Source organism: Pinus tabuliformis, chromosome J (assembly GCF_031772625.1).
Source record: "Pinus tabuliformis cultivar Carrire ecotype Pingquan chromosome J, CPIR1, whole genome shotgun sequence".
Taxonomy (NCBI): domain Eukaryota; kingdom Viridiplantae; phylum Streptophyta; class Pinopsida; order Pinales; family Pinaceae; genus Pinus; species Pinus tabuliformis.
The window spans coordinates 157,809,040-157,921,377 of NC_142295.1; the positions used below are offsets into that span (position 1 = coordinate 157,809,040).

Here is a 112,338-nt window from a genome sequence, read left to right on the forward strand (position 1 = left end):
CCAAAACAAAGTGTCGATAGATAGGTCCATTGGGTAGTGCCACACCTGGGGTCAGATCGATGGATTGCTTGACCTGACAATGTAGAGGTACCCGTACGAGTGAGGTGAAGATGCCCCTATACTCGTCTACAACCTTGTCCATCTGTTGTTGTCATGCAGAGGAGCCCTGTCTAGTGTTCATGGCCATAATCTTCTTCTTTCCTTGAGGGCGAATCATAAGGAAAAAAATCCTGGTTTGGGAAATAATCTTACTACATTGCTTCGCAGTGATCAAAGAAACAATGATAGGTGGTGCTACCTCTGGTATCATGTACAATTTATTGCCCAAAGTAATAATAACAGTGCAAGGCATATACTCATACACAACATGGCACTTCCACAAGTATGGTTGGACATATAAAACATCACAAACTTCAAGAGGGGCAACATCACACAACACCTCATCTATGAAGGGCTTGGTGTTGTATGGAAAGTGGCATTGTTGGTTGATGCAAATATCTCTCCCTTGATGAAGCCACCGAATGGTGTATGACTGCTGGTGTGGTGTGGTCAGTAGGCCCAACCGCTTCATGACCTCTGCTGAAATGAGGTTCTTTTGGCTCCCGTTATCAACAATGAACTACAGCAGAGAACCCTTCACCCACATTTGTGAGTGGAAGAGTCACTCCCCTTCCTCTGGATGTTCGAGCTCATCCTTCTGGATCTTGGTGGTGGCAAGGGTGGCACTAGGCTCCGCATCGATAATCTGCTTCCTTTTGTCATTCCCCTTCTCGATTTCTCACTCAGATTCAGAACGTACATCTGATTCGGAAGCCTTCAACTCGGCTACCAGTAACTGCTTGGCTCAACACTCACTTGTGTTGTGAGTGGGGCTCTTATGGAACTCACACCATTTCTCTGTGTCCTTCATTGTCTTCGTCGTGTTGTTCTTTTTTTGCAGCTTCGGTGGGTTTTCTTGGGTCACCCCACCTTGGATTTTTCCTTTGTTTTGCAGTTTAGGGATGCCTTTCCCTTGCTTCGGATTCGCAAATCCAAAGTCTCGCTTCTTCCGTTTAAATTTATGCTTGATGTTGACAACATATTGATAGGCGGCACCAAGCAAGGATATTTCTAGGAACTCCATCTCGTCCTGGATATACTTGTGTAGACATTCGTGGTACTTGAGTACCAAATTTTGCTCAGAATCCTTTATACCCAGTTTCGTGCGAAGGTTATGGAAAACATTTGTAAACTCCAACACATCTTGGTCTCTTCCCTGTCGTAGAGTGGTCCACTTCATGTATTTATCTTCATAGCTCCCAACAGGGTAATATTGTTCCTTGATGGCATCTCGGAAAGAATTGCATGTGGGTTTGACTAAAAGGAGTGAGGATTCCCTCTCGTCCTTTTGTTCACAGTAGGTTTCCTACTAGCCCTTGACATGTGGGGCGACTTTGAGGAGTGAAAAAGTAATATTTTCTAGATTAGAAAAGTCATGAATTGAAAAATATCCTTCCAATGGATATAACCATCTATCTACGACATCTGCATCTATTTGTCCTTCAAATATGGGAACATTGCCCGCTCACTCAGTTCCAGGCTATTACCTATGTTTTTGTCTGCCAATCCTAAGTCCTCTCTATGTACTGTAAGCATGTTATCCATTTTTTCACCACTGTCCTCAACTTATACAATCATGCCTCCAAAAGACAAGGGACCAGAAGAACCTGTCAGTCCTCTGATCCACCCTCCCATTGATTTTCACTACATCCCTTTGACAGACAGAGACTATAAGATCCATAAAACTCTCTGCGAATTTGACCTTTTTGAGATGTATTGTTGGATCAAGGACAAATATATAGATAAATCCGATGACATTCAACTGTGGGAATCCAATTTTCCCCACTCCCTTACCTCCTTGGATATTACTCAGATCAGTGGGTAGATGAGGCCATCATAGGATTTATTTCCATTTTCTTTGTTGATTCCAAACCCTCCATCATGTTTAACTTTAGACAATTTCTTGCAGATTCTATTCATGAGTAGTTTATCAAATTCCATACTAAGGATGTATTCAAGTATTCTTCTGTGTTAGTTTATATGTTCTTATATTTTTAGGGAGATCAAGCTTGCTTTACAAAAGATGGATGAAGAAGGAAATCAACAGTCATTCATCTTCTCGACTACACTAGTGATGAAGGAACAAAAAGAATACGCTTACAAACAGTTCATAGAGATGTTTGTCCATCCAGTAATCAGTCTCTTAGGAAACAAGATAGAGCTAAGGATCAGTGAGGAAATTAGAAAGTTTTTGCAGATATCAGACCAAGCCCAGACAGGAGATTAGTACCTCTATCACAATTATACAAAATTGAGAATATTTGGGTGTGAGCTTGCAACCTACAAGTTGCCTAAATTCCTCCCAATGAGGATTTTTTCTCTAGAGTACATAAGGAAAATGCTCAATATGGATGAGATCCACTTTGTAGCTTCCAAGAAGAATTCCCAATTCAAAATTAAAACATATATAGGGCACATCAAATCCTGCACTGCCTGCACCATTACCAAATAGACCATCAAGAAGCAAGGCCTATATACTCCTCTGCCTACTCCTAATTGACCTTAGGAATCCACCTCCATGGATTACATGCCAGGCCTTATTTTTGCTAAGCATGGAAATGACTGCGTTTTTGTGGTCATCGACAAATTCTCTAAGATGGCCATTCTGGCAGCCTGCAAGAAAAGTATCACAGCAGAGTCCACTGCGAAGCTCTTCTTTGAATGTGTGGGTACATTTTGGATCCCACAGTCCATTATCTCAGATCGGGAAAACATTTTTCTAAGTACATTTTGGTCAAGTCTATGGTTTATGTTGTATACCAAGCTCACTAAGTCCTCGACTTTCCACTGCCAAACTGATCGCCAAACAAAAGTCATCAACAGGATGATTGTACACATTCTGCGTATTTACAATTCAAAGAATCCACGCACATGGGATGAAAGGCTCCCCTGTGTCCAACACTGCTACAACAGAGCTCTCCATAGCTCAACTGGCCACAACCCCTTTCAGGTGGGGTTGGGATTCCAGTCACTATGTCCCATTAATGTGGCCATACCATTTGCGGCTACTCAAGCAGATTCGGCTCATGTCCAGTCCGAAGCTGACAGGGCTAACGACTTCATTGGGTGCATTCAGCGCATCTGCCAGCAGGTCCATGACATATTGGACAAAGCCAATGCTAAATACTAGCAATTTCATGATCAGCATCGGGTGCCACACAAGTTCCAAATGGGAGACAAATTTTAGTTACATTTGAAGAAGGAGTGCCTTGTTGGACCCCACCGTAAGCTTTGCCCACTCCGATATGGGCCTTACACCATCACTAAGGTTGTAGGGGACAATGCTTTCGAGCCCAACATTCCACCATTCCTTGGCCTGCACCTAGTGTTCAATGTGGACTGCCTTTGACCATACTTTCCACCATTACTAGACAAATCATACATTGCGGAGCAAATCATACCAACAGAGTTAAAACCAGACTACATGGAACAGGCCACAAATGATCGGATCATGGACACACAGATCAAGAACACCCGCCAGCAGAAGATCCAACTATATCAGGTTATCAAAGCTTACCAATTCCTGCACCAAGGCAAGTGGCTCACTAGGGACCAAGTTCAACAGAAGTTTCCCCATCTCATGGAGGCACTGAACGCAATGGGGACCATTTCTTCCTAAGGGGGGAGGACTTGTCCAAGTGGATATTGGTGGCCACCTGCCTATTCCACTTGGACCCCCACCGTTGTTTCCTTTCAATTTCCTTAATTGTAACACACTTACTATTTATGGCAGTTTTTCGAGTCCTAAACTTCTGAAGCTATTTTGAGGGACTAAAAGACGTTTTTAGGGAAAACGAAGAAACCAAAAAAGTCTCAAGCCTTTTTAGCTTTTTCTTTTTGCAGTCTCTTCTTTAACATCTTCGAAACGAGGTATTATGATAGTCAAATGGAGATCGTATGCCAAAGTTATGACCCCAAGAAGTTGGTACCGATTTACCCAAACTGGGCCCACAATTTTGGCTCTTCATCTCCTGGGGTTATGTTTCCGGATGTTTAGGGTTTTCTATTGTTTCTCAATAATAAATAGGCCTTTGAGCCTCATTATAACATAGTTCATAGGCATGTACCCGCCACGCCTCTTCTCAGAGATAAGCTACCATCGTTTGAGCTAGCTTATTTCCATTTATGTATGTAAGCATATTTCATTTCTTTGATATTAATGTAATGAAATTTTGTTTCTGCTGCATGTATGTGTTTATGTGTATATCTGTATTTTATTACGCTCCTGCATAATTATGGATCACACATCCACAAGAAGATTCCAAGGTTTGTTGAAAAATGGTATTCATCGAAAATGTAAACATGTGGATTGGATGAAAGTAGTGGATGTGACACACCTTTCTTCCCACACGCGAGACCTTCTTTTTCTTGTGCAATTTTTGTTTCAGGTTTTTATATTTTTTGTTGCACATCAATTTTTATCTGTTTTAATTGTTCATATCTTTGTGGTTGTAGGTTGGGAATGACTACGATGGATTCACTAGAAATTTAATTATACGTGACCATGACCTTCTAGCTGTTAGGTTAGGATCAGGATTAGCTGCATCCTAGTTTCCCTTTCTTGCACTCATTATGCACTCGTTCTCTGTTGTATGTCCTCGTTTTCTTATTTTGATTCTATATCATGTTTGCTTTAGCCATTTTTTTCTCGTCTTCTAGTTATGTTTCCTTGTTGTGTGTTTTCTTTCTTTTTGTGTTGTTTTTCCTTCTTGTTGAGTTCTTCCTTTTTTTCATCATGCGAATAAGTGTTGTGCTTGGACCTATTTTGGCTCCTTAATATGTGTGGCCGAACTATAAAGAGTCTTGTGACACTTTAACATTTGGCTAGCCTTATGTCCGTCTTCCTTGTGTTGGTTACATCTTTTGGAAAATGAAGTTCTGACGAAAAATACGATCCATCTGTAAGGAGAGTTTTGGTCCAACCATGAACCCACTTCTAGTTTGAAAACCTCATGCCTATACTCGATTTTTTCTGCTTTGGTTTTCTCAAGCTTATCCAACTAGTAGAAACGGTGAAGGGGAAAATCTAAATGAGAAAACTTAAATCAGAGGTCTCTATATGCTTCTCTGAAGGAATAACCTCTTCTCCTCTCAATAAGTTGGGATCCCTCTTTCACCCGAAAATAAATAAGTGCTAATGCACAATTCTCTTTAAATAAATAAATAAAGGTGAAAGAAGAGAAAGGTTTCTTGCGCAGAGAGGTGAAGCAAACAAGTACACGAGGGTATTTTCTAGGCTCATTGATAGCGGAGCAATGTTTGTGTTCTTGCATGACTCCGTCGGGGTACTGTTCAACCCTGCTGGTAGTGGAGCAACACTAGAGATGAAAATTATACTTTGGAAATGTTAAGCTCACGAGCTACACTACCTTTCCTAACTTGAAACAATGTGATTATCCTAAATCTTATGTTGTGTTCTACTAGGAAGATATAGAGGGGACCATGTTTGTTCGTGGGATACGTGGGAAGGCCAAGGTAATCTACACGATGAATCAATACTCCCTAAAGAACCAAGGCCTTGCACTGAAGGAGTTAACCATAATAGAGAAGTTGGATTCTTCTAGTGTGTCGCCAAGTGTTGTAGCGACTGCAACACACTCCAAAATTTTCGACTACATTCAAATTTTGGAGCCTACTGTGGATCCTGTGATCGGTCGTTCCTTAGTCACTTATTGGTTAGTTGATGATTTCATGCTCCCTTCTTGGATCTCAGGCAGTCGTTCACACTTTTATCTTTATATAGCAAGTGTCGTCTTTGGGCATGGGAATTATCGCATATCGTGCAAAGGGAAGTTATTATTTACTTCAAGCGGAAACCTTTGTGAAAATGAGTTGTTCTCATAATATAGACATGTTTCACACTCATTTCCAATTTTTCATGCACTATTACACAAGTGCCTTCATTATCCTCACAAAGTTTATTGTCGGACTCGCCCTTATCGTAAGTTGCCACAAAGGTTTTTGCATTAAGAAAAATATGTTTTCATATGTTCTAGATGATCTATGTTGTATCACTAAGTGCCCAAGTGTGTGGTCATAGTCAAGTTCTATCACTGTTCACGTCGGTTCCATTGATCCCACACTTAGCCAAATTCCTAGGATTCCTAGCAACCTAGCCTCATCTAGCATTCCTAAATTATGCACTTCACAAATGCAACCCTTAAGCTTTTTCCTTGCTGCAACTATATAATATATGGAATTTTATTTCTTCTAGATACACAAAGTCGATGGGTAATTTTGATACAATTGCTGTACTTTTTTGTGCCTTGGATGAAGATTTATGCTAATACAAACTTCCTAACTATAGTTTAAAAAAGAAAGAAAAAGAATCTAATTCTATATACATAAATTAAATAAAATATATAACAATTTGAAAATGAAGATTAAAATAATCATTTATATAGATAAACTATTCAATAAAACCTTATCATATTCATTTTAAAATGCAAACTTTATAATAGATCATTACATTTAACACTGTGGTGTTGTTGTCATTATAATTTATTTTTGATAAGAATATAATTATTAATCTTAGAGGTTCTAGAATTTTTATTTAATGATTAATAATTATTAGTAAATGATAGGATTTAATTTCCACAAAATATTCATCAACAAAGAGTTATAATTTATTTTAAAAGTAGATATATTTTTTTTTTCAATTTAATTTTAAAAAAATATTATTGTTATTATATTTAAGAATATGAATGTGAGAAAGTCAATTTTCATTTCATTTTAATTTATGACATTGTTCACTTCTTATTACTTAAGGTTGTTTTTATTATATTTTCTTGCTTCATGTTATTACTTAAGGTTGTTTATATTATATTTTCTTGTTTCATGTTTTTAAATATATATATATATATATATATATATATATATATATATATAAATAATTCATAGAGTAATTTTTTTTATAATTAATAATAATAATAATTTGAAATAAAATTCTAATTTAATTAATTTTTATGATTTTTTTTTGGTAATGCAAATTATGCATCAATGTCTATCAAAATTTATTAACCATTTAATTCATATTACTGACTTAAAAAATATTTATTATAAAAACCAATATTATTACATATCTTTTTCATTAAACATTATCTTAAAAAAATATTCCTTTTTTTTAATAATGTGAATTTGCCTTTTAATAATATTTACCATGAAAATTGTCCAATTGACCATCCCTTCATTATGAATATTGTGTAAACTATAAGATTCAATGTTTATATCCCTATAAGTGAAACTAACAAAACATATATATACATATGAAAATTAAATATTTAACTTACTTTTCAATAGTGTTATTGATGGGAATAATGGTTATTGTGTTTGATATGTCCCAAAAAAATAATTATGACTTACATCCATTTCTTAATATAATTGGTTGGAATCTAATTTTTAAATTGTGAAATGTGCATAATCTTAATATGTTGAATTTTTCCCAACAAAAATTAATATAATTTAGTGAAATCACATATTTCAATTAGGGAATGTGTATCATTTTATTGCTTTAAAGGTTGTTTTAAAATATTGAATTTAAATTGGATTAAAAACATATTTTAATTATTAAAAATTTATTATCAAATTTAAAATATACATGAAAAAATTAAATTACACTAATAAAATATTTTTCTTAATTATAGATTTAAAATCAAAATAAAAAATAGAGAATGAATAACCTAATCTTTTTAAGTCATAAATTCAAAATAAAGAAAAATAGATTATGGAAGATTATTAATATTAATTCATTGTAATAAGGATTATTACATTGAAATTGATTTACAAAACAAAATCCAATATAACCTAATTTGTTTAACCTAATCAACTTCATAATCTCTTTAACCAAATTACTCATTTTCTTTGCTTATGCCATTCACCATTAATGTTGATCTTTCGTTTGACAGTTGCAGCAAAAATGTTCATCTCTATTTGATATTGTCTGCATATGAATTTGTTCATAAAATTTGTGTTTGGCGTATGAATGACTCTATTCATTATGACTTTCCAAAGGAATATGAATGCTCCACTCTTGTGTTTGGCATTGAGAATGATTTCAGTGTGTATACGTGTAATGAAAGCAAAGTGCACAAACTTCCACAAGATGCTCAACTCCTCTTAGCAATCAAAGAAACTTACAATTACGTGTCAAAATTCCTTCACAAGTCTGTCTAAATTGTCAGCTTCTTGGACTGTAGCAGTTCCATTGACTGCACTTCCCTGTTTGAGATCCAAATAATTAACATAAGCCATGTATACATAAATCTTTTGCATATAATTAAGGTAGTGCTCATGGTTGATGTTGTTCTTCCAAACCACTTTGTCTTGTATGTCAAAGATTTTTCCAGCTCTGTGAGGGAAGGGCATCGCATAGGAAGGAATCCTATTCATTATCCCTCTCGGAGGAGAAAAAAATGTGTACATACTCCTTCCAGTATGTTGAACAATCCTGGGAGGCCTGATATGGCCAGTGGGGTTACTGCCATATCTGACTTTATTCTGAAGTGGACTTTGTTGGAATATTATCTTTCTGTCAATTTACTCACGTTAGCAGTCCCTCCGATGAAGGGCGTGGACTCGATCCAGCTCATTTCACTACACGTTGTCCGCCATCTTCAACTCTAGGAAGGTTGCGTTCATAATCTTCAAGAACTTCTCCTTACGTCCTTGGAACAATGCATTCATATCCTTTTTCGTCCCTCCTTCCACGTTAATGCAAAAGAACTGAACACGCATGAACAGATCCTCTTCCACGAAAGGCATGTTGTATTGCCATCGGTGGATGGTTTTTGTCACCACGTCTCGCCTGATTCTTGAGAATTGAAAGGCCGTGAGAATTGGGGGAATGCTCACCAGTTTTATTTTCCAGGCAATTAGGACGCACAAGTTGCCTCCTCCACCGCCTCTTAGAGCAATCACGACACATCATCACTCATCGCGTTCTTGTCCATGACAATTACAATTTCGACAGACTTACAATGTTTCTTAGCGTTCTTGGGAACATTAAGAAACTCAAAGTGTTCACCCTTTACCGTAACTCTCTGACCGGCACAATCCCCAGATATCCAATGTTAATGATTTTGTGATAAGATCCAATTTCCTCACAAGCTCCCTTCCACCTGAACTCGACAATATTACCAACGTCCAATACATGCAACTACGAGACAATTCGCTCATAGGAAGTATACCCAACGGTTATCGCTGTATAAAATCAGTCACCAGATTATAGTCACAACGCAACGCAACAATTTGAGCTGATAGATTCCTGCAGAGCTAGGAAACTGCTCTAGCTTGGCCCAGCTTTGGCTCCAGAAGAGCTAGGACGCGACTTCTTCCTGTGGGATGGGAACTATATTCTTCAATCTCCGCTTGAGCACATCTTGATAAGGGAACGCAGCTCCTTACGCCTTGAAGGAATGAAACTGATTTAGCCATCCCCAAATTTGAAATCCAAATTTCAGTGTTTAGGCGGGGCGAGTTTTCAAAATTCAAATGAACAATCATTAATGCATTTGGAGCTCGTACTTGCAGTCGATTCAACTCGAAGCGCCGAGGCAGCAAATTTAAAATTCAAATTAGCCCGCGGAGATCAGGGAAGAATTGATTGCAAATCAGGTGAGTTGTATAATGGCCGGAAAATGAAACTGTTAGTTTATCGAGGTTGTCGTAAGTTGCTGAAATACATCCATGCAGGGGTTAAATTTGACGCCCGTTTACACGTTTTGTTGTTGTTTTAGCCGTCACATAATTGTTATTTAAAAATATACACGTATTCTTGACTGGCCAATAATTTTAAAAACTGTCATATTGACGGGCATGTTAAAAAATGGCCAGTTTCAGTATATATATATATGGTTAACGTCAAGTTTCAACTTTTACTAAATTAAAAATTGAAGTTCAGGAGTACGTCGCCGACAGGTTTAACTCATTTCAATTAATTGATACCGTGGTTTGGTGAAGTTCTTTACCTCCTCAAGCTGGATGTACTGTCAGATGCACTGTCAAGTATTTATGAAAATTATGGATTGTACAATTCTTTTAACATTTTTTTTCCATGTATTTACCACAAATTTCATCTCTGATTTCTTTTTGATATATTCTTGATATATTGATATATTCTTTTGGTCATATAGGTATCTCTAATTTCGAAATTAAATTTAGACATGTCTGTGATTCTTGAACAAGAACCGGTATGCCCTAACCGGTATGCCCTGCCTTTCACTATTTCAAAATCAAGTTTCAACAACTATATTGATAAATTTATTCCGAATTGTATAATTTGCATTGGACTTATCATCATTGCATTGCAGAATGTTGTATAAGCATAATTTAGCCAATTCAACTTCATTCTTCATCTTAAACCTTCGATGTATTTTTTCGTTGAAACTCGTTCATGGTTGGGTCCCACTGAGCAAGCAACTACTAAAGTGGTGGTGTGAGGTGAACTTCATAGATGAGAACATATTGATGAGTTTTAGGGCTTTGGTGAGACCTGTTAGCCTGTTTTTGTAATCAATCTCTTTCCTGCTAGTCATAAAGAAAAAGACAACCAATTTACTCACAACTTGTATTTTACCTTCAATGAATCAACCATATTGGTCAAACATTTTCACCGAAGAGAGGAACGGAGTGGAAATAATCACCCCCAACGAATTGAACATATCAAGAATAACCCCATTCCATGAAGATAACATACTTGACAGACCACGTCAGCGAAGAAGAGAATAACATAGAACCGCTGCTAGTAGGGATGCTTTCTCTCCTGGTGGTAGGAAGGAATGATGCTGGCAAACTGGCTTGGGTTAGATAGTTTTATTGAATTTGATTAGTAGATGGTGCTTTTATTCTTTTGATAATATAGGCATCTCTCATTTTGAAACTGAATTTATATTGTTCTTATTTTTTACTTGCGAGTTTCAACAGTTATATCACTGTATTCTTTGATAATATAGACGTCTCTCATTTTGAAACTGAATTTATTGATATATTCTTTTGATAATATAGGGATTTCTTATTTTGAAATTGAATTTATAATGTTTTTATTTTTATAGTTGGAAAATTTGATACTAAATTATAATTAAGAAATTTGATAAAGACTTAAAATGAATTTAAGTCAGTAAATATAATTTATAAAAATTAAATAAAACTGATAAAAATAAATATTACAAGTCATACAATCATTAATTTAAAAATAAAACCATAAAAAAAATTTCTCTCATGCGCAGGGGCACCCGTCAAATTTAGCCCCTGCATCCATGCCATGTATGTAACATCATCCATAAACATGTCACGTCAACTGCAAAAAAATCGCATTATAGACTACTCCTATAATTATTAATATATAGTAATTCGAAACTTCTCACACGCATGTGAAAGCGTGTGAGTTTTTTAAAACCGGTCACACAAGCGCACACGAAGACGCATGTGAAAGCGTGTGAGTTTTTTAAAACAAGGTCACACAAGCGCACGCGGCAGCCTAGTTTTAAAAATAGTAAAAAAGGGTCAATCAGCGGGTATCGTTGATTTGTTAGTTAGAATATCGTCGCATTGGCGATCTGTGCGTTTTGTCATATAGCGCAAAGAAAAGGAGGAGAAATTAGAACTAGATATATGAACACCGTATAGATGATGTGAAAATTATCATTCCAAAATTAAGTCAATGAGCAGGTATCATTGATTATTGATGCCATCATATGAACGCTCAAGAATGTCGTTGCAAATCGTTGACATTTCTCATTTTGGCCTGAGGGAAAGGAATTTAAAATATAAATAAATGGCGTAGGTACTATCATTGGCATTTCTTGTTTTGGCCTGAGTGAAAAGAATTTAAAAAATAAATAAATAGAGTAGGTACTAGGTTATGGTTTATTTGTTTATTTAATGTTTTGTTTTTTAATTTTCTTTTTATTTGTTTTAGGTTTATTTTATTTTAAATTTAATAAAGATGGGTTAAAATTACACATTTAAGTTATATAAGTACAATATTAAATTGCTCGTGAGCACATTGGCATAGTTATGTTTTTGAAAGTTCAATATTAAATTGCTCTTGAGCACATTGGCATCTAGCTGGCATACAAGGTCTAGTGATAAGTATAAGGATCTTTCTATATAAGAATCATGCTCAATATTACATATATCCAAAACATAACATAGAAAGTAGTGAGTAGAATTGTTTTTACAAACAGACACCTAGTAGTATGGTTTAGACTTGTTCATTGACATTTATGTGGGGAATTATTCAAGAGCCTGCAAGCATAGGAAAAAATAAAAATAAATACTTGATGTCTAACCTCAATTGACTAATGAAGTAGAGAAAATAGAAATGGTGGTCCATAAAATGAACTAACATGTTATTGAAGCCAAATAACAAGTAGATCTCTCAAAAACATTTACACCACAGGTAATCCCAATTTGGAAAAGACATTTCCTTTCTTAATTTTTTTTTATATAAAATTATTCATTAACTTATTCTCATTTTTTATGCATATTGATTCATATTTTCAAGCTACATCAGGTTCATCCATGTACATTGTGTGTGTTCTAAGATTGCTCCATCTCAGTAAAGTTTTAATAGAAAAGATTCTAAATTGTTAATGCTTTTCTGGATAGTTTTTAATGATATTTTAATAGTCATTTTCAAATAAATCAATGAGAATCCATCTTAACTTTGAAACTATCATGTACTGAGAGGGATCACATGCCTCTTGGTATAAACATTTCCTTAATTTTTTGCAAAATATAAAAGGTATACATCTAGTATGATTGATACCTCTCAATGTATGATGAATTCAAATTTAAAAGGGAGCTATGTTGGTATACTATTTAAAACAAAATTATTATATATGTTTTTTTAATTAAAGCCATATTATTCATTTTAAAGATGGAAGAATGTAAATTTTAATATTTACATTTTTGCATATCCTAGCTTTTCAAGATATGAATATTATATATCATATATCAATTTTATGGAATTGAAATTAATTATTTATTCATTAATTAAAATTAAAATTATTCATTCTATCTCACAGTCTATGCTTAAGCATAAAGAGAAAAATGGAAAAAATAATTTCACAATTTAACAAAATACATGCTTTTTACGCCATAAGGCAATGCCACCAATGTATTTGTATGTCATTCATTTGGATGTTAGATGATTAAAATAACTTGGGCCATTGGATTGATTTGACTGGTATTAATACCATCTATGCATTTGTATGTCATTGATTTGGATGTTATACCATTAAAATAACTTAGGTCATTGGATTGATTCTAAGTCGGTTACGAAATGGTTATGTCAGTTATGAATTATTAATTTAAAAATGTCATACATTATACATTTAATTCAATTACTAGTATATTAATCACCTTATCTTAAATCTGATTTACCATTTAACTTTTTCTTGAATCCGTGTTACAGATTTATTTCCCACAGAATTCGAATTTATAAGTTCATAGAGAATTTGAATTTCAGGTGCCCACGATGGAAAATGGAGGAAGATGGCGAGCCATGGGAGCCCACCTAGGACCTACTACTATTTATTCATCCTCATCTATAATTGAATGCATAATCTATTTTTCTAATTATATTCATCATCTAATTCAATTTATTTATTTTTAATCTGTTTTATATTTTGAAAGACCAGACAAATTTTAGAATTGTATGTTTGTGTTGTTGTAATGGAATATGATGGAAATTTAATGTTGTGTGTTTCCACAAACAATTACAATTTATTTCTTGGAATCATTGATATGGGATTAACTGTTCATTCAAGAAGGTAGCCTTAAGAATTTGGGAATTCATGATAATCTTATAATAAAGATAGATTTTCAACATTTATAATTTCGTAAATATGGACATAAACAACTTTGAATTTATATATTAATATTTTTTTATTTTTTATGTTAAAAAAAATAAAAAAAATGTTTAATAAATACATTTTTTTTTTAATTACATTTCAAGGTTTACTAGACATCTATGATAGAATTTGAAGGTAAAATTTTCGACCAAACTGTATCTATTTTAATTGATCCAGGAGCTACTTTGAGTTACATTAGCCCCAAAATAGTAGATCAATGTTGTTTGCAAGTTGTTATGTTTAAGAGTCCTTCGTTAGTAGAATTAGCCATGGAGGCCAAAAGAAGAGTGTTGGCCAAGGTTGGTAGCTTTCCATTAAAGTTAGCAGGACAATCCATCATGGCAGATTTGAATGTGTTGCCCCTAGGATCATATGATATCTTGATAGGCATGGATTGGTTGGAAAAACATTGGTCCCTCCTTAATTGTAAATCCAAAACCATTAATTATTTTGATGAAGAAGGAAAGAGGCAGGAAATTCAGGGGATAATAAAGCCATTGAAGTTGAGATCGGTAACAACCTCTCAATTGGCAAAATGTGTCTGTAAGGGATGCCAAATTTATGCAATTCAAGTAGGATACTCTAACTCAAAGGAAAATATTGTTTCTTTAGAAAATATTTCGATATTGTAAAATTTTCCGGATGTATTTCCAGAAGAAATTACGAGACTTCCTCCAAAGCGAGATATAGATTTCACCATTGAATTGATTCTAGGAGATGCTATGATATCTCGCACCCCGTATCACATGAGTATACTGAAGTTAACAAAATTAAAGATGTAGTTACAAGAACTACTTGATAAAAATTATATCTGACCTAGCGTATCACCCTGGGGAGCCCCAGTGCTTTTTGTTAAAAAGAAGGATGGAACCATGCGAATGTGCATGGATTATCACCAGTTAAATAAACTAACCATCAAGAACAAATATCCCCTACCTCAGATAGACGAGTTGTTCAATCAAGTAAAGGGAGAAACTGTGTTCTCAAAAATCGACCTCCACTCGGGATATCATCAGATTAGGATAAAGGAGGAAGACATAGTAAAACTAGATTTTAGAACTCGATATGGGCATTACAAGTTCATTGTATTACTCTTTTGGTTAACTAATGTTCCCGCAATATTCATGTGCCTTATGAAGAGTGTATTCCATCAATATCTAGATAAATTTGTGTTGATTTTTATCGATGACATACTAATATACTCTCGTAATATTAAGGAGCAGAAAGAACATCTTCATATTGTTTTACAAGTTTTAAGGGAACATCAACTGTACGCCAAGTACAGTAAATGTGACATTTTTAAAGAACAAATCCATTATCTTGGTCATGTTATTACCAAGGAAGGGATTGTTGTGGATCTGAAAAAACAAAAACTATAATGGAATGGCCGGTACGAAGAGACATGACTGATATAAGATCATTCATGGGTCTAACTGAATATTACATGCAATTTGTTGAAGGGTTTTCCAAAATAGCATATCCCATTACCTCCTTAAGAAAGGAAAAGATTTTAAGTGGAGCATGGAATGTCAAAGGAGTTTTTACCATCTTAAACATTTACTCACCACCACACCTGTTTTGAGAATTGCATACCCAAACAAAGATTATGTGGTCTGCATGGATGCCAGCAAGGAAGGTGTTGGTGGCGTACTTATGCAGGAGGGCAGGGTTGTTGCATATGAGTCTAGGAAGCTTAAAAAACATGAACAAAAGTATTCAACCTATGACTTAGAGCTGACAGCAGTCATTCATGCCTTAAAAATGTGGCGACATTACCTAATGGGTAAGAAATTTCTGTTAATGATTGATCATCATAGCTTAACTAATTATTTTAAACAACCCACTCTGAATGCTAGGCAAGCTCATTGGGTTGATTTCCTAAGTGGATTTGATTTTGAAATTAAGCACCTGAAAGGAAAAGAGAACCGTATCGCGGATGCTTTAAGTCAGAAATTTCACTGTATCTATGAGGTATCATTCAGCGAAGTGCAAACCACATTTAAGGAGCAGATTAAGGACGCAATAAATCAAGATCCAAAATACAAAATTTTATGGCAGTAAGCTAAAAGTTTGAACAGAAATGAATAATGGCTAGGATATGAAGTAAATCAAGAAGGTATACAAATTTATATAGGAAGAATGTATGTGCCTAACCAGAAAAATATTAAAATTTAATTTTAGATGAATATCATAAAAATCCTTATGTAGGCCACCCCGGGTACCAGAAATTAATTATTGCACTTAGAAAGGAATATTTCTGGCCCGACTATGAAAAAGGAGGTTACTGAATATTTAGCACATTGTTTGGAATGTCAGCAAGTGAAAGATGAACATTGTCACCCGACTGGGTTACTTCACCCATTACCTATTCCAGAATGGAAATGGGAAACCATTTCCATTGATTTTATAACAGGGCTGCCTAAAATGGAAAGACATAATGATTCAATAATGGTAGTAATTGATAAGTACAACAAATCTACTCACTTTATACTAGTAAAATCCGGCTCAAATCGCTAATGTTCTTATGCAAACTGTTTTTAAGTTGCATAGGATACCAAAAACTATAATTTCTGGCCGTGATGTAAAATTTATATCGGCCTTCTAGAAATCTCTATTTGAGGGTTTAGGCACTCAATTTCATTTCAGTACTGCCTACCATCCTCAGATGGATGGACAGACTGAGCGTTTGAATCAAATAGTGGAGGATATATTGCGAACTTATGTGATGCAGCAACCTCTAAATGGGAGGAGTATATTCATTTAGTTGTATTTGCTTATAATAATAGCTACCATACTTCTATGCAAATGAGTCCTTTTTAAGTGTTTTACAGGCGAAATTGTAGAACACCCCTAGATTAGGGCAACCCTGAAGATAAGTTAATGCTAGGACCAGATATGCTAGCAGAAATGGAGGAATTGGTTAAAAAGGTGTGAAGTAACTTAAAGGTCATTCAGGACTGCAAAAGATGTATGCTGATCAGAAAAGGAGTTTCCAGGAATTTCAAGTGGGAGATAATGTGTATGTTCGTGTTTGAGCCAAGAAAAGTACACTGCAATGGAGTGGATGCGCTACATTGGCACCTAGATTTTGTGGTCCTTTTCAAATTCTGGCTCGAATTGGGCCAGTGGCCTACCAACTTGCTCTACCCGACCATATTCGTGTGCACAATGTCTTTCATGCTTTCGTGTTAAAAAAGTACATATATGATCCTCACCATATAATCAATTGGAGGGATATACAGGTAAGTATAAAATATAGAATATGGCATGTCGTAAATAGGATAGCAACTGATTTTTTTATTATATGAGAGCTCACTGAAATCTTGTTTTTTAAAATTCCTACCTCTACAATTGAGTGTTGGAACTTAAAATTCCTACTTCTACAACTCTGAATACACAACGATTTGGAGTTTAAAATGAACTTTTTGTTTAAATCACCAACGAGGTATTTCTTTGTAATAGTATTGTTTCCATAGAATTATGATTTCTAATTGATAAAAAGTTTCACTAAAAGTCCAAAATAAATTAATTCACATTATTCATCAAAATTACAAACAAACCACACCTACCACTAGATTTTATCTTTTTCCACATAATTACGTAAAAAATATTAACTAAATAGACAAACCATTTCACTACATTCCAAATTCAAAAATAATGATATATGCAACTAAGGTAAAAACAAGTTACATTTTAACCTCTTTTTACCTTTGTTGTGAATAAATATAATAAAGTTAATAAATAAAATCGGTTAATTTAATTAATATATACAAAATAATGAAAAAATGTATTTTCAAAATGAAACAAAAATATAATTAAAGAATTTATTAATATTTTAATTTAATTGATATCCACTCTCATGGTGAGATCACAAATCAATTTTAAAAACCAGCTTAAAGTAATTTGCTTTTCATATGGCCATTATGCCTTGAAGAAGGATGTCTATTACTCCCAACGTGGGTGTAACACCCCAAGTTGCATAAAGATTACTGAGATCATTAAGTGAATGTTTGTTTCACTAAAAATATATTTTTAAATGTTATTTGGTTTGATGAGGAATATGAACTAATATAGGCTGAAGAGCCAAGAAACACATATGGTAATTACCTAAATTATAGGTAGTAATACTTTAACAAAATAAAATTGTTTTGTTTATTTTAAAATAAACGATTGCCAAGAAACAGTTACCCTCTGCATGATAAAGGTAATATAGAGAGGGGAAAAGAGCAGAAAGGAGTTCTTAGAGCTGGGTGGAATAAACCAGCGGGAAGAAATTGCTCAGTATAGACGACAAAAGACTACAGAGATTGAGGCTGGACCGGAGCCTGAGGCCCATAGTACTGACTGCAACTGGACTAGATCCAACATTGAAAAGTTAGAAGGTGCTTGAGGGAGAGTCTGGACGTGATTGCTAGACTTGTGGCTAGGAGGAGAGACCCTTCAAATATATTGCTTTTATAGGTTAATAGATAAACTGAGGTAGAAAGCTCCTTAAAATACTTATTGCTAAACTGTAAATATGATTATGTACAGTAATCATTATTATATGTTTTATAAGTTAATAGATAACTGAAGTAGTAAGCTATCAAAAGAAGCATTGTTGAACTATAAATGTAAACACATGCAGCAACGATTAATATCTGTGGAATATATTAACAATATTGAACTGTAGTTGTTAATATTTGAATATATAAGCATGTGACTAAGATAGTAAACTAAATACTAAATCAACAACCATGAAGGTTCTAAAATACTCCACATAAGATGAACACTCTAATAGCAGAACTACATAAATGATAAGGATGAAATAAAAGAAAACCTGAAGTTTAGAATAAAGTAAAATTTAGAATACTGACAAGAATTCCATAATACATTCTTGAGCATATAATTATAAATATCAGAGGAAAGAAAGTAACTGCCTTTCTGATGCAATATGCTGATAAACATAATTACCATCGAAACTCAAGAAATGTAGTAAACAGTCATCAGGACAAAGTAGCTTCAAGAGTCGGCATAATGCATAACAAATTCTATGTATCGAAAAACAAAGATAGTAATATGTGAGTATTTCTTTACAATCTAGCACAACTTAATAACCAATGTCTATATTCCCCATTAGAAAGACAATGCGCGGAGAATCAGGCATATATAGCATAAGCATCTCACATACCACATATAAGCCAAAGCAAAACAACTCTATGGATAGCAATGTAGCAGACATACATTAAAACATATCCCTCGGACAACCAAATGACGGCATCTCAAGAAGAAGTTGTAATCAGTTACACATGCAATCCTTAAACAAAAGAAACTGGCTTGAAGGCCTTTAAATTCGTTATCAATTACATTTCCAACCGTAGAAATGACCAATTGCTATAACCGGTCAAATAACTATTCAAATAAAGGTTAAGGAAAGCATGTGTCTAGACATTACAACTCTAACACGCTAACAAGGATAAACCCTCTCAGAAAGCACCCTTAATAGCTTATTACGACCAGAGACCAGAGTCTAGCTCCAACCTAAAAAGCAGTGGCCACGCTATGAGTTCCTTGACATTTATGAGTTGTGAGTTTGAGTTCTAAACCCTCTTGAGTATAACATACCTATAATCCAGAGAAGGCAAAAGTTAGTCATTGTTAATGAGACCAAAACCTACAGCTCATACTTATAAAATTAGCTTTAAACAAGCAGGGGCTTACCTGAGATGAGGGCACGACTTCGATGAGTCTCCTGCCTACAAAATAGGGTTAAAGCCCAACTTTAAAACGAGATTGCACCATACAAGGAAATCGTAGTGAATTCCCATAAAGAAATCAAGATCTGAGATCGACTAATCTCATTTTAATCCTGTTATGATATTTACTTACCGGCTGCATATGAGTTGGGATGCTTGTTGCCTTCAACCATCTTCGAAATTCCACCAGTCGTCCCTGCACAACAGCAAGCAAACCCTCAAATTGTTCCTAAAGTCATTAACAATTTAATATCAATATTCCTTCTCGAGCAAGCAAAGAATGCAATGGCACAGTAAGGGGCTAGTTGTTCTACTGTGTTTGATGGACTCTCCTACTCTCATTTCTCGCAGAGCACCATAACTAGAGCCTCGTAGAGCACCATAGCCCAAACCCTCGCAGAGCAGCACAATGCATAGGAATGACAGAAACAATGAGATCGACAAGATTCAGCTCGTGCAGTTGGTTAGGTTAAACTCTAGCCAATCTTTCCCATCAGATTGCATGAGCACCCCAAGGTACTGTCCCTTAGAGTAGATGGTTGCTGCATGGAGCTATGGACAAGGGCTAGCATAGCATCGTAAAGTATAAAGTCATGTGCAGATCTACCTAGGAGCATCCCAATTCAGATCTTTGCACCCTCGGTTTAATCACATTCAATGATATGTACAACAGTCAGGCATCGTATCACTCTGCAGTTAATACCCATTTAATACACACATATATATGAGTTATATAGTTAACGGGACATAACATTGCAATGTATATGAATTAAAAGAAACTTTTTTTTATTGTTATTACAATTCTAAATTTAGAAGTTACAAATGGTATCAGATCTCAGGTTCGTACACTAATACCCTTTGGGAATAGCTATGTACAGGAACCATGTGCTTGCGTTTTAACTAAAAAAACTTATGTGTGAATACAGATAACAGAAAAGATCACACCAGCAGAGGAAAAGCAATTTCACCATGCAAAGGAACTCAGGACCACCTGAATCACCCAAAGAAACTTATGTGAATGCTAACCCAAATATTTGGATACAACTGAGCGAGGAATCCCCGCAAGCTAATGCAATGTTACTTGAAACTGTGTAGCAGTTTCTTGCGAAAATGACTAGTTTGAGAATAGATAATGAATGACTATGTTTAGAACATGAAAGAATCCTAAGAAGTTTATCCAATTGACAAAATCGGTGCCACCCAGACCCCAACGTGGAAGATCAAGAAAAGACCCCGACTGCTCAGCATGGGGAAGAAAATATTGAATCAGCTGAAAGAAATAGAGAGGATGATGAGGGACGCTCAGACAATGTATCTGACCAACAGAAAACCAAGAAACAAAGGTCACAACCAAGGTCACAATTACAAGGAGAATTCAAGAAAATTAAGCCTTCCCTCTTTGAGGGAGAATCTGAAGAGGCTGCGGAAGCCTGGTTAATCGATATGGACAAATACTTTCATATTTATGAGTATACTGATAAACTGAAGGCATGATTGGCAGTTTATCAGCTGAGGGGAAAAGCGACTCTCTGGTGGGAGGAATTCAAGACAATAAGGAAATTGATGAAGAACAAGTTACATTGAATGAATTTCAAAAACATTTCAAGGATAAATATCTAACTAAACACTATTATGACGAAAAAGTGAAAGAATTCCACGAACTAAGATTGGGAACCTTAACCATGTATGAATACGTGACCAGATTCACATCCTTACTTCACTACGTGCCTTACATGCAAGAGGAAAAGGCCAAAATTCAGCGTTTCATTAGCAACTTACCAAACTTTATGAAGGAAAAACTAGAATTTGACTACCCTAAGACAATGGATGATGCTGTGCAGAAGGCCCACATTGGCTATCAGCAAATGAAACAAAGGAATGAAGGGCCAAAAGGAGGATTAAGTAAGAAGGGTAGAAGCCTGATTCCAAACAGACACCCAAAATTTTCTAACCATAGGAATGCACTGCAAAAAACGTTTAACAAGTTTCCAACTAGAAATCAACCAAGAACTGCATATTCTGAGAACAGACTAGTAGAAGGAGTCACAAAATCTGTCAAATATTAGTAATCAAAACCACTGCTACAGTCCAAAGGATGTGGAGAGCCCCATTACTACAAAAATTGTCCACAAAGAGCTAGCAGAGAACAATTATCAAACATGCAAGAAGCATCAACAGTTGTAGAAGTGGCGAGGAGCATACCTAGAATTAATGCTTCCTTGGATGATCATCAGGCCGAATTCCAGCCCACAATGATAAAATGTGAAGGTATGATTTCTAAGCAACATGTCTCTTTTTTATTTGATCCAGGTGCTAGCTTAAGCTATGTCAGTCCTAAATTGGTTGAAAAGTGTCAATTAGTAAGCAGAAAGTTTTAAAAACCTTGGCTAGTTCAACTAGCCACTCGCACAAAGAGAAGAGTTAATGCCAAGATAGAACGTTGTCCTATAACCATTTTTGGGCAGCCTATTTGTGTTTATCTTAGTATACTACCCTTGGGTTCTTATGACATATTAATTGGGATGGACAAGTTGGAAAAATGTTGGTCTGTGGTAGATTGTAAACAGAAGACTATAGGTTTTATTTCAGAATCAGGTCAAAGGAACGAATTATAAGGAATAAAAACCAACACCAAGCTCCATCCTATTACTGCCAATCAATTAGGAAAATGCATTAGAAAAGGATGTCAAATTCATGTCGTTCAGGTGGGATTTAGAAACTCTAAAAATAAGATTACCTCGCTAGAAAGTATCCCTATAATTCAGGACTTTGTGGATGTCTTTCTAGAAAATGTTATCATCTTACTGCTAAAGCGAGATATTGACTTCACCATTGAGTTAATTCTGTGTGCAACCCCCATTTCCAGAGCTCCTTATCACATGAGCATACTTGAATTGATAGAGCTCAAAATGCAGCTACAGGGGCTTCTAGATAAAAAATATATTCGCCTTAGTGTGACCCCTTAGGGAGCTCCTATATTATTTGTACGAAAAAAGGATGGGACCCTCAGATTGTGCATCGATTATTGAAATTAAACAAACTAACTATCAAGAATAAGTACCATTAACCACATATTAATGATCTAGTTGATGAGGTACAAGGAGCTAAGGTATTCTCGAAAATCGATCTAAGATCTTGTTACCATCAAATAAGAATAAAAGATGAAGATATTTACAAAACAACCTTCCATACTCGTTATCGTCATTATGAGTTTCTGGTATTTCCGTTTGGCCTCACAAATGCTCCAACCACCTTTATGAGTCTAATGCATGGTATTTTCCAGCCTTACCTAGATAAATTTGTGTTGATTTTCATAGATGATATGATAAATTTGTGTTGATTTTCAGGAGACAGTTAGTACCACAGTTTGTAATCTCCCCAAAAAACCCCCCTCTTTGTCTGAGCTGAGAATTATCAGAAAATTGGGAATGAAAGGGCTTATTCCCCAAGGTATAATCAGAAAGGACACAACTATGGATATAGATAAGGAGTTTTGGAAACCTCCACCGAAAGGATATCTGAAATACAACATTGATGGGGCTTCAAAAGGAAACCCAGGAACAACTGGTTTTGGAAGAGTTTCAAGAGATGAAGAGGGCAGGATTATTTTTATCTTCTACTATCATCTAGGCAGAGCCACAAATAATATGGCATAATTAATGGCTCTGGAACAATGTCTAGAGTTTCTGGCCCGGAACCATTGCTCAAATGTCATTGTTGAAGCGGACTCGGAGATTATCATTAACTCTGTGAAAAGAATCAACTGTGGTACATGGCTGGAGAAAGTTTCTAATCACTGGAAACTAATCCTAGTTTACCAAAGAATCCAATTTCACATCCAGGGGCTTCAAACTGTGAGTTTTAACCATGTTCGACGTTCAGCCAATAAACTAGCGGACCTTCTGGCCAACCAAGGGGTGAATAGTGCAAATTGTGGGATGGCGAAAAAGTGGCAGAAGATTCCTCGAAACCATTTAAAGGCTCGCTACGATGAACAAGCTGCAGAAGACAGAGAAGAGTTTCGTTATTGGACCCAGATGATTAGCATGAATTGATTTATACGGCAAAAATTTTCATAACCTATCTGTAAGCATATGGTAGAAAAGAAAGCTAAGTTATATCTCACTCTCTACCGAAGTCAGCTGGATGGGGTCCCCAGGTTCTCGGAAGACAATTTAATGGGTCTTTTCACAAACAAGCTCAGTATTGGGGACTGGATCCGTAGAAAGTATAGACAGAAAGGGAGATTGGTTTTTCCGGCAGCAAGTATTCTCCCCCATCCAGCTTTTAGGTCTGAAAACCATGGCCGGGCCAGCTCTACGGTGAACGCACGACACTTAAGCGGTTTGTGGTTTTGTAGTTTCGGGAGCGATCCCATTGGGATTACGACACGTGGCAGAGGGATTGACTCGTATACCGCCCTTGATCGCACATTATCCTTCAGGCATGTTCAGATGTGCATATGATTCCTGTCCATTGGATCCAGTAGCCAGGATCAATGGCAGGGATATATCGTTTTGTTTTGTGGGGCCAGGGTTATATAGATTAAGTATGTTTGGCGCATCTTTTCCCTCTCTTGTGGGGTGTGGGTTTCACGCGGTTGGAGATGTCTGTGGTAGTTGGTTGGCTTCAGGGAATGTATTGGTACGGAACTTCCCTAATAGGTGGGGATTTTTGTAGCCTTTCCATGTCAGCGTCTCTTAAGAAGGGTTAATTCATTAGTAGGGTGGGGGGTCTTTGATTTTGGCAAGGTTTCTTTTTCCCGTGTTCTTGTAAAGAATCGAGTTTTTGTACAATATGTAATTTTTCTTTTGTATTAATGAAATAGAAGGCTCGGCGCTTGCTTCAGCAAAAAAAAATATATTTTAATATATTTTAAGAACCAAGAGGAGCAGAAAGAACACTTCAAAATAGTGTTGCGAAAATTAAGGGAAAATCAGTTGTATGGCAAATTCAGCAAGTGTGATTTCTTCAAGGATCAAATCCAGTATTTGGGTCACGTTATATTAGCAGAAGGCATTGCAGTAGACCTAGAAAATATCAAAATGATCATGGAATGGACATTCCCTACGAATGTCACTGATATCAGATCATTCTTGGGATTAGATAGATATTATTGTCAATTCATTGAGGGGTTTTCAAATATCGCCTTTCCAATGACATATTTACAAAAAAAGGGGCGTGCTTTCCAATGTACAACAGATTGTCAGCAAAGCTTTGAAAAACTGAAGCATTTGCTCACCATTTCACTAGTACTAAAAGTAGCAGATCCCGAAAAAATTTTCGTTGTTTGCACAGATGCAAGCAAGGAGGGTGTTGGTGGGGTGCTGACACAGGATCGAAAGGTGATTTCTTATGAATCTCGAATGTTGGAGTATGACCAACAATATTCAGCTTTTGACCTTGAATTGACAGAAGTAGTGCATTAAAATATGGAGGCATTATGTTTTGGGGAAGAAATTTTGTTGCTAACAGACCATAGTAGCCTTGCCAACTTCTTCAATAAATCTAACTTAAACACCCGACAGGATAGGTGGACAACTTTCTCAATCGAATTTGACATTGAGATGAAACATTTAAAAGGGAAAGAAAATTGTGTGGCTGATGCACTGAGCAGAAAGTTGCACTCTATTTATGAGGTTCGAATGAGCCAAGCAACTTCAAATATTCTTGAAATCATAAAGGAGGTTGATAACAGGGATCCGGAATATAATTTCTTCTGGCAACAAACAAAAGAAGCTCTGCTGAAAAAGGAAGAATCAGAATTTGGAATAAATTCTGATAATCTTCTCACTTTTAAAAACATAATTTATATTCCAAATCAAAACTCGATTAAACTATTGATATTAGATGAGTTTCATAAGAAACCTTGTGCTGGCCACCCAGGCTATCAGAAAATGTTTTTAGCCATCAAGAAAGGGTACTTTTGGCCCGGATTGAGGAAGGATATTGCAGAATATTTTTCCAAATGTCTGGAGTGTCAACTGGTGAAAGCAGAACACCAGCACCCCACTGGATTGTTACAACCATTGCCCATTCTAGAATGGAAATGGGAGACTATATCCTTAGATTTCATTATTGGTTTACCCCGCACAAGGAAGCAACATGATTCAATTATGGTGGTGGTAGAAAAATTGAGTAAAACAACTCACTTCATACCTGTGAAATCCACATTTAAAACAGTGGAAATCAAATAAATATTTATGAATGAGATATTTCACTTACATGGGATACCCGAGGTAGTGATTTTAGATAGGGACATGAAATTCACATCCACCTTCTGTAAGACACTTTTTGCAGGACTAGGTACTCAAGTCTAGTTTAGTACTTCCTACCATCTTCAAATGGATGTACAAACTGAACGAGTAAATTAGGTGTTAGAAGACATGCTACGCATGTTTGTGATGCAACAACCACACAAGTGGGAGGACTACCTCCATCTAGTGGAATTTGCATATAATAATGGACATCATGAATCGCTAGGCATGAGCCCTTTCGAGGTGTTGTACGAAAGAAAGTGCAAAGTACCCATAGACTGGAATAGTCAAGTGAATAAGCTAGCACTAGGTCCTAACATGCTAGCAGAAATGGAGGAGGCTATTAAGAAAGTCCGACAAAATTTAAGGGCGGCCCAGGATAAACAAAAGGTGTATGCGCATAAAAAATGGACTCACCGGGAATTTCAACCAAGAGATCATGTTTGTCTAAGAGTGAATCCTCAGAAAATTTCCTTGCAGTGGCGGGGTTGTGCTAAATTAGTGCCCCAATATTGCAGGCCTTTTCAGGCCTTGGAAAGAATTGGACCGGTGGCCTATAAGCTTGCGCTACCAAGCCACATTCGGGTCCACAATGTATTTCATGTATCCTTACTAAAGAAATATGTCTATAACCCTTAGTACATTATTGATTGGGAAGATATTCAGGTTGAACCGGAAGGAGAGTTTTGGCAGAACCTCTTCGTATCCTCGATCATTGGGAAACCAACTTGCGGAAGCAAGCCATCACCCAGGTTAAAGTGCAATGGAAGAACTTTGGCCTGAAAGATGCCACTTGGGAAGAGAAGGAATTCATGTGAAATGCTTATCCCACATTATTTTCTGAAGAGGAAGAGAACAACAGGGACAATGTTCCTCATGAGGGGGGGAGATGTAACACCCCAAGTTTCATAAAGATTAGTGAGATCATTAAGTGAATGTTTGTTTTACTAAAAATATAGTTTCAAATGTTATTTGATTTGATGAGGAATATGAACTGATATAGGCTAAAGAGCCAAGAAAAACATATGGTAATTACCTAAATTATAGGTAGTAATACTTTAACAAAATATTTTTTTTTTTGTTTATTTAAAAGCGACAATTACCCTCTCCCTGAGAAAGTAATATAGAGAGGGGAAAAGAGCAGAAAGGGGTTCCTAGAGCTGGGTGGAATAAACCAATGGGAAGAACTTGCTCAATACATTCGCCAAAAGATTACAGAGATTGAGGCTGGACCGGAGTCCTGAGGCCCATAGTACTGACTGCAACTGGACTAGATCCAGCATTGAAAAGTTAGAAGGTGCTCGGGAGAGAGTCTGGACGTGATTTCCAGACTCGTGGCTAGGTGGAGAACCTTCGAAAATATTGTTTTTAAGGTTAATAGATAAACTGACGTAGCAATCTACTTAAAAGACTTATTTCTAAACTGTAAATATGATTATGTACAGTAGTCATTATTATCTATTTTATAAGTTAATAGATAATTGAAGTAGTAAGCTATCAAAATAATCATTGTTGAATTGTAAATGTAAACACATGCAGTAAATATTAATATCTGTGGAATAGATTAACAATACTAAACTGTAGTTGTTAATATTTGAATAACAATTATGTGACTGTTGATGCCCCGAAAATCGTTGTATCAACATTGGGGGATAACCACCCGGTTCGGACCTTAATACAACTCCTTTTCCGTTTGGAATGGTGGCTCCGACTGGGTATAATGGGACCAGTTTCCTAATAATGAAAAAAAAAGGGTGGATGAATGATTGATTATCTAATCTAACGATAGGCGAATAACTTAATCTATCAGCAAAATAAAAGAACTACTACTAATCCCGGGAACTATTGTACTTTGAAGTGTAGCGCTTGATGATCTTTGTCTATTGACAGGCATATAGATGACTCTATCTAATAAACATAGACATTTATTCATTCAAGGATTACTTTGTTTAAATAGTTAAACAAAGTGATTAACACAATATTGCTACACTTATCATTTATATCATCGATACATATATGATCAAAAGAAAAGCATACTGTAAACATCCAATAGTGGGAAGAATAAAGAATGCTGTTAAAACACACACATATATCCGATAATAGCAAAAGCGATCAAATGAAAATTCATATAAAAAGAATGAATTCAGACATAGATAATAGTACCATATGAGCTGCTTATCACTCCCAATATCAATCGCTATTTGAAATTCTTCTTCCAATGCAGAAATACTTTCAAACAAAGATAGTAGTGCACATTTGCATAAAAGCTTCTTTGTCAAATTCAGAATGATTGGTCCAGTTTTATAAAAGAATATACCTGAAGTAAAATAGTGCAACTTCAGGTTTTAAGTCATATACAAAACTTACGACCCTTTCCAAATACAATGAAAGGGTCTATAAATACTTAATTAAGCTAACTACCTATGAAACTGAAATCCTACTTAATTGGTATCAATTGATTTGGAATATCTCCTTCACAACGATCTAGCAGTCGGCGGCATGAATCATCATGTAGGCTGTTCACCTTTAAACCTGAGCTGACATATCACAAGCATTGGCTCCACTTCGGGTGGTCTGTTGAGGTGAGAATTGAGTTGGGCGGCATAGGTGGCATCCTGAATATCGGGAATGATATACCCGATTGCATCTGTAAGGCATTTGAGGGTGGCTCTCTGGCTGTGTGGTTTGACTAAGAAGAACCAATAGGTGTCCCATGTCAAACTGTTAATTCCTACGATTAATCTCCCATTTTTCTCTAGTTCCGGATAACATGACTGCTCCAATGTTATCGCCGCTGTCAATTTACCTGGAGTACATTGAGAAATCATGTTAGACAAGTAGAGAGTATTAGTAACCAATTCAACCAAATTACTTGTGGTTTATTTGCATCTTGAAATTGCTCTCTCTGCTTTCATTAACTGGGACTGCCATTCTGTAAATAATATCTCCTTATGTGATTCTAAAATCTTTGGTAAATTAGCCGCCTGTCCCTGATCGGTATCTTGCCACTCAAGAAAATTAGTTAATGTTTCATCGCCTTGATCCAAGTCTGTTCTCGCTTTTTCCGATTTTTCACTTATTGATGTTGTCAAATCGCATAATGGTTCTGCTTGGGCGATTTGTTGACATAAAAGCTTTATCTATGTTATTAATGCCTTGTTTATCTATAATGCCTCTACTTTGAATTCGACTATCTGTGGAAGATTCTTTGTTTTATCTAGCTGGGCTGATAGTTGAGCAATCTGCTCATCTTTTGACTTCAACATTTGTTCATTCACTGCTTTCAATTGTGCCAATGCCTCAGACAGCTCTTTCTGCTTTTGAACTGCACTCTGATCAATCCTCTGTTTCTCTTCCTGCAATTGTTGAGTCAATTGATTATTTATTTGTTGTTGTGTTAACAATTGCCGTTCTGCCTGCTCCGCCTTCTGTAGTGCTTCTAATAGTTGTGCTTGTAGTGAAAAGATCTCCTGGTCTTTTGTTTTTAATAAAATACTCACCTCTGATGCCTTGTCTATTGTTGTTTCCGAATAGGCTCCAGCATATTGTGATAGTTTTGTTAGGTCATCAGAGGGGTCAAATTCCTCGTTCCAAACCACGTTTCCCGTCACTATTTGTTCTGGGAATAGGGAAGGTTGATCAGTCCTTCTCCTCTTCCTCTGTCGTTTTACCATAGCTTTGTGTCTTGGGCTATATAAGACATCTAAGGGAGGAATTTCTTCTATTTGCAAAATAATCTGATCGGAGGGATCCTTTGGGATTATCTCTACTTCTTTTGAACTGGGTAGGCCGCTGGTTCCACTTGGAACCTGTTTTGAAGTGGTCTCCTGTGTGTCTGCCGCTTTTGATGTTTCGGCGTCCTTTGAGCACTCAAGATTGCTGCTAATTGAATCGAACTGCTGCCATTCCTGGAGCAATTTCGGGTCAATTTGAGTATCTACATTCACCTCTATGCTGCTTTGTTCCTGCTCTTTCGTCTGAGTTTCCTCTTGTCTTTTCATATGCACTTCCTCCTGTTCTTTTGATGTAACAGGAGGTTCCTTAGTAAGTCGCTGTTCACGCTCGCTTGATTATGTTGTTGGGTTTTTTGCTAACAGATCTAGAGGCAGAGTTTGCAACCTCTGTTCTCTAAGTCTGTTGAATTCAACTAACCCTTCATCTTTGTATTCCATTCTGGCCAGCGATTTAACTGGGGACATCGATTCGGCTGAGGAGAACAGGTCATCAAACTTATCTTCTTTATGATCAAACTTTGTCAATTTGGCCTGTTCAAGTGCATTATAGGTGACTTTGTTTGGATCAAATCGCCTATTAGGGAGAGTTTCTAGAGTTAATGACTTCATCTTTTCAGATTCTTTCTCTACATGTTTGAAATCATGCAAAGTGTAGAAACCACATCTCAGAGGAAAAGAGGGCCAGACCTGCTGCTTATTTTTCTTTAGAGTTTGTGTAACTCCTTCGGAGATAATCTGATAGGCTATCTCCCTCGCCAGCAATTTATCAGGTATGTACAAAGGAAGAACATGAGGTTTAGCTTGGCTGCCGAAAATTCTTATATAAGTAAACTTTTCCTCTCTGAACCATCTTCCTATTGATGTCAAATCAATCCCTGCTTGGTAGGAAATCTTAGGAGCAGGTTTATCAAAAATAGAATAATGAATGGGTAACATAAAGCCATTGCAGACTTGGTATAAATGGTGCTTATAATAAGTTTTCCACAATTTCTGATGGTATATGTGAATGGGCATAGGGTCTTGTGAAGTCCACCTCTAGCCGAGTACGGGAAATTCAGAATTAAAACACAGGGTGTCTAGGATATAAGCATTGTAGTAGAATGGGGGAATAAGCCTTTCAGCATGGGTTTTTCTTCTAAAATCAAGAACTGCGGTTGCTAGCTTATCTGACAGTATAGTTGCCCAATCCATTATTTCACTATTACATGCCGCTTCCATCAAGGGAACCATTTCTATAGTGAAATTAGCAGAATCGTGCAACCCCCACAATCTACACATCATTATCCTAGCATAACAATAAGGAGAACATAGAGAATCAACAGAGTACTTACCCGAAGATTCATGCTTGTGTTTTGCCGGATTTTGCCTCCAATCCCGAATGGGTTCGGATTCAATTTCATTCTCATTTCGGAATTTCTCCAGAAATGCCTTATTGTACTTCTTCTCTGGCACAGGCAAATGATACATTTTCCTCAAATCATTAGATTGAAATGAACCGAAGATTCTCCCATCCTTGGTGCAGAAGGTTCTGTCTGTGATTGGGATTTCCTCAATTGCCCACCTCACTACATCCGTGTATGGGAGAATTTGTTCCCGAGCTGCTATTCGATGAAGGAAAGAGTCAGCTAAGTCCTTTAAAGTAGCATCAAATTTTCGATTGGTATCTACTGTGGCTTGTACTCCTGTCACCTCGGGTTCTTCAGCCTCAATCAAATTATAGGTACTTTGCCAAGTAGTTTTGCCGAGTCCTAAACATGTAGTGTCAGATATCAATCCCTTTCTTTTAGTTCCTGGATCAGCAGTGAGTTGTCCTGTAGCTGGCGAAGCGGAAGCGATTGCAATTTTCTTACACTTCTTCCCCATTCTGCTTGAATCTATTGCTTCGGAAGAGTTCTGCACAGGAGTGAAAATGAACGTAATATAGAGAATTGATAGTGCAAGCCAAATATGAGCAAGATATATTGATCAATGCACGATGAAGGATTAACTTAAAGTGGCCGCGGATACAATCTGTGAAAAGATTTTTAGGCTTACTATTTCATTAAATGGCCGTTAAAACCTGCCAATCCTTTAAATGCCCATCATATCGTTTATTGGCCGAATTATTTGTTTAAGCGTGCCTTGGATATTTTGGCGGTTGAGCGCAGGTGAATCGCTGGTGGGAAGATAAGGTCTTTAATACGAATTAATCGTAATATCCCTGCTTTAACAATTCTTTGAAATTCGCGCTTTTGGCTTTATCGCAATCGGGCGTCGGGGGAAAACTTAAATCGTTATATTGGTTCCTTTTGGAATCCCCGATTGCCGATAGCGATATCGCATCGCATCGGGAGTATTAACTAAGCATTTTGAAAAGCATACATGGTACATCCCCGATCGCCGATAGCGATATCGCATCGCATCGGAGCGAAAGGGACTTTATCGCATCGCATCGGAGCGAAAGGAACTTTTGTTATGCTAACTTATTATTTCCGATATCCGATAGCCTATTGCGTGTTGTCGCGTCGGAGAAAACCAATGGGTCTTTAAGTTATGCCTCCTTTGTCATTGCGACATGTGATCTTGCGATTGCTTTATCGCAATGATAAAAGATTAATCATTTATATATTATAAGACCAAATAATTGGTTTATCAAAAAGGTTTCTTAATGTTTTCATTTTGTTTTTGGACCTTTTTGAATAATACAAAGTTGATACCAATTAAAATAAAAAGGGACCCTTTTCATATTATAGTTTTGTGAATAAAAATGATATGAAATGGGGGGTTGTTGTAGAGCACAACAATTGGCGATTCGCTGGAAGAAATAGTTATCTCTGAAAAGTACGGAAATACTTAAACTTTTTCAAAATAGAGATCTCATCAAAGGGGAAAATTCTAATATAACTAGGTATATATGCGTTCCAAATAAAATGAAACTATCTTTGCTAATTTCCTCTCTTGTTTAAAATTAGATACATTCTAAGTATTAAATTGGCCTCTATTGGTTGATAATGATAAAACATAAAACTTTTCCAAATCAGCTTTTAGAATTGACTCCTTTGTCATAGGTAGAGCCTCTGCTGCCAGCAAACGTTCATAGTTTCGACAGGGATACCTTTTAACCATGTTATTGTCCATTGTCCCATTCATTTCAGAGTATGATTAACAGAATGAATTCAAAACATTCTTTTCACATTTTGCATTTCTTTTCTACTTTTCTGTTATTTTGTAAGATAAAAAGCCATTGTCCTGGTTTGGTGACCAGTTGAGTGACAATGCCATTCACTGGTAGTAATTTAACCAAACAAGCTGGCTCGTGATGAGACCCCTTGTCTTTAATTCTAAACCATTACCCTGTTTTGGTATGCAGTATTGGTAATGGCGGTTAAACTATTTCCCTATGATCATGGTAAGCAGGCTTGTAATAAGACCTCTTATCCTTTATATCAAATATTTTACAATTACACTCTGAGTAATCATAAGCTTTGGTGAGTGGGATGGACAATTTTCTCCTTAAGAGTAAATGGATGACAAGGTAAGAGTTAAAGATGCTAAAGTTGGATTAGTTCCTATTTTGATATTGATAACCTTTTTGTGACCAATTTGAAAACATAAAATGATTTACAATATTTCTAAACTTTGAGAAGCGTTCACAAAAATTGAAGTGTGGTTTCAGAATGCAATTATACCTAGTTTCCTAGAAATTATCCCTTTTGTTTAAGACTTCTATTATTTTAAAAGTAAATATCAACACTACTTGTTTTGAGCAACTTTTAAGTACAACAAAGGTCAATGGAAGATACCTTACAACTTTATTTTCTAATGGTCCTACAAACTACAAAATTCTATTAAAAAGGAGAAGGGGTTATCTCCTCAATTGAAGAATTTTTTTAAGATAAGGCCATTAACAGGGAGAGAATCTCTCAAACCTGATAAATCTTATAATATGAAGGTCGAATGGCCTATCTTCTCACAGATCTGAAATGGCCCAAGCCACATTTTTTGGAACTTGGTGTGTTTTCCCTTGTCTTCATGTGCTTTGTCCCATTTCAGAACTAAATCACCGACTTGAAATTGTTTTGAACCGGATGAGACTGAATCAAAGGATGACTTGATGATTTGTTGATGTTTTGCATGAATAGCCTTGACTTTTTCTCTTTCCTCTTCTAATTTTAAAATTTGGTCATGTCTAAGTTGAATAGAAGAAGAAGGGCTTTCCTCAATAAACTGAACTAGGGCTAGAGAAGGAAGGACAAGATTTGTTGGTAGCACTGCTTCTTTTCCATACACGAGGTTGAACGGAGAAGAACCTATGGAAGCCTTCTGTGTTATCCTATCAGCCCATAGTGCAAATATTAAGGATTTGTGCCATTTTTTATGATTCTGTTCGATAGTTCGCTTAATAATTTTAATCAGATTTTTATTTGTAGACTCTGCTAAACCATTACCCTGGGGATAGTAATTAGCAGAATATTTCAATTTAAATCCTCTTTTAATAGCGAAATCAAACATAGCATTGCCTGAGAAGTAAGATGCATTATCAAAAACAAGAGCATTTGGGACACCAAACCTGGTAATGATGAATTGATCTATGAATTCAATAATTGCCTCAGAATTTGTTGTCTTTAAAGGAATTGCTTCAACCCACTTAGTAAAATAATCAGTAGCGGTAAGGATATACTTATGCTGTTTGGAAGAATGTGGAGTAATTTCTCCAATGATGTCCAATCCCCATTGCTCGAATGGTTGTTCAATGTTGACTGGTTGCAAAGGGAAAGCTAGTTTTCTTTGTCTTCCACTAGAAGTTTGACAATTTCGGCATTTCCTTACATATTCATGAGCATCTCTAAACAGAGTGGGCAAATAATATCCAGCATGAATGATTTTGTGGGTTGTTGTATCAGCTCCAAAATGTCCTCCTGCTGGTCCATCATGTAATTCCTGCAAAACCTTTTGTGCTTCAGGTTTTTCTAGGCATCTTAATGAGATTGAATCATAATTTTGCCTAAAAAGCACATCATCAATAATTGTGAAATTTTTTGCTTTTAATCTAATGGCCCTTTTGTTTTTGTAAGACAAGTTAGGAGGTGCATATCCATTTTTCAAATAAAAGATTAAGTCAACATATTGTGATTCAGAATCAGTAATACTTATCTGGTTGATTTCTTCGGTTTGATCTGTATCACCTGATTCTGGAATGTTGGATGCTCCTTCCAATAACCTGCAAAAACCTTGGCCTCTAACAATCTTTGTTGGTTTAATTTCTAAGTCATATTCTTGAAGTGTTGTAACCCAATTTGCCCTTTTTTCACCTAATTCCCTTTGGATTAATAGTTACCTTACTGCAGGGAAAGGAACTATAACTTTTGTATGGGCTTTTAAAAGGAAGGGTCTGTAATGTTTGACAGCTTTATATACAGCAAAGGCTTGTTTTTCTACTTCGGAGTAATTCAATTCAGCACCCTGAAGATTTGAACTATAAAATGAAATGGGTGCTTCCAAATTGTGATTGTTAATCTGTGTGAGTACTGCTGCATAAGACAAATCGGATGCGATAGTATACAATGTGAAATGATTAGAAAAATTAGGGGTATTTAAAGCGGGGGCATTGATTATTGATTGTTTGATTAAATCAAACGCTTCCTTTTCTGTTGATCCCCATCTAAACACTGAATTTTTCTTAATCATAGTTTGAAGTGGCAAAATGATTTGAGAAAAGTCTGGAACGAATCTTTTGACAAAATTGATTTGGCCTAAAAATGACTGCATGGATTTTTTATTATGAGGGAAAGGGATTTCAGAGATTTCTTTGATCCTGTCTAGATCAATATAAATGCCATCTTTAGAAACAATAAAACCTAAGAGCTTTCCTTGGTCAAGAGCGAAGAAGGATTTTTTAGGGTTAAGTGAAATACCGTACCTTTTGCATCGTTGAAAGATTTGATTTAAATCATGCAAATGATTGGATTTCTCTTTAGAAAATACAGTAATATCATCTAAATAGACGACTACTGTTTTGTTAATCAACCCTTTAAAAGCTATATCCATCGCTCTTTGGAACGTGGCTCCTGCATTAATAAGTCCGAAAGGCATTTTCTGATACGCATACATTCCCCATTTTGTTCTGAATGTGGTTTTGAGTCGGTCATCAAGATGGACCAAAACTTGGTTATATCCTGAAAAACTGTCTAAAAAGGACATTAACTCAGAACCTGCCACTGATTGGAGTATCTGCTCCATAGTAGGTAATGGGAAATTATCTTTTAGGCTCACCTTATTTAAATTTATGAAATCTATACAAATCCTGATGTCGCCATTTTTCTTTCTGACTGGCACCATATTGGAGACCCAGTTTGAGTGCCGAACGGGAAAAATAATCTTAGCTTTCAAGAGTTTATTGAGTTCAGATTTTATTTGACTCTCTAAGTTCGGATGTATTTTCCTCAACTTCTGCTGAATTGGTTTCTGTTCGGGAAGCATTGGAATGGTATGATGGATGATGGATGTATCATATGTCTTTAAATCGTCATATTTCCAAGCAAAAACATGTTTATTTTTTCGTAATAGTCTAATGAATGCTTCCTTGTCTTCCACGGAAAGTCCTAATCCTAAATTAATGTTTTGAGGAGTTTGCTTAGTGCCAAGGTTTATCAATTCAAACCTTAAGGTAGAACTTTGGAGCTTTGTATTGGTCATAAGTTTAAACCTGTCTTTAATATCATAAAGATCCTCAAGCTTCACCACAGGCTTTGGGATTGAATTTTCCTCGTGTTTACCTCGCATTTGAAGGTCATGCTCGTTTTCCTCAATGATTTGATCATCATAGGACTTTTTGGAAGTTAAAAACTGTAAAATGTCTTCATCGTGGTTGAATACACTCCAATTAGTGACATTGGCAGGAATTGATGGCCTAAAAAGTAATTCTACTGAAAATCTATCTGGGCTATAATCTTCGGAAGGTAGGAGCTTGGAAGAAACATTGGCTAGCAGGTCGGCTGCTGAATTTTGAGACCTGGGAATGGAAGAAATATTGAATGCCGAAAAGTGGGAGGTGAGTTCCTGTACCAGCAACTGATAATGTTTGAGATGGCTAGAAAGACAATGAATTGTATTCCTTACTTGTTAATAATAATTTCAGAATCTCCAAACACTTTCAAATATTGGACCTTGAGGCCAATCGCTTTATATATTCCTTGGAATAAGGCTTCGTACTCAGCCGTATTATTCGTGCATTCAAACTCTAGCCTACAGGATAGCATTGTTTTTTCTCCCTGTGGGCTAATCAAAATACATCCTGCTCCTGAGCCCTCGCTAGACTTGGACCCATAGAAATATAATGACCAAAATAAAGAAGTATTAACAATTTTATTTACAGTTTCCTCAGTATCATTAAAACATCTTGACCTATCTGTTTGTGAATAATTTTCGATCTGAGATGTGGAATTGTTTACTGAGAAAGGAGATGGTTGGGTAGCGAAGTTGCCAAAGAATGACTCTGATGAATAATTCCCCAAAATGTTGTTATTAAATGCTATTGGTTGGTTTTCTTGTTCAAATTCAGTAACTGTATGGGTCATGTGTTTGTCTAGATCGATTTTTATTTGATTTGGCTTACCCTTATAGGGAAGCCACATATGGGACCAATCGGTAGAAATATACCCATGGAGTTTTTCAGACCAATCCCTACTCAAGATCAAACCATAAAATTCAGGTATATCAGCGATTAAGATATCAATTCCTTGAACTACTCTAGGATCAGCTGATAGCCTGATAGTTACTGAGTTGATTTCCCCTAAAACCTGTACTTTAGTCCTGTCCAACTGCACAATATGAATAGCGGACTTTTGGGGTTCAATGTTCAGTTTGGAACAAACTGAATCTGGCATTATATTAGAGGATGCCCCTGAGTCAATCAAACAGTTGTGCAAGTTTCTATTGTAGATCTCGTAGGTTAAAGGAAAGGTGGAGTATGAGAATTTGATCTATCTCCTATCAGAACTGCATCAGTAGCTTCGACCATACCAGAAGGTGGTTGACCTGCATCATTTGCAGCTTTAGCACTGGGAAGGGGTGAATTAGGAACAACATTTAATTCTTTGAGAGGAAATTTTAACTGATGTTTCAATTTACTAAGTTCAAACATGGTAATGTTTGCCTTAGTCTTTTTCATGTCATCAACAATATTGTAATCCATTGAATCGGACACTACCAATGTCTTAGATGTTGACGGAATATTTGAGGTTGAAGGTTGGTTTTGTGTAACTGTTACAGGTGGCTTCTTCGGGGGTACCTTTTCCTTTGTTGTAGTAGCACCTGCACTCCTTTTCTTTGAGGTTGTCTGAACATGTTCGGAGATACCTTTACTCCTGGTAGTGACAGGAAACGCTTCTTCTTCATTTTCTGTATCGGAGTTAGGCAATATAAAATCCCACATTCCATGACATTCAACAACTTCCTCTTCTTCATCAGTTGGTGTAGCTGTTTCTTCTTCTCCTTCTTCAAGATCTGAATCTGCATTAGATATAACATTTGGTGGTTTTGATTCAGTTTTCTTGTAGTTCCTAAAGGGTCTTTTGGTTGAGGTTTCAACTACCTGTTTTTTGATTTCAACCATTTCATTTGACATAGTCTTGAGGACCTTTTGTAGACCCTCCATGTCATATGGATCTTTAGGGGTTTTCTTCTTTGAATCATCTTTAAAAGAAACTTTTTTGGTTTTTCTATCTTCAAGAGCAGCTTTCTTCTTTAGAGCATTAATATGTTTCTCCACAGCAAGTGCTTCTTTCATGTTTTCAGCTAAAGTTGGTTTTCCAGCCCTATCTACAAAAATAGCTATATTGGCAGGTAGGGCAGTTATATACCACTCGCTTCGGATTTGCTCACTTGGTTTGGAGGCCGTTGGGATTTTATTCAAGAGTTTACTGAATCGTGCATTAAATTCTTTAATTGGTTCCCTATGTTCTATCCTAAGATTGGAGAGATCATTTATTAGTGTAGCCAAAGACCTATCATCACCATACTTAGTAAAAAACTGTTCTTGGCAAGTCATCCAACTGGTAATGGAACCATAAGGTAAGGAAAAATACCGGGATCTTGCTGATCCTTGCAAAGTATAAGGGAAAAGCCTAACGACAACATCTTGCTCCGTTACTCCCTTCAAATTAACTGCCAACATGAAGTTATTAATATGTTCCTCAGCTTGTGTTCCATCATCTGGATTAAACTTGGGTAGCCATTTCTCAGGTGCATCAGGTAATGCATGCAATGGAGTAGGCATATTGACTGCACCAGGCCTGGTCCATGGATCTGCCATTGTAACCGCAGTAGTGGATGATATTACTGTTGAACTTCCAGAAGTCTGGGAAGGAGTTGATATTAAGGATTGCGCAGGTTGAGATGCTGAAGTTGCTAATCCCTGATGAACAACAATGTGTGATGAGGGAGTGGATGGTTGACTTCGAACTGGGGAAGATGAGATGGAGGATGTGGATGAAAGTGTCTCACTGTCAGATCCTTCAGTGTTTTTCTTCGCCTTTTTCCTTTTGGGTAAAGGGAACTCAATAGGTTCAATACCAAGCTTTCCACTCTGAAGTCTGGTGAGAGGGTGAGGTAAATTGAACTGCGAAGTCGCACTGCTTTGAGATACCTCAGATTTCTGTGGTGATATCGAGAAACTCTGAAGTTTATGGATGAGAGACTGAACTTCAGGAGATTCAAGACTCAATTGTTCTGGAGTATGGTGGGTTTGAGCAGTGGTAGTTGATTCCTCTTCTTCTTGTTTGGATAGTGGAGAACCAGCATGCAATTGGGAAGTACGAGGTGATGCGGAGGGAGAATTACTCTTAGAATACTCTGTAGATTTGGGTTTGCTTGCCATTCACAGTTGATGGCCCTCCTAGCGCCAAAAATGTTGATGCCCCGAAAATCGTTGTATCAACATTGGGGATAACCACCCGGTCTGGACCTTAATACAGCTCCTTTTCTGTTTGGAATGGTGGCTCCGACTGGGTATAATGGGACCAGTTTCCCAATAATGAAAAAAAAGGGGTGGATGAATGATTGATTATCTAATCTAACGATAGGCGAATAAATTAATCTATCAGCAAAATAAAAGAACTACTACTAATCCCGGGAACTATTTTACTTTGATGTGTAGCGCTTGATGATCTTTGTCTATTGACAGGCATATAGATGACTCTATCTAATAAACATAGACATTTATTCATTCAAGGATTACTTTGTTTAAATAGTTAAACAAAGTGATTAACACAATATTGCTACACTTATCATTTATATCATCGATACATATATGATCAAAAGAAAAGCATACTGTAAACATCCAATAGTGGAAAGAATAAAGAATGCTGTTAAAACACACACATATATCCGATAATAGCAAAAGCGATCAAATGAAAATTCATATAAAAAGAATGAATTCAGACATAGATAATAGTACCATATGAGCTGCTTATCACTTCCAATATCAATCGCTATTTGAAATTCTTCTTCCAACGCAGAAATACTTTCAAACAAAGACAGTAGTGCACATTTGCATAAAAGCTTCTTTGTCAAAATCAGAATGATTGGTCCAGTTTTATAAAAGAATATACCTGAAGTACAAAAGTGCAACTTCAGGTTTTAAGTCATATACAAAACTTACGACCCTTTCCAAATACAATGAAAGGGTCTATAAATACTTAATTAAGCTAACTACCTATGAAACTGAAATCCTACTTAATTGGTATCAATTGATCTGGAATATCTCCTTCACAGCGATCTGGCAGTCGACGACATGAATCATCATGTAGGCTGTTTTCCTTTAAACCTGAGCTGACATATCGCAAGCATTGGCTCCACTTCGGGTGGTCTGTTGAGGCGAGAATTGAGTTGGGTGGCATAGGTGGCATCCTGAATATCGGGAATGATATACCCGATTGCATCTGTAAGGCATTTGAGGGCGGCTCTCTGGCTGTGTGGTTTGACTAAGAAGAACCAATAGGTGTCCCACGTCAAACTGTTAATTCAACTTAATTCCTGCGATTAATCTCCCATTTTTCTCTAGTTCCGGATAACATGACTGCTCCAATGTTTTCGTCGCTGTCAATTTACCTGGAGTACATTGAGAAATCATGTTAGACAAGTAGAGAGTATTATTAACCAATTCAACCAAATTTCTTGTGGTTGATTTGCATCTTGAAATTGCTCTCTCTGCTTTCACTAACTGGGACTGCCATTCTGTAAATAATATCTCCTTATGTGATTCTAAAATCTTTGGTAAATTAGCTGCCTGTCCCTGATCGGTATCTTGCCACTCAAGAAAATTAGATAATGTTTCATCCGCTTGATCCAATTCTGTTCTAGCTTTTTCCGATTTTTCACTTATTGATGTCGTCAAATTGCATAATGGTTCTGCCTGGGCGATTTGTTGACATAAAAGCTTTATCTGTGTTATCAATGCCTTGTTTATCTGTAATGCCTCTACTTTGAATTCGGCTATCTGTGGAAGATTCTTTGTTTTCTCTCTGGGCTGATAGTTGAGCAATCTGCTCATCTTTTGACTTCAGCATTTGTTCATTCACTGCTTTCAACTGTGCCAATGCCTCAGACAGCTCTTTCTGCTTTTGGACTGCACTGTGATCAATCCTCTGTTTCTCTTCCTGCAATTGTTGAGTCAATTGATTATTTATTTATTGTTATGTTAACAATTGCCGTTCTGCCTGCTCCGCCTTCTGCTGTGCTTCTGATAGTTGTGCTTGTAGTGAAAAGATCTCCTCGTCTTTTATTTTTAATAAAATACTCACCTCTGATGCCTTGTCTATTGTTGCTGCCGAATAGGCTCCAGCATATTGTGATAGTTTTGTTAGGTCATCAGAGGGGTCAAATTCCTCCTTCCAAACCACGTTGCCCGTCACTGTTTGTTCTGGGAATAGGAAAGGTTGATCAATCCTTCTCCTCTTCCTCTGTCGTTTTACCACAGCTTTGTGTCTTGGGCTATAGAAGACATCTAAGGGAGGAATTTCTTCTATTTGCAAAATAATCTGATCGGAGGGATCCTTTGGGATTATCTCTACTTCTTTCGAACTCGGTAGGCCGCTGGTTCCACTTGGAACCTATTTTGAAGTGGTCTCCTGTGTGTCTGCCGCTTTTGATGTTTCGGCGTCCTTTGAGCACTCAAGATTACTGATAATTGAATCGAACTGCTGCCATTCCTGGAGCAATTTCGGGTCAACTTGAGTATCTACATTCACCTCTATGCTGCTTTGTTCCTGCTCTTTCGTCTGAGTTTCCTCTTGTCTTTTCATATGCACTTCCTCCTGTTCTTTTGATGTAACAGGAGGTTCCTTAGTAAGTTGATGTTCACGCTCGCTTGATTCTATTGTTGGGGTTGTTGCTAACAGATCTAGAGGCAGAGTTTGCAACCTCTGTTCTCTAAGTCTGTTGAATTCAACTAACCCTTCATCTTTGTATTCCATTCTGGCCAGCGATTTAACTTGGGACATCGATTCGGCTGAGGAGAATAAGTCATCAAACTTATCTTCTTTATGATCAAACTTTGTCAATTTGGCCTGTTCAAGTGCATTATAGGCGACTTTGTTTGGATCAAATCGCCTATTAGGGAGAGTTACTAGAGTTAATGACTTCATCTTTTCAGATTCTTTCTCTGCATGTTTGAAATCATGCAAAGTGTAGACACCACATCTCAGAGGAAAAGAGGGCCAGACCTGCTTCTTATTTTTCTTTAGAGTTTGTGTAACTCCTTCGGAGATAATCTGATAGGCTATCTCCCTCGCCAGCAATTTATCAGGTATGTACAAAGGAAGAACATGAGGTTTAGCTTGGCTGCCGAAAATTCTTATATAAGTAAACTTTTCCTCTCTAAACCATCTTCCTATTGATGTCAAATCATTCCCTGCTTGGTAGGAAATCTTAGGAGCAGGTTTATCAAAAATAGAATAATGAATGGGTAACATAAAGCCATTGCAGACTTGGTATAAATGGTGCTTATAATAAGTTTTCCACAATTTCTGATGGTATATGTGAATGGGCATAGGGTCTTGTGAAGTCCACCTCCAGCCGAGTACGGGAAATTCAGAATTAAAACACAGGGTGTCAAGGATATAAGCACTATAGTAGAATGGGGGAATAAGCCTTTCAGTGATGCGGGTTTTGCTTCTAAAATCAAGAACTGCGGTTGCTAGCTTATCTGACAGTATAGTTGCCCAATCCATTATTTCACTATTACATGCCGCTTCCATCAAGGGAACCATTTCTATAGTGAAATTAGCGGAATCGTGCAACCCCCACAATCTACACATCATTATCCCAGCATAACAGTAAGGAGAACATAGAGAATCAATAGAGTACTTACCCGAATATTCATGCTTGTGTTTTGCCGGATTTTGCCTCCAATCCCGAATGGGTTCGGATTCAATTTCATTCTCATTTCGGAATTTCTCCAAAAATGCCTTGTTGTACTTCTTCTCTGGCACAGGCAAATGATACATTTGCCTCAAATCATTAGATTGAAATGAACCGAAGATTCTCCCATCCTTGGTGCAGAAGGTTCTGTCTGTGATTGGGATTTCCTCAATTGCCCACCTCACTACATCCGTGTACGGGAGAATTTGTTCCCGAGCTGCTATTCGATGAAGGAAAGAGTCAGCTAAGTCCTTTAAAGTAGCATCAGATTTTCAATTGGTATCTACTATGGCTTCTACTCCTGTCACCTCGGGTTCTTCAGCCTCAATCAAATTATAGGTACTTTTCCAAGTAGTTTTGTCGAGTCCTAAACATGTAGTGTTGGACATCAATCCCTTTCTTTTAGTTCCTGGATCAGCGGTGAGTTTTCCTGTAGCTGGCGAAGCGGAAGCGATTGCAGTTTTCTTAGACTTCTTCCCCATTCTGCTTGAATCTATTGCTTCGGAAGAGTTCTGCATAGGAGTGAAAATGAACGTAATACAGAGAATTGATAGCGCAAGCCAAATATGAGCGAGATATATTGATCAATGCACAATGAAGGATTAACTTAAAGTGGCCGCGGATACAATCTGTGAAAAGATTTTTAGGCTTACTATTTCATTAAATGGCCATTAAAACCTGCCAATCCTTTAAATCCCCGTCATATCGTTTATTGGCCGAATGATTTGTTTAAGCGTGCCTTGGATATTTTGGCGGTTGAGCGCAGGTGAATCGCTGGTGGGAAGATAAGGTCTTTAATACGAATTAATCGTAATATCCCTGCTTTAACATTTCTTTGAAATTCGCGCTTTCGGCTTTATCGCAATCGAGCGTCGGGGGAAAACTTAAATCGTTATATTGGTTCCTTTTGGAATCCCCGATTGCCGATAGCGATATCGCATCGCATCGGGAGTATTAACTGAGCATTTTGAAAAGCATGCATGGTACATCCCCGATCGCCGATAGCGATATCGCATCGCATCGGAGCGAAAGGGACTTTATCGCATCGCATCGGAGCAAAAGGAACTTTTGTTATGCTAACTTATTATTGCCGATATCCGATAGCCTATTGCGTGTTGTCGCGTCGGTGAAAACCAATGGGTCTTTAAGTTATGCCTCCTTTGTCATTGCGACATGTGATCTTGCGATCGCTTTATCTCAATGATAAAAGATTAATCATTTATATATTATACGACCAAATAATTGGTTTATCAAAAAGATTTTGTAATGTTTTCATTTTGTTTTCGGACCTTTTTGAATAATACAAAGTTGACACCAATTAAAATAAAAAGGGACCCATTTCATATTATAGTTTTGTGAATAAAAATGATTTGAAATGGGGGGTTGTTGTAGAGCACAACAGTGACTAGGGTAGTAAACTAACTACTAAATCAACAGCCATGAAGGTTCTAATATACTCCATAGAAGACGAACACTCTAATAGCAGAACTGGATAAATGATAAGTATGAAATAAAAGAAAACCTGAAGTCTAGAATAGAGTAAAATTTAGAATACTAACAAGAATTCCATAATACATTCTTGAGCATATAATTATCAATATCAGAGGAGAGAAAGTAACCACCTTTCTGATGCAATATGCTGATAAACATAATTACCATTGAAACTCAAGAAATGTAGTAAACAATCATCAGGATAGAGTAGCTTCAAGAGTCGGCATAATGCACAACAAATTATGTGTATGAAAAAACAGAGATAGTAAAATGCAAGTCTTTCTTTACAATCTAGCACAGGTTAATAACCAATGTCTATATTCCCCATCAGAAAGACTATGCGCGGAGAATCAGGCATATATAGAATAAGCATCTCTCATACCACATATAAGCCAAACCAAAACAACTCTGTGGATAAAAATGTAGTAGACATACATTAAAACAAATCCCTCGGATAGCCGAACGACAACATCTCAAGCAGAATTTGTAATTAGTTACACATGCAATTCTTAAACAGAAGAAACTGGCTCGAAGGCCTTGAAATTCATTATCAATTACAGTTCCAACTGTAGAAATGACCAACTGCTATAATCGGTCAAATAAATAAACAAATAATGGTTAAGGAAAGCCCATGTCTAGACATTACAACTCTAACACGCTAACAGGGATAAACCCTCTCAGAAAGAACCCTTAATATCTTATTACGACCAGAGACCAGAGTCTAGCTCCAACCTAAAAAGCAGTGGCCACGCTGTGAGTTCCTTGACATTTATGAGTTGTGAGTTTGAATTATAAACCCTCTTGAGTATAACATACCTATAATCAAGAGAAGGCAAAAGTTAGTCATTGTTAATGAGACCAAAGCCTGCAGCTCATACTTATAAACTTAGCTTTAAACAAGGAGGGTCTTACTTGAGATGAGGGCACAACTTTGATGAGTCGCCTGCCTGCAAAAGAGGATTAAAGCTGAGCTTCAAAACCATATTGCACCATACAAGGAAATCATAGTGAATACCCATAAAGAAATCAAGATCTAAGATCGACTAATCTCATTTTAATCCTGTTATGATATTTACTTACCGACTGCAGATGAGTGGGGATGCTTGTTGCCTTCAACCATCTCCGAAATTCCACCAGTTGTCCCTGCACAACGGCAAGAAAACATTCAGATTGTTCCTAAAGTCATTAACAATTTAATATCAGTCTTCCTTCTCGAGCAAGCAAAGAATGGAATGGCATAGTAAGGGGCTATTTGTTCCAGTGTGTTTGAGAGACTCTCCTACTCTCAATTCTCGCTGAGCACCATAACTAGAGCCTCACAGAGCACCATAGCTCGAACCCTTGCGGAGCAACACGACACAAAGGAAAGAGAGAAACAGTGAGACCGACAAGATTCGACGTGGGCAGCTGGTTAGGTTAAACTCTAGCCAATCTCTGTCGTCAGATTGCGGAGTAGAGATCAAAGACCGGGAGCCACAACGGATGGCATGAGCACCCCAAGGTACTATCCCTCGGAGCAGATGGCCACCGCGTGGAGCTACGTACAAGGGCTAGCATAGCATGGTAAAGCATAAAGTCATTTGCACATCTACCCAGGAGCATCCCAATTTGGATCTCCACACCTGTTGTTTAATGAATGTTTAATCACATTCAATGATATGTACAGCAGTGAGGCGTCGTATCATTCTGCGGTTAATACCCATTTAATACACACATATATATGAATTCTATAGTTAATGGGACCAAACATTGCGATGTATATTAATTAAAAGATTTTTTTATTATTGTTATTATAGTTCTAAATTTAGATGTTACAGTGGGTAATTTTAGTAAGGAAAGCATGGAAAATTTATAGGTTATGGAATGATACACCAAGGAAAATGGTAAAAATATAGGTGACACGAATCACAATACACAATGACATGAAGTATCCTTAATGTGAATTTATTGGCTTTTCGTTGATCCAAAATGTTTATACTAGCAACTTGTATTCCATAACAAAATACAAACTATTAAAGTTGTATAAACGCTATGCCAGGAACTAGGAGAACACATTGGGACTATGCCATATGCAATGGAACAATGACTCCAAAGTGGCATCAAACTTAGGGCATGTCTTATCATTTTTTTTAAATGATGCGAAATATAAGGATGCAAGCTAGTAATTAATTCCATATGAAAACTCGTAAAACAATGGCTCCAAAGTAACATCAAACCCAGGGCATGTCTTACCATTTTTATTTAAAATGATGTGAAATATAAGTATGCAAGCTAGTAATTAATTCCATTTGCAAACTCGTAAATACATATGCAAGGGTAAATACATATGCAAACATACAATATTGGCGGCCCAAATGGTTAGTATTGGTGTCCATACTGGTACTGTCATAGTAGTATTATGAAATCATTGAAAAATAAGAGCCTAACCAATAGATGACCAGAAAACTAAAACTAAAACTAAAAAATAAAAATAGAAATATTTTTATAAGGTTAGCTTTGGACAAAGATTTCTAATTTTTTTTCAAATAGTTACTAATTGAGTAATCAATGATTTACCCAATGCATTATACCTACCTCAAATAATAATGAATAACTTAATATGTAATATAAACATTATACTTAAAACAATATAATATTAAATATAATCAAAATATTAAAAAGCAATTTTAAATATATAATATAAACATTTTACATCAAAATATATTTATATATATATTCTGATATTTGAAATCATGTTTCATATTTACATTCATCATATTTTATATTCAATATTTCATTATCATGCTATTTCTTCATAGTTTTGATTTGATAGATTTTACAAAAAAAACATTTTATATATTTTCACATGTCTTCCATATGACATCAAAATGAAAAAAAGCTCCACTATGTTTAAATCATTTTAATATTTACATTATTTAATATTCAATAATAATATTTACATTTTCTATTATTTAATAATTAAATTACTTAATATTATCTAAAAATTATACTACTTAATATATGTTTATTTGATAAACTTTTAAACATATATGATGATGATTATGGTTAACATTGACTGAGACCAAACTTTGGTCTATGGGACCTAAAGAAACAAATTATTGAAACAAATTATTTAGTTTCATTTAAGATTTTATTCCCATGCTCAAAAAGCTTGGAGAGAAGCCTCCCGAGCTCACTGTAATTTTGACAGCGTAAAAGGCTAGGAAGGTCAGTATTGCAACAAAGATTTGAAACTGAGATCTAATGTGGTTGTAAGTGGCGCACTATAAGAGAAAGTGATTTTCATCCTTGATGTTCGTATTCTCACAGATGACAGAACCTTTCCATCCATGGTGTTTTAGGAACTGCCCAATGACCTGTTTCACTATGGAGCTCATGAGAGTTTGTTCTAATCTTCAGTAAATTAATTTTTTTCTTTGAGCTAGTTAAAATAGAGAGATACTTTTGATCTTCTAGGGTGGGGTTGATGACCTCCTTATAATATCTTAATTTTATTTTAGCTGCTAAATCTTTCTCACACCACATTTTTTCTTTGAACTTAGAAGTAACAATATTTTTACTGTTATTAATGTTTTTCAATGCAACATTCTCGTCGATTTCCCAATGGTTTAACTAGGCCCTCGTGTCTTTATACCAACTTCGTTTGAGCCTTAGGTGGTTTTGGCTGGAATTTAAAGCTAGCTTAGGAAGTCTATGGTCTCCTATGTTATTGAGTTTGTGCTTGTACAACAGAAGCCTAGTCATAGGTTTAACCAAGCCCTCGTGTCTTTATACCAACCTCGTTTGAGCCTTAGGTAGGTTTAACCAAGCCCTCGTGTCTTTATACCAACCTCGTTTGAGCCTTAGGTGGTTTTGGCTGGAATTTAAACCTAGCTTAGAAAGTCTATGGTCTCCTATGTTATTGAGTTTGTGCTTGTACAACAGAAGTCTAGTCATAGCTAGGCTCTCGATACGGGAAAGACCCACTTCTATAAGGACAATAGGATAGGGTGTGTTGCTTTTAATTTTGAGGTTATACGTTATAAAACGCTTCTGGATTTGCTGAATCTTTCTCCATGATTCTTTAGAGATGCTACAACCCCAAACCTCACATCCATATAAGATAACCAGAGAGACTAAAGTTTCAAAGAACTTCTTTCTATCCCACATTACGAGGTTTTCCTTTTTACAATTATTTTCAAGACCAAAATAAGCTTTCCATCTCCCATTAATCATTTTCTCAATGATATAGTTCCAGTTGAACTTGTAATGAATATCAATTCCTAAGTACTTATAAGAAGACACTTCCTCCAAGTTACTATTGTCATATATATACATATATATATTTAAATTTAAATAAATGATTAAAATTTGATATTTGATATTTCACTATATTTTATTTTTAATAATATATATTACTTAAAGTTTAATTTTTATAATATATATAATTTTATTTACACACTATTTAATATAAAATTCATTAACATAATTATTCCAAAGATAAATAATACATCTTACATTACATTAGATACATATCGAGTACTCCTTGAGGTCCGTGAAATAAGTCATTGTCACTGTACGATTAGCTATGAGTCTTATATATCTGTGCAAATGGACGTACTGGTGTACAATTAATTAGGGTAAAATTGTATGCGGAGACGTAGAATTAGTAAATGAAAAAGGAAGTCGCGTCGACATGTGGAAACTTAGACGCTGATCCAAGGAAGAAGGGAAATCGTTATGATTACAGGTCACATGGCAATGAAAATTACCTTAATTATGAGTCTTATATGGCTGTGTAAATAGTAAATGGTCGTACTATTGTGGTATGTTAGGTTTTATGAAATCATTGCAAAATAAAAGTTTAACTAATGGATGATTAGAAAACTCAAAAAAAATTATATTTTAAAAAATAAAAATAAAAAAATATTTTTATAAAGTTACTTTTAGGTAAAGATTTTTAATTTTTAGCCAAAAGACTTTACCAAAAATAATAATATGATTCATTGACTGGTATTGTATGGTACGGTGTTGATCTCTTTTGGTATGAAATATATATTACGAGGAGATATGCAGTTATTCCAATTCACTGATGTACAATATTCCAATATTCAGGATGTACAATATTAATTATTTGACTGAGATATATAATATTTATTTTATGTTTAAAATGTTAATTTTGATGTTTAAATAATATTAAAAAGTAAGTTTGTTGTTGAATATTTGTGTTGTTTTTATTACTGAAAAGTATACAGAGATGATGTTTGTTTTTTCATCGATCGCTAGTATTTTAAGATTAGGGATGGAACAATGTGATATAAATATTTGGGAAAAAGGGTGGTCGGATCTTAATAAATATAATGTTATTTATTTTATCAAAAAATGTTTGAAATTTGGAAAAATATTACTACATAATACTAATTACTTTGTTTAAAATTATATAAAATTTGAAAAAAAATATTATTTGTTATTTGTTATTTAAGATATGTGATGTTTTTTAGTGATGTTTTTTATTTGGTCATTATTTTGCTTTACTAAGGAATCCTTGAAAATTTAATAATTTTATGTTTCTTATGTTTCTATCATTTTTTCCCATAATTTGTGTACTATTTTTTAATCTATTTAAAAAATCTTCACGTTGGTGGATTTTTCATATCTATGTAAAGGACTCTATGTTCATTTTTTCCATCTAATTAGTGAGCTCCACGGTTCAACAATTTAATTTTTTAATTTATTTAAGGGATTTCACTATAACAAATAGTTCAAAATGACCTGACTGGGCTATTAAGTGATTTTTCATTTTGAAAATATAATATAAAGTTTAACTATATTAAATAAAACTAATATCACTTTGATATTATATTAGAAACTATGGATTATGTTAATCATTATCTAATAATATGATTTTCAAGAATAAAATAAAAGACAATAAACAAACCACATATTTATTTTCCCCAGCCATCATGAACCATAATACGATTCACATGGTTCATAGAAAACTTACATCACATCAGTTGCCATGCTGGTTCATAGAAAACTTACATCACGTCCATTGTCATGCATAGATATGTGCACTTGGTCCAAAGAAAATTGACATCACATCCTTTGTTATACATGATAATCAGCTGAAAAGAATCCGTGGAGTACTTACATGGTGAACCATAAGCTTTAGTGGAGGATTTTAATCAACAAAGAGATTTTTTGTGGAACAACTATTAATGGAAAAGTCAAGAGCAACTTAAAATTAGGTCTTTTTCATAGCTAGTTTTATAATACAAAATTTAAAGTGGGATGGTATAGAAAGAATGGTTGAAAAGGGCACAACAGAAGTATGTTGTGCAAGAAAGAGGAAGGATTTATTTCCAATTTGATTATACATTGTTCAACAGCACAATGTATTTGGAACAAGTAAAAAATGATTTAAATTGTTAGGGAGTTTGGAAAGGGATTGCAATGGAAGAAAGCTTATGGTTTTTAATTAAAAATTATTTAATTCTTTTTTCTTATGGGGAATTTGGGGATTTGGTTGTAGCAAAATAAAATTCTGTTCCAAGATGGTTATGCTGACTTTTCTTTGACATCTCATGTAATTAGTAGTGCTTTCTTGGAGCAGAATGTCTCAGTAAAGAGAAAGGATCAAAGGCAGATTCAAGAACTTCATTTTGAAGAAAACATTCCTTTTGTTTTTTATGGAGCATGTAAGCAAGGTCATTGTGGAGCATGGATGGTTATTCACCCATCATTTTCTCATATATTTTGTTTAAAGTTGGCCTATGGAATGGCACTAATAAGAAGACAGAGCTGATTAGCCTTTAGGGGATGCTTCATTTTGCCTTATTGAATAATATAAAGAAGATGAAATTTTATAGCAATTCAAACACAGTTATTGAATGGGAAAACAAAACATTCCAGTTTCATTGTTGAATGGGATAACAAAAGATTCCAGTTTTATTGTCTGCATCTTAAGTAGTGGAAGCCAAAAATTGGAGCACTGCAAAAAGAATTTGATGAAATTGGAACTAATCTAATGGTTTAACTAATCTGTTATCGAAACAAACAATTTTGTTGAAAAATAAATTTGCCAATATTTAAAAATAAATAATAATCATATAATATCCCCTGATATACTACAAATAGTTATACAAAAATACACAGAAATCCAATAAATAAATCATAATAAATAACATAAATCATACATTCTTATATAATTAAATCTATGTCATTCGTAACTTTTTAATTTTTTAAAAAGAGAAATTCTAAAAATACTATATAACCATCCCATTTGCTTTTATATGCATTACATCTCAAAATAGTTCTTCGTTTTACTAAGTCAGAGTACGTTTAACCACACCATATGTGAGAGAACAATTCTCTATGCCTATGGCACAATATGTCTAACTAAGCTATGCCGTGTAAAAGTTATATAACTATCTTATTTTCTTATATAACTATTTGCTTTTATATGCATTACATCTCAAAATAGTTCTTCGTAACTTTTACTAAGTCGGAGTACGTTTAACCACACCATATGTGAGAACAATTCTCTACGGTGGAAAAGTTATATAGATTAATGCTGCCTCTCCTTTCCAAATTATAACCGCATATATCTAACGTACCGGAGCAGTCGTTGTTCCCGGAGTGGGTTGAATTACACAATTACTCTTCTGGTTTCTGCAATAAGCTCATTTCCTTGTGCGTTTGACCTGCCTGTCCGCACGGTGCTTGGTAATCTTCCTATGGTAAAGTTCCTTGTAGACCCAGCGGTCAAATCTTGTATATGTATCAGTATATTCCATATATTTAATTTAATAGGTTACTCTATACCTAATAAGGCCTTTTAACCTGTCATGGTCACTCGATATTTTTATCAACTGGAAGGGAGCCATTGAATCCCATGCATAACTAAAATTTACAATCGGAAACCAATATAAACACTCACATGCTTTTGGGCTCCGATATTTACAACGAAAGCTCCATCAACGGGTTCCACTGTAGCCCACGTTTTACCGCGGTCTTTTGTGACTTGCAGCCCTCCGACTTTGTCTTGCAGTAAAATGGTTAAAGTTCCTGGATCAGTATGTCTCTCTGAGCCTAACTCGGGGTGGGGGCAAATCGGGTAGTAATTCCAGACAACGTTCTGTTTGCCCCCCGTTTTTGTCTTGCAGTAAAATGGTTAAAGTTCCTGGATCGGTATGTCTCTCTAAGCCTAACTCCGGCTGGGGGCAAATCGGGTAGTAATTCAAGACAACCTTCTGTTTGCCCTCCCCACAGGCTTTTTCGATTTCATCTACTTCAACTTGTAGCAATTCTGAGATTAGCGCAAGCAGCGTGTTCGTCAACTCCAACATCGCATCACTGTATTTGGCTAAAACTTCCCTGAAACAATAACGGTTCAAGAATCGGGAAATACATTCTCGTATTATTGGAGCATCGACAACGTGAAATATATAACCTATATAATCATAACGTATGGTTACCTGAATTGAACTGGCTTTGCAGGTCAGCTTTGGATGTCCCGTGCCGCGGAGCATGTGGTGACGTGTTGTTCTCTCCAGTCCATCGAAGGCAATTCGTTGATAAAACTTCCATTTCCATATCCCAGGAACGGCCACTATACTATATTTAGGGGATTTTAAGACAATATTTGAGTCAATTATCTTAACTTAAGACAAAAAGAAATTCAAATATTGTCTCTAAAAAGGTGTCTCAAAATATAATGTCTCAGAAATTTGTCTCTATAAAGACAATATAGAACACATATTATTAATGTTTCTATAAAGACAATTTGATTTTCTCTCTAGAGACAATTTCATTTGTGTCTCTCTAGAAACAATTACATTTTTGTCTTTTTAGAGACAATTCCATAATTCAAACTATCGTCTCTCTAGAGACAATATAAAAAATTATTAATAAAAAAATAAATGTCCATAATTCAAACTATTGTCTCTCTAGACAATATAAAAAATTATTTAAAAAAAAATAAATGTCCATAATTCAAACTATTGTCTCAATTATTAAAAAAAAAATAAATGTCCATAATTCAAACTATTGTCTCTCTAGAGACAATATAAAAAATTATTTAAAAAAAAATAAATGTCCATAATTCAAACTATTGTCTCTCTAGAGACAATAAAAAAATTATTTAAAAAAAAATAAATCTGCTCAAACTATTGTCTCGGATTTGGTCTTGCCAATCTATCTGTGTATCCATCTCTATCTACCTATCCATCCATCCATCCATTCAACTATATGCATGTCTGGATATACATATGTAAGCCTGCAGATCTATGTTTTATAGTGTGTGCTCTCCTAAAATTTGGGATATGCGTGCACATTGCATTTATAGGGTGTGTCGGGAAGTATGTATCATAACTGTCGTTTGAGGTAACCAGCCTATACGCCGTCTATGTTCCCCATGGTCACTCGTCAATCTATGATCTGGAACCGAAAAGACTTGGCATCTATAGTAATACTAGTCATTCTATCTAATGGGAATCATACTAACCAGGAGACTAATATGTTTGGATCGTAATAAGATAGCCACATATTACTCATATGCCACTAATACAAGGTGTTATGACCTATCAATAAGCCTAACCTGAATCCAAGTATTACAGTAATTACAACACATGTATTACCATGTTCATAAGCAGATAAGAGTGCTTATAACAACATACCCAACCTATCGCTATCTATCCCTATTCAATAAGCTTAAGTATAGCACTAACTATGGTTTAGCTAATAGATCCGTAATGATTGAGCTTTATATTCACACCTACTCCATATGTCCTAGTTGGAACCATTGTTCTCCATCTCATTTGCAAGGAGAAAAGATATATCGAACTGGTTAACATTAAATAACAAGTACTTGACAATTACTGTACAATAAATAGACCATGCTCATCCTCATTCAGGGACCAAATAAATTCCCTGGTCCATTAAATCAGAGAAACATACACCAGAGAAAATCCAGGAAAACAAAAATATTCGATAATACAAAATTTACAAGCTACACAGGCAACATCCTCAAAACTGCTAGCGCAAAATATTCGATAATACAAAAAATTACAAGCTACACAGGCAGCATCCTCAAAACTGCCAGCGCTCTAGTTGCACCTCTGCTTCAGTTAGGTCTTCCTGAGCTTTCTTCCTACGATAAAATATTGGGCAGTCACGACTGCAATAAGGACAGGACATCAATGTAAGTATAAAAGAGATAGTAATTGTAAAAAAAAAAAAAAACATCCTATTAATTAAAAACAAAAACATGATCACACAAATGTTACAAAATACATCCATAATGTAAATTTAAATCATGATATGAAAATGTAATACTATGTAATACTTGAAATATAGCATTCAAAAACCTTGTGCAAAGAACATCTTGGTGCAGAGAGCCTTGGCACCACTGACATTGTGTCCATAGTTTACCAAAGAGCGTTTCTAATTCCCTCACTGACATTGATCAAATATTAGTGTCATATGATAGAAAATCTAGGTGAGAACAATAGACACAAGGCCTACTTTAAATTCTCCAAATAAAGAGTAATGGTATTAGAATACCAGCTTACCGTTTGCAACTGTTTTCTAATACAATTCTGCTTCTCTTCCTTTGCAATGTGAACAAAGTGTCTGATCTTCTTTGCTGCAATGGCAACATGAAATCAGGTAACATCATGAATTTCAGTATGAAGCAACCTAACCAGACATTCTTATTATAAGAAAGCTAGACAGTTTCTTACAAGGAGAGCAGGCATGGGATCATGCAACCTCATAGATTTTTCCACATCAAAAAGATGAACCCCAGTAGCTTTCTAAAGAGCCAAACTGAAATAATAGTTACTCTCAATTGTGCACTACTATAAGCAAGGAAACCACATGCATGAAACCCTCTACTTGTATTAACTAAATACCTGATAGGTGTTTTACAACCAATATAACTGAGTTGTTTCTTGACAAATTTCATAATTCCACTATTTGAAGGAGTTGATATGGAAACTGCTCGTGTGTGACTACCATGAAGAAGCTCCTTGCTTGCATTCTTCAAAATGGGCTCAAATATTCTCAACAGCGGCTACAGAGCAAAAACAGGGACTAATAAAAAACACTTAGCTGGAAAGAATTACTATCTATCAAGATATATTTGAAACACAGGTGAAATTTTCAAAAAGAGCATAAACAACAAGTGATGATGCTTTGGTCTTTCACCTTGCTCAGTTGATTCTCCAGATAATATTGTGGATCAATAGGGATGTTATTCTCTAGTACGTAAATTAGATCCTCAGATTTCTCATATGCCTGAGCCCAAGTAAACACATTAGTCATTATATCCATAATCCCTCTGTAAATTATGCCTCCAAATAAAACATAACAAAATAATTAAAATAATCATTTTTTAGTGCAATATCGAGACTTATGCTGAGCACAGAAGGGGTTAATTGTTACCTTGGCACCTTTTGTAGCCTTTATGATGACATATGGAACACGATCACCCACAGTTGGAGAATTTGCAACATCCCTCTGTAAACCAGGGGCAACTTGGCTTTAAAACACAACAAAATAATTAAAATAACCATTTTTTAGTGCAATATCGAGACTTATGCTGAGCATAGAAGTGGTTAATTATTACCTTGGCACCTTTTGCAGCCTTTATGATGACATATGGAACACGATCACCCACAGTTGGAGTAGTTGCATCATCCCTCTGTAAACCAGGGGCATCTTGTCTTTAAAACACGACATCAATTTAAAAAATCCAACAATGGACTCATTGTCAATAAAAAGCAAAATATTACAAGAGTCTTTAGATGCACTGCAGTAATAAAAATAGAGAGATAGGATTGAAATGGAACCAGAAGGCATTGCACCATTCATTATACTTGTTCTGAGAAGTTATTTCCAGTGTTTACCTTCTGCATGCGCTTAGCTAGTTCCACGTGTGCTCCCTTGACTGCATTGTCTTCTCCAGTCTTTGTCAGACCCCGACTCAACAAAGAGATTGTTAGCACAGGAAAACAACAATGCCCTTAAGAATATGCTGATAGCCTTGATAAAGGATATGACCTGCAAACATCTGTTTCTGCCGCAGCTAAACAGTAATCAATTTTTCTCAACATGAGATTAAAAATGTAGATATATTATATATTGTCATGTTTTGATTCTCTTTAATTGTATAAGAGCCTCCCTTGACACTTCTTCTTCCCATTGCTAGCAGTAAATATTGAATGAATCCCTTCCAAGTACAGAATGTAGGGAGAAGAAACATGACAAACTTAAAAACGAAACTTCCATGGCCTGCCCCAACTAGGTATATAGTATATACTTCTAACACTTGAAACCAGGAATATGTAATAAGTGACTTGCTCCCAATGTAAATCTCCTCTTCCCCCTATCATATTTTATCCATTTCAAAAGTAACAAATGGTCAAACAAATTTGGTCATAAACATGCAGAAGGATTCATTGTTCTCACCTTAGTTATCACCAAAAGTGACAAATCCATTATGTTCATTAACAAGTCAGAAATAGTGTTCTTGACATACTGCACTGCACCAGGTATGTCACAATCAATGAGTATTTTGTGAAGGCACTTTGTAACCAAGTTCTTCACCAGTAGGCAATTGTCCCTTTGCACTGTTTCAATGCCTGTTGATATGGAATATTTAAAAGATCAGGAATATTTAATAATTAAGAAGGTATCAAATAAATTATTTTTCTAAGAGCATTTTGAGCCTTCACAAACACTAAGGCATGTCTTTGAAACAAAAAGATCAGGTTTGTCACCTTTAGTATCCATTTTGTCATAAGCATCTGGCTTTGTCCACAACAACCCAGCATATCTTTTCTTGCTGGTCAACAAGAATGGGTAGTATATTTTTTCAAATTCTAGTTTAATAGGCTGCATAAAAGCATATGTTAAATAACACACTGATTAGATGCCAAAGATGCACCAAACAAATGCAGATAAGCCACAGAAAAGCATAACTGATCATCTCGTCCTGTGCATATTTACAAAGATCTCATGGAAGTGGAATGTCAAAAGAAGATTAGTTTTAAAAAGAAAGGTGATATTAAAACATTCATGCCTACAAAAACATCATTAACAACTCTAGAGGCTTCACGGATATTTAAAATTCTTGACACTGTACCTTTGTAAATGTACCACTAATATAATCTGAGGCTTCCCTCCCTAGCGTCATGGCCTCTTCTAATTTGGTACACCAAACTGTATCATAACTGAATCTATATCTCCATATACAACCTAGATTCAAATATAAAAATATAATATCAAGATTTAAAGCAGAAATCTAGGTTAGGATCAGATCACCCATTATGATTTCAAGAACTTGGATTATCACCAATACAACAAGTGTACTTCCTGTCATCACTGATCCAGTTCAAAGGTTACAAATGCCTTTAGTTGCTAAATAATAGCCTACCTCAGCATTGTACTGGTAACCACCAACTATTGTGAACCTTTCTTCAACTAGCTTCTTTGTATGCTCTATCATTTGACGACCTGACAGGTGGAAAAAAAATGAGATGATTAATGATATGAAATTTTAAAACAATACGTAAAATCGATGTTGTCTGATGGAACAGAGAATGTGTCAAAAGATCAAACTGGACTTGTAATCAAAATATAATAAGAGGGCCTAAGCATATCATCTTAGTTGTACAAGTACAAATGACTAATTAATGCAATTCAAGAACTCGATCTTATTTGTACAAGATTGTCAATTACAGTTCATACCCTTAACATTATGCCAGGATGAAGAAAAGAATTACATGGATATAATTGATGCCCAAAAATAATCAATGTGAATGGCTGATACATGCATATATAGAATAAGAGAGGACTGCAAGCATCTCTATCTTGTAAGTAAAAGAAGCACCCATAACATTACAACTAGGAAAAACAAGGGGAGAATCAAGGTGTCCATGGATTTAATGTTTTTTTTCTATGGAAGAACTGTGAAATTACCATAGCTCGTCACACTCGATGAAATCTCCAAATAGGGCAATTGCCCAACAGTGGCACCAGTAAACCCATAAACTGAATTCGCACTTATCTGCAAGTGCACACAGTGAAAACTATTTTATGCATTTCACCAGCATACCTAGTTTTACTTTTATTCAATGTCCAAGCCATAATTAATACAGACTTGACAAAGCTGTAATTACCTTCAAAGCCAGTTGTCGGCCATCCAAGACAGCCTTTTCAAAAGGATCTTTAGCCTCCTAAACAAGATTACAGGAAGTTAAAAACTGAGATGCTAAGTGGAAAAAATACAAGCATGTAACATGAACATAGGAAGCACTTACTTCACCACGTTTAGGTTTGCCTTGGCTCTTTTCCTGGCAGCCAGTAACTCTTCTAGGATCTCTGGTAATATGCCCTAGGAAACAGGAAAAATAGCATTCAATTTAGCATCATCTAAAATGGTCAGCATATGATGGTTAAAAAGTAAATAATGAAATAAGTATCAGCATAGTGTTTGGCATGCAAAGACATTAAGGTCTTAGCATCCTACTTTACTTTTAATCCTTTCTAGTAGCATAGCTTCTGGTGCCTATGTTAGTGTTACAACGGTACAACTGTGCATTATACAGCTGGGATGACTAGGACAGTGTATTGGGATCTCATCCACATAGCAATTTGACTGCTAAAGTCTACCATACATGTTAGGGAACCTATCTACTTTTTTTACATTGACGAATCAACCAAATCTGAATCTGAATCTACTGAAAACTTCAAAATATGTATCATAAAAGTAGCCTAGGGTTTATTGTCCATTATCCGAAACTTCTTCAGAATCTCAATTGCTTACTTACCCGTGTTCGAGGACCAGCTCACCTCAACTCAGCCAAACCTCCAAGACCAAGAAATAATACATGTCAACTTCACTTGCCAGTTTCTTATTGCACCATGGGATATAGTTTTTTAAACTAACTGTTAGGACCAGGTAATCTACATACAACACAAATATAAGCATATCAAATTTATCATAATCAAACAAATAATAAAATTTAGGACCTGCAACGGTCTTAGTGATGCCCATAATCTGTAAGTACTCATAAATCCATGAGTACCAAGCACAAGAGGCTACTTTAGCCCAGAAAGGGACTTCTTCAACTTGCACGCATGGGTATCCCATCCTAACAAAGATATTATATTTGAACCCAAGCTGAAACAAAACCATGAATCTCTCTTCCTGCCACCTGCATCTCTGGACCTGTCAAAATCCACTAAAGCATGCAGCAGCTCAAAGCATTGTGCCAGTGTGCCCTTTAAGTACCTCGCATACCTCAGACCATGGAGCATATTTGCAGCAACCTCAGCTCAACCATATATTAGCAGCCAAGCTGGACAATAAATTGGTGTCTGTGCCCCCCTTGTTTGTGAGACAAGGGATCTCATGCACACAACAATTTGACTGCTAAATTCTACCAAATATTTTAGGGAACCTATATACTTATTGTACGCTGACGAATCAACCAAATTTGAATCTTAATCTACTGATAAATTCAAAATATGTATCATAAAAGTAGCCTATGGTTTATTGTCCATTATCCGAAACTTCTTCAGAATCTCAATTGCTTACATACCCCTATTCGAGGCTTACTTACCCCTATTCGAGGACCACCTCACCTCAACTCAGCCAAACCTCCAAGACCAAGAAATAACACATGAGGTGTATATCCTTCATGTCAACTTCACTTGCCAGTTTCTTCTTGCACCATGAGATAGAATTTTTTTAACTAACTTTTAGGACCAGGTCATCTACATACAACACAAATATAAGCATATCAAATTGATCATAATCAAACAAATAATACAAGTTAGGACCTGAAACAGTCTTAGTGATGCCCTAAATATGTAAGTACTCATAAAAAAAACAAAGTATCTTCAAAATTTGTTTTGTTGCACACATAATTAGTTTATGTTTGGACCCTCACAACCTAGTGTGATCCTTAGAAGCTAGAGCGATGCACGTTCAAGTTATTAAAATTTAACACATATCAATCATTTTTGTCCTCTTTTTGGGAGGCGCTACATTAATTGTGGGTGTGGAATGCTCATCACATTGAACACCCTCCTCATTATTTCTGTCTCCCATTCGCTGAAATTCAACAATCTGCCAAGGTTCAGGAATGACTATTGGATGATTTTGTGCAACAAGAAAATCATCATGTGCTTGTATCTCCTCCCCATGCTCACTCCCAGATGTTTCACCTGATTCCTATACACAACACACTTTAACTTGTTATAATAACATTAAAACCTCCAATTGATTTATTGCATTATTCATATAATATTATAAACAACTAACCTCGGATCCATAACCAGTAATTATTTTTCCCCTCTATTTATCATGTGTTGGCGAAGACCTTAGGAACCATGTAATACAACATATTTTAGGTCTTCCTCTGAAGCTTCCTTTTGAAACTGGTGAACCTACATTAACAAAGATAATCATATCTATAAGGTAAAATAACTAATAAGATACAATTAACTCAACGTGACCATGGTTACTTTGCCTAAAATAGAAAATATAATAGATGGAAATATCACTTACCATACCACCACGAATACTATTATATCCACCAGAGCCTAATTTGTGAGATCCAATTTTTGACACCCTAGCTTGGGTTGCTTTTCTTGTATCTCGTAGGCGTCTCTTAGCTCCTCCTTGTGCAGATGGCGTATAGTTTGGATTTCTGAGGACTTTCCTCTTAAACTTGGCATCTTTCATAAGTTCATCCCACGTCACTTGGTCTCTGATCCAAGCTGGACGTGGATACATCAAGTTTTTTGTCAACTTTGTCCTTAAATTGGACCTCTTTGAGTGCATGCATTTACTTGCAATCTGTGAAATAAGTTCCTTATCAAATCCAGGATTACCAAATGCTATTACTACATCTTTAAATAGTTCCTCCTTTTTGGGATTAGCTTGTTTCCTCCAATCCATTTGGATGGTATTTCCAAATAATTCTTTTGCACGACGAAAAATAAAGTGATAAAATTTCAGCCCTTTTTCATCCTTCAAGACATTTCCTTCTGAAGTGAGCAAGATTGTAACTTCTTGCATTCCTTTTGTGGTCACCGATGATATTGTTGTAGTCTTGGGGATTGAGGAAGGTTCCCTTATAGATACATTAGGCACTGTGTCACTTACTTCCTGTATTTACAATGAAATTGTGGAACTATTAAGAACCCAACCAAAATATGAAACTATTTTTCATATCTAAAATAATGATCCTAAACATAACAAATGAAATTATAAAAAAAATAAAATAATTTTACCTATTGATCTGTTGCAGGAGCTACACTCTCCAACAATGACATTTCCCATAACTGAATTTGTTCAATTATTTCTTGTCTGATTTGAACATTTGCAGGAATATCTAGTAGGAGCCTTAACATTCTTGTTTGTGAGTCTATAAGACTCCTCAAAGAAACTTGTTCTGGTCCTGGTGAGTGAATGCTGACTAGCCCACATTCGATGTAGAGGGAATGTTATGGGGTTCTGGTCTAGGTGTAGATGGCATAACATGACCCTCTATACCAACAGATTGTGTAAAGGGCATGTTATGGGGTTCTGGTCTAGGTGTAGATGGCATAACATGACCCTCTATACCAACAGATTGTGTAAAGGGAATGTTATGGGGTTCTGGTCTAGGTGTGGATGGCATAACATGACCCTCTATACCAACAGATTGTGTAAAGGGCATGTTATGGGGTTCTAGTCTAGGTGTAGATGGCATAACATGATCCTCTATACCAATAGATTGTATACTTGCTGGAGTCACCCTAGAAACATCCTGCAAGGCACAAATATAAATAATAAGATGGAATAACAGATGAATAATGTTGAAATATGTAACTAGGTTCGGTCTTCATAATGACATATCTAATCACAATTCTATGTAATTTATGTAAAAAAAGGAAAAAGAAGATTATTTTTGTTATGACTGAGGCATGGGTTTCATGAACACATGAAGAAGCAAGTCCCATTATAGAATGAAAATATCTCGGAAGACTCATTAAAAGAAGGTCATGAAGGTGGCAAATGATCAATGAAATGTAGTGTAAAGTTGCAAATAATCATGGCAACCAAAATACTAATCAGTACAGATAGGTGTCCATGAGGTATATATAATAATTTTCTTTTAAAGGGTCCATCATAAGATGTAGTAGGGTTGAATTTATGGGTTTATATTTTAAGAAATACCCTAGTATTTAGAAACCTTAATCTTAAGGTATTTGTTCCCTATGATTTGATTTCTAGGGCATGGGATAAACTCTAGAATGACATAAAGGGAAAAGAGTATGATCTAATGTTTGAATTTAAGAAACCCTAAAAAGGCCTCTTGATTAAATAAAAACCCTAAAAAAGTAACTTGACATCATGTTTTGGAATAACATATTGCTTGGGTTACTTGTTAAAATAGTATTGTATGTACAAGAAGAAAAAAACAGATGGGGTGATCCATTTTAAGGCATGATGTAGCTCTTCGTAACACCTCATAAATCATGGATTCGTTGTGCAAAAACTTTATTAAATATATGCCCTATATTTCTCAACAAATAACATAATCAAACTCACATAAATAAATGGTTGAATCTTACATCTTGCATAACATTAGATGTATATGAGGGCATTAACAATCCCTGCATGCCAACATTGGTTGTATTGAGGGGCATAAATCAATCCTGCATGCCAACAAAATGCACGCTTAGTAAAAACACAAATATTAATAAATATATATAGTGAAATAAGTTAACTAAATGCACAAAAATATTGAACAAGTTTTACCACTATCATTACCTTAGATGTTTTATAAGGTGTTATAGGGGTTGGAATGACTTTAGCAATTGCCTACATTCCACAAACATAAATTAGCATAATATAATAAGGAATACAAGATAATTGAAAATATAAAAGACAACATTCAAGCTTACCTCATGCATCATCATAGCGATGTCTTGCCCTCGTGCATTTGTTAACATTTCCATGAAAGTAGTGAATATCATTGAACCCCCCATGGTAGCATCAGTAACACCCATGGGCACATTCTTAAAAAAACACATAATAACATAAAAATAAGAAAACCTTGATCAAAAAACCGATAAGAAAATAGAATCGGTAACACCAAATATGTGTTGAGTGAGCATTGAAGATCTGTCCAACACTTTGAGGCAAGCTTATCAGAGTGTTCTGACAAGCATTTAACTAGTCACAAACAAACTTTTGAAGTATCATTTTAAAGTTAATTTCTAAAAAAAAATCCAACCTCTAACTAAATCAACAACATAAATAATACAAATACCAAAAGCAACATAAGCAACATAAATGCCTGGTCTGCCATTTTGTATAGAATAATGTAATAGAAATCTACGAAGAAAAGTTTGTGGACACTCGTTAGGATCATTACATAAATAAATGTTGAAATATATGACAACGTGTAAAACCATAAAATTGTTCTAAAATATGTTGGTTTAAACTTCTATGCATGTAATACTAATTTCATTGAGGAGTTCTCTGGATTATATTACAAAGGGTAATGCACTGTCTTAAATTGTTGTCGCATAATGCAAAGTAATCTCTGTAGAATATCTCCTTTCTGCCTATAAACATTACTTCACTATCTCATTGCAGCCACAATCAACTCCAAACCAGACCTTGCTTGCCTCAAAACCCCAGACCATACCTCAAGATGATTTGCTGCCACATAAAAACCTTAGGGGTGATTCGTTGCCACAAACAATCTGTGAAATCAACATTTGAAAAGCAATGCATATGAAGCATATTAAGCATGCATGGAAACTACTAATCAGAGTCCAAAGAATTATTATGGTAGATGAAGCGATATGGTGTGTTGCCTTAGAAGAGCACCGATATGCAATAAAGAACCCTGAAATATGCTTGGAAAATGAAAAGACATAAAATAATGTAGAGCACCGGTGGCAGAGAGGGTATAAAAACTCAGAATTATGTTTAACCCTCCAATATAGTTAACCACACATGGAATAAGTGAATTCAAATGAATGACAATGCAGTGAATGCCCATGAGATCTGGTTTCATCAATTCATGAGTAAATGTTGGTGTGGGATTAAACCAAATAATGCCAATTTCATGCCTCATACTTCTCAAAGACCCAAGCTACAAATATCATGGCTTGGTATTATACCTATGTGCAGATTTATGCAGATTTGAGATGTTCAGAGGAGAATCAATCATATTTCCATAACACCCCACTCGAACCTATTTCATGCTAACGAATTAGAGTCTAGTGCCAAACACATGATCACATATCCAAGCAAAAGATCATCCCAGTGCATCTCCTAGAATGGTGGATATCAAGTGACTCAAACTAATGAAGAGAAGCCACGATTTGACTCCGAGACTATTGAAGATTGGAGAAATTCACTTTTTCGTGTTGCAGACATTAGTGGTTTCAAGCTGGAGGCATGCAATACTGGGTGAAAACTCAACCTTCACTATCAGTGATAGTATTTTATGTTTGATAAATAGACATAGACGTTTGTTTCTCACTGTTATATTTATTTTCTTCTAAATAACTAGCAAGGAGCTGGAGATGGAGCTGCTAGATAAGGTGGTTAAATGTTTGTCGGAAATAGTGAAAAAGCCAGAGTTGCCCGTGGCCGACTATCCAACAGGCTTGAATTTTAAGCTTCAAGATTTTGAAGAGACAGTCCTATTGCAGCAATAGCAAAGGGGGAAATCTCAGATATTGGGGATAGTGGGGTTAGGTGGCGTAGGAAAGACAACTTTTGCAAAACATTGAAAAAAGATGAGATTTTAACCCTGTTTTTCATGTGGCCCCATACCTTTTAAAATTGACAAATATATTTGGTGTAAACATGCTGAAACCTTTGCACTACTCTACTAGGAATGGAAAAGAGTATATATCAAGACTATTACATACAAAACAACTAGTACCAAAATGATAATGTTGATGTCACTAAGTTCTAAACATTGAAAATAGATACAATGAAAAGACAAGCACCTAACTCAATCAATATTTCCATACTATTGAAATATATGTCCCCCAAATCTAGACTAGATGACCTAAATTCACTACCCACTGATAGATAGAGAAATAGGTACTTTGAGGCCAAATGTTTTAAGAAAAAACTAGATGATAACATGGGTAAAAGTATGGAGAATATTGTGAACCCATATGTTGGAAAAATGAGATAGGGAAACTTGTAGTAGAATTAGTGTTGGTAATCTTCCAGTATGAATTTCACTAATAAATTTAGCTCCGATTGTACTCAAATGTTTTTATAAATATCCTCCATAATATTCCAAGCAATTTAATAAAAAGTTTTGAGATCAGAACTAGTTTCAGAAATCAATTTCAAGAGACAAAATCCAATAGTCCTAAGAATAAAAAAGACAATCCAATTCCTTCCTTGTATTTGGGGATTAACACTATCTTCAGGTTGAAATAAATTTACATTTTTCCAATTCCCAAGTGAAATTTCAGATCCATGTTAGAAAATTTGTAAACTCAGATACATCTAACCAGTATGATGTTTTCACCAAAAGAGCCTAGGTTCCTTATACAACATTCATGGAAATGAGATGAGCCATCATCTCTTTCATGACACATTAAATAAGGAAACCAACACAATCTCATGTAAATCAAGATCTAGAATGCACCTAGACATAGGAAACTCGAGGATGAATATCTATCTTGAGTTCACACAAATGGTCGATGTATGCATTATTGTAACTCTAAATATCCAACCTAAATTTAAATAGATTTGGCTAATGTATATGTTAATTTATAGAAATGTACTTCAAAGAAAACCCAAGTGCCTAGAGAGGGGCTGATGACATAAAATTGAAAACCCAAATCATGGTCACAATACTTAAATATAAAATGCTATGTTGTTTAGTTTGAACATATAAAGGAACTTACAAGCATATCTTGCATGAGAAGTGTGGGAAGAGGTTTGAAAGAGGGAAATATGGCATCATTTAAAACAATTCTTTTCTCAGAAACCACTACGTGAAGATTGTTGCATCTTTGAAGCTCTCCTCCTTTCCATTGTCCAGAAAACTTCATAAACCATTTTTTCCATTTATACATAACCATCCTGAGAGACGACAATAAAGATGGGAATATACCTTCCATGTACTACCAACTTCAATTCTTCCCATTTTGTGTTGAACTCATGGAAGACCGAGAGGCCACAAAATTGGTGCAACCTAAATTTTTAAAATGGGTTTATGAGCAAACTACAGAAAAACCCACAACAGATTGACAATGAGTAGTTATGTAAGTATAAAGGTCCCCGAATACAAGGTTCCCATTGATAAACAAAACGAAACCTCAATACCCTTCGAGGGGCCAATAATAATGCAGAAAAGCCACCAAAAATTTAGATTGAGATAGTAAATTGGATTATCACAAATTTGTCTCGTAATCCATGATTCAACTATAGCAAATTATAAGTTTTTTCCATGGAAATAAATCGAGTACTTCTGGAAACACGAGAAAGAACTTGTTGACTCAACAATAAGGTAAGATGAACAAAACACATCCAAAAACAACCAACTCCATCGAAACCTTTCGAGAGGACACACGGGATTCTGGGGGGTGCTGCTGGTCTGTAGTAGCATATGTAGGAGGATCAGCCTCGTGACATTTTTCTAACATTTCCCTGAAACGTTTCATGACCTCCTCATACTTATTAGGTGGATCAAAGCCGTGGAATTTCTCTAACATTTACCTGAAAATACTCATGATCTCTTTATACCTATTGAGCATAAAATGGGCCATCATTAAATGATTAAAAGTCAATGTACTCAGTGTCATCTCAACCTCATAGATGGTTTTCAGCATATCGAACCAGGCTTCCATGTCCAACCTAACAATGAGTGCTCAAAACTATGTTATATGTAACGAGATTCCATATAACACCAGGTTATTTAATAAATTTACAAAGAGAAACAACATTATGCCCTAATAAACATTATTGCCCTAAATTTACACTCAAATTCAGGACGAAAGGGTTAAATGTCTGTCAGAAATAGTGAAAAAGCCAGAGTTGCCCGTGCCTGACTATCCAACAAGATTGAATCTTAAGCTTCAAGATTTTGAAGAGACAGTCCTGTTGCAGCAACAGCAAAGGGGGAAATCTCAGATATTGGGGATAGTGGGGTTAGGTGGCGTAGGAAAGACAACTTTTGCAAAACATTTCTTCAATATGAAGAAATCAAATTATCACAGATCATGCTTTTTATTTGAAGTTAGAGATAGTGCAGCTAAAAACTCTTTAAATTCATGGCAGAGAATACTTCTTAAGGCCAACATCTTTGCAAGGGAAATACATCAAATTGAACGGAAAATACCTATGGAAAATAAACCCTTTGATGTATTCCTTGACACTTCTAGCTCAGCTTCGAGTTCCTTTGCAAAATAACAGTGAAAGCCCCAGCATATAAAAACTAAAACAATTTAGCGCCAAAAAGATTTTCGGTCTCTACACCAAACAAGTTTCGGTGGTTTCAACGGTCTTGTTTCCATTTTAAGATGGCCTAGCCCGCTGTTTCCTACTATTTCCCACATATGTCTCCCACTTTTCATAAGAATGAGGGTCTTAATAGCTATCTCCCGCCACCCACAAACGAATAAATGAGTATGTACTCTTCGGCTGTTGGGCCTCATGCCCTTAATGCCCATCACAGAAACCCTAGTCTCGTGGCTTTAATAGATCAATAACTTAACACAAGCGCATTCTTGGCAACAAGACTGCAATTTCATAACCAAAACCAAAAGTCTGAAAACGAGGAATTATTCCTCTGAGTTCGGCCCAGTCCCTCTGAGTTATTATAACAAAACCCTCAGCCTTAGGCCTGAGAAACCTTTTAAAAATACATTACAGGGATAGTATTCCGTCCAGTTCACAGATGAAGGATGTTAACTAATATCCCTAGCCTAGTTCGACAAACAAACACATACCTGGTAGTGGGCGCCATGAAACTGGTAGACCCAACCGCAATTCGGCATGACTCCGAAGACCCACACCATAGCCAACCAGGGCTACACATTCAAGTAGAAAACAAGATGAGTATGTGATGACAAAACAAGAGAAAAGCTATAAAACTTAGAAACTATTTTAAGTTTAACACCTAAACGAATATGCGCTTACCTGAAGAGACTATCCAAGCTGGAAACCCTTTCTGAAAACAGAGACTGTGTCTCAGCGCACATCGTGTTGTACCACTGAAAAGAACCAATTTCGAAGGCAACCAGAAGTGGGCAACTTGATCAAAGGCAAACTATGGCGAGGTAAAGCAGCGGGTAGAGAACCATAACAGAGAAATATAGAAGTGAACCATTTGAGGACTCGACAGACTAACCCTCCTGGCTCAACAACCCTGGGAGATCACCTCAAGACACACAATGTACCAGGATCTAACACCACGACCGTTGCATTTGGAAGAGGCATCTGCACCATAGAACTGATCCATATTCCCACGGAATGATTCCAACTGGAGGCTCCTTGCGGGCAGTCGAACCATGCATAACCCTAGGCATACGACAACCAGGGTACCAACTGGAGGCTCCTTGGCAGTCAAACCATGCATAACCCAGGGCTCTTAATACTTAATATATTTTAATTTAAATCTTTTATGTTAAATTTATCAATAGCAAACATATATTTAACTTAATTTGATTTCTTATAGGTTTAAGAATGTTAAATTCCATAAGAATTTTAAAATGTTATGTTATTTTACATAGGTTAAGGTTCCGTTTGAAGTTGCTTTTTTGAATTGACTTATTATTGATCTACTAATTGTTGTATTATAGGTAGTGTATCTATTTTATAGTAAGTAATCATTGTACTATAGGTAGTGTCTAGTAATTTTTTAAGGAGCATTCATCAAAACAAAGAAATCTAATGAACCATAATAAATATCATATTTATTGAAGGGATTTTATCATCATAAATTACCAAAATGTAATTTGAGTGACTAATAAAATTCTACTATTACAAATAGATAAAAAAAATTCATTCCACATTCATAAACACTTGAAGGTGGAATGTGCTATTCTTTAGTAATTACACCTTATTACCTTGACATCTTTACTTATGTAACGACTATCAATCCTTCACCCTTTATTTGATTATTGTGATTTATTGTAATTGTTTTGCATGTAGGTAAATTATTTAAATAGAAATGCCTCCAAAAAGGAAGGGTCAATCAACTAAATTTATTTTATGTATATTTTAAAACATCAAAGACTTATAATGTTAAAGATATTCCATATATACCTCATTTGAATGATGATGCTAATGAATATATGAATGAAGAGTATTTTGTTGATATAGAAATTATTGGCAATAAAAAGGAAGGACACGATGGTGGATCTAGTAGTTCGAGGAGCCTGCCCATATAAATGAGCGAGCCAAGAGAAACCAAGAGGTAAAATGGAACTAATTGATGTTCTTTTACAACTGTATTACAAAAATTAAAGGTAACCCCCACCGGTAGTGAGAAAGCTTGGAGAAGCTAACCAGGAAGAGGAAAAAAATAAATAAAAACGAAACCCTCCAAGTCCAAAACTGAAGAAACCCTCTTAAAAGGCAGGGCAAGGCAAAAGCACTATTAACAAGAAAACTCGAATATCTCTCCACAGCTCAGTCTGTACAGGGGACAACATACCCGGAGAGACTGCTCGCTCCATATGCAACTGGAATGCTGCCCCACCTACACAATCGATAGCGCTTTCCGGTCTCACCGCTTCCAAAACCTGCGTGAACCATTTACCGAAGTTATGCGGCAAATTCCATAGCAAGAAAGGAAAATGAACTTCAAAGAAGAAGTGCCAGAAAATAGACAGGGTAAAGTTTATCCACCTGAAAGCGAGCAAAGTAGACCAAAATCCAAGGTTGAGGCAGCACCTGACTTCCTCAGTATTTGCAGACAGCGGTAGGCCTCCAAGCTTCGACCCGAGTAACCCACATCCAGAACAGGAACCCCAAACTGAGCTCCGACATCAAGGTGCAACAAATGAACCCTCATTCCTTGCCTAGGAGATTGATAACCCGCCAGGAGCGCCTCCAGCCGTTCGATGGAAGGGCATGGTTCCTCGCCGTCGATGAGTGAGAGGATCTCGAGGAAGACAGACACGTCTGCATTGCCCATTAAACAACTTCGCAAAGAGGATTATTCCCATGGGACAGTCGGGGTAAAGATCGAAGAGGAGAGTTGTGTTGTCACACTCTGAATAAGTGAGGATGCAATAGATTTCTTAGTGTTCACAAATATGTATGTTTATTACTTCATCTCATAACTGAAATCTCACAAGAAAATGTGACACATATGTATCTAAGTTGGGGCAAGAGTAAATAAAGAAATTGAATTAGCCAAGAGAAAAAATTGCGACGATATAGTAGCAATAAAGGTTATTTTAGCGAACAATATAGTACCAATACCAACACTGTTCGACAACCTGGTAATTGGGTCTTTTGGCTGAAGTCTGAAAGAAGGAACCAGTGAAGTACATTGGTCAATTGGAGGAGCACCAAGGACCACACTTTTTGTCAAGGGCACCAAAACTACCATTGAAAGTACATCCAAGAGAAACCAACATACCATGGGGAAATAAAATATCCATCTTGCATATAAATAATATGTCCAGTAAAGAAAAATAACATAGTGTGGAAGACAAATATCCACACAATCAAGTTAATCTATTGTGATAATTTGATAGTCATCCATATAGTCATCCAATATATTTCATAGACTTGTGAGTAGAAATTGCATTAAAGGAGTCGAGAGGGGTCTCCCTTTGTAAACAAGCATCAGTAAGACAAGTCATGATCCAATGTCTAGCATGATTGAGTGGGTCATTGCACAAATTAGGACACAATTTTCTTACATGACGAAGTGGAGATAAGTTCTTATTAGTTAGAGGAAATTATAAGCATGCAAATATAAGACAAATAAATACACAAGCTTCTACTTGAATAAAGGATTTATATTATGTAACGCCCTCCTCCCACATTTACCCGAGATAATCGTTCCACCGGGGTAAACATGTGATGAAGAGTTACTATGATATGATTAAACTCCCTAAGTGCAGTTAAGGAAGTGGAATCGACTAACCAACTCTTTATAGACCTCCCTCAGGTGCTACAAGACCCCCAGGAACCAATCCACTAGTCTCGGCGCCCAACCCTTGAGTTAACCTAGCCTTTCAACCCTATCCTACATCACTTGGTCTATGTGACACTATACCCTACATCACTACATAAATGAAACTTCAAGTGATACCTGTAGCCATTATTGCAAGGAAGTTAACTTTTAAAGTGATAATATCTCTCTCTCTTTGTGTGTTTTGAGATAAGTTGATCGTATCGCTTCGATAACACTCAAGGTGTTGGGTTCATCTCAAGTGATACCCATAGCCATTATCATAAGGAAGTTAACTTTTATAGTGATAATATCCCTCTCTCCCTTTGTGTGTTTCCAAAGAAGTTGACCCCATCGCTTGGATAACACTCAAGGTGTTGGGTTTGTTACAGATGATATTAGAGCAAATTACAACATTATCCTAGTGTTGGAAATAATTAGGCTTAAAGGTTAAAAGTTGCTATGGTTTTTGTTATGGTGATGACTTGTAACTAAACACTAAATTGATTTCATTACAAAAATGAAGAAAAGACATAAGCATGTGATAAGAGTACAAATGAAGTTATACTATTGACAAGGTTGACATCGAAAAATGGTTATTTTGATTATTTGAAGGTTAGTGTTTCATTTCATTAAAATGATACTGCAAGTACCAAAAACAACAACATGAAATAGGATTGGTGCATGGAATCCACCATCCAAGACACATTCATTTCAACATTTGCATGAGCCCTAGTCTATTCCAATTCACTTGCATGAGGATAAGTTCGATATATCAGTGGACTAATCAATATGCGAGCTAGTCTTGAGTCCAATAGATGCATGAAATCAGGATTGACACCTCTAATGGGGTGGGTTTAGAGATTCCCATATAGGCTATGATGCCTTATGGGAGTGGATTAGGTCTAGCTTTGTTTTAAAGATTGATTGCATGAAGACAAGATTGAAGGGTTAATAAAACTAGAGAGTTGATAAGTGTGAAAAAGCTTTTGTTTTCTCTATTTGGACAGTTCCACATCATATAACTTGTTGAACTAGAATGTAATATCCCCATAATGGTATTTTGTTCCAGTAAGTGCTCTACTTAATGGATAAGCGTTACAAGGATCAAAATATGACATTTTCTCAGCATACTTGGTTGAAGTTGGTTTGTCAAGCTAAAGTAGAGGAGAGGTTGTGCACCCTGCAAAGAAGTTTGAAGTTGCAACTAAATCTGAAGGTAGTCGCTGATTTTTCTCAGGAGAAGAATAAGAAGACTAACAAGTGTCTTGTTCCTTATACACCACACCAACATGCACACAACCATCTGGCCCTCTTCAGTGTTTCCATGGTTATGGTCAGTGTTTTCATGGTTATAGGTAGCATTTAATGTTTATAAACTAATGCTAGCATTAGTTTCAAATCTTGGAAATATGAATCAAATAAATGAATGGAAAAAAGATATTGTATGAATAATATCAATGATATGGTTTGTCTACCTTGGGAAGAGGCCAAATAAGACCATCAATTATCTTATTGGTCCTCAAAGTTAAATTGATAAATTGATAGGTTGAGAACAACAATCATTTTATGAACATGGTAAAGTTCATAAGAGCTTTGGATTAATATGCACAACTACAATCTATGTTGCACTACATTCTTTAGAATCAGTCAGTTTAGTAGAGAGCTAGTCACTTTGGTGTTTTAAGGTTAGTTCAATACAAGACCAACCTTAGCCAATCTGAACCACCAAATTAGACCAGTACAACTCTAAAACCATTGGGACCAACCAATTCCACTAGTTCTAGGTTAGTTCCAATAAGAGTGTGCCCTTCTCATCTTCCTCTCAAGTTGTTTTGTTGGATCCTTCCAAGAATGGTGATTTGGAGAGTGCCATAAACTGTCGCATTGTTCTGAGCACCTAAGATCATAAGTAGTTAAGCCTTGACAAACAAGAATTTTCAAGGAACTAGTACATACATCCCAAAACATATTTAGTGAGGACGTGCATGCAAGGAACTATTACAGACCTCCCAAGATAGTTAGTGAGGATGTGCATGACCAAAAAGTAATACTCTTCATCTTCTAAGTTATGTAATAAACAAGTGAAAGGGAGCAAGACATGAAGAGGAAACACATGGAATGACTTTCAGTTCTTGCAACCATGCATGTCATTGAAGACAGAATGATTCGACAATGATAAGAAATATTTTAAGCTACACTAAAACATCCTTGGGTGTATAGTATCAATGTTGAATATCACAAGACTCATATGAAGTGTAAAATTTGTGAGAAATACAAGGCTCAAGGTCCATGGGGTATTGGAGATGGATTTAATACGATTCAATATGATGTGAGAACTCATGCAAAATCCATTATTCATCAAACATCAACTCAGAGAAATTTGTATGACACTGAAAGGTTTGAAAATCCCATTAAAGAACACATAGTGGCTATAAGTGAGGCTAATAAGGAAATGGTTAGAACTACCATTTAGTTAGCATATTTTATTGCAAAAAAAGATATTTCAATTTTTACTTATGAAGATCTTTGTCATATTCAAATGCATCTACAGATGCCTAATATGCCTTCTTGAGTGGAGTATTCTTCCCACATAAATAGAAAAGAAGCTACTAAATTCATTCACTCTATATCAAATTATCTTGAAGAGGTTCAAACTAGAAAAGTGTTAGAAAATCCCTTTTTCTCTATAATGCTAGATGAAAGTATAGACAATGGTTTGGAACAACACCTTGTTGTGTATTCTACATATCTGGATTTAAAAGGTTTGGGCCCTCCAGTCACACAATTTATGAAAATGATTATTGTTCCTAGTGGAAAAGGAAAGACTATATATGATACCATCGTTAATTTAAAGGAAACAAGGTAGTTGGAAAATGAGAAACTAATAGCGGTTTCGACTGATGGTGCTTCATCTATGGTTGGATGTGAAAATGGATTTGTCACACTGCTAAAGAATGATTTAGCAAATTTGATTGGCACTCATTGCATTTCACATATTGAAGCACTTGTAGCATCATTTGCTTTGAAAAAGATACCTGAGTATTTGTATGTTGAGACAATAACAAACAAGGTATACTCATGGGTTGGAAATTTAGCAAACAGAAATAATAAGCTCATTTCCTTATTAGAGATAATGGAATTAGAATCCTTGTAGGTTCTTCAAATCCATGGGATTCTATGGCTCTCTATTTTGAGCGTGTAGAAGAGAGAAAGAAAGAATTCATTGTATCATAAGGCAAGGATTTGTATCATAAGGCAAGGATTTTTTTAATTCAATTTTGTTTAAAAATGCTTGCTGATGTTTTGAAGGAGTTGAATAATCTAAACGAAAAATTTCAAGAAGATAATGTGGATGTCACATTTCTTGGAATACCTATTAACCATGCGCTAAATACTCTTAAAAGATATTTTTGTATACTAAATTCTTTTGTAGAAGGTGTTTTACATCTTACTAAATTTTTGAAAGAATCCAAAGATGGTTTCCTTGAAAATGTTGACAAAGAGGGGAATACCCATAGACATGATTTTTTGTATATTTCAATCCATGATGAACAAATGTCACAACCAATGGTAGCTTGCACTGAGGGCTCCCTTCAGAGTTGCATACAACTTACATGAAATTATGTCCAAGCATTGATTGAGAGTTTTGATTCAAGATTTCCAGATCTTCATCTTTTTAATCCAACAAGTTTGTTTAGTCCTTGTCATTACCCGTCAGATATTTATGTCAGAGAAAATAGTGTAAATCATTGGCTTGAAATACTTTTTTCACATTTGCAACATAAAACATGTAATGAAGGTGAAAATGTACTAATGTTTTATATTACAACTTGTAAAAGAGAATTATATCAATTTATTGACGTGGTTTATTTGAATAGAGAAATATTCTTAATGGAAGATGCATGGAAAGTATTTTCTCAAACAAAGATTGGCACTTTAGGTATCCAAATATGCTAAAATTATGGCAAGCAATGCTTGTCATACCAATGAGCACTGTCGCATGTGAATGAGGGTTCTCTAAGAAAAATATGATCAAAGATATAAGGATAATAAGACTATCAATTAACACACATGATGCATTGATACATATATCATTAATAGGTCCTAACACGACAGAGGTGAAATGGGAACAAATTTATGAGATTTGGCAAGTTGCAAAGGAAAGAAGGCTTTTTGAGATGTGAGGATTATTAAGTTATATGTTTTTTTACTTTGCACAAAGTTTATATATATATATATATATATATATATATATATATATATATATATATATATATATATATATATATATATATATATATATATATATATCTATATATAGATATATATATGACTTCTATTGTCCTTTACTATATGTATATTTTTGATGAAGTGAATAAGAAGTTTATAATATCTAGAGATGTGATCTTTCTTGAGTCTTCCAATATTGGCAATGTTGTTGAGTGGCAACTTAATTGTTTGAATAGGTTCAAACATGAAAAGTATTTTCAAGAGTTTGATAGTGATATTCCACATCTCCTTCTCTTAGCTCTATACTTTATATGAAGAGCCCTGAAGAAATCAGGTTGAAGGAAATTCCTACCCTTTCTTTGTCAGGAAATAGCTAAGAGACTACTAGCAGCAGGTAGCCAAATTTGATAAGTAGTGAGGGTACATGCCAGATACAAAGCAAGGATTAATGCAAAGGAGTGTACTAACTATATACATATCATTAAACATATTTCATCCCACATAAGATGCCTTGCATCGTGCCTGGTTAGTCGTAAGATCATGTTGGTCACAACCTCTGTAGCTTAAATAAACAAGTGGTATTTCTCTTCATCTTCTAAGCTATGTAATAAAAAAGTGAAAGGGAGCAAGTCACGTACAGGAAACAATGGAATGACTTTCAGTTCTTGCAACCATGCATTTCATTGAAGACAGAATGATACAACAACGATAAGCAAACTTTTAAGCTACAATAAGAGGTGTATTTCAAAATATGTGCTTTGTTTTCCATACCTAGCCTCCAAAGGGTTATGCATCAGATGGAGTCTTCATGCGGTCCCGATATTCTATCATACCTTGGGTTCCTTGGTCTACTTATTTTTATCCTCAGCTCCTTGAGAGTCATCTTTCATGTCATCTTTCTTCGTGGCCCCTGAGAGACATAATTGTGTATTTTCAGCGAGAAGTGACCGTTGCGGAATGAGGCCTTGGGAGGAAACATTTACAAATTTTTAGCTGGATGAAAGGCACTACTATTGGATGAGGTCGTGGGAGGACACATCTATGCAATTTCAGGATGTAAGGCAGAATGGGTAGTCAAGGGAAAAAACTGCATAGTTTCTGGAGACATTGGGTTCGGGTTGAGGGAAGGACATTGGAGGAAACCACTCCACAGTTTTGAATGCTAAGGGAGGTTGGGATTTGTGTGTGTTGCACAATTCCAATAGGCAAGGTAGAATCTTGAGGGTTATGTATGTGAAGTGCGCAGTTCAGGAAAGCTGGTTGAGGCTAGGTTGATAAGGATACTCCGAAATTTCGCTAAGTGTGGGAGCAGTGGAACTGATGTGAAAAATGATAAAACTTGACTACGATCACACACTTGAAAACTTAGCGATACAACATAAACCATCTAGAACATATAACACATACTTCACTTAACGAAACAACGTTTGTGGCATCTTACGACAAGTGTGGCTCCGATGATAGATTTTGGGATGATGATAGATTGTGTGAAATGAGTTTGAAACATGTCTATGTGGTGAGGAAAACCCATTCTCATAAATATTTCCACTTGAATCAAAACAAACCTCCCTTTGCATGATAAGCGATAACCCACATGCCCAAAGATGACAGATTCTATGTAAAAATAAAAGCATGAATGACTCTTAAGATCGAAAAGGGGAGATTGAGATCATGATGAACTTACAAATAAGTGACTAAGGAACGATTGATCACAATATCCATATTAGGCTCCAAAATTTAAGTGCAGGCCAAAATTTTCGAGGGTGTTGCAGCCGCTACAATTGAGACTTCACCTTCTTGGTAGCTTCTTTTTCAACCAGTGCCTTGAGTTCTACGAACTTGGAGAATGTCTCGTCTTTCTTCCACATGAAAAATATCCAACACTTACGTGAGAAGACATCAATAAAAATGACAAAATATTTGTGTCTAACAGTGTAGATTGTCGAGAAAGGTCCATAAACATCATAGTGGATCCTTTCTAGGACTGCATGTGCTTTGTTGTCCTCATCATGGAATGTGGATTTTATGTACTTTTGTAATGTACATCCTTTGCATATATCCTATTGCTTAAGTGCTCCTTTACATATATCCTATTGCTTAAGTGCTGCTACCCACTTTATGTGCTGGAGTTCCCCGTAAGATCTGGTTGATCATGTTAATTAAGATCTGAGAGTCCCCTTCAATTATGAGTGGGAAGAATCTATTGTTCTGAGCCAAGAGAAGTCCTTGCCAAATTCCTTCTAAATCGATTGAGTTGTTTGTATCCCAACCTATTGACCCCATGAATGTTTGGAGAACATTGCCCTTGTGATTTCTAAATATTCCCCCAAATCCTGCTTTACCTAGATTTCCCTTTGACACTCCATCAAAGTTGAGCAGTACCATGTGTGGTGGGGGTGGAGTCCATTTGTCAGGTGTATCTCCAGAGGGAGGGATTTTCCTTAGGTGTATCTGCTCATGGTTCCACTGAAGGTTCCAGTTCAGCCATATATTTTGTTCCTGTGGTGTGGATGGGAAATCATCATCAAGCCACGTTTGGAGCATAAAGGTTTCTCGTATGTTTTGACATATATTGATCCATAGAACTTCTATGGGAGAGGAATGGTCTTTGATGATGAGACTATTTCTCTCTTTCCAGATTGTCCACATGAGGAAACCTGGTATTAGCTTCCATAAGGCATTTAAGATTTTGCTTTTATAAGGGTGAGGTGCCCAAGAATGAATAGTGCTGGCTGAATTCTCCTTATTTCGTCCATCTCTTTGACATCTGAAGCTAACCTTCTCCCAAAGTCAGGTTGCTAACAGACATGAGTTTAGGAGATGTCCGGGTTAAAGCGCTCGATCCATCCTCTTAGGTATAGCCCTGTTGCGTTGAATAAATATGGTCCTCCATCCAATACCCTGTTTCGGTCCTCCAGACAATTGAAAATGGCAGTAAAGAAGCCCTTAGGCCCTAACTGCAGTGTTATGTGCCCTTTTGGCTTCCATTTGGCTAGATCCAGCTGTGCAAAGCTTTCACCGTTGGCCAAAGGCCTATGAACTTTCCTATCAAAGCATGATCCCTCATAAACCGGATCTGAGTGTTGATGCGCTGACTTGGGAGCTCGATTTTGGGTCTGTCAACTGCTACCGGCTTGTAGGTGTTTGTTGTCACTCGTGGTTCTTCATTTGTGTTGTTATTCGTTGGCGTATTTTCATTCTATGTTGCTGTATCTTCTGGATGGTCCATCCTGACATTTTCAGTCTGTCGCAGGCCGTTTTCTGTATCAGCGGGGGGAGGCATCATGTCCTCCCCCTGAGGGGGTTCCATTGCGCAATAGCTATTCCTTATTGTGTTGTAGTTGCCTTATGGCTGAAGGTTAATGGAAGAACAGTGCAGTCTGTGAAGGTCTGCCAGTTCTAGAGCAGCATCAAACCCTAAGCACTCCGCTCTCCATTTTTTTTTTTTGACATAAACAGTTAGTTTTTATTTAAAATTCGGTAAATCAGCTGCCGAGGACTTTAACACTGAAACCTTGTATTTCCTTGTTACAGTCGGCGGGGAAAGAAGATTTTGCTTTTGAATAATCCACTAAATGAGTTACACTATGAATGCAGATAGAGGCTTGAAAAAGAACTTGAATTGGTTTTAGAATGGTGCCTTGAAATTCTGTTGCTTTTGCTTTCTGTGACGTAGCTCTGCTTCCTAGCTTGCAGAGAGAAGATCCAACGCGCCGGAGTACCGGATCATCCCAAGAATCACTGCGTTTTCTTTTTGAAATGTATGTCAGAGTGTTATATAGTGTTCAAGAATTCCAAGAGCGGTAAATTGGCCTTGAAGAGGCCCTCGTGAACTCCCCAACACCTACCCAGATGCAGCAGTGAGTTCCAATGACGAATAGAGATCGAAAATGCCACAGTTGCATTCTGAATTTTCCCTTGTGGATGAGTCCATGTTTCCTAACAGCAGCCAACTCAAAATGGTACGGTCCCGATGTCTGGAGAATCTGAATCAGCTAAATTCTCAAAGGAATAGAGGCCCAGACAACTCCAAAATTAAGGAATGCTGCAGTCCGATTCAACATAATTTACTAACAGAGATCTCCCACTCCTGAGAGAGCCTAGGTTGGCTACCAAGTCCGCCTGTGAGTTTAACTTCCTCAGAACATGATAGAAGGAGATTTTGTGGAACTTGGGCAACAGTGGCCTGATTTTTTTGAGGATGGGGGCTAACTACACCTGAGAAGGGATCTTTTTTTTGAGAGACAGAAAGGGGATAACTTGGCCCAGTTTCTTAGCAGGTCCTGAATATTTCCTGGAAGCTCTATTTTGTCAGGTCCTAACATTAGGACACCCTTCCAAACTTCTTGAGCAAAGGGGCACAATAAGAACATGTGGTTAGCCATTTCTTCATCCAATGCACAAAGAGGGCACCTAGAGGGACCATCCATTCCACACTTCCTTAGGTTATCTCTAGTGAGGATACTTTTATGTGCTAGAGTCCAGCAAAAGAAGTCAATTTTGGGGAGAGCAGGAAAAGACCAAATAAATTTCCATTGAGTTGGCTCTGGGGGGACGCTAGGGACAACCATCATACTTTTGTAACCTTCTGCTGCTGAGTAAGAGCCTGAAAGAGAACCCCACCCTCTTTTGTCCTTAGAAGAGGACTTTAAGGGAGATTTTCCTTGGAGAAAATCCAACAACAAATTGGCTTCACCATCCAGCCAATGAGGGACCTCCCCCAAATTCAAACCATCCCATAGACTTTCTGCATCATTTGTCTAATTGGAGATGTCCCAAAGGGTTTCCAGATTGCTGGCCTGAAGCCAAGCTCTGATATTTTCCAGTTCTGCCATCTGATTCAAGGGCTGATATCAAAGAATAGGTGTCCATCTCATGCTATCAGAAACAAGGCTCCCTATGAAATGTGGTATGGCCACATTCCTTCAGTGAGGCATCTCAGGGTTTTTGGTTCTTCCTATTATGCCTTGATACCTAAGTAACAGATAAAAAACTTAGTGCAAGGAGTCACAAATGTATCTTCTTTGGATACTCATACCTCCAAAGAATACCATCTCTATGATAAAGTGAATAAGAAGTTTATAATATCTAGAGATGTGATCTTTCTTGAGTCTTCCAAGATTGAAAATGTTGTTGAGTGGCAGTGTAATCGTTTGGATAGATTTGAACATGCAAAGTATTTTCAAGAGTTTTATAGTGAGATTCTACATCTCCTTCTCTTAGCTCTATACTTTCTATGAAGAGCCTTGAATAAATCAAGTTGAAGGAAGTTCCTTCCCCTGCTTTGTCAGGAAAGAGCTAAGAGACTGCTGGCAGCAGGTAGCCAAATCTGACAAGTAGTGAGGGTACATGTAAGATACAAAGCAAGGATTAATGCAAAGGAGTGTACTGACTATATACATATCATCAAACATATTTCATCCAACTTAGGATTCCTTGCATCATGCCTGGTTAGTCATAAGATCATGTTGGTCACAACCTCCGTAACTTAAATAAACAAATGGTAATACTCTTCATCTTCTAAGTTATGTAATAAACAAGTGAAAGGGATCAAGACATTAAGAGGAAACACATGGAATGACTTTCAGTTCTTTCAATCATGCGTGTCATTGAAGACAGAATGATTCGACAATGATAAGAAACATTTTAAGCTACACTAAGAGGTGTATTTCAAAATATGTGCTTTGTTTTCCATACCTAGCGTCCAAAGGGTTATGCATCAGATGGATTCTTCATGCAGTACTGATATTCTCTCATACCTTCGGTTTCTCAGTCTTCTTATTTTTCTCCTTAGCTCCTTGAGAGTCATCTATCATGTCATCATTCTTCATGGCCCCTGAGAGACATAATTGTGTAGTTTCAGCGGGAAATGACTATTGCGGGAGTAGCATCATTAATATAGTTGGTTTACACTTGGCACCACTGCACTAGGTGTTTGCTTGCTATTTTTTGCTCTTTTTCTCCTATCATCACTATTTAGTCCTTAAGGTCATCATTGTCTTGACATCATTGTGCCCCATAGGCATTTGTCACAGAGAATTTAATGCCTTCACCCTCAGTTTCTATTAGGACATATTACTCCTCCTCGTCAAGTTAAAGTACATCTTCTGAGTCCTCCATTGAGTCCTCATTTTGACTCTAGTTCTACTGATTCTTCCAATTCTTCCTTTCATTCCGCATCTTCTCAATGTTAGACCATCGCCATGTCAAGCACCAATGCGGGTGTGGGAAACCAAGGTTGTTACCAGGAATAGTGTCTATGCAGAACTGCTAATCCCACTAAGGCTGGTAGCTACCTTAGAAACAAACAAACTTAAAACTACTTTCGTTTTCCTTTATGAAAGATAGATGAGAGAAGAATAAAGGAGACCAACCTCTGTCTTGCGCTTGGTTCCTTGCTCGATTCCTCTCTCTTCTGATAGTATTTTGCTACTTGCTTTCTCGTATACCCAGCTTCACAGAGTACCTGTAGAATCAAAGCAGCATAACACTATATGAGAACATAGATCTATTATCATAAGCAATATAGGATCAGATGTACATTAACCATACAAATGCATAAAACATAAATCATACAAGGGTATGGAGGAAAACTTGAATAGCTTTATTGATAATCAAGAAAGAGCCAAGAGAATTACAACCAACTGTTCTGACCCAGCATCATCCTCTCAGCAAGTAAGCCCTTCTTCACCTCATGAAAAGCTTAGATCACCCAACACTATGATGTTGTCTCAAGAAACCAACAACAATTCCTTAAAAGATGCAAAATTCCAGCCTTTGGATCTCTGGGATGAGGGATCCATATATAGATGTCTGCAAGGGAGGTGAGTCAGCTTTTGAGATTTGATTAGTGTCTCCCCTCTGATAGTTCTTGATTCCACTTGGATATTGATGATCTCTTACTCATCCCTGGTCGAATTCAGAGAGGCAAGTGTCACAGGAGAAGTTTCTGGAAGATTCCATGCTTCTCCACCTCGCGGATTGACCCTGCCATTTGTCCCTTCTCGCCCATCGCACCCCATAGAAGGGATTTTTGACATGCAACACACCTACTATGTGTATTTAGGTGGGATGCAACGCACTTTGCCTATGGAGCAGGTGAAATGGTCCAGTTTTGACTAGTTCTGAGTGGTTTTACATGGAGAACTTCTGGGATATGTTGTAATCAGTTGACCTTGTTCTTTTAGGGGTTGGAACAACACCTTTAGGGACTTAGGAGCCCTTGGTTTATGGACATTTATGCTTGGGGTTGTATTGCCCAAAAATGTCTATAACAGTTTCCCCCTAAAGCATGAGGTCGTTAATCTTTTTGATGTCGGGTGAAATGCTTTATCATGAGGATCCGAAGTTCTTTCAAGCTAGAAGGAGACCTGTAATAAGATACAATACAATACATTATCTTCATAATATTTTCATGATCTAGCTGAGGCGGGCATTCCCATGCTCAGCTTTATAAATTCATTTTTCATGTACATGAGACAGACAATCGTCTGAGTGTAGACTGATGATTCTTGTAGAGCCATCATCCCTTAGATTGGATGATTATCTGTGTAGCAATGATGTACATTTGATGTCTTTATTTTCCTGAATATATATCGCAGCCCGGATGGGTGAAACTAGATCCGGGGTCTTCAATCTCATTCGATCTTCACTCAAAGTACAAGTCGATCCATGTGAGAGATGTTCTGGAGTCGAACATGGAAAGACATCGCCTGATTACCAGTCAATGATGTAAGCTGTTAACAGGCGCGAGAGGAATCACCGATAATGATAATGACCCTCAAGGTACTACAGTACAATTTACGTGGTGTGAATAAAGGACTTGGTGTCGAACACCACACAAAATCTTTCGGTCGAAGGCCATTGATGTAAACCTGTCACCGGAAGCGAGAAACTTGCCATTGAGGCATGCAAGCTTCAAAGTACTGAAAGGGTTGTTCCTAGATTGACTTCTTGGATAATGAGCTGATGTTGACAAGAAGTGATCCGTCATAGGAGGGCCTTAATGAATCCCACATCAATGACACGAAACGGAGCAAATGACTTTAATGGAGGTGAAAACGATCTGGTGATATAAGGTTCAGGGTGGCGGTCATGAAAGAATGGAGCGTAAATGTATTGCAGTGGGTGAGACACAGGTGAATTCTCTGAGTGACTTCTCTTGAACATATCGGCGACACTGACATGATGGATTGGTAGCATTAACCCCAAATGTGGATGGTGTGATGGAACCATGGTGATGTGACCAGTGAATGGAACAACCCAACCCGACTTGGATGCGGAGTGAAAGTGTCATGTTCAAGAGCGACTTGCTACCAACAAAGTTTCTTCAAGTTTTCTTCCCAATTTTTCCCCAGTCATTGCTGACCAGTACCTCTTTATTTTTGTCAAGCTTGAGGAGGATAACATATGCTTGTTCTATAATTTTCCCTTCGGGCAAACCCATCGCTATGTTTTAACGAGCCTAGCGATAGTGAAACTCGTTCTTGTCTGTTATGGACAAGTTTGTCGCTATTAGGTTTTAACGAGTTTAACGACAAAGATAACTCGGTCCTTTTCAATTTTAGAGAGTCTGAAAAGGGACATAAAGGAAACTCTAATAATATTTTTTCATCCTCTAATCCCTTAAGTCCGAAAAGTATAAAATAATACAGAAGGGATGAATTTTCGGTACTTTTAACGAGCCGAACAAAACAAGCGCTCGATATTTTTGTGTAACAATCCCTCAGGTCCAAAAAGATTAAAATCTAAAGGAGGGATAACACTTTCGGTCACTTTAACGAGCTGGAGAGGCCAATGGATCGGGAATATTTTCATATTTTACGAGTCAGTTGAAAAGAGCTTAAAGGAGACTCGTCTTTGAGGAACGAGTGCTAATTCGGGTAGCAGCTGATTCCAGGTAAGGTTTGGAATTTTCCAATCACGACAGTGTTACAAGGATGGCTAACAGGATCACTCTTCGCAGCTGTTCCTCAAAAGGGGTAAACAATCAAGTGGAGGTGAATGATCGGCCAATATAGAGTGGAGGTGATGATGAGAACACGAGCAAGGCTTCAAAGGCTGAAGTAATACATTCACGAAGATTATTTACCGGGAATTGGTTCATTTTTTAATGAGCTTAAACGCTGGGGGAAACACTTGCTCATTGCTTGTGTTTATTTTTTAATGAGCTTGAATTCTGCGTTAAAACTACTCGAGGCGGGTTTATTTTTTAACGAGCTTGAACCCTGCAGTAACACTGCTCGTGATAAGTTTGCATGCCCCCAGCATAATAACGCAAATTGAGGTGCATGCCCCCCAAGCTTCATTGCATTCAACTCGGTGGTTGGAATGAAGGTTTACCTTTGAGATTTGGAAAGGGATTTGTTTCATTTTTTAATGAGGTTGACATAGTAAAAGAACTATCCTCATGACTCCTTGTTTCATTTTTTAACGAGGTTGACCCGAGATAAGAACCATCCTCAGAATCCACCATATTTACAGTATTTGATAGAAAATCAAAAACTGAAGGATGGTTAAGGTCATTGGAATAATCTTCGTTGTAATCTGGGAGATGGGAACAATGGTGGTAATCTTCCCATGGTGCCTCCCCTAACATCATTGACTGAATGATTCCTTTGTCTGCAGAATGTACATGCGACCAAGGATCTGAAGAGGTACCATATTCCTTAGACCTATCTATCCAAACACTCGATGAGCATTGATTCGGGTTTGCCCCCCAGGCCAAGAAAATTCATTGCTACAATATTTCTAAAATGGTGATGATCCATGCTGACAAAATGTTTAGGAATCTTCCGAATCCATTAGACATAGAAGATTTCATATTGCAGGTTTCCACTATAGCCACTTCTGCCAGATTACTTGGAGGCGGTAGGGAAAAAGTACCCATTAAGGCAGGGTCTTTTAGGAGACCTACTCTGATATTTTGAAGCGAATGATTGCTCCCATGGATCATTGGAATGCTTCCCGTAACTTGTGAACTGTTGGGGAGAAATGTTTGTTGGTCGACAATTGTAATTCCTCCTTGAAAGGGAAATGCAATCTTCCTGAAGTAGGTCGACACAAATGCGGCCATGGCATATATCCAGGGCCTTCCCAGTAGGATGTTGTAATCGAGGTTTCCATCGATTACTTCAACATCTATTTCTATTGTTTTGCCCCCTAGTTCAACTTGCAAGTTACTTAAAATCCCGTATGGAGTGTATGATTGTCCATCAAATGCTTTTAACATTGTTGATGATCGCGACAAGGGTGGTGAGCCTAAATTTTTCCAGCAACTCATTGACATAATACATGTAGATGCCCCCTCATCAATAATTGTTCGATGAACAGTTTTATTGAGGGCTTTCACTTGAATAAGGAAAGCTAGTTGAGCTGGTAATGAGGGTCATATCCTTTGTGATTAAAGGATACAAGATTGGAATCCATTGGGTCAATCCCACCTATTACTGATAATAGATCCTGCTTTTGGGAGAGCCAATTTTGCGGTACCTCAAGTGTCAACATAGAGGACAGAGATTGGGCCAGGTCCTCTACTATATTATAATTCTGTGCTACTTTTGCACGATGATTAAATGTCAATTTGTGTACTACTCCCTTTGGCGACTTTATCATTGGTTCAGGAATGATGGGTGGCACAACTTCGGTCAAAGTTATTGTCGAACTACTAGGTTTTTCATTAGCCTTGTTATTCGATAGCTGTGGATTCCCATAATCTTTATTCCTTGTCAAAGCATCATTTTGTTGCTTTGAGATAGACAACATAAGCACTTGGGATCGAGAAGCATTTTGATTAGCAACCAGTTTGGTTCCCGGGTTTGGAAACGGATCAGTCAATACTGCTGAGGTTTTTAAACTCTTAAAGAGTTTCTTAACTTCAGCTTTATGTGGACAATCTCTCATTCGATAATCCTCATTGCATATCTGACACCCCGCAGGGGGTTTCCTTTGCCCAGAAGAGTTTGTAGAAGGTTTTTCAGGAGATGACTCATCCTGCTTCTTTTTTCTCCCTTTCTTTTTCTTCTTGCCCCCTGGTTGCTTCAGTTGTTTGCCCTTGTCGGTCGACATGGCATTTACCTCCGCTGCGAGAAGTTCTTCATTTGCATTTTGATCAGAAATCTTACGGGCTTTCTTAGATGTAGCCTTTGTCGATTTCGTACTTGTCGTACCTATCACACCATCACCTGCATGAGAGTCTTTGTTTGATTTAGGAGGGGGAGGAACGGAAAATTCTGGTCTAGGAGCATCAGGTATTTTATCGTAGAGCGTGCCAGACTGAGTATAGATCAAGTCTAGATATTGTGCACGAGCAATAACTTTCTCTTCAGTGACGACTCCTCCCTTTGCCACATCTTCTATGATAGAAGGTAATAATGACTTAATAAACCATTCAGCTAGCAGCTGATCAGGAACATATGTTTTTACCATTCTGTGACGACGTCGCGACTCATGAATATGATTGGATATGTGAGTGGCCGTTGTTTGCTTGAAATTGGTAAGAAGTTCTGTTCCCATTTCGTACCTTATTGGTAACTGAAAATGGGTTAAAAAGGTTGTGGCTAGGGTACTGAAGTTGTCACACAAAGCTCTGGGTAACTCGATATACCATTTTGCTGCCAGACCAGTTAACGTCCTCTGGAAAAGGCGAAGCGTAATCGAATCATTGTTTAGGGTGTTTGATGAACACCACAGATGAAAGGTCATCACATGATTCGACGGGTCTTCACCCGGATTTCCATTAAATTTAGGAATATCTGACGGAAGTTTATGCGGAATCGCCGGCCACCTAGGGGCATAAGAAATTGGCTCATTCGTCAGCTGGTCTAGATCTGGTAATTCTAGAGTTGCTACAAAGGGCAACTGTTGATTCAGGTTAGGCGAAGCATACCGAGGATAAGATGGAATCGCCTGAGTAGTGGGTCTTTGCATACCAGCATAAAGTATTTGATGCCAGTAACTTTGATAAGGTTGATGGGCATAACCATTATAGTATGGTTGTTGATAACCGCTTTGGAAATGCAGTTTCCCATTACTTACAAAGACTTGTTGCTCAGGTCCTTGATATAATTGTTGGAATTGCGGTTGTTGAGATTGAACCAGCCCTGGTTGTTGGACCATTTGCTGTTGTCCAATACTGGATGATTGACCAAGATGAGGAGTCATAGTACTTGTTTGAGCCTAATTCGCTCTAGATAGGGAGGCACTAACCTGAGGTTGCGATTGAGTCGTTGAGACAAGAGGCTATTGTATTGAAACCTGTGAAACTTGGGGTTGACATACAACAGGTAGCGCTTGTACTTGCGATGCAGTCACCATAGCAGGTATAGTGGGAATATTCGACACAGGGTGGACTGGTTGCATTGAATATACAACCCTTGGTTGCTGAGGCAGTATTGTTACCCAACCGCTGGATGTAATTCCAGTTTGACCTGAACTTTGTTGTAAACTCTCATATGGTTGTTCTCCGGGAGGGAACAATGAAAAGGCATACTGCCCTCCATATGGTGGCAATCCAGTACTTAAAGGGTAGATTGGCCTTTGAAGACACATTGGATCAATTTGTTGAGTTTCAACATAAGAAATACCAGATGATAATCCGGATGAAGAAATAGGAACTGACCATGTCGTCGAAACAGTCCCTGATTGGACTCTGGCTTGTTGTTGATAACTTGCCGGGACAGATGGTATACCGGCGAACATCGTTGGAGTAGCAGCAGGAGGCTCTGCCGCTGCTACGTCAAATGACACAGTCCTGGATGTCGACGGTTGTTTAGACATATCTAGTCTATCCAAAAGATTTCCTAGCGATTCTACAAGAACTTGCGATGAAGGGAGACTAACTTCTAAGACCAACGAGGGAACAGTGATGTTATTCCGATTAAAATAAATTTTAGACGCTTTGACACAACTTGTTTTTTCAATTTTTAAGAGTCGAGAAAAAACAAAAGATGACTCTAGTAGCCTTCGATTTTTGATGAGCCTGAAGTGACAAGTGCTCAGACGGACCTTTTCCTTTAAGGAGTCTGAAAAGGAATGAAAGAGACTACTCTGGAAATCTAGATAGAAGGATTACCAAACCAATCACAAAACTGCAGAATACTTTTTACGGTATGGCAGTCAATCTTCCCGAATGCTGTGTTCAGTGCATTGCGATCGATAGGGCGGCAGACACAGCTTCCTATGGATAAAGGATTAAGCCTATTGTGGTCTCCCAAAATATACTCGACGGTACATGGGAGCACAAGTCCGTATTGGCACTTATCATCTCAAAGTGGAGGAATCGCCCAACCAACAGTTACCAGGCTTTACGACGCCGGAATACGTCTCTAGCCTAGACTTCTAGATGTTGTGCGTTAGGTTCCAAAGCGTTTTTAGATTCATTAAATTTATTTTATAGTTGATCTTACTTAAGAAATTTTCCTTTCAGGTTCACCACGTGATGTAGATGTAAAATTCCTAAAATTCAATCTAAGATGATAAACAGTTGTTTAGTCTTCTTTTTGCAAATGAAAATCCTAGCTACTAAGGAAAGACAGATGGCATTCTTTCAACAAAGAGCAAAGAGCACACACTATATGCACTATCCTAAATCAAACCGACAAACAGTCTAAATGCAAATGCACATGCATGTATTTGTTTTCAGCCTTCTTAATGTGTAAATGATAAAAAGAAAGCTAAGCGCAAATCTGAATTATTTTTTCAAAGCGACAATTACTAACAAGTTTCTTTTCAAGACAAAATGAGGACAATGACAACACTTTGCGATTTGGAATTGAAAAATTTCTTTCGAAACTAGAAAAACTACTAATTCAGATCAAATACAAGAGTAACAGGGTAATCGACTATCAAGAACAATCAGATTCTCTTCTATGATTGAAAACGACACTTGCAACACTTTCAAATCAAGAAACGACAGTACAATTACGTTACTTCTTTGTAAACGAGAACTGAAAATGACTCAAAAAACACATAAAAACATTTACAGTTCTTTGCACAATAGAGGCGGAATATCAGCAAGGAAAAGGGTTTCAAACAGAGGTGTACTGACTACAAGCAGCAAAACTCCTGAATAGATCTGAAAAGAGTGAACACAGAAACCAAAATTTAGGAACAAGGCCTTGTCTGATCAGCGCACCTGTAACACAGTGAAACTGAAATGCAACGCACCTACTACACTCGGGAAGTGCGCTGAATTTGAGGTTCACAGAACAGACAGTGCGCTGGACCAGGGACGAGACTTTGATTGGGTTCTGGGTCACAGTTTGCAGTTCAGTTCAGGGATTTTGGCCGAGCAAGTGGTAATCAGTAAATCAATCAGAGGGGTAGATCTAAGGAGGTTACTAGAGCCACCACAAGGGCAATTAGAGAGCTTGTAAATCAATTGTTTAATTCATAAACAAAACCCGGAGATTGACTGAAGCAGCGTTGATCTACTTTGCACTTGCATAGCAAATGCAGTTCGAAGGCTAGCTGGCTTGACTTCAGGCTCCATCTGAATGTTTATAAAGTAAACAAATGTGGATAAACAAACAATCTACTCGCTCCCCAGCGGAGTCGCCATTTTGTTACCAGGAATAGTGTCTATGCAGAACTGCTAATCCCACCAAGGTTGGTAGCTACCTTAGAAACAAACAAACTTAAAACTACTTTCGTTTTCCTTTATGAAAGATAGATGAGAGAAGAATAAAGGAGACCAACCTCTGTCTTGCGCTTGGTCCTTGCTCGATTCCTCTCTCTTCTGATAGTCTTTTGCTACTTGCTTTCTTGTATACCCAGCTTCACAGAGTACCTGTAGAATCAAAGCAGCATAACACTATACGAGAACATAGATCTATTATCATAAGCAATATAGGATTAGATGTACATTAACCATACAAATGCATAAAACATAAATCATACAAGAGTATGGAGGAAAACTTGAATAGCTTTATTGATAATCAAGAAAGAGCCAAGAGAATTACAACCAACTGTTCTGACCCAGCATCATCATCTCAGCAAGTAAGTCCTTCTTCACCTCATGAAAAGCTTAGATCACCCAACACTATGATGTTGTCTCAAGAAACCAACAGCAATTCCTTACAAGATGCAAAATTCCAGCCTCTGGATCTCTGGGATGAGGGATCCATATATAGATGTCTGCAAGGGAGGTGAGTCAACTTTTGAGATTTGATTAGTGTCTCCCCTCTGATAGTTCTTGATTCCACTTGGAGATTGATGATCTCTTACTCATCCGTGGTCGAATTCAGAGAGGCAAGTGTCACAGGAGAAGTTTCTGGAGGATTCCATGCTTCTCCACCTCGCGGACTAACCCTGCCATTTGTCCCTTCTCGCTCATCGCACCCCATAGAAGGGCTTTTTGACATGCAACGCACCTACTGTGTGTATTTAGGTGGGATGCAATGCACTTTGCCTATGGAGCAGGTGAAATGGTCCAGTTTTGACCAGTTCTGAGTGGTTTTACATGGAGAACTTCTGGGAGATGCTGTAATCAGTTGACCTTGTTCTTTTAGGGGTTGGAACAACACCTTTAGGGACTTAGGAGCCCTTGGTTTATGGACATTTATGCTTGGGGTTGTAGTGCCCAAAAATGTCTATAACAAAGGTGGTAACCCAAGTACTAACTAGGGTAACCCCATGAGCGTAACCTTCACTAATATGGGCAATCCTACTCCATTGCCTCCTTTTATGGCTAGTTTGAGTGTCACTAATTCAACCAAGTCATCAACAACCCCCTTCTTCATGACCCAAATTGGCCAGTTATGCCTACCAAGATTCCTTCCGACATCCCCAATTTTGAAGGTAATCCTAGAGAAGATCCCACAAATCATGTTCACTCATTCCATATGTGGTGTTCATCCAATTCTATCATATAAGACTCCATTTGTCTTCGCCTTTTCTACTGCACTCTTACTGGAGCTACTGCTAAGTGGTATGTCGATCAAACCAGATCCACTCATTCCACTTTTGTGACTCTTGCCAAAGATTTTATAGCCTATTTCAAGTTACCTTTCTGTTATGACACTAGTAACAAAATTTTCACTTCTTTTCGTCAAACTTTTTCAATTGGCCTATCTGATCATGTTCAATAATGACATAGAAGGAGGAGCATATGTAAAGCTCCTGAATTCTAAGACTGTCTCTATATGGATTGGTACCTTAAATCTCTTTTGGCCCCCATTGCTAAAGAAGTCAATTCTCACTTCCCTTAATTTGAGGAATATTCAAACCTTTTCTATAAAGAAATAAGTTTTTTTTCTTTAGAAAACATACAGTTTGAGGTTAAAAAACTTGTAAAGGGAAAATTTAAGAACATCAAAAGCTACCAAACAAAAATCTTAAAAATTGCTTTGCATGTCCTTTTTTATTTAACAATCAAGCAAGAATTCCCTAAACCCTGGACTCAAAGCTTTATTGTACCTATTTTTAAAAGTGGGGATTGTAGAAATTAATGTGCAAATTCTAACTGCTCATGAAATTTTCTAAATCACAAGACTAGAAGCTACTCTACTGATCTGCAGAAGTAAATTCACGATCGAGAACTCATATCATCAACATGCATCAAGGTTCAACACACATACATAGAGATTTATCTAAGGAAAAGCAACTTGCCCTGAGAGACAAACAGTTCCCCATCTCCTTTCCATACTTCCAACCTAAGGAGAGTACACTCGATAGTTGTGAGTTGTGTCTGTGTACTTGTTGAAGGCTCGAAATTCTCTGCCTCAACATTATAAGGGAGACCACCTCGCCGGGAACTTAAAGCAGCTCATTTTCCGTTGAAATGGTGGTTCTAACTGGTTAAACTAGGTCCAATTACCTTCTTTCTATCGCTAATGGCTTAAAGTATGTCTTTTACTTACCAATAGAGAAGAGACGTCAGATCAACGCTCTTACTGATCACACAAGAAAGTGATCCTTAAGCTATTTTGGGGCTCAGCCAAGCCACAACTAAATTTTGCCCCTTTGATAAGAGGACTTCTAGGAATGTAGAATTAAATCTAAATGCAAGCAAAATGAAAGAAATCCTAAGCCTATCTATAGCAAGTCCCAATAGTGATCTGTAACAGCTCTTCGAATGGCTTCCTGAGTCCTTTGTCTATCACCTTCTGCATCTAGGATGGAGCTAACATTATTCCTTATCTTTCTGGCTGTTGTTTGCTTGTGAAAAAAAATTGAGTTCTTGTCACCCCCTTGTAACCATAATTGTCTCGACTTGAGCCTCCATTTTGTTTCCTCTTCTCTGTTAACTCGGTATAGTTGTAAGTAGAGTTCATTTTCGTGTTGTTTGTTCTCTTGGGAAAGGCCATCATCCTCTATTGGTCTTTGGATACTCTCCATATTGTTCTTAATTTCTTTTTTTACCTTCTCTGGTTGTTGATACTTTGTTTTAGCCCATTCTTTGATGGCTTGTTTTGTTTTCCGTATTTTTGTTTCCCAAATGAAACCGGGAGAGCCTTCCACGTGTTGGATCTAAGAGCTGTAAACAATTCTTGCAATTGCTGCTATATCATTCCAGAGAGAACTGTATCTGAATGGAATGGTCCCAAGTGGCCTATGATTTTCCAGCATTAGAGTTATTGGGAAGTGGTCGGAGGCAGAGCACGTTATAATGTTAACATATCTGATGGAGAAAGCAGAGAGAAGTGTAATATTGATGAGAATTTTGTCCAACCGCTCCATGATGTTACCAGCACCCATCTTGTGGTTGTTCCAGGTGTATCTATGGTTTTTTGGAGGGACATCCATAAGATCATGCTCCTGCATGATATTTTCCAACTGTATACTATATGGATCAGGCATAAAACTGCCTCCCCTTTTCTCATTGGCGTGGAGGATTAAATTAAAGTCACCTCCTAGAATAATGTTAGTGTTCTCTTCTGTGTCCAGGCTATCTTTTAGATCATGCCAACAATTATCCTTATCTCTGCAGTGATTTGGCACATAGATGTTGTAGATGATAATGGCTTGCTGATCTTCTTTATTTTCCAGAGTTGTTTTGATCCAGTGTTGATTTATTGTTTCCGAAATACAATTCCATATACCTTGATTCCAAATTATTTCTATTCCTCCTGAGGCTCCTCTTGCCTCACTAATGCTTCCTCTATACTGTCTCTGCTGCTCAATGACTTTATTCATTTCCTTGTGGTTTTGTTTTGTTTCTTGTAACATAATAATTCCTGGCGTCTCAGAAATGATAAGATCCCTTAGGGCTGCTACCTTAGAGGGGTGCCCAAGTCCCCTGATGTTCCAAGATAATATTTTCATCATTGGATATGCGGTATGTGGGGAGGTGCTCGCCCCCCTTGGTCCTTGCTGATTGCTTTTTTGTCATGCTGCCCCAGGATATAAGTTTCTATGGGTGTCTTTGTTCCCATTGCTATGTTCTTTTGTGTGTTCTCATCCCTGTGTTGCTTAGCAGATTTCTTGCCTGGGCGAGGTTTCTTGGAGGGTTCACTAGAACCCCCGTGATCTTTAGATGAGCTTCTGGTGATTCTATTGAGGGGAGGATCAAGAAGAGGCTGAGAGGAAATAGTAAGAGGCAATGAGGATTCGATAGTGTCTTGGCATTGGATTTCAGAGAGAGGGGGATCCTGGGGATCAGGAGGAGAGTGGGGGGATGAGGGGTCTTCTTCCTCCAAAGATTCAAAGGGGTTTGATGTAGAGGGTAATGGGTGAGTCAAGATGGGAGGGGAGGAGAAGGATGCAGCTTGGATTTCTGGGGGAGGCTTTGGTTTTGGGCCAGATTGTTTGGGGTTTGCTTTCTTTTTTTTGACTTGTTCCCATGTGTCTTCACTAGCTTCAACATTTTCATTCATTTCATTTTCTTTTAGTTTACTACACCTATTAGAAAAATGACCATATTCATGGCATACCTTACATTTGAACGGGATTTGTTCGTAGTCCAGCTGCTGGATATGGGTCCATTGGTCCACTTTGATCTTGATTGCTTCCGGGAGGCCCTTTCCTAAGTTGGATGGATTTTTTATCTCAGATACATTGAGATTGGTTAAATTCAGCTTATCGGGTTCATGAGGGTAGGAGAGGGAGGCGAAATAGAGATGGGATGCTTAACAGTCATCTAGAAGGAAAATATATGCCTGCATGTAAAGGTAAATGGAATGCTAGGGGGGTAATTTGATTCAAACAAAGGGTGAATTATGCTTCCCTGAATGGACATCATGAAACTGTGTTTAAGATTCACCATTCCGAAGCTGCGAGAAGACTAGAGTGTAAGCAAAAGAGAGAAGCTAAACATATTGTGGGTTGTGAAGAGGGCCAAGAAGGCCCTTTCTGGTTCTTCCTCTTTTATATTGGAGATACAAGATTTAAGAGTGTTTATAAGATAGCAATAAAGATGAGATGGATTGTCAAGCATATGCTGGCAGGGGTGTTGTTGGACTGTCACAGTGGAAGAAATGATCTAATGGATAAAATGAATGTCTACTGAAAAGAAAATTTCAATGTTGAGGTGCAACTTGGGAGGGGTAGCTGATGGTTCCCTAAGCTAGGTCAAGTGCTTGCAATGGATTAAAGATCAACTTCTGCTGCAAAGTCTCATGAGGAATATGATTATGCAATAACTGCACCTAAAAAATTGGAAGTCAAAGTCTAAGACTCATTATAAAGAAGCGGTTCAATCAATAACCACTAAGTTTTGAATGGGATCTAAAATTTGAATTTCTCAAAATTGAATGAAGTTGGAACCACTATGAAACAACTCGAAACAATTAATGTTAATATTAAAAATATAAGTAAAAGCTGACATTATCCTTATCTTTCCTTTTCAAAAATGAAAGATAAGGAGAATGTCAACTTTTACTTTGACTTTAAAAATTAAATATTACCATTAATTACTAGGGTTAGGTTTTGTAGGGCCCTCGAGTTAATAATTTTTTTTTTCCTTTTCAGTATTTTTTATTAAAAAATTATTATTTGGTGGTCATTAGCTATGTTGCACTACATTCTTTAGAATTGGTCAGTTTATTAGAGAACTAGTGAATTTGGTGTTTTCATGTCAGTTCAATACAAGACCAACCTTAGCCAATCTGAACCGCCAAACTAGACTACTACAACTCTAAAACCATTGGGACCAACCAATTCCACTAGTTCTAGGCTAGTTCCAATAAGAGTTTTCCCTTCTCATCTTCCTCTGAAGTCATTTTGTTGGATCCTTTCAGGAATGGTGATTTGGAAAGTGCCATAAACTGTCGAATTGTTGTGAGCACCTAAGATCATAAGTAGTTAAGCCTTGGCAAACAAAAATTTACAAGGACCTAGTACAGACATCCCAAAAGATATTTAGTGAGGATTTGCATGAAAGGAACTATTACAGACCTCCCAAGATACTTAGTGAGGACGTGCATGACCAAAAAGCATAATAAAAAAAATATCAACCCTCAAAAACCATGCCCAAAACATTGAAGTGTGGTGCAAAACAAATTGTTGGTAGGCTATTAATGCTACCAACAATCATTCGCTCTCTAATTTCACAATAATCTCTTAATCAAGCTACCTCCTCCACTATGGTTATAGCAAGTTCTTGCAACTGTGTGAGCTACAAGAAATTAAAACTACCTTCGAATCGCCACCAATTTTGGGGGACTTGACTTCTCTTCATGCGCCAACTATTTTGGGTTGATTGATCAGTTAACTAGATGATCACCGAGTTTGACTGAAGTCCCACTGCTTAAATGACCTTCCACTAGTTCCTCCAAAAGTTATAACTAGTTTAACTGACAACAACCTGAGATAATTGACCTTTATTGCCACAAGTTAGCAATCGAATATGCAGAACTGAACTCTAACTCCTCCAACTCGAATTTATTGAGTAAACTAGGTGACACAAGCCATGTCACACAAGTTAACATCATCCAAGTTGTTTGTTGATGTGGAAATTTTAATTTTTTCAATTTAATCAAGGAAAAATCAAATTGAGAATTTCTTGCTGCATTTTTCAAAACATAGCTCATTGGAATGTATTACTTTCACTATGAACTTGGCATAGTTCACATGTTATGTTCATAAGGTTTTTTAGCTGATGTGGTTCTATGTGTTGTGTATATAAATAATAGGTGTCCAACTCTTGCTATTAGAAACAAGACTCCCTATGAAATGTGGTATGGCCAGATTCCTTCGGTGAGGCATCTCAGGGTTTTTGGTTCCTCATATTATGCCTTCATACCTAAGAAATAGATAAAAAAACTCCGTGCAAGGAGTCACAAATGTATCTTCTTTGGGTACTCATACCTCCAAAGCATACCATCTCTATGATGAAGTGAATAAGAAGTTTATAATATCTAGAGATGTGATCTTTCTTGAGTCTTCCAAGATTGACAATGTTGTTGAGTGGTAGCTTAATTGTTTGGATATATTCGAACATGCAAAGTATTTTCAAGATTTTGATAGTGAGATTCCACATCTCCTTCTCTTAGCTCTATAATTTCTATGAAGAGCCTCAAAGAAATCAGGTTGAAGGAAATTCCTTCACCTGCTTTGTCAGGAAAGAGCTAAGAGACTATTGGCAGCAGATAGCCAAATCTGACAAGTGGTGAGGGTACATGCAAGATACAAAGCAAGGATTAATGCAAAGGAGTAATGTAGAGGAGTGTACTGACTATATACATATCATCAAACATCTTTCATCCCACTTAGGATGCCTTGCATTGTGCCTGGTTAGTCATAAGATCATGTTGGTCACAACCTCAGTAGCTTAAATAAACAAGTGGTAATACTCTTCATCTTCTAAGCTATGTAATAAACAGGTGAAAGGGAGCAAGACACGTAGATAAAACACATGGAATGAATTTTAGTTCTTGCAACCATGAATGTCATTGAAGATGGAATGATACGACAATGATAAGCAAACTTTTAAGCTACATTAAGAGGTGTATTTCAAAAGACATGCTTTGTTTTCCATACCTAGCCTCCAAAGGGTTATGCTTCAGATGGAGTCTTCATGCGGTCCTAATATTCTATCATACCTTGGGTTTCTTGGTCTGCTTATTTTTCTCCTCAGCTCCTTGAGAGTCATCTATCATGTCATCTTTCTTCGTGGCCCGTGAGAGACATAATTGTGTAGTTTCAATGCGCACTGACTGTTGTGGGATGAGGCCTTGGGAGGACACATTTGTATAGTTTTAGGATGTAAGGCACTACTTGGGACGAGGCCCTGGGAGGACACATCTATGCAATTTTAGGATGCAAGGCAGACTGGGTAGTCAAGGGACAAAACTGCACAGTTTTTGGAGACAGTGGGTTCCGGCTGAGGGAAGGACACTTGAGGAAACCACCGCGCATTTTTGAATGGTAAGGGAGGTTGGGATTTCTGCGCATTGCACGGTTTGAACAAGCAACAGAAAAGCTTGAGGGTTACATATGTGAAGTATGTGGTTCAGGAAAGTTGGATGAGGCTAGGTTGTTAAGGAAACTCCGAAATTTAGCTAAGTGTGGGATCAGTGGAACTTATGTGAATAGTGATAAAACTTCACTACGATCACACACTTGAAAACTTATCGATACAACTTAGACCATCTAGAACATATAACACATACTTCACTTAATGCAAAAACCTTTGTGGCAGATTACGGCAATTGCGACTTCGCTTATAGACTTCGGGAGGATAAAGGCGACACTTGTGTAAGAGTGTGTGAAATGAGTGTTAAACATGTATCATTCTCATAAATATTTCCCCTTGAAGCAAAACAAACCTCCCTTTGCATGACAAGCGATTACCCCCATGCCCAAAGATGACACATTCTATGTAAAGATAAAAGCATAAACATAGGTTTGATCTAAAGTGGTCATTGTATTAAATATAAAGTTTTGTCTTAAAATATTTTTGTCTCAAAATGCTTTTGTCTTAAATATAAAGTTTTGTCTTAAACTAATTTTGTCTTAAATTGTTTTTGTCTTAAAATAATTTTGTCTTAAATTGTTTTTGTCTTAAAATAATTTTGTCTTAAACTATTTTTGTCTTTAAATTTTTGTCTCAAACTACTTTTGTCTTAAATATAAAGTTTTGTCTCAAAATATTTTCGTCTTAAATTATTTTTGTCTTAAATATAAAGTTTTGTCTTAAAATATTTTTGTCTCAAACTACTTTTGTCTTAAAATATTTTTGTCTTAAACTATTTTTGTCTTAAACATAACGTTTTGTCTTAAAATATTTTTGTCTCAACCTATTTTTGTCTTAAACCTTATATTTGAGACAAATCAATTGATATTAATTTTTAATGTAAAATAAAAAATGAGTTTTTGAGACAAAAGACTTTTTTTGAGACAAAAGATTTGTTTTGTCTCAAAAAAATGTCTCAAAAGTGCCCTTGGTGTAGTAGTGTGCCCATTCAATATGGCGTACTACTTCTTCTCTTCCACTGGAATCGAAAAGAACTCCTATGCACAACGAATCATTTGAGAGTTCAGTTCTGCTGGGACACCGTGATCTATGACCTGGAACATTCCCCACTCTTTGCATGCCGCTCCGAGTACTCTTATTAGCTCTGCATGCTCTGCTCCTCCAATTGCTGCATTCGCAAGGGAAATGACGGGCACCATTTTGCTGAAATCGTCTGATGCCACACCTGGTCGTTCATCCTCATCATTCTTCATGTAATTAACAGGAAAATCCTTAGTGCCCAGTTCGGCTAGCGATTTCACAGTCTTCACTTGCACAACTGCTTGTCCCATTTCGCTAACAATCAGAATAGATGAAAAAACTATAAATTATCTGATAACCTGTATAAATTATTTGATAACCTGGAAATTATTTGATAACCTGTATAAATTTGTGGAGGATCTTGTGTTGTCCATTCCCCCTCGTCCTTTGGATTTTTTTTTTCCATTTTTCCCTTTCTTCTCTTTGCTTTTTATTCAGTGACTTATTTATTCGTTTTAATCTTAAAATTTTCTCCTTTCAAGAAAGAAAAAAAATAGCCTTTATTATTTAGCATAAAATATAAATGAATAAAAAATCTGTTATACTTAAACACAGACGAAAGAATTATAATGAGATAAACCAATTAATCCCGTTATACCTCGAGTAAAATAGATATAAATGAATAAAATGATAAATCAAATTAACTAACTAATTGAAAATTGTTATATTTTTCCATTGACTTTATTTATATTCTAATAGAAATTGCTACATTTCCAATATAGTTAATTTTTTTTATTAAACTAAGAATTAAGTCGAAGAACTAAGTAACTAATTAGGTTATTTGGTTATTCCTCATTTATTATTTCATATAATAATATTAATATAATTCTTTGAAGATTTAAATAATAAAAAAGTGCATTAGTTAATTCTTAGTTGAATACAAGAAAATTACATTTAATTGCAAAAGAATTAAAACTAACTAATTAATTATTTAATTAACTAATTATATGTCCCTTTCCATATCTCTTGGTCCTGTCATGTTACCCTGTCTAATGTAGACATTTCCTGGTCAACTATAGTCATTCCTAGTCAAATATAGCCCTTAGATAACCTTCTCTCTCTATTTATACTGCAGCCATGATCTTGTTCTTCAACTTGTCCGGATGATGAACAACACTTGTTGGTTCAAAACGTGTCGAAAAATTAATTATGATGTGATTTCCCCCAAAAACTCTTCTCAAAAAGACATTAAACTCTTAAAAATTTAAAGAAACCTTGTAAAAATATAATGGCTACACGAAGATATAAATATTTATAATTATAACAAGCATGTAAACAATTATTGTGTTATGGAGTTTGAAGAGTGATTTTGATATTGATGAATAAGATTACACATGAACATTTCATTAGTTCATTATATTTGGTTACCTCATTAGATCTTGATATTTGGTTGCAACTTTAAGTTTTAATTATAATTTAGTTATTTAAATTTGTAGCTTAACAAATGTTTGCACACAACTTTTTAGCTTTCAAATTGGTAATTTAATTTAAAGTTCGAATTAACATATAAAAATGAACCTAAATAGTAATTATAATGAGTTAATGAACATGAATACATGAACAAATGTCTAGTTGTATATTTTTTTTGTTAATAATTCTTTGGAAAGAGAAGAAAAGAGATTAGTACAAAGCATTTAGAGGAATCAAATCTCTTTTCACTCTAAAAGAGGTTTGCATCTCAAGAGATTTGATCCCTCTCATTCCCTGGTAGATTCCAAATTAAGATGGATCTAGGTTAGTTTAATTACTAATTATGATTATAAATATAAATATAATTTTTATTTTTTATTTTTCATTTTATTTTGACCAAGTCAAAATGTTAAACAAGAAATTAAAACATACAATTAGGTAACACATAAAACCATCTAATCTTTCTTAGGCACATAAAGGTTGTATTAGACCTTTTCTTTTGCACTTAATAACATTTTCTTAGCTTAAATGAGCTCTTAGGAAACTTAAAGGGATCTGTTATTCTTTATTTAGCTAACATGATTATGATGCAGGATATTGTGACGATTTGGAATAGATCATGAGGATATTGAGTCGAAGAGATTTATGGGACTTGTCACTTGCTACAAAAAAATCAAACTCGACTAGTTTTGAACACTAAATACTCCTCCCTGTAGTTGCAAGGTCACTCAGGGAGCATGAGCCATTTTTTTAGAATTTTTGGAGGGAAAACAATCCTCCATTCAAGGTGGTTTCCCATCACTAATCTTATATAAATAGAGGGCTCGAGTAGCTATGTAGCTAGCAGATAGTCAAAGTTAATCGAATTGTTAATAGTAGAGAGCGTTAGTAGTTTCGGTACTAGAAATTTGGATGTACAAGCAATTTTAAAGTTAATGAAAGACATCTTTGGTTCTTAGATTGTCTTTTTTCAGGGATATGAGCTTCCTTGGTTTAGGGCCCACCCCAGGTTCTTAGATTATCCTTTCTACATTTACCCCTTTCAGCAAATATATTTATGAGTATTGTTTTATGCAAGGCTAAATAGTTATTTGGTGAACAATATTTTCTTACACAATATTTGAGAATTATATGGTAGCTTTAGGAGTGATTATATTATTCAAATAACATCTCTTTTCATGAATTCAGACTCACTTTAGTTGCTGATATTTATTTGTTGTTTATCATTATTACTTGTTGCAACTGTATAATCCCTTGTTTTTATAATGCTATGTGAGACTCTACACCCACCCATTTGTTGAATAAGCCCCTCTACCATTAACATGATGACATAGAGGAAAGTACTTTATCATTCCTTAGCCTTCATTAGCCCCCCTTTTCTTTTAAACCACATCCTTAGCACATTTCACTGCTCATTGAATTGTCTTTTATAGCAAAATAAGGACTCATGCAGCAGTTTGCATTTTGCTTATGAAAATCATCAAACTTGCATGCAACTCATGTTTCACCTTCCTCAATATATTACAACGTCTATGGAACCATGAAGATGGAATTTAAAGAAAAGAGACCAAGTAGATTCCTTGACCTAATTTGTTGAAAAAAACTATTTTTTCCGTGCAGAATTAGGGTTTTCCATTTAGATGCTTTATTTCAATTATGAGTTTTCTTTCATTTCATAGTGGAATAGAAATGATTTTATTTCATCATAGTAAATTCACTAGGATTGGAATGGATCCTTAAACACGTAAACCAAGAATTATATTGTGTATAGTTGAGTAAATAAATAAATATGTTTAGAGTTAGGGAATTGTAATCCTTGTTATTTTGATTAGAATTTAATTTACAAAATAAAATAGATACTAAATTATTTTTATACAACCTTCATTAACTTTAAGAATTTTCTTTGAGTTTGATTAATTATGGTTTAATTAATTGTGTCATTACTGTAAAGGAATTATCAATAACTTTGTTCTCCTTAAAATATGATTTAACTATGGTGATGGATTAGATGTGAAATTTTGGACCTACCTGGTTTATCAATATAGACTTCTTGTTTTATCCAAGATGACATAGATTAGATACTATATTGCTTGCAATCCATGTTGATGGTTTTAGAGTGGAAAAAGTGGAGGAATCAACTCATAATACCATTTTTACTAGTTGGGCTTATAGTTTGATGCATTAAATGACATTTTTTGGGGTAAAAAATTTCCTCTTAAGTGAAAAATATTTTCCTCCTATTATACACAGAAACCTTTCCAATGCCACTAGAATTTCCCAATAAGGTTTTGTATTCCACTCAGAATTTAAACTTCCTATTTTGACCACCACAATCCCAAAATATGTTATGTCAACTTCCATTATTTAGAGAAAAGGGACTATCCATGTGATCATGATGAAGAAGAATCTATAAGAGTCAATATGGTAACTCTATTTAAGAGTTAAAGGAGTCAAACCTAACCACTAGTAGACTATCGAGCAATGTTATAACCAAGCCACTAGGATAAAAAAATATTATATTATATTCGAGAGAATTTTTCTCCATGGACAAGTAGAGTATATGAGTGTATACAAAGAGGGAAAACATAGAGTATTTGTACAATCTAGTAGATTATAGGCCATAGACATCACATATTTACACTTGCATCCATTTACCTTTGAAGAAAAGAGAGAAAAGAAACCTCACTTTCAAGTTGGGTTTTCTCTTAAAGGGTTTCCCAAGTTATATCTTATGTTAATTTATGGTTTGTGAATTTTTATTCCATATTTCTATATTTTTGAATAATTATAATTTATATACATATACAATAAACAATATTTACAAATCCTAAAATTTAAGGAGAAATTTTAGTTGATCTATTGTGATGAATTATGAAGTGGAATATCATGAAAGTTTATAGATCATATTGTTATTAGTAGGTTTCTTTAGGTATTTTGTGGATCTTTACAAGGGAGTGAAATCACTAAGAATTTTGTTATAAAATCCCATTCATTGTTGACAAATCTATCAATAACAATTATGATCCTATAGATGGTACTAGTGCAACAAAGTCAGACCTCAATAGCCTCCATGTATGTCTAGGACAACCTCCTCCTCGATGCCAATATAATGGGCATAGTCATAATAGAAGAAAGGAAACTTGGGGAACTCGTTACAACCACAATTGCAACAATCAATGTCATTCCACCGGTGCCCATTACAAGCCATTGATGTTGGTACAACTACAAATGATAATCCAACAAAAGATTGATCAAGCAAAGTTACAAATTCTTCATTGATCATTCTCTCCTTAATCTTTGTAAATTCTATAATTCTATGTTATTAGTCTATTAGGATTATTAGATTATTTCAATAGATTATAATGTAACTTCTCAAAGAAGTTTCATGGCTGTTAGTTTATTGTTACAAGTAGAAATAGTTGGACATAATCCACCATCGTAGGCTATCCTTCCAAGTGGAAATAGTTAGATAGAATCCAACAATGTTGGTTGGAAGTTAGGTAAGGGCATGCTCCAACCTCAAGTATTAAGAAGGTTGGTGTTTGATCAATCAATGAGTAAGTATTATATACAAGTTTAGTTTATTCTATGTAAGGAATTATGTTTATAAGTTATTTAATTCATCATTTCATGATTCCAAACTTTTATCAGAGAATTGTTGGATGGCTTTTGGGATCTCTGTGTGATTTAATTTTAATATTAGATGGATTTTGAGGTCCCTGGTGATTTATTTTTATTGTCAGATATCATTGCCTTCTTTCGAGGTTCTTTCTCTGCAAATGAAACGAAAAACATTGAGTAAATTTTGAAAATATTCTAACAAAAATGAAAAAAAAAAGAAATAAAGTTCCATAGTTATTAGAATGCCAGGAAATTCTCAAGTTTAAAGTGATTCAAGTTTACTGAGATGGAAAATGATGACTTAAAGATTAATTATACAGAAAATAACAGAAAAAAACACCTATATTACATAAATAAAGTTCAATAATTATTACAGTAAAATGACACTAAAGTTTAAAGAGATACTCTCAAGTTTAATGAGATGAAAAATGATGAATAGATTAATTATAATAGAATACTTTCAAGTTTATTGAGATGGAAAATGATGAATAGATTAAATTATAAGAAAAATCAAAGAAGTGAACATGTTTAATAAGTCTATCTGGTAGACTGGTTAGATAAAAATGAAATGAATAGGTTTAAGAAGTCTATCTATTAATTATAGGAAAGGTGTTTAAAATAAGTGAGATCAATGGAAAATCAATTATAGGAAAAACATTCAAAAAAAAAAAATGGAAAATCTCTTTAAATAATTTAAAATAAATAGAATGGAAAATTAATTACAAGAAAAACATTCAAAATAAATAAAATTAATAAGGAAATCATTCTAATATAAGAAAAAAAGTTCTAATGAAAAATGATTTTAAAAACAATTAAAATAATGCTAAACCTTTTATAATTTTAGAAAAAAAATTAAGATAAAAATGATATGGAAAAGCATTTTAAAACAAATTATAAAAAAGAGAAATGATTTAATTATAATAAAGAAATAACTTGAAATAAACTTGAAAATCATTTTAAAATAAAGAAAATTATTCACTATAAAAATATAATAAGTTGAAAGTAATAAGTTTTTAATAAATTAATAAATCTGGCAGGCCTCAATTTCATCCAACATTTCACTGGTGTGACGTTGGCTTCGATGGACAGAGGCAAGACAATCAAGGATTTCTCCTTGGATGAACTCAATTTCGTTGATGTAGGTAACAAAATCGTTGTGATCCTCGTATTGTTTCTCTCGCAACACATCCAATATATCAACCAAAACCCACAACTGATAATTGATTGTGTCTAGTGAGGGTGGCTACACCACTTTTCCTAGAGATTACGGGGTTGTGACCTTTTCCTCCTCTTCAACGTTGCTCCTAGATTCATCTTTCCTCGCCCTTAAGATATCCTGCTCACCCTACATGCCTCTCAATCCCACTCCCTCTCGGGTTTCCCCCTTTGACAATTCATTTGTGGTGCGTTAGTCAAACACCAAGGGGTAAGACACCCCTAATTTTTAGTAGAGATACACCACCAAACATTTTCTTACAACTACTACACCGAGGCGTGGCTAGCCTCCACCCACACTACCCCCTAAGTGCCTACTTTATCTACAATTAACTAGCTAACGAGCCTTGGCAACTAACAGAGCCACCACTGAATGCCACCATGACTCTCAACCTCAAAGAAACTTCACCAAAGTACACTCTGCTACCACAATTAAGGTCTATCAAACTATCACCAACCCCACATAGGACTCTCTTGGCCAATGACTAATCCCACCAAGACTAATCTAGGACCATACCTCCCAAACGACAACCAAAGACGAAAATTCGCACAGAGAGATAGTAGCAAAAAACACTTACCAAGATACCACTACCAATTAGGCAGTTACGACCAAGACTTGAAGAGGAGTCAAGCATGTCTGGATCAAAGCCAACCCACCGCACTATGTGGCTAGGTTGCGAGTAACCCGTGCTTCGAGCATGCTATAAGCCCTAGATCCCACACTCCTGAGCTCTTCACCACAACCACCGACTTCATTTAGTCATTCTCCTTTGCAACAAACCAAAACTCGCGCTGTCTACTAGGACCAAAGAGGATACACAAGGAAGGAGACTATGCACACTTAGCCATTGTGAACTCATCCTCCTTCCCTCCCATAACACAATTCTTAACGTTGTGAAAACCACTAGTATTGTAGGGTTTATAAGTCTTCCTCTATTTTTTTATTCTTCTACGACAATGCCTCCATCTGGATTTGTTGTTTCCCAAGCCTGTGCCACCTATTACCTTAATGATCTCCTTCATGTCAACTGATAACCGATACCATGATGCTTGTTGGGTCAGCCACCCTCATCGTGGTCTTTAGATTAGTCGTGACCAAATGTGCCTATTGGGTAGATTAGTTTTATTCATCTCGCAGGGGCCAGGGCTTAAAGCCTGAGAGAGAAGGGTCCTCACTTCCCTATTTTGCTAACGATTCTACCACTTTGTTACCAAAATGCAACGAATCAACAATGGTGACGTAGGGAATAAAGAAGAATAAGGTCTAGATCATCTAAACTATCATATACAAATGCCAGCTTTGATTACCTTTTGAATTGGTGCTCTATTTAAGAGTTCCTTAACTACCTCTATCACTAATAAATAGTCTATGTCTAGTTGTAATTTTCCATATCCATTTTCTAGGGAAATCGCCAAACCATGGGAAAGAGTTGTGAACTCAACAACATTGTTACTCATGTGGGCATATTAGCTCGCTAAATATCTTAGAGGTTGGCCAACATCATCCTGAAAGATTCCACCACAACCCACTATATTAGGGTTTCCTTTGGATGCTCCGTCAAAATTTATCTTGACAAATCCTTGAAGAGGAAGAATGAAGGATCCAGGTGAACGACTTAAGTTTTCCACCATCTTGAATGAGAAGTGTGGCACCTGTTCGAAATTCATTTCTAAGCTCCTCAATATCTAGGATTCCTGTTCCTCAGCCTTCTAGCCTTGCTCAGTGTAGATATCTCATAGCACCATCTCCTTAATATTGGTGCGAGTTTTGTCCAAGATTTCGCCACCGTTGACTATGTTATCTTTGAATATGATTTTGTTCCTTATCTTCCACATGTTCCAGAGGAGTTGGCCTAGGGATAACCTCCACGCCCTGTTGACTATAATATTATTAAAAGGATTGGCTCGCCATTATATTTTTAGAAAATATAATGGTAGAATAGCTGATTCAACAAATGGGTAGTTGTAGAGTCTCGTGTAGCTCTACAAAAGCAAGGGACTATACAATTGCAACAAGAAATAATGATAGACAATAGATAAATGTCAGCAACTAAAGTGACTTTGAATTCATGAAAAGAGATGTTATCTTAATAAATCACTGCTAAAGCTACCTTCTAATGCTCAAATATTTTATAAGAGAATATTGTTAACCAAAAAACTATTTAACCTTTGCATGGAACAATACTGACAAATAAATTTGTAGAAAGGGATAAATGTAGAAAGGATAATCTAAGAACCTGGGGTGGAACCTAACCCAAGGAACATCAAATCCCGGACATAAAATAATCTAAGAACCAAAGATGTCTTTCATTAACTTTAAAATTTATTGTACATCAAAATTTCGGGTATCGAAACTCCAAATGCTCTCTACTGCTAACACTTCCATTAACTTCAACTATTTGCTAGCTACCTAATGGGATACTCTGATCCCTCAATTTATATAAGATGAGTGAGAGGAAACCACCTTGAAGGGAGGATTGTTTTCCCTCCAGAACTTCTAAAAAATTGGATCATGCTCCCTGAGTGACCTTGTAGCGACAGGGAGGAGTATTTCGTGTTCAAAGCCAGTCCAATTTGATTATTTTGTAGCATGGGACAAGTCCCATAAATCTCTTCGACTCGATATCCTCACGATCTATTCCAAATAATCTCAATATCTTGCATCATAATCACATTAGGTACATAAAGCATAATAAATCCCATTAACTTTTCTATGTACTCATTTAAGCTAAGAAATATATATTAAGTGCAAAATTAAAGGTATAATACAACCTTTATGTGCCTAGGAAAGATTAGATGGGCCTTATGTTTTACCTAATTGTATGTTGTAATGTCTTGTTTAACATTTTGACTAGGTCAAAATAAAATAAAATAATAATTATATTATATTTATAATCATAATCATAATTAAACTAACTTAGATCCATCTTAATTTCGAATCTACCATGAGAGGGTCAAATCCCTTTGAGATGCAAACTTCTTTTAGCATGAAAAGAAATTTTCTTCCTCTGAATGCTTGTACTAATCTCTTTTCTTCTCTTTCCAAAACATTATTAAATATAGTACATATACAACTAAACATTTGTTCATGTTCATTAACTAGTTATAATTACTATTTATGTTCATTTTGATATGTTAATTCGAACTTTAAGTTAAATTACCAATTTGAAAAGTGAAAGGTTATGTGCAAGCATTTGTTAAACTAGAAATTTAAATAACTAAATTATAATTAAAACTTAAAGTTGCAACCAGATATCAAGATGTAAGGTAATATAACGAGATAATGAAGTGTTCATGTGGAATCTTATTCATCAATATCAAAATCATTGTTCAAACCCCATAAGATAATATTGGATTACATACTTGTTAAAATTATAAAAATTGAAATCTTTGTGATTTGGTGTAGCCATTATATTTTTTTAAAGTTTCTTTGAACTTCTTAGAGTTTAATGCCTCTTCAATATTTCCTAACACATTTTTAAATTTCTAATAATATTGATATTTTTATGAACTTGATGTATCCATTATATTTTTATAAAAATTTCATAATATTTTTAATATTGATTTATAAATTTATAATTTTAAAAAAAAATTAAAATCTATACAAACTTAATATATCCATTATATTCTTACAAAATTTCATAATAGTGTTAAAGATTTAATACTTTTTAATATTATTTTATAAATTTATAAAATCTTCCTATAAAATTTATTATTTTCCAATAATATCTATATTATATAAAACTGTGAATCACAACTAATTTAAAATATATATATATATATATATATTCTCATATTTCAAATTTTATAATTATTCAAAACATTTTTAATTAAAAAAATTATTACATTTTCTACGTTCACATTCCATCCTCAAACTTTCCTTTTTTATTTTTTTAAACATTTTTTTCAATCATTTAATATATGGAATTATTAATTATTATTACAAAACATTTATTTTCAACGCAAATTATTATATCTCCATTATTATATTTATTTTCAACACAAACTATTATATTTTAGTTATTATATTATATTCCTCGGGAAAGATTACTAAAAAGCAAGCTAAAAATTATTAATACACGCAGTAGGTATCATTCGATGCTTGAGTCTTCGAGGCAGGTAAATGGCGACGGCTCCGGTTCGTTGTCAGATCTTCGGGGAGATGCAAACGGGCGTTGCAGTGAAAATGGGGCTGCCAGTAAATCAAAAGATCCAGTAATAACTGCCCATCCATCTCAATTTCACAAATAGTGTATCCCAATCTCACGGCTGTCCTTATGCTACTCGTGGAAATATGTTTTCTTTTAATTGATCGAAGAGTTGACTTGTACTAACATTGCCTTTTCCAACGCTTAAACCATTTACCTGAACTCTATTGGCGGGATGTTTTCTATGTTAAAATCAGCGGGTCATTGTTATAGCAACAGCTGCACGTAGCTGGTAGACCACAACTCATGGATTCTATTATTATTTTTTTTCCAAGAAAACAGATCATGTAAGGAGAAATCGAAATCAAAATATACATAGATATGTGCCTGTACCAGCAATTGGAGGTAAATTCCGGACTCTCTTTCTCGATATATATAAAATAATAAATTGGAAAAGGTTGGAAACTTTCTATTAAGCAAATAGAAAGTTGCATTGTTACTGCTAGATCAGAATAGCTCAGCTAGGCTTACAAAAATTATTTTCATAAGTTTTAAATAGCCTTATTGTTCACACGCTCATACATGATTCACTAAAAAAAATCAGAAAACAGGAATATTTTCTGAAGCAGAGCTCCATCTATACTAAAAATGTTCTAGGGTCATCATCTGTCAGGAAAATATAATAACTAACGCAAAACTAAATATATAAGTAATAGTAAACCATATGTGTGACACATCCATCTCGTTTGTAATGTTGGTGTCAGGATATGTGGGCACAATTCAATATTTAACAAAGCTAAAAATAAAAGTAATATTAACCCATATGTGTAACCTTCAGTGTCAGCAAAATTAATAATCATTTACAAATCTTATATATAAACAAATTACACTATAGAAATGAAATCCTCGTAGGCATCAATTAGGAGAGGAAACATATTTGTTTCCTTTTCTCCTGCGTTTGAACTTTGATCAACCCACAAAAACTTTGATCAACCCACAAAAGTGTTGTACGTGATACAAGAGTGATATGAGGAAAAATTTGTTTTGAGTCATTACTGGCTAGAGGAAGATTTGATAGTCTATGAGGGATTTTTGAAATTTTTGTAGATTGAGCGATAGTCTACGCTGATATGTTGAATACAATTTTGGCACACTTTTCTTTAATTGGTGTGACATAGTGGGAGATAGCACAAAAGATTTTGTTTTTTGTTACAAGTTATTTACGTGTGATGCTTGATATATATAGAGTTAGATGAATCTAGATTAATATAAAAGTATTAATTAAAAAGTACTTAATGCACAAATTTATATTCAGTATGGATAAAAGAATTACAAGGGAAAGAAAATAAACTATTAAAGTGTCTAGTGAATTGAGAAATTAATTATTGATTGCACATTCTAGTTATTGTCAATGGTTACAAACGATCTATTTTAAATAGAGATCTAACATGAGTGGAAGGGCAACGATGCTTGCATGGTTTGGAGTTACATACAATGTCAATGTCAAGGAGGCTTTGTCAGAGGCATTTCATTTGGATGCAAACTCTCAATCTGAGTGATAAGCTTCCTGAAAATCTCAACAACTCAAATCTTCAACTACCCCATGTCCTTGAGTAGAATGGATTCACTAGAATGCTCCCCGGTCTCAATGGGTTCTTCAAAGTGGCCTTTCTAAATGACAATGAATTCAGCAACATCCTGGATTATTTTTTTAGAAACTTGAAAAGCTTAACTGGGATATATTTAAACAACAATCTATGCATATTCATATAAGTTTATAGGGCTTATTGAATGCATTGCTTTTCCCCACTGGGCAACAGTAAGAATTGTTGTTGGCACACAAGTGAATTTCGCTTGCTTTGAAGTCAAATTACATTTCCCCTCTAAGCGATTATCTTGATGTCAACGTGGATATGGTGTTCAAAGATTCTGCAATGATTAGGCATGTTTTCTGCAAATATTTGTAGGAGTCTGTACAAATATTTGTAGGATATTCCGATTGTAGTAGATGTGTATACTCACTCTTATTTTTAAATGATGGTTTCTATAAACATTTTTTTCTTCCCATCATTTAGATAGAAATATGTTTTCACTATAATCAGGAACAAAACATTAACAAAAGGAAATGGAAAGATTTTCTTTTGAATGGCAACAATTTCTTCAAAATGTGAAAGTGACTTGAGACACTAGGACGACCAACTATTTAGTAAATATTTAGTCATTTTGGCACTATTTTTTCTTCATATTCTTATTGTCAAGTTAAACATTTTCTTCTTTATATATATGTTTTTTAAGCCTTTCTTAATTTAGACATTGTTGCTGCTAGAAATTTTTCAGTGGACTTTAAAGAGAGCTATGTCCACAACTCTGTTAGGTCATTTGAGTTATTCCCTTAATTTTACTTATTATCGTGTTCTTACTTTATCATAGGTATGTATATCTGCGTTGAATACGTGTCTCTATTTTTTTTTAGATATCATTGTCAATTTATTAGTAGATTTGAGTTCTAACACTACAAGTGTGTAGTGTCTCCTTTCGAATACCCT

The 112,338-nt window shown here is 36.1% G+C and overlaps 2 pseudogenes; both read right to left on the minus strand.

The window, feature by feature from the left end:
* Positions 1-8,691: 8,691 nt before the first annotated feature.
* LOC149226126 (naringenin,2-oxoglutarate 3-dioxygenase-like) lies at positions 8,692-99,649 on the minus strand (annotated as a pseudogene).
* LOC149226127 (DNA polymerase delta catalytic subunit-like) lies at positions 54,636-63,617 on the minus strand (annotated as a pseudogene).
* Positions 99,650-112,338: the final 12,689 nt, after the last annotated feature.